This window comes from Myxine glutinosa, chromosome 7 (genome assembly GCF_964187855.1).
Source record: "Myxine glutinosa chromosome 7, kmMyxGlut1.1, whole genome shotgun sequence".
Lineage (NCBI taxonomy): Eukaryota > Metazoa > Chordata > Myxini > Myxiniformes > Myxinidae > Myxine > Myxine glutinosa.
In genome coordinates this window covers 128,677,629-128,821,807 of record NC_136267.1, presented here as the reverse complement: position 1 = coordinate 128,821,807, position 144,179 = coordinate 128,677,629, and the positions used below count along the sequence as shown (strand labels likewise).

General features: G+C 43.7%; 1 protein-coding gene across 1 annotated transcript; it reads left to right on the top strand.

The window, feature by feature from the left end:
• The first annotated feature begins 28,930 nt into the window (after positions 1 to 28,930).
• LOC144893087 (uncharacterized) lies at positions 28,931 to 86,977 on the top strand. The gene is made up of 4 exons (XM_078782736.1): positions 28,931 to 29,123; positions 31,008 to 31,152; positions 33,589 to 34,146; positions 86,718 to 86,977. The coding sequence occupies exons 2-4, from the start codon at positions 31,017 to 31,019 to the stop codon at positions 86,975 to 86,977; spliced, it is 954 nt and encodes a 317-aa protein (XP_078638862.1). The 5' UTR covers positions 28,931 to 29,123; positions 31,008 to 31,016.
• Positions 86,978 to 144,179: the final 57,202 nt, after the last annotated feature.

Here is a 144,179-nt window from a genome sequence, read left to right as displayed (position 1 = left end):
GGCAACGGCGTGAAGTTACCCTTGGGAGGTGGTGGACCCTTGGTAATTTCGAGAGAAAAGATCAAGGGGAGTAAAATAAGGTAAGTTTGATTTTTGGGACCTTTGTAGTTTTAAAGTTATCGTTGTGTAAAGTTTTAATCTTTTTACCTCAGGTCGCGCCATGGCCTTGACTTGATGTCAGGCCGCGCCGGTTTTTGGCGACTAAAGGGGTTTAAATTAATTTTTCGGTTTTTTATTTTTGATATCATCGGACGCCTGGGGTTATGAGCTTTCCATACATATGTGGATTGTCGATGGATGGTTTAGGAATTCCGAATTAGGACCTTGTAAAAAAAATTCCAATGTTAATCCCTCAGATGAAAAGTGCGTTTTTGCTTTGGGCTCTCAGGTGTTTATTTTAACTCGGATTGTTATTCTGTTTTCGGATTTGGTAGTCGCCAAGGTAAGGTGGTTGAACACGAGACCATCGCAATCGCATTTGGTGAAAATCGGATAATATTTGGCCAATTTACCTCAGGCCGCGAGTTGGTAATTATATAATTCAGGCATAGTCATCTTATAATAATATTCCTCCGCCCTATTTTGCACCTCTGAAAACTTCATAATTAATGTTCTCAGCAACCCTTGGTCGGATTGACAGGAAATTTTCATCAAATGATCGCCTCGGCTCGTATAATTTTTAATGCTAATTATGACGTCATAGGTCACGTGGTATGGGCGCCATCTTGTAAAACAAATTCAACTACTCCCCTCTGTTCTCAATGGAAAAATTTGAGGAATGGCTCATTCTAAAGAACTCTTCAATGGGAACAAAAGACATGTGTATCGAGTATATTAAAAATGCTAACGTTAAGAGGTTAGAATTCGTCAAACAAAAAATGTTCGTGCGTGCGTGCCTGCGTGCGTGCGTGCCTGTTACTGCTAGAGTTTTTCTTATTTTTATTATCTATATAATAATACCGTAAGGACTCGACTTTGTTATCCCTTTTACGCCGCACCCAGTGACCCGATGCCCACGGCACTAATGGATTTACGATCTACGAACCGCGCTCTTTGTTTATCACGTACAGACATACTCGAAAAATCTGAATTAGCCGACGTTGGGGCCCAAAAGCTTCCGATTACCTGCCGATACGACGCCATCTTACGACGCCATCGTATTGGCGTCTGCTGGGCGAAGGCAAAGCGAGCCGTCCGCTGATTGGACAGTCGAGTGGTGTGAACATGGGTGGTGTGAACCAAATGGTCTTTTTATTCCCTTGAACATTTTAAATTAGGATATATAAGGAAACGTCTTTATCGTCATTTTAATAAAGTTAAATGGAGTGACGTTGCGATACTCGGGGTGCGTTGCATAAATCCTCGTAACTCAGAGAGGTGTAGCAGGTGGCGAGACGTAAGGAAGCTTAAAGATAACGAGCTGAAACAGACGAACGATATCTCAATCCCTTTCTACACCGAACGGCAATAAAAGTATGAGAGCGGGAAGGCATGGCCTGAGCACTTCGAGCAGAGAGGACTGATTGGACTTAACTTAAAGAGAAAAAAAAAATTGGAGCTTAACGGAAGAAGAAGATCCCATGAGCGCTGCCGTCACTTATCGAGGTGTGTTGAGGTCTGAAGAGATGAGGTGGTTTCTAGGAGCGATTTGCACCTTTTTACTGCTTGAGGTGAGTTCGGTTTCGTGTTTTGTGACTCGTAGATTTATTAATCAAAACACGGTCACAGTGGCGTCAGGCACTGTGACCGTGTATGTGACTCATATTCGCGATTACCACAGAAGCACATCGACGGGGAGTATCTATATAATAATAGCGTAAGGACTCGACTTTGTTATCCCTTTTACGCCGCACCCAGTGACCCAATGCCCACGGCACTAATGGATTTACCATCTATCCCCTATGCCATCCATAATGGTACACTCTATCCATACACCACATCCTCCCTTCCGTGGATGTTCCACGGGTTTCGGCTAGTTATTATTATTCCGCCCTATTTTGCACCTCTGAAAACTTCATAATTAATGTTCCCAGCAACCCTTGGTCGGATTGACAGGAAATTTTCATCAAATGATCGTCTCGGCTCGTATAATTTTTAATGCTAATTATGACGTCATAGGTCACGTGGTAGTCGGTTCCAGATCGATAAAGACGGCACGAAGAACGTGTTTCCCTGCACTCGTCTCAGTGAAGAAAGTGTTGTAAGAATCATCTCCACTGCCGATGGTCTTGTCACTGGGCATTTGCCCATCAGGCTGGATCCCATGCTCCAGACAAAAGAGCTCCCAGCAAGAATTCCCGATCTGTGTGCCTGCTTGGCCTACATGGATGGATATGCACTCGCGCTGTGGTGGGTAGGGAGGGGGGGGGGGGGGTACATGGACGGACACACACACACACACACACACACACACACACACACACACACACACACACCTCGTTTTGTCATTTCTGTTCCTCACAATTCTGTCTCTCTTTTCTAAGCATGCACACACACACACACACACACACACACACACACACACACACACACACACACACACCTCGTTTTGTCATTTCTGTTCCTCACAATTCTGTCTCTCTCTTTTCTAAGCATGCACACACACACACACACACACACACACACACACACACACACACACACACACACACACACACACACACACACACACACACACACACACACACACACAAACAAACACACATCCAACCGCCCCTCCTCCACACGCACACCCCAACCCCCTCCCCCCCACATACACACATATCCACCCCCCCCCCCCCAGACACCCACACACAAACACCCCCCACACCCCTCCCCCCACACGCACACCCCTCCACACATACACACACCCCCCACATACACACATACGCACACCCCAACCCCCCCCCCCATATCCCCCCATATCCCACCCCCACCCACACACACACACACACACACACATACATCCACACACACGCACATCCACACATACATACATACACACACACACACACACACACATTCCCCCTCCCCCCACATGCACACCCCTCCACACATACATACACACACACACACACACACACACAACACATACACACACACACACACACACATCCAACCACCCCTCCTCCACACACACAACCCAACCCCCCCACCCCCCACATACACACATATCCACCCCCCCCCCCCAACTCACACACCCACACACATCCACACACATGCACATCCACACACACACACGAACACATCCCCACATGCATGCATACACACACATACACACAATTCCCAGACCTCCCCCCACACCCCCCCCCCCCCCCCCAGCCACACACGCACACATACCCCCACCCACCACCCCTAACACACACACACACACACACACACACACACACACACACACACCCCATCCCTAACACACACACACACACACACATCCCTCCCCCCCCCCCACACACACACACACACATCCCTCCCTCCCCACACACACACATCCCCCCCACCCCACACCCACACACACATCCACACATGTCAATCCATGCACTGATTGCAGAGAAAGCGATTTTTAAAAGAAAATTAACCTGAAATTGCAGAGACAGAATTATTTATTTTATCTGAGAAGCCAAACGACGTTTCTGCTGCTTTAGCTGCTTACAACTTTGTGTGAAATGCGATCGATTTTAAAAAGTCAGAATTTGAACAATTCTGTTTCATTCGTTTGTTAATATGCCCCACCTATTGACAAATCCTCAATTGGAATTTTATTTGAGGTTCAAATGACCGCGGGAGATCGCGGTATCGTGATCATGTTCTGGAAGGACAAAATGGTGTGTTTCTTCTTCTTTCAACAATAAAGACTTATAGCTTCGAGACCGTACATCCAATCATTTTGAAATTTTGCACACTTCTTCCGATTGATGAGAGCTACATTGCATTAAAAATTCAAGTCGATCCATGCAGTGGTTCAAGAGTTACAAGCTTTTTAAAATTTAACTTCCATTATTTATTGCGGCCAAACCATGTGACTTATCAAAACGTCTCGAGTAACATTGAAACATTCCCCCATGAGGAACATTTGTGTAAACTTCCACTTGATATCTCCACAAATTATAGAGGTGATACAATTTCTAGTTTGAGCTTTAAAACATCATAACTCTGAAACCATGTGTCGGATGACGTCGTGCTCGCTGACTTTTTTTGTTCGTCATGGGTATGCGAATATGCATGCCAAGTTTGGGCCCGATCCGTTCAGCCGTTGCAGAGAAAAAGGGGTTTTTGTGTTTTTTCACGAAAAACAAGATGGCGGCCGAACCATGTGATGTATGACTTCGAAATTTTTTGCATTGTGTTTTTTTTAACAAAGCATTTGGGAAAAAAAATCCCATTTTCGGGGGAGAAAATTTTTTGTTTGACGAATTCTAACCTCTTAACGTTAGCATTTTTAATCTACTCGATACACATGTCTTTTGTTCCCATTGAAGAGTTCTTTAGAATGAGCCATTCCTCAAATTTTTCCATTGAGCTGTTTCGGAGATACAGAGGGGCAAATTTGAATGTGTTTTACAAGATGGCGCCCATACCACGTGACCTATGACGTCATAATTAGCATTACAAAATTATCGGAGCCAAGTCGATCATTTGATGAAAAATTCCTGTCAATCCGACCAGCGGTTGCTGAGAACATTAATTATGAAGTTTTCGGAGGCGCAAAATAGGGCGGAAGAATAATAAGAAAAACTCTAGCAGTAATAATAGGTTACTCCATTTCATGGAGAGTAAACCTAATAAGAAAAACTCTTGCAGTAATAATAGGTTTCCTCCCCATTTCATGGAGAGTAAACAAACCTAATAAGAAAAACTCTTGCAGTAATAATAGGTTTCCTCTTCATTTCATGGAGAGTAAACCTAATAATAAGAAAAACTCGAGCAGTAATAATAGGTTACTCTCCATTTCATGGAGAGTAAACCGAAAAAGGCTTCAACACCCCCAAAACCAGTTTTGTCAGTTTTCTGTTGCTGATAAATTTACGGGTAAGAATCAATCTTTTGCAGACGACGACAGCCACCGAGGACACTCTCATGGCACTATCCAAAGTCACCATCACAAGTCAGCAGTATCCCAAGTAACATCACAAATCAGCAGTATCCTAATCCACCAACACAAATCAGCAGTATGTATGTCAGCATCACAAGTTGCCAGTACAACACTCCAAAATCAGAATTATAAACCTGGCAGTAAGCAGTGTTGGCAGTATCACAAGTTGAGGGGCTGTCCACTGAGTACGTACACGGAGTCACCTCACCCGGTACACCAAATTTGCAAAAGTAGAACTGACAAAATGATAGTATCATTCAAGCCTTAACAGGGGTTTGCCATCCTGAAACATTCCAGTCTGTGTGTGTGTGTGTGTGTGTGTACTTTATGGAGCAGCCTCCCTTCCCCCCCCCCCCCCCCCTCAAATGCACAAACATGAATAACGAACAACATGACGTCACAGATGATGTCAGAGAGCAGATCCTACAACAGCTGAGCATGTAATGGAATATCACAAAAATCCGTTTTCAAGCCTATACTAACACGGAAAGGGTACATCACTGACCGACTGAAAAGGTGTGTTCGCCTCCTGATGATCAGGAGGCGAACACACCATTTCAGTCACAATAACCTTTCAAAAAATTTCCCAATCGGAGTCCAGCTCGGAAACTGATTTCTGCAACATTCCACTAAGGCCGAGAAAAATATATTTCCGGTCTCTGATCAGCGCGCGCATCGATTTTGACCCTGCGCGTCAACAAATCTTTTTCTTCCACTTTGGTATCGACGTTCGCGCACGGTTCTCCCCTACAAAACTGCGTTTTGTTTGTCCAAATCCAACCAGCCGTTCCAAAGATATGAGTAGTTTTGTGTGCCGTGATGTCATGAATCCAATAGGGAAGTTGCATGTGACGTCATCGTCTTAGTCACGTGACCGCTTAGGTGGCAAAACATTGCTTCTGCCACCATACGTCATGGCGGCAATTTGAAACTCGTCTCACATATAAATTGCCCCCTACACGATGGCAAAGAGTTGTTGTGCTGTCGGATGTACAGCCCGATTTCATCCGGACGACACAACGCTAAAACGGTTTCGTAGCTGCCTTGACTGCAGCTCTCAGGTGAGAATATGGCTCATGAGGTTGTTACCTTCGCTCGCGAAGCGAAAAGCAGGATTAGGCATTTGGTTACGTACAAGTGGAGTGTGTGTGGCGTACGTGTGGCGTACTTGTGGAGTGTGTGTGGCATACGTGTGGAGTGTGTGTGGCATACGTGTGGCATACGCTTGGCGTACGTGTGGAGTGTGTGTGGACTGTGGAGTGTGTGTGGACTGTGGAGTGTGTGTGGCGTACTTGTGGAGTGTGTGTGGCGTACGTGTGGAGTGTGTGTGGCGTACGTGTGGAGTGTGTGTGGCGTACGTGTGGAGTGTGTGTGGCGTACGTGTGGAGTGTGTGGCGTACGTGTGGCGTACTTGTGGCGTACGTGTGGCATACGTGTGGAGTGTGTGTGGCGTATGTGTGGAGTGTGTGTGGCATACGTGTGGCATACGTGTGGAGTGTGTGTGGCATACGTGTGGAGTGTGTGGCGTACTTGTGGAGTGTGTGTGGAGCATGTGTGGCGTACTTGTGGGTCCACACGAGTCCATAGGCAGATGACACAGCCTCAGTTTCTCGCAATACCGCAAAAACGCCTCAACGGGCAAGCTACGGGCGTAAACTGACAGGTCCGTCTGACGAAATGACAGCTTTCCCGCCATGTTGTTTATGCCACCCAAGATGGCGGCCGGAACCGGTTGCCATGGACGACGCCCACGCGATGCAAGGCCTCTATCGGCTGGATATTGTCATTTATTGAAACGAAGACGTTCTTTGTCGGGTTCGTGTGAAGCAACCAGAAGGCCTAGAGAGCTGTGGGTGGTCTCGTTAGTTAGGCCTGGATCCTATCTCGTTTGTCATTAAGTAGTCAGTGTCTGTGATAATCTGGTGGACAGGGAGAAGAGATCGTGGGAGACCATCGGCCTGTTAGACCACTTGCGCATGCGCAGTGTTGACGCGATCGACGCATTGGAATGTTTAACGGTACGGCGAGGCGATCGCGAGATCGAAATGGCAGTCTATAATATGCTTGAAGAACTTAATAATTTTCAGAATAAATACATTTTAAAATAACTTAAGCTTGTGTTCATTATTTACAAAAAAAAGGCCTACAAGTCCCATTGGCTGTCTTTAATTTCTCTCTGGACGGCGCCACTGCAGATGACGAGGACCGCAAGGCATGAGGACACAAAAAACACCTCTATACGTGCAATCCATGCTTTTCAAAAAAAAAAAAAAAAACCGCATCGCCGCATCAATTCTGGAACTTTGGTCTGACCAGAGACCAGCAATATTTTTTTTTCGGCCTAATACTGATAAGCGGAAATCGGATAACCCTGCCACACTTGGCACTAGGTTCATGGAATCACACAAACTCTATTCTTCATCACTGCTCTCATCTAAGTCCTGTCTCCCAACATTCTGTCCAACATCAGCCAAGGCATTCTCATAAAATTCTCTGACTCCTTCACCAGCACCAAGTTCATCGATCTGCTTCAGGACATCCGTTTTCTTCGCTTCCTTCACGCAGTTGACCATTGGACTCAGAACAGGCTTGAATGATTCCCATTTTTTCCCCCTTTTCAAAACATTGTGACAGCAAAAGTCAAGACTGTAGACTTGTTTGAAGCCAAGTTTGTCCCCATCTATCTCGAGCACCCTGGCCTGACTGATTTTGAATGAACGGGATGAGGAGCAGTGACCTGTCGCTGCGGACTTGAAATCATAGCAAGCCCAATCAGTGCCATAAACATGAACATTTCCATGCTTTCGTAAAATATCGAGGTACTCAGATGGAAGCAGAATGGTGTCCTTCTTCCGAATGTCCTGTTCAATCCGGCCAAAAGCACGGTCAGCAGGGAGGAAGCTATGGCCACGTCTCGGAAAGTTGTACTCGATTTTCAGATCCCTAAATTTCTGCTTCCTTAATGCAAAGAGCATGGACAAAACATTGATATTTTTGTTTTGCCCATAGCAGGAATCAGAAAATAGCCGCAGTGTTTTAAACTGAGACAGTTCTTCATGGACTACAGTTCTGAAGTAATGCTGAAGGGCAGATGCCACCATGCTGCTGTCCTTTCTGTTCTGATTTTCCAGCCAGACGAACAGATGAATGTCCTCCTTCCCTTGTGGCTGGCCTCGCCCACGGTGACGAACCTCACCAAAAACATACAGATAGAGTTGGCGGGAATAATACGTAATTCTTCAGTGTAATTCTAAAGTGTAATTCTAAAGGGTAATTCTCAAGTGTAATTCTCAAGTGTAATTCTCAAGTGTAATTCTCAAGTGTAATTCTCAAGTGTAATTCTCAAGTGTAATTCTAAAGGGTAATTCTCAAGTGTAATTCTAAAGGGTAATTCTCAAGTGTAATTCTCAAGAGTAATTCTAAAGTGTAATTCTAAAGTGTAATTCTCAAGTGTAATTCTCAAGTGTAATTCTAAAGGGTAATTCTCAAGTGTAATTCTCAAGTGTAATTCTCAAGTGTAATTCTCAAGTGTAATTCTCAAGTGTAATTCTCAAGTGTAATTCTCAAGTGTAATTCTCAAGTGTAATTCTCAAGTGTAATTCTAAAATGTAATTCTAAAGTGTAATTCTAAAGTGTCATTCTAAAGTGTAATTCCAAAGGGTAATTCTAAAGTGTAATTCTCAAGTGTAATTCTAAAGGGTAATTCTAAAGGGTAATTCTCAAGTGTAATTCTAAAGTGTAACTCTCAAGTGTAATTCTAAAGTGTAATTCTCAAGTGTAATTCTCAAGTGTAATTCTCAAGTGTAATTCTAAAGGGTAATTCTAAAGGGTAATTCTCAAGTGTAATTCTCAAGTGTAATTCTAAAGTGTAATTCTAAGGTGTAATTCTAAAATGTAATTCTCAAGTGTAATTCTCAAGTGTAATTCTAGAGGGTAATTCTAAAGGGTAATTCTAATGGGTAATTCTAAAGGGTAATTCTAAAGTGTAATTCTAAAGGGTAATTCTAAAGGGTAATTCTAAATAGTCGAGGCAAGAAATTCAAAAATGTGCTTATTTAAGCTGCATGAGGCATTTTTGAGGAAAAGCAAACAAATAGGTTTTTCTGAAAGGGATTTTCGTGCTGAATATGAATATCTTGTTTGTGTTTCCCAAAATTGCCTAATTAGGTCATTAATTAAGGTCAAATGTCAATAAGTGCAAAATTCAAGTTTTCACAGAAATTATTTTATTTTTAATATCCAATACAGTGGCGAAAAAGTTTATCGAGTATCTATCATATTAAGCCATATATCGTATGTCAAAGATTTGAATCTTTGCATTCACTTTGAAAACCACCCCTTCCCAAGAAAAAAAATTCCATTAATACAGCAAATTGTCCATTTCATCAAGATTAAAATTGACAATCTTGATCAAAGCTCGGGTCAATAGGAAGAAAAGTGACGATTTTTCAAATGAAATATGATGATTTTGGAGGGTTGACCTTGAGTTGACCTTTGACCTTTTGACCTCAAAAATAGTTGGTTTCCCTATTTAGTGACTCAATGTGCAAATGCTGTTCAATTTTCAAGTTAGAATCCATCATTTGAATCCATCATTGCTTTGGATAACAAATCTTTCCTCTTCTCCAATGTGTTGCGGTTTGTGACCTTTTTCTTCTTCCTTCCCCCACACCCCCTGTGAGTTTGACCAAGTGGTTTGGTCCATGTGTATCAAGCCTATGATTGGCTGTGGGGCAGGGGAGTGGCCAGGAAAGTGATTCAGAGGAGTGAGTGGCCATTTTGGAGGAGGGCTTATGGCAGAGATACTTCTTTCCTGGAAGTCCTTGCAGTGTCCTTGCATTTTATACTTCTCCCACACCCATCCCACCCCATTCCCACGCCTCATCCCCCCAAGCCCTCTCCCTCCGACAGATCTCTCGATGTCCCTGCTCTCAAATGTTGTGTTTGTGCTTCCCCTTCTCTCCCCATCTTGTCCACCGCTCCCCTATTAGTCCCCTACCGGTGTACACCGGAGGGGACTATAGGTTTGCATGCTGTCCGTCTGTCCGTCTGTCACGCAAAGAACAGTTTTCCGGACTTTTTTTCTGAACTCTTAATGCTAATGATTAAACGAATCGAGCGTGAGGCGGGAGGGTTGAAGTGATTTTTGCTTGTGCTGAAACTTGGTTTTGTACCAGATGGAGACGATCTTCCTCGGGTCATGGCTCCTGTATGCTGCCTTATTTCAAGTCGTGAGTGCGTCAGAGGCCGATATTGAATGTGAGTTCAAGACACCGCTCCACCTCCTCCTCAATCATTAGTCTGATGATATTCCTGTTACGTGTGAAAGTACAAGTGGACGTTCGCCCAGCAAAACCTTTTTAACATTCGTCACCAATTTGATGCGAGTCTGTCGTGGGTAAGGGGAGAGAAGTCAGGGGAGAGGGAAGAGGGGAGAGGAGGAGGCGAAGGGGGGGGGGCAGGGGAGAGGGGGGGAAGGAGGAGGGAGGGGGAGGGGAGATGGGGGGAGGGGAGATGGGGGGAGTGGAGATGGGCGGAAGGTGAGGGAGTGGAGATGGGGGGAAGGTGAGGGAGTGGAGATGGGGGGAAGGTGAGGGAGGGGAGAATGGGGAGGCAAGGGAGAATGGGGAGGGAGGGGGGAAGGGGAGGGGGGTTCATATATATGCTGGTGGGTGAATGAGGTGAATGTGGCGTTCATCACGTTTCTGAGTTAAGTGTGATGCCGATCAGGAAGAAGAAGAAGAAGTCGTACTACCAACTTCGTCCACTTCTGGAATTTTGATTTATTTGCATTCAAATGTCTGGTGATTCGGTTTTTAGAACCTTCACTAGTAAATTTTAGTAAATGTTTCCCTTATAAATGATCCCCTGTAAATATCCCCATCAATTGGCTTTGTTAAAGATCGCACCTGAGTTAGTCCATGTACAACACGTAGCGAACCATAGGACCTCTCTGTAGTTATTTCTTTATTGTGTGTTTCAGTTAAGGATCTGTCCCCAATAGTTGAATCTGTGTTGCATTAATCAAATAAGATAGGCCCCATTCCGTCCATTTTGCTCTCCCTCTCCAAATTGTGGTACCTCGCTTGCCAGCAGCGTTCGCTGCCGTTGCATTGGGCTGTTTTGCTGGCACCACGCTGCCATAAGCCATGCGGTCAAGCCGAAGAAGAAGGCGGGCGGGGCCACAAGAACAAGGTGTGGCACATCGACTCGTCATCAGAGGTGGAGCCAGCGAGCTCTTGCCGGCCAACCAGCTCCGAGGTGAGCCAACCGGTAGGCGTGTCATCAGAGCCGGCGGCTTGATTTCTACATGGACAATAAAAGCGGCTGCGAGGGTCTGCTTGGACAGATGAGTGAGGGAGACGAGTAAGAAGGTACCAGATGAGTGAGAGGGAGGAGTGCGACAAGAGAGCAAAGAGAGGCGAGCTGAGTGTGAAGGATCGGGATGCAGAAGAGTGGGTCCGCTGACCTTACGCGATCCATTCACGTTGCCAGCCCGCGTAAAACGAATACGCGCTCGCTGCCTGCCAGGGTTTTCCCGCCACGACGCGAGTCGACTCCTGGAGCTGGACCTCGATGCCTACCGTCTGCCTGGGCCTTCTCATTCCTTCCAGCCATTCCTTCCTGCCATTCCCTGTCGTGTAAGTCTGTTGTCTGTCCTTTTTGTTGTCCCCCGTCGCACAGCGGAACGAAAGGGGGATTATGGTTTTCCCCTCCGTCCGTGTGTCTGTCCGTCCGTCTGTGCGTAAGGGCGTGCGTGCATGCGTGCGTAAGCGAAGGACCGCATTCGAATTTGGTGTGTGGGTGCAACCCACGTCAAAATCCAAGATGGCCGCCGCCATGTATGTCTGATGCCATGTATGTCTGAACCTTGTGAGATGAATATCTTAAAATAAGCGAGGTACCAACTTCTAATCTGGTGTGTGGGTGTATCTAGGCATAAGGAAGAACGCTATTGAAAATTGGGTCGCCACGTCAAAATCCAAGATGACCGCCGCCATGTATGTCTGAACCTTGTGAGATGAATATCTTGGAAAAATAAGCGAAGTACCAACTTCTAATTTGGTGTGTGGCTGTATCTCGGCATAAGGAAGAACTCTATTGAAAATTGGGTCGCTACGTCAAAATCCACGATGGCCGCCGCCATGTATGTCTGAACGTTGTGAGCGGAATATCTTGAAAAATAAGCGAAGTACCAACTTCTAATCTGGTGTGTGGGTGTATCTAGGCATAAGGAAGAACGCTATTGAAAATTTGGTCGCCACGTCAAAATCCAAGATGGCCACCTCCATGTATGTCTGAACCTTGTGAGCGAAATATCATATCATAGCATGTTTTCTGCGTCTTCCACTTTGTCAACTCACATAACTTCACCGACGGGGGACCTAGGCGTAACGCTTGTTGTCTTGGGTTTAATATATGACTGTTTAAGGCTGCCCTGTGTATCTTCTTCTTCATCTTCTGTATATTACTTTCGTTTCTTCTTTGGTTTTGGTTTCGTACATAATTAATAAATGTCTTTTATTTCTTACCCTTTTGGTTTCATTCTCCCCCGATCGCTTTCGTCCCTTCTTCCCATTGAGTACCTGTGGCACGATTCGGCCAACGTTCGGAGTCGGGTTAGTCTCTTGTTAACGGCCTGAGTCGCAGCTCGCTTCGCTCGGCGCATCCAATCACGCTGCGGCCCGGGTGGGAGTATCTCCTCGCTTACGGATTGGTGGTGGTAATTAGGTAGTAAGACGGGTTGGGCTTACAACCCTACTCACCACCGACCGGAAGTGACGTCATACCCCCAGGACCGGTCGGACAGCCAGCTTAACAGGACAAGGGGATTAACATCCCCTTGCTAACGGGAGTGCCGTCCCCCAGATCCGTAACAATTGGTGTCGAGGAGTTGGGATTTAGACCTGAACCAAATATTTAAAACATCTAAAAAATTTGGTCAAAATTTGGAGCGGCCGAAATTTTTATTTCATATCCCAAATTAATATCGTGCCATGGATAGTCAAGGTGATCGGGTGCCGGTAGGGGGGGGGTAGAAGAGGGGTTAGAGGCAACCCAGGACCCCAGGGGGGAATTGGAAGGGGGGTTGAGGAAGGCGTAACAGTGGGGGTTGCAGGTGCACAAGATGGCGGCGCCTCGCACGTGGCCGCGGTAGCCGAGCCCGCTCTACCAGCGGGCTTTGACATGCAGGGCCTCATAGCGCAGCTACAAGCGGTCATCCAAATGGAAATGGGAAACCAACTTGGGGGATTGAGGAAGGATATGGGAGAAATGAGGGACGAAGCAAGGGGTACCAGTGAACAATTGGGAAGCCAAATCGGGAAATTGAGAAATGACATGGGAAGCCAAATCGGGGAATTGAGAAACGACATGGGAAGCCAAATAGGAGTGCTCGACGGCAAATTTGGGGGGCTAGGAAGCAAATTGGAGGGATTCGGAAGCAGATTAGGGGGAAAATTGGGGGGGCATAATTGGCCAAGCCAAATAAATTGATGAGAGGTTAGCGAGGGGGCAAGCCAGGTATGAGATAAAGCAGGTGGAGAGGGAGAGAGACCGCGGAGTGGGCTAAGAGGTCGCGGGGGTGCACGACGAGGTAACGCGGTTTGAGAAGCGTGGGGTGAGTGAGGGTGAGCAAAGCGAAGTCACGTGGACGGGCATAGAAATCGCGACCCGGGGTATGGGGAAGCCGGCGACCACTGACGTAGAAGAGGAAATTTTAATAAAGCCAGCGGTCGTCGGGGAGAAAGAAATTAACAAATTAATTATAGTGGAAATTGGAATGGAAGAGACGCCGGACGTAGAACAGCACTCGCGGCAGGGAGAGATGGAATATGTGCAGAGTCTGTGCCCGCATCCTGATGCCGTGCTTGTTAATCCTTATGAAGATTTGCAGGTGCGTGTGGAGCGAAGAAGAAGAAGAACCCCCAAAGGTGAGTTGGGCTGTGTATGGTGCTAAGAGGTTTTGCAGGAGAGTGTTTGCCGCGAAAATAATTTTCGCGCGCTTGGGATCAAGGCGTAACCCGGGCGCTCGTGAAAGGTCCGTGGTGCGCGTTAAGGATGGCAATGGCGCGCGTGTGAGGAAAAGGTGTGTGAAGGTGAACGGCGCGTGGGTACGAATGGCGTCGGAGCGCGAGTGTGATACCCGGTGCGAGGGAGAGTGCACGTCGGAGTGTATGTGTGATGAGAGTGACACAGAGAGTGAGATGGATGAGGAGCGGGTGCGAGAAGGCACACCCGAGTTTGTTGTGGCGCGTGTGCGGGAGGGCACATCGGAGCGCGTGAGTGGGTATGTGCAGGAGTGCACACCCGTGGTGAGTGTTACGGAGGACCTAACGGAGGAGAGGTGTGGAACGAAGTGTGCGAACAGCGAGTGGTGTGGAACAGAGAGTGCGGTGGTGGAATTGATAGAGTGCAGGGAATGTATGGGTCGCATGAGAGGCGCTGAGACACCTGGATGTGTGAGGAGGAAAAGGAACACGTGGTGTGAGCATGTACAGGGAGCATCGACGTTAAACGGAACAGCGTTCAGACCGACGTTTAGCCAACACGAGCTCTCGGTTTGTGCCGGGCTTTGTGTATTGCGGGAACCGGCGGGGATCAGTGTCGCGTCGTTTCCATAATTTCCGGCTGCAATACCTGCCCTTTTGTGGGTAATTAGGTAGTGCACATTTGTGGGTAACACATGCCGCTGACACGCACCCGGCACACACACACACACACACACACACACACACACACACACACATCCCCCTTACCCCCACCCACACACACACCCCCACACCCCTCCCCCCACACGCACACCCCTCCAAACACACACACACACACACACATCAACCCCCCCTCACACACACACACACACACACATCCCTCCCCCCCCCACGCAAACACACACATCCCTCCCCCCCCCCACATACACATCCCCCCCCCCCACACACACACACACACACACACACACACACACCCCACCCCCAACACACACACACACACCCGACCCCCAACACACACACACACACACACCCGACCCCCAACACACACACATAAAAAACACCCCCACACCCCTCCCCCCACACGCACACACATATCCAGACAAACGCACATCCCCCTCCTCCCCACCCCCCAAGACACATCCCCCCCCCACACATCCCCCCCCCCCCCACACACACACATCCCCACACACACACACATTCCCCCTACCCCCCACCCACATACACACACATACACACACACACAAACACATGCACACATCCTCCCACCCCCAACACACACACACACACACACACACACACACACAACACACACACATCCCCCCACCCCTAACACACACACAAACACACGCACAAATCCCTCCACCCCCACCCCCAACACACACACACACACATATATCCAACCCCCCCTCCACATGCACACCCCAAACCCTCCACATACACACACATATCCACCCCCCCCCCCCCCACATCCCCACACATCCACACACACACACATCCCCCCACACACATCCCCCCACACACATTCCCCCACACACATTCCCCCACACACATCCCTATACACACATCCCCCCACACACACATCCCCACACACACACATCCCCACACACACACATCCCCACACACACACCCACACCCACACACACATCCCCCCTTGACACACACACACACACACACACACACACACACATCCCCCCTCCCCCCGCACGCACGCCCCTCTGCACACACACACACACACACACACACACACACAAACACACCCACACATACACACACTCATCCAACCCCACCTCCTCCCTCCCCCCCCCCCCCACATACACACATATCCACCCCCCCCACACACCCACACACAAACACCCCCACGCCCCTCCCCCCACACGCACACCCCTCCACACATACACACACACACCCCCCACTTCCACACATACACACACACACATCTGCCCACCCCTCCATACACACCCCCCAAACCCTCCCCCCTCCCGCACACACACACACATATCCACCCCCCCCCCCCACCCACACACACACATATCCACCCCCCCCCCCCACCCACACACACACACACACAGACATCCACACACACGCACATCCGCACATCCACACACACACACACACACACACATATTCCCCCTCCCCCCACACGCACACCCCTCCACGCATACACACACACACACACACACACATCCAACCCCCCCTCCTCCACACGCACACCCCAACCCCCCGCCCAACATACACACATATCCCCCCCCCCCCCACACACACATCCACACACATGCACATCCCCACATCCACACATCCACACATCCACACACACACACAAACACATCCCCACATGTATACACACACAAACACACACACACACATTCACACATCCCCAGACCCCCCCCACACACACACCCTCCCCCCCACCCCACCACACACACACCCTCCCCCCCACACCCACACCCACACACACACATCCCCCCCTCCCCCCACACGCACACTGCCACTTGTGGGTGCAAACACGCACCAGTTTGATACACACATATCCACACACACACTGCCTAAGCTTTTTAAAATTAATGACAGTTTTATACAAGTACACGTTCGCATAAATAAATACAACACAATCACCAGACATTTGAATACAAATAAATCAAAATTCCGGAAGTGGACGAAGTTGGTAGCACGACGACTTCTTCTTCTTCCTGATCGGCATCACACTCTCAGAAACTCAGAAAATTTAAAAACGATCTTTTTATTTATTTATTATTTTGTTGTTTTTTTGCCTAAAAAGACAGACAGACAGACAGACACACACACAGCCAGACATCTCTCTTATATAGTAGAATGTAGATTATACATCGTCCAGTTTTCTTTAATTTTTCACCTTTTCCTTTATCATATTCAACTGAAACTTGGTACATGGCTTTATGATTATAAGTTACAGAAGTTTGAGTTTCACAGTGTTTCATCATTTTTAAATAATTGTTAGAAGAAAAAAAACATTCATTGGCACCACTTGTGGACATGTACTGCAAAGCAATTCTCGCTCTTGTTATTTTTTCTTTGCAGATGTCAAAATCGGCTATAGTTCGCACCGCAGTACCCCCGGGACATTTTGTCACAACCCGGGTGAATTCAAAGTGAGAGACCTGTGGGCCACAGCACATGTAAGTTTGACTTGAGTATTACTTTCAATAATAATAAATTCGGTTTTATTAACACAAAAAGATTGCTGACAGGATGGCCGAGATGGCCTATAGGGCTGCACACTCGCCTCTAAGCTGTTGTCTAGCCTTGGGTTTGAATCCCGACCCAGCTATAAATTGTCAGTTTGGTGTGTTACAGGCAGGGTGATTCATCAATGTGTGTGCTGTCCCTCAGAAGGACGTTAAACTGGAAGTCCCGTCTGCCAACATGTGTTGGTGGACGTTAAATATCCCATGGTGTCCTTCGCAAAGAGTAGGTGAGTATTGCCGGCACCATGGCCAAATTCCAAATTCCTGCCCTAACTAGGCGAATGTCAGGCCTGGCCAGGCCGGTTCGTGAAAGACTTTTGCGAAGCTTCCCCTGGCCGACCCTAAGTCTACTTACTAATGTGCCATTGTACTTACTTTCACATTCACATTGTACTTACTAATTGTACTTACTTGTTGCACAATTGTAAACTTACTAATTGTACAATTCACATTGTACTTACTAATGTGAAAAAGTAAGTACACCCCATGTAAAGTCTTGACTTTTTCAACATATTTCAACATGCAGCTATTTGATCTTCATTTCAACAATATTGATAGATAAAGGTGATATAATATAACAAATATCATGAAACATTTACATGTTGTAGTCAAGCCTGGCGTTGGCTTAGCGGCTAGGGTGCCAGCTTAGGATTCCTAGGATCCTGGGTTCGAATCCTGGTCGATCGCTGAATTAACGCCAGGGGGGTTGACTCAGCCTGTCATCCTTCCCAGGTCAGCTAATTGAGTACCAGTTCACTGGTAATTCCCTGTTTGTCATAAAAGGCGACAAACAGGGTTGGCGTCAGGAAGGGCATCCGGCCATAAAACATTGCTTCAAAAAGGGGACCGAAAAACAACAACAACCACGGTGCCCGAAAAAGGCCAACCCCCGCTTGTGGGGAAAAATGGCCTCTAAAGGTGGTTTTTATTTTTTTATTTTTTTATTTACATGTTGTAGTCCATTGTATAATTTAAATAAACAGAAATGCAAATTTCGCATGTGGATAAAGTAAGTACCGGTTCAATTGTGAATTAACAATTCAGTTGTGAATTTAACAACAACAACAACAACAACATGCATTTTAAGGCCATTTTCCCTGCTGGAGCGGGAGTTAGCCTTTCGGTCCCCGTGACAATCTTCTCCATTTTGCCCTATTTTCTGCATCTCTCCTTGTTAACCCCCTTGCCCGCATTTCTTCTTCCACCATCTTTAGCCAAGTCTTTCTCGGTCTTCCCCGTCCTCTACTTCCTTCTACATTCATTTCCATCAGTCTTCTCAACCAGTCACTTTCATCCTTCCTCAACACATGACCAAACCATCTCAACCTGTTCCTCTTCACAGCATACTTCCACATGAGACCTCCACCAGATATAAAACCTGGGATTTCTAATCATATTGATGCATAACCTCAGAGCGCGGGGAGCAGGGCAAAGTTCGTATACACGAGATAATTCAGTTCATAGATGATATGACTCAATACGAAGCAATCTCACGCGTGTTCTCAACTCCTTCCATGGGCTGCGCAACTCATCTCGTCCGAGGCAGGGGCTCTGAGCAGGGTTATATGGCCCCTCCCCAGAGTCTCACTCGAATGTTCCAAACCCCGCCTCTTGCCGCAGTGGTAAGCCACTCCCCTCGAGCCCTGATTGGTGGCTCGTGCTTACCGATGGCCCCTCCTCCGCCTTCCTTCGGCCTCGGTCGACTTGTTCAGGCCTGCCGTGTGGTATTTCGGCGCCAATACCAAACCAAAGCGCCATAAGGACACCTAATTTTCACTGGCCTACTCAACACAAAACTAACACAGGAAAGGACGATGCTTACATTTACTTAGAAATAACTGAACCTAAGCGAGGCTACATGTTGTCGTGTAACTAACTATGAGGGGAAATTAACCTTTATTACAAAACCGCAACACTACACCCCTCCCTCGACAGACTCGTCCCCGAGTCGAAACCACCAATGGAACGACCGGTAGAGAATGACATGCAAAATTAACTTTACTTTTAAATGTGACACACAGGTGTGGTTCCCCCTAATATTTACTCTGACCCGTGTGTGCGACAGTTTTAAACACTAGATATGTCCCTCCTATTGCGTTGCGCAGCTTCATAACAGATTCACGCCCACAGCTACCCGAGTATTTCCGGAATTTCAAACTAAACATATAGCCGGTGGGCAGCATTCTTATATTTACAAGCACAGAACTTAACTTTATTTACAATTATATGACCCAGGACCTGTCCTTTTTGGAAGAGAAGATTGGAGGGGAGAGAAAACACAGCAAAAACACACTCAAAACTGGCACTTGCTGCTTGCATCTTGCTTCTTCTCTGTGCATATATCAAACCGGCTAGCTCCCGGACTGGCATACAGGCCATTTTAAACTTCAGGGCTATTTAAACTGTTACGGATCCCGGATTTAGAGGAGTTACTATTCATGTCATTGCTTATTAATGTTTATTCTATTAAAGGTTGTTGTGGTTAAAGGGTTAGAGAGGCTCCGGATAACAGGAGACCGGAAACGGGATAGTGAACCGGAAGAAGAAAAGACACGAGGTCCGGGAGAAGCGGCTATCTTCTTCTTCCTCGCCCAGCTCCGACGCAAGCGGTGTCGATATTGATTAGCGTTGGGAACGCTGAGTTTGAAAAGCCCATCTGGCGAGAGGAGTTACCTGCGCGGGGTGATTGCTTGTTACGTGTCAGGTTGCCGTGGCTTCCTGGAAGGAACCAAGCGTCCGGCACTGTTCGCCTCGACGCCTCCGAGGGCGTGTACGAGTCGCACCTTGGGCCTCGCGCGCTTTGCGAGCCGCGCTTTGCTTTGCCCGCTTTGCTTTGCAAGGAGGTGTGCGCTGCAGCCGCTGTTCCCGGTACGTGACGTGCACGTTTGGAGCACGTCAGCCAGGGGTCCGTTCAACCGCCCGTGTGCGGAGAAGTCGACCTTCACCTTGGTCTGGAGGGGCCCAGAAACATTGTGAGGGACAGTGACTATTGAGGGGTCGTGAGTGGGGAAAGGGGGGAAATATATGAGATGGCCATCTTAGTAAGATTGTTGATGGATTGTTGATTGCTGATGATGGATGGAGAATATATTATTAATTAATCCGGATCCTTGGTGTGGGGTTGCTTATTGACCAGAATTGTTTGTGTCTTTCATATTGATTGCATTATGAAAGCGTATAAAGCATATATCTTTCTGGCGGGGTCCTCCCACGGTCCGGGGGTCACCAAGACCAGGTAGTTACCGGGAGGACCACGTAATAGAATTTACACATCTTCTTATGCCGAGCACCATAATGAAATGCACAAAAATGCTTAGAAAGGGTGTTGGACAGGAGGATAAGGAAGAAGGTGAAGATCGACGAAATGCATTTGGATTTATGCCAGGAAGAGGAACAACAGACGCGCTCTTTATTGTGAGGCAGTTGCAGGAGAAGTACATGGAGAAGAGGAAGAAGTTGTTTCTTAGGTTTGTTGTCCCCCGTCACACTGCGGAGCGAAAGGGGGACCATGGTTTTCCCGTCGGTAGCAGGGGCAGTAATATATACTAGCTTGTAATATCCAAATAATTATACTCGTAATATAATACGAGTAATAATACTAGTAATATCCAAATCGTTCACCTTCAAATCTTCTACACAAATGTGGCCAGGCGCCGCTGCACCGTTCAGGGCTCCTGCACACTCCCCTCCAAAATGGGTCCATGGGTGGGGAGGAAGACAAAGCACAATTAGCGAAGGAAAGGACGCAAAGGTACACATCAATCAAGGCAATGCAACATGAGGGGTGCGGGAGAGCGAGCAGAGAAAGCTCGTCCCTAACCGTTCGTAACCCCCTATGTCAGCCTACACTACCCTTGCCCTTCCCTGTATTTACACTTTACAAATTCGTCTCTACGTCCTGTCTCCCATATCCCCCTCTACTCAAAATTCGTCTTCCAATCCCTCCCAAGAAGGAAGAGATGGAGTTACCACAATGTCACACTCACGTCATGATGCGTCTTTACCATCCAAATCGTTCACGAAACCTGGTGTGGAGTTCCGTCTGCCTTGGTGAGTGGATGCGGATGGTGCGAAGAGATTTCTTATCCTTACTATACTCTAATAACATTAACTCAGTTACTCTACACGGGGTCTTGCCCTGCCAATTCAATTGGCCATCGTTACACGATGCGGTTCAAAAACCAATTCCCATTGACCTACCCTGTGGTGCCTTCCAATTTGGGTCCCACTCCCCAATTTTTCCTACTGTGCCTTTGCACAATTTCGGGGCTGGGTTGTGTGGCTCCACCAGCAGGTCTACCTACCTGCGCACCTCCGCCACTGAAGTCGCCACCCGAGCTTACCTTGCTCCTTGCGACTACCCTAAATCGGGGAAGGCCCCTCCTGGCTCTCTCACCCCTCTGATGCCCTCTCTGGCATTGGGCTACCCGGGTCCTTCTCCTGGATCCTCGGGCCCCACTGAACACTACTCTGACTGGCTCCAGAGCCTACCTGCGGCCTCACCTGGCCGACAGACTACCAGTGGCGGAGTGCCCCAATAACCATATGCACCAACAAAGCCCACACGCCCAGCCATTCACTGACTCATGCACCCATTCAAGCACTTCTTTGCCACTTCCTGCACCACAGGTGTCAATATCGAATAATTTACCTAAACCCTCTACCTAACTTTAAACTACCCGCCCCGGGTACTCGTGAAGGGGTCCATCTTCCCCCATTCACTCCTTCGCACCATGCATTCCATACCATTTACTCCCACCAAGCATTCCACACACCAAGTCCTCTTGCACACTTCTTGGGCTCACATTCCTCTTTCCATACACTCCAACACAACTCCACTTGTCCTCAATACACCACTCATGCACTACCTCGGGGCATCCCCGACCAATGCCTCATTTGCTCAAGCCCAAGCACAAGGTGGTTCCCATTCAATTCCTCATTTGCTCAAGCCCAAGACGCACCCACAATTTCTCCACACTACTACACACACACAGCATCATCTAACTAACTACTTCCCTCAAACACTCGTGCTTTCCCATCTTCCCTTACACTAAGCACTCCCTCGTCATTAACATCCTTCTAATCTCTCTACGTCCCCTCTACCTGTACAAAAGTCACTACTTAAATCTTGGTCTCCTATTGTCATCCTTCTAAATCCCTAACAATATCCTAGCCCGCCCTCGGCTAGTTCACACTGCCATCCCCATAATCTAGCGCTCATGTGCCCCAAGTGAGGAATGGTAGATCTACCATCCCTCTACACCGGACACCATTCCCCAACACTATCACCATTCGTCCACTACTCTCGAGCCTCTCCATGCGGCAATACATTTTCGTCACAGCATGCGGGTGGTTTGTCCCCTGTTGGTTGGGTCCGTCTGGCATTTTCGATTCAGGGGAGGAGGCATGCTTGGGCCACGGTTCCAGGCGCCATCTCTGCGCAGAGCCTTTCGGTCCCCGGCACGATGGCCCAACCTCCCCCGGTCGGAGCACCGCACCCACTAGGGGGCGAAGCTCTGACCTCTCCTACCCCCCCCCCCCCCCCTCGAACCGTGCCATTTGCCTCTTTCGCCAAGGCACGGCACTGACCATACAGGGCGGGGCCCGGCCCGAATCGTGCACGCCACTGCGGCAACGATCCCCGCCAGCCCCTGCAGCACACAAAGCGCACCACGCCCCGAGAGCTCGCGTCGGCTATCCGTCGCACTACACGCTAACCCCCCGGTCTGGGTCGATGCCCGAGTCGCATTCTCACACCCACACGCGACCCGTTCCACACTCGCAAAACGCGGCGCTCCAGCGCCTCCCATACACCCCCTGCATTCGGTTACCGCACGCTCTCGTGCATTCTCTTTTCTTGCACACTCAGGTGCACACCACTCAGGCGCACTCACGCCGTTCGCACACTCCCTTATTACACATCCTCGTGCACACCCTGGCACACTCATACCACTCGCACACTCCGTTGCACACTTGGCCATCGCACACCCTCGCGCACACTTTTGTTACACACTCAGTAACAACCCCGGGTGTGCACTCTCCCAGTACACACCCAATCAGCGCACACTTACTCACGGGTGTGCAATCTCCTGTTGCACACCCAATCACGTGCTCTGGTGTGCACTCCTGCACACTCCATACCACACGCTCCGGTGTGCATTCTCGCACACTCTCTTCAGCCATTGCACACTCTGTATCGCACTCTGTTTCACACTTCCCACATACACTCCATTGTATAATGGAGAGAGACATTGACAGGATGAGATGTATAAATTATTTTGATTGATTCCAAAGGATTATGCTGTGGTCATGTGGCCTAAACATTTTGTATAGTGGTGTTTATCTTTTCCGGAAGCATTTTGGGGTAAACAAATGCTCAGGCTATTGTCCTATTATTTAAACGAATTGTTGCATGTTCTGCAGGTGACAATTTCGAGCCAGGTGCGAGTGATGGTGACGATGGATGTTGGAATGGAAGTCAGTCAACACGACCAGAGTTGGCTTGGTTGGTTGAGCAATCTCGGAAGAAGTGAAGGTGAGCAGAGAGTCTTGATTTTGGCAGTTTAACCATAAGAGGGTTACAGGCAGATCTGGTGCGACCTGTTGGAATATTTGGGGGACAGAGCCCAGAGATATCTGGAGGAGCAAGGCCGGAGAGGAGTCGGTCGAAGACAGAAAGACCACCAACCTGCCTGCGCTGAGAAAGGCTCTCGGAGGTAGCTTCATCATGGGAGATTCCAACGATTCTGAACACTTTGGTTTCAACAAAGTGAAGACCAGCTAGGTGTGAGGCAGGAGCACCAGCTCAGAGGGGAGAGCAGTATTCCATTGAGCTGCGGATGAAAGCCTTGTATGTGGTGAGGAGCTCAGGTGTGCCAAGGAAGGACTTCGCATGACGGAGGATGCCCAATCGGCGACTGGCTTTGGAGGCCAGATTTGAAATGTGGTTTTCCCAGGAAAGATCATGGCAGATAGTGACACTCAAAAGCTTGAGTGACAGAACTTCTTGGAGAGGATTATTCAGAAAGTGGATGGGAGGGTTGTCCAGTCTGTCTTTTCGGAGAGAAGTCGTAAGAGTGTGAGATTTGTCAGGATTGAAAGACATGTTCCACTTGTTTGCCCAGTCAGTGATTTTGTCCAGGTCTGCAGAGAGTGAGGAGGCTGCAGACTGCCGATCTGAGGGATGAGGAATGGAGTGGCAGAGAGTGGAGTCATCAGCAAAGAGATTGAGAGGATTTTCAAGAGAGTCGGAGAGATCATTGATGAAGACCAGAAAAAGCACAAGGCCCAGAACACTGCCTTGGGGAACTCCAGCCTGAACAGGAAGAGGAGATGAGAGAAACCCATTCAGGGCCACACGTTGACTACGACGAGAGAGGAAGTCCACCAGCCATGCGTGGAGATTTCCATGGATACCAAAGGAGGAGAGTTTGGTGAGCAGAGCGGGGTGCCAGACCGTATCGAAGGCACGTGATATGTCGAGGGAGACAGCTCCGATTTCCTCTTTGGCATTGAGGACCTCCATCCATTGTTGAGACAGCAGAAGCAGCATGTCCAGAGTAGAGTGACCTGGTCTGAAACCAAATTGATGATCAGAGGTGAAGCCATTGGAGAAGACGAAAGATTTCATATCCGAAGCAATGATGGATTCCATGACTTTGCTGATAATTGGGAGAAGGCTGATTGGTCTGTAGTTGCTAGGATCTGTTTATGCACCTTTTTTATGTAAAGCGGTGATGTTGGCTGATTTCCCAGCAGATGGCAGATGACCTTGAGCAAAAGAGAGGGTGAAGAGAACAGGGAGAGGGAGTGAAAGAGCGGAAGAACAGGATTTTAGGACCCGTGGGCTGATGCCGTCAGGTCCAGTTGCAGAATCAGAGTCGAGGGTTGACAGAAACTTTTCCTCCTTGTCAGGAGGAAAGGACAGAGTCCAGGAGCAGCTGGGTACGACTGGGTACGGTGGGTACAGAGAGGGATGGGTTGGGGACACAAGATTTAGAGGCAACCACAGAGTTGAGGCATTCAGCTTTTTCATGTGCGGAGTCAGCTGTGTAGCCATTTGAGGTAAGGGAGGGGATGGAGGGGGAACAAACACCAGAAACAGATTTGACCAGACGCCACCAGGATTTGGAAGAGGGAGACAGATAAGAGAGTTCGGTCTTGAGAACGGAGAGATATTGTTTCCTGGCTCTCCTGAGGGTGGACACACACTTGTTTTGGGCTTTGTGAAAGGAAATGAGATTTCCTTGCGTTGGATTTGCTTTCCAGGAGACGAAGGCAAGTTGTTTCTGGGGAACAGCCTCACCACAAGATGCCGTGTACCATGGACGGGAGGAAGGGTATGACAACTGAAGACTAGATGGGTATAAATCTGTGCATGAGAGAGAGCAATTTACTTTGGAAGAATTCCCAGGATGAGTTGATGTCGGAGGTGGTAGAGATGGGAGACCAGTCCAGATGATTGATGGCTGCTTGAAGACCGTGCCAGTTGGCCTGAGTGAAATGCCAGACTCATCGACGCTGAGGAGGCTCCCTGAGAATGGTCAGAGAGATGAGCAAGCACATGATCAGATGAGCCGATTGGAGCAGAAGAAGAGCAGCAGACATTTTCAGGGAAGTTGGTCATAGCGAAGTCCAGAAGAGTCCAGAATTAAATTACTGTGTGCACTAAAGGGCCTATCTTCTTGTCTACAGGTGTGTGTTGCCATAAGGGACAAAGGAATGACCACCATGTCCGACACACAGGGGGGGTTATCTTAGTCCCTACAACTACCTAGCACACGAACATCCTGGTATGTTCACAGGTATACTCCTTAACCGACAAACCGGACTAAACATGGAACTTATTATAAGGTAGATTCCCTATCGCGACAGTCGAAGCATGTTACCTCTTCAGATCTACCTCCATCTATGTATTGCTCTACCCTCCCAACATAAAAGTATTCAGACCCTTTGCTATGACACTTGATATTTAGCTCAGGTGCCTCACATTTCTCTTGATCATCTTTGAGATGTTTCTACACCTTGATTGGAGTCCACCTGTGGTAAATTCAATTGATTGGACATGATTTGGAAAGGCCTGTCGATATAAACCTGTCCATATAAGGTCTCACAGCTGACAATGCATATCAGAGCAAAAACCAAGCCATGAGGTCGAAAGAACTGCCTGCAGAGCTCAGAGACAGGATTGTGTCGAAGCACAGATCTGGGGAAGCCTACAAAAAAATTTCTGCTGCATTGAAGGTTCCCAAGAGCACAGTGGCCTCCATAATTCTTAAATGGAAGAAGTTTGGAACAACCAGGACTCTTCCTAGAGCTGGCCGCCCGGCCAAACTGAACAATCGGGGGCGAAGGGCCTTGGTAAGAGAGGTGACCAAGAACCCGATGGTCACTCTGGCTGAGCTCCAGAGATCCTGTGTGGAGATGGGAGAAACTTCCAGAAGGACAACCATCACTGCAACACTCCACCGATCTGGGCTATATGTTAGAGTGGCCCCAGAGAGGAGAACAGACTCCATGAAGATGCGGGCATTGTTGATGCATAAGAGTTCAGGTGTGCCAAGGAACTAAGGAAGGACCTTGCATGATGGAGGATGCCCAGTCAGTGACTTTTAACAGCAGCTAACTCCTTTGTCCATTATTTTGTACATCTCCAAAGTGAATACGTATTTGAGAGACGGTCAATTTTCATGTGCTGTTTGTATTTTGAGAAATTGCTTGCATGTGTGCAGGGTATGACTTGTGGCTGATTGGCTGCCTCGTGCTGGGACTCCTATTGGTCGTCTATGCAGATTATTTGAGCAAGTGTGTACCCAGCATGATCACAGGACACATATTTGGTTGGATGAGGCATACTTTCGAAAATGCACTTTGATTACCTGTTGTACACCGCTCCTTTCCTATGCCATCTCCAGGCATTGCAAATCGTCATTGCTGGGCACCGAAGGGGGCTCGGCAGTGACGCACGCTGAAAGAGAGTACTCAGTTTTCACTCTGGTTGTTTGTTTTCTTGCTTTCTTGTTTTCTTGCTTTCTTTCTTGTTTGTTTGTTTGTCCGGGCGATATCTCAGCCATCCTTTGAACTAGGAAGCTGAAATTTCAGCACAATAGTGAGCAAGTCCTTTGTCAAAAACGGTATTTTATTGTTTTTTGATTAATCAATTAATTGAGGAGTTATTTAATTATTAGCGATTAATTAAGTACATGTTTAATTAATCAAATTTCCTTTCTCTTCTGACCATTAACTCAGGCACCTTTTGAGTTAGGAAGCTGATATTTGGACATGCCAATGACCAGGTGATTTTGGCTGCAAAGGCTATTTTTGATTTATTAATTAATCAATTAATCGATTAATTATTTAATTATTTGATTAATGACAAAAAAAATTTTTTTTTTAAGTTACAGATTCTGATGAAATGGTGGTGGTTTATGTGTTCTCTGACCGAATTGATTAATAATTTAATTTTTTTATGATTATTATTTTTTTATTTTCATTATTAATCATTTATTTGTCTTCTTTCTCATTTGGCCAATATCTCAGGCACCTTTTGAGCTCAGAAGCTAATATTTGGACATGAGTGACCAAGTGATGTGGCTATCAAGGATATTTTTGATTTATTGATTCATCAATTAATCAATGTATCGATTAATTATTTAATTATTCGATTAATTACTAAAAAAAATAATCTTTTTTCAGTTACAGATTCTGATGACATGGTGGTGGTTTATATGTTCTGTGACCGAATTGATTAATAATTTAATTTTTTAATGATTATTATTTATTTATTTTCATTATTAATTATTTATTTATGTTCTTTCTTATTTGGCCAATATCTCAGGCACCTTTTGAGCTGGGAAGCTAATATTTGGACATGACAGTGACCAAGTGATGTGGCTATCAAGGATATTTTTGATTTTTTGATTAATCATTTAATCGATTAATTATTTATTGATTAATCAATTAATTATTTAATTTTTTATTAATGACTTCTTTAATTAAATTTCTAAAAGATACATCTTCGGATGAAGCACTAGTGATTTAGTTATGCTATTAGCCAATTGATTATGAAAATATTTTGTGATAATCTTTTATTGATTTTAATTATACAATTAATCAATCAATTAGTGTACACCTCTCCCTCCCAATGCAGCCTCAATGAGCTGCACTGTGGTATTGCCGGGCGCCAGAGGCACCCCGGCAATGCCGCGCTGTAGGATATTTAATTATTTGGCATGTGGGCGGTGTACTTTGAATGTATCTTTACTTGTTTGTGTTTTTTTTGGATTTTGCCCATACTTTAAGTTTGCCGCTCTGTGTTGGAATGGGACGATCCTTTTGCCTGAGGTGGGATTTGGACTTGTCTTGTTTTATTTATTTATTTTTAATGTAAAGAAATCCAAATTCTGCTTTCAAAATGAGATGTGCTGAGTCTAATCATTATACTGCATAGTTATTTGCTTCAAATATTTATCAGAAAATCCATCATTAAAGCACCGATGCGATCTCAAAAGTTATCCTGAATTCTTTCCCAGATGTCGACCAATTCAGTTGTGCAATTATTGTAATGGCTTCAATTCGTTCTGTCAGTATTTTGCATTGTTGCTGATTCTGTTTTAAAATTTGTGAAATGATTACAAATTCGCACTATTTTTATCGTCAGGGTTAATCTCGCTTCTATAACTGGCACATACTTTCTTGCATTTCGATTGCATCGCTAACTCCTTTCTTGCCTCATTGACCTGAACAGGAGTGCAATATTTTTTATCGACATCTGGATTCTTCCTGGGAGTCTTGTCTTCCCTTCTTCTCATTGTTGTTGGCCTTTGCCGTCTGCTGCCTGCTCAGGTATGTGTGTGTGCATGTGTGATCGGCTTTTGTGCGTCCACCTACGAAGTTGATGGAGGCATTATGTTTTCGGATTGTCCGCCCGTGATCCTTTTTTTTTTTTTTTTTTTTTTTTTTTGGATACAAGATCGAGGCTCGTGAAAGAGCTGACATTAATCGCACAGAAAGACAAACCGACACATAAAACATATAACATGGGGAGCGGTAGACAAGATGGGGCGAGAGGGGGAGGAACACAAACACAACATCTGAGAGCAGGCATGGGAAGGGGGAGGGGGGTGGGAGAGGTATAAAACATATGGACACTGCCGGGACTTCCAGGAAAGAAGTTGGAATTTCAAACAAGGTGGATCTGGGGTGAATTAGTGGGGGTAGAAAAGATCAAGGTTTTGGATGGGGAAAGATAAGAGATGGTGGTGGTCAGCTGTTTTAAAGACCTGGAGGGAGGAGTGGGATTGAAGGGAGTGTGGGAGTTTGTTCCAGAGGCGGGAGAAAAGAGGAATGAAAGAGTGAAGGTGAGCAGAGAGCCAAGATTTTGGCAATTTAACCATCAGAGGGTTGCTGGCAGATCTTGTGCGACCTGTAGGAATATTTGCTTTCCGTTTTCATTACTGCGATAACTTATGAACTGCTGATGGGAACTAAGTCAAACTTGGTACAAGTATGTATTATGATGTAGAGATAAACAGATTAGATTATTGTGGTCAAAAGGTCAAAGATCAGACATCCCGTTAGGTAAAAATTCTGTCACACTAACTTGTGCACCAGTGATGGGATTTTGACCAAATTTGGTTTAGGTATATATTATTTTGCTAAAATGAACTGATTCGATTTTGGCACCAAGCATCATCTTTTCCGGCAAGTAATAAAAAGAGGGAGCGGTAGACAAGGTGGGGAGAGAAGGGGAAGCACGCAAACACAACATTTGAGAGCAGGGACATCGGGAGATTTGTGGGAGGGAGAGGGCTTGGGGGGAGGAGGCATGGGAAGGGGGAGGGGGGGGCTGGGAGAAGTATAAAACACAAGGACACCAAGGACTTCCAGGAAAGAAGTTGGTATTTCAAAAAAGTGGACTTGGGGTGAAATTAGCAGGGGTAGAAAAGATCAAGGTTTTGGATGGGGGAAGATAAGAGATGGTGGTGAACAGCTGTTTTGAAGACCTGGAGGGAGGAGTGGGATTGAAGAGAGTGAGGGAGTTTGTTCCAGAGGCGGGAGAAAAGAGGTGAGTGAAGGTGAGCAGAGTCTTGATTTTGGCAGTTTAACCATAAGAGGGTTGCAGGCAGATCTTGTGCGACATGTAGGAATATTTGGGGGACAGAGCCCAGATAGAGCTGTTGGAGCAAGGCCGGAGAGGAGTCGGTAGAAGACGGAAAGACCACCAACCTGCCTGTGCTGAGTGAGTGAAAGGCCCTCGGAGTTAGCTTCATCGCGGGAGAGTCCAATGATTCTGAATGCTTTGGTTTCAACAGCGTGAAGACGAGCTAGGTGTGAGGCAGGAGCACCAGCACAGAGGGGAGAGCAGTATTCCATTGAGCTGCGGATGAAAGCCTTGTATGTGGTGAGGAGCTCAGGTGTGCCAAGGAAGGACTTCGCACGATGGAGGATGCCCAGTCGGCGACTGGCTTTGGAGGCCAGATTTGCAATGTGGTTTTCCCAGGAAAGATCATGGCAGATAGTGCGACCCAAAAGCTTGAGTGACAGAACTTCTTGGAGAGGATTATTCAGAAAGTGGATGGGAGGGTTGTCCAGTCGGTCTTTTCGGAGAGACATTGTAAGAGTGTGAGATTTGTCAGGATTGAAAGACATGTTCCACTTGTTTGCCAAGTTTGCCAAGTTTTGTTTGTTTGACATTTAAACATGTATAAATCACTGCCAACACAATAGGTAATTGCGATGAATGGGCAAGTCCAACAGAGGAATGTTTTCTTCGTGATTGTGGCAAGTGGCTGGTCCATGGCTCTGTTCACGATGCGGCACGTGTATAGGGACCTGGGAACTATATTGAGTCAGCACTGGCTGATTTCCATTGGTAAGAGCTCTTTGAAGAGTATCATCCCATCCTTTTGTGTGCATACTCACCCATGTACATGTATATATTCATCTACACATCCAAAAACTGAAAAAATGTTTTGCTGAACCCATGCAAGATCCCTTACAAATTTTGCAAACTTCCCAAAGACATAACTTCCATTTCCTTTGAATTTGTGACCACAAACCTTTCGTACTTACACAACATGATCATGTAAGTCTTCAGATATATTTTTCTCGGTAATTACTGTTATACCAACACCGAAAATATAATTTCATCTCATAGCAATTTTATAATTCCTTCAGTTAATAAAATAAATAGTATGTCATTTCTCTTGAAGCAATCCAGCCATAAATATTATTTGGAAGTCTTTTGCTGTCAGAACACTATTTCTCTGCTGTCAAAGGTTAAAGTTTGGCCCTCGGCGACTCCTCAGCTAATTGTCACTTTTTTTTGAAAAAAACAAACAAATATCTTTTATATTTAACTCATCATAATTCCATTACAAATACCATTAAAATCCCATGTCTTGTCACCCTTTGCATGCTGAAAGATTACTCATTTAAGTAATCGCCGCCGCCGAATGCGGCGAGTAACCGCCGAATGGCCGCCACCATTTACACCTCCCAGGGGCCGAACCAGATCGACTAGCACGCGCTATGACCACAGAGTAGGGGATGAGAGTTGGAGTGGCGCAGTGGGCGTGCACCTGGGTGAGTCGGTAGAGGCTCTGATTGGTTGGCAGCCGCCAGGGCTGACGTCACGGGCCAGCAGATACTATCGGGGCCGGACGTCATTTCAGGCAGTCGAGAAGAGAGGAGAGTTGAGAGTTTGGTGCACAGAGTGACAGTCCCGGGGCGATCCTCTGCAGTCGAGTGACAGTCCCGGTGCGATCCTGAGCAGTCGAGTTGGTGCAGGAGAGCGAGTTGCGCAGCACGAGTTGGTTCGCAGTTCACAGCCTGAGAGAGAGAGAGCCCGAGTTGAGTTGAGCAGCGCGGTCGAGATCCTGAGCGAGAGAGATCCGATTAACGAGCGCCGAACACCTTTTGGGCAGTTGGTTTTGATACGAGGCAGTTGGTTTTGATCCAGAGAGTTGAGTTCACAGACAGGAGGACTGTGGTTCGAATTGACCTCGTGTGGAGCCGCTGGCCTGCGTTGGACACGTGGCGCTTGGAGCGAGGCCTTGTGGCACTTGGAGCGAGGGACCTCGTGGTGTGCCGCGGGCCGAACGGAGCAGTGTTGGACAGTGGCCAAAGCCAATGACGAGACAGATAAGACCGCATGCCGCGTACATTCTACATGACGAACGTGTTCTTTTTATTAATTCATATGCCCTCGTCTTGTCTCTGATATCTGTGTGTGTGGGATCCCAAATTAGGCATTAGGTTTATCGTTAGGCGACTTCCGCTTCCGGTCTTACCGGCGAGTTTTACGTTTTTTTCGCAGCTGTCCACGCTCTCACGCTTTCGAAGTTCAGTAATTGTTCCCATTTGTATTTTCGTCAAAACTGTATTTATTTTATGGTGTGTGTACTTATAGTGTGTCCCTAGGAAGATTCTCGGTGTAAATCTTTCATACCTGTAAAGAAAATCGTGTTAATTCGTGTCCTGTCTTTTGAGGGTTTGTACCGTGTCCGACCTTGAGGCTTTGTTTTTCTCTCAGCGGTCTGTCGTTTGTGCTCCAATAACTTTCATTCTCTGTTTTTCCCAGTCTTTTCACCCCATAGCCTACTTCCTTGTTTAAAATCTCAACTCAAAAAAACAACAAAAAAAACACCTTTCCTTCTCTGTTCTTATTCGTTGTTCTTATTCGTTTATTCATTGTTCTTATTCGTTCGTTCGTTCTTCGACCACGTGTTTCTCCCCCATTTCCCCAGATAGTTTTCACTGTTAAACTTTAAAATGTTTAAACTTTCCCCTGAAGTACTGTATTCTGTCGTATATTATAACACCTTTTTCTTCTTCTTCTTTAAAAGGTTGCTTTCGACTTGCTCACCAAATCTATTCGTCCCCCAAAAAAATTCCATCTCTTACAGTGCCTCTTTCATACATTCCCCAAACTCACCTGCACTCCAACCCCCCTCCAGCGTCCTTAAATGTATTTTTAACTCGAAGGTCACAAGAAACTCATTTTGCAATAAATGTTCGTTTCCCATTAATCGTACACTTTCCAAAATCCAATCTCACCCCTCCCCTCCAAATCTTCCCCATCACCCCTCCCCTCCAAAACCTCCCCATCACCCTTCCCAGCTCGTTCCAGGCTAGATGGCTCTGGGGTGAGTGCGAGTACGTATATGTGTCCGAACGCCCCCATTTTGATAGGCATTGTTGTTGGCCTCTTTGTACATTGGAATGATTAGTTTAGTATATCGTGAATCAGTTTTGTCAGACCCAAATCCAGCTGTATGGTACATTTAATCTTACTGCTTCTTTTCAGGCTACTTTGTGGCTTTTGGCTGCATCAGCTCTGCCGTGTGCTATTGGCATGTTCCTTTGCGAGATGAGTCCAGTATTCTGCTGCTCAGATTGGCTATACAATTAATCTCCCATTGGCTGATCCATCTTGGTATTCAAATTCCATTCGTTTCCTACATCGCACAGAGCATTGTCTTGTCTGTGAAGTTTTTCCATTCGCGGCCAGAAGACTTTTTACGGTTATACAGGTGGGTGGATGGCTTACACTTGCTGCTTTTTCTTTGGATGAAACAAAAAAAATTACAATTGGTTGTTTGGCTTTTCTTGTTTGTTTTTGAACAAATTTTTTTTTTTTTTTGTGTAAATACCTTTATTCGTTTGAATCCCTTGTTCACATCCCACATACTGTTTTCATTAATCTGCTGTCTCAATGTACAGGGTCGTTTATTAGGCTCTCTCCCTGAAATGGAGAGTAACCTATTATTACTGCTAGAGTTTTTCTTATTAGTCCCCTGCCAGTGTACACCGGAGGGGACTATAGGTTTATGCACCGTCCCTCCGTCTGTCTGCCCATCAGTCCGTCAGTCTGTCAGTCCGTCATGCAAAGAACAGTTTTCCGGACTTTTTTTCTAAAGGCTTAATAGTCATTATTTCAAACTTGCCACTTGGTTTCCTTTTGATAAGTTACAGATCAAGTTCGAACTTCACGACGTTTCGATTATTTTTGACAAAGTTATGGCACTTTGAACTTTGGGAATTCTGATAATTCTGATGATCCTTAACTCGGTGCCATTTTAAGTTTTAATTTCCTTTAAAAAAGATTTTCTCTGCAATAGTAGGACCGATTGAGATCAAATTTTCACCATAGGAGGGACTCGGTCTGGAGAATATTTTAATGGTAATTATGATGTCACAGGTCACGTGGTTCGGCCGCCATATTGTTTTTCGTGGAAACACGAAAACCCCCTTTTCTCTGCAACGGCTGAACATATCGAGGCCAAACTTTGCAGGCAGAATCGCAAACCCATGATGAACAAAAACGTCAATGAGCATGACGTCATGCGTCACATGGTTTCAGAGTTATGATGTTTTTAAGCATGAACCTTTAAGACCGAGCTCCTCCCTCATTTTTGATCCAATCGAGGGGAAACTTCACAGATCTGTTCAGCATGTCAGTCCACTAAAATGTCATTTTGGAATTTGCAATAGGTCACGTGGTTTGGTTGATTTCGTTAATTAAACGAAAATATTTTTAAAAATGGATATCTCTTGAATCGCTTTATTGATCGACGTGAAACGTCATACTCTAGTAGAAGTCATAAAGAGCAACAAGTGTGCACAATTTCAAGATGAATGGATGTATGGTCTGGAAGCTAGAAGTTGTTATTGCGTGAAGAAGAAGAGGCTTCACGATTCGGATTGAATTGTTCATCACATGCACACACTGAAGGGATCGTTGGACACGACAAGGGTCATGTTATTTACCCAACCCTTGTGGGGTATGTAGATTACAGTAGATCTTCGCTCAGTTCTAAGTAAAACTTACCTCACGGATGTTCTGTGAGCTAATCATACGTGTTTGTGGTTTATAATATTTTACAAGCCCAGCTATGCATAAATTTATAGCCTATTATTGATGCCTTTCTTTCCTTTTGGGTGTTGCATGTTGCTTGGTCTGGAGCATATCAGCGCCAAAGAGTGAGTGGGTCAGCAGTTTGGTCACTTAACAATGACAAACGTGGTGTGTGGGCAGAGAGTGCAGGCAGCGATGGTGGACACCTCCCTTGACGGAGGTATTCGGCGAAACAGAGTATCAACTCTATACCAACAGAGAGACAAAACAGGCTCTTAGAGATCTGCGCCATCATTGCCAAAGCCCTGAATCGGATGCCTGGGAAATAATGAGCAAACTGAATTCGCAATCCCGGTAAGAGTGAGAAAGTTCATTTAAACAAACCTTTTTTTCACATTAAGTTGAAGCAAAAGTCAGTTTTATTTTTTGGTTTATTAACGCTACGTCGAAATTAAAAACACTGATGGACAGTAATATTGGGATGGGCACAACTGAGGAACTAGTTATTTTATTCAGAAATGGAACGACACTCGGCAGAGCACATGCCTCTGCCAGGCTGAACAGTTTGTTTTGTGTCTCACTGTTAGGCCGGATCTGCTTCCGGATCTGAACCAAAATCTAATTGGCTTGTTTTTGTCACCTGCCCAACTCATCTACCAAGTTTTGTCAGAACTTGTCCATAACTTTTTGAGATATCGTGCTATATATTGTTTTTGGCCTTATTTCCCAATGGTGAAGAATCACTTAAACTTTCTAGGATCCTGATCTTCACCAAAGTCTAATAAATTTGTCCTTGTAAAACACCCAACCTGTCCACCAAGTTTCGTTTGAATCCGTCCATAACTTTTTGAGATATCCTCCTCACCTAGGGATGAACAGTCATGGGTGAAAACATAAGCTCCACCCACCTTCTATGTTGGAGGTAATAAAGGATGTCTGGTGTGCATCAGATGGGTGGGCCTCAAGTTCAAACTGAGAGTTCATATATCAGTTTTATTGTACACCGCACCTTTCCTATGCCATCTCCAGGCATTGCAAATCGTCATTGCCGGGCACCAAAGGGGGCTCGGCAGTGACGCACACTGAAAGAGAGTACTCAGTTTTCACTCTGGTTTCTTGTTTTCTTTCTTGTTTGTTTGTCCGGGCAATATCTCAGCCATCCTTTGATCTAGGAAGCTGAAATTTCGGCACAATAGTGAGCAAGTCCTTTGTCAAAAACGGTATTATTATTTTTTTTGATTAATCAATAAATTGAGGAGTTATTTAATTATTAGCGATTAATTAAGTACTTATTTAATTAATCAAATTTCCTTTCTCTTCTGACCATTAACTCAGGCACCTTTTGAGTTAGGAAGCTGACATTTGGACATGCCAATGACCAGGTGATTTAGCTACAAAGGATATTTTTGATTTATTAATTAATCAATTAATCGATTAATTATTTAATGATCTCTGGTGTTGGGCTAGCGGCTAGGGTGCCGGCTTAGGATCCCAGGATCCTGGGTTCGAATCCCGGTCAATCGCTGAATTAACGCCAGGGGGGTTGACTCAGCCTGTCATCCTTCCGAGGTCGGCAAATTGAGTACCAGTTCACTGGTAAATCCCTGCTTGTCGTTAAAGGCGGCAAAAAGGGTTGGCGTCAGGAAGGGCATCCGGCCGTTAAACATTGCTTCAAAAAGGGGACCGAAAAACAACAACAACCACAGTTCCCGAAAAAGGCCAACCCCCGCTTGCGGGGAAAAATGGCCTCTAAAGGTGGTTTTTATTCGATTAATGACAAAAAAATTTTTTTTTTTTAAAGTTACAGATTCTGATGAAATAGTGGTAGTGGATGTGTGTGGTAGTGGATGGTAGTGGAAATAGTGATAGTGGTAGTGGAAAATAGTGGATGTGTTCTCTGACCAAATTGATTAATAATTTAATTTTTTTATGATTATTATTTATTAATTTTCATTATTAATCATTTATTTGTCTTCTTTCTCATTTGGCCAATATCTCAGGCACCTTTTGAGCTCGGAAGCTAATATTTGGACATGAGTGACCAAGTGATGTGGCTATCAAGGATATTTTTGATTTATTGATTCATCATTTAATCGATTAATTATTTATTGATTAATCGATTAATTATTTATTGATTAATCAATTAATTATTTATTTTTTATTAATGATCTATTTAATTAAATTTCAAAAAGATACATCTTCGAATGAAGCACTAATGGTTTAGTTATGCTATTAGCCAATTGATTAAGAAAATAATTTGTGATAATCTTTTATTGATTTTAATTATACAATTAATCAATCAATTAGTGTACACCTCTCCCTCCCAATGCAGCCTCAATGAGCTGCACTGCGGTATTGCCGGGCGCCTGAGGCGCCCCGTCAATGCCGCGCTGCAGCATATTTAATTATTTGGCATGGGGCGGTGTACTTTGAATGTATGTGTACTTGTTGTACACCGCTCCTTTCCTATGCCACCTCCAGGCATTGCAAATCGTCATTGCCGGGCACCGAAGGGGGCTTGGCAGTGACGCACGCTGAAAGAGAGTACTCAGTTTTCACTCTGGTTTCTTGTTTGTTGTACACCGCTCCTTTCCTATGCCATCTCCAGGCATTGCAAATCGTCATTGCCGGGCACCAAAGGGGGCTCGGCAGTGACGCACGCTGAAAGAGAGTACTCAGTTTTCACTCTGGTTGTACACCGCTCCTTTCCTATGCCATCTCCAGGCATTGCAAATCGTCATTGCCGGGCACCAAAGGGGGCTCGGCAGTGACGCACGCTGAAAGAGAGTACTCAGTTTTCACTCTGGTTTCTTGTTTGTTTGTTTTCTTGGTTGTCCGGACGATATCTCAGCCATCCTTTGAGCTAGGAAGCTGAAATTTCGGCACAGTAGTGAGCAAGTCCTTTGTCAAATACGGTATTTTTTGTTTTTTGAATAATCAATTAATTGAGGAGTTATTTAATTATTAGCGTTTAATTAAGTACTTATTTAATTAATTAAATTTCATTTCTCTTCTGACCATTATTAACTCAGGCACCTTTTGAGTTAGGAAGCTGATATTTGGACATGCCAATGACCAGGTGATTTGGCTGCAAAGGATATTTTTTGATTTATTAATTAATCAATTAATCGATTAATTATTTAATTATTCGATTAATGACAAAAAAAATTTTTTTTTTTAAGTTACAGATTCTGATGAAATAGTGGTAGTTTATGTGTTCTCTGACCAAATTGATTAATAATTTAATTTTTTTATGATTATTATTTATTTATTTTCATTATTAATCATTTATTTATTTTCTTTCTCATTTGGCCAATATCTCAGGCACCTTTTGAGCTGGGAAGCTAATATTTGGACATGAGTGACCAAGTGATGTGGCTATCAAGGATATTTTTGATTTATTGATTAATCATTTCATCTATTAAGTATTTATTGATTAATCGATTAATTATTTATTGAGTAATCAATTAATTATTTAATTTTTTATAAATGACTTATTTAATTAAATTTCTAAAAGATACATCTTCGGATGAAGCACTACTGGTTTAGTTATGCGATTAGCCAATTGATTATGAAAATATTTTGTGATAATCTTTTATTGATTTTAATTATACAATTAATCAATCAATTAGTGTACACCTCTCCCTCCCAATGCAGCCTCAATGAGCTGCACTGCGGTATTGCCGGGCGCCGGAGGCGCCCCGGCAATGCCGCGCTGCAGCATATTTAATTATTTGGCATGGGGCGGTGTACTTTGAATGTATGTGTACTTGTTTGTTTTCTTGTTTCCTTGGTTGTCCGGACGATATCTCAGCCATCCTTTGAGCTAGGAAGCTGAAATTTCGGCACAATAGTGAGCAAGTCCTTTGTCAAAAACGGTATTTTTTGTTTTTTGATTAATCAATAAATTGAGGAGTTATTTAATTATTAGCGATTAATTCAGTACTTATTTAATTAATCAAATTTCCTTTCTCTTCTGACCATTAACTCAGGCACCTTTTGAGTTAGGAAGCTGACATTTGGACATGCCAATGACCAGGTGATTTGGCTGCAAAGGATATTTTTGATTTATTAATTAATAAATTAATCGATTAATTATGTAATTATTTGATTAATGCCAAAAAAAAATTTAAATTTAAAGTTACAGATTCTGATGAAATAGTGGTAGTTTATGTGTTCTCTGACCAAATTGATTAATAATTTAATTTTTTAATGATTATTATTTTTTTATTTTCATTATTAATCATTTATTTATTTTCTTTCTCATTTGGCCAATATCTCAGGCACCTTTTGAGCTGGGAAGCTAATATTTGGACATGAGTGACCAAGCGATGTGGCTATCAAGGAGATTTTTGATTTATTGATTAATCATTGTACACCGCTCCTTTCCTATGCCATCTCCAGGCATTGCAAATCGTCATTGCCGGGCACCAAAGGGGGCTCGGCAGTGACGCACGCTGAAAGAGAGTACTCAGTTTTCACTCTGGTTTCTTGTTTTCTTGTTTGTTGTACACCGCTCCTTTCCTATGCCATCTCCAGGCATTGCAAATCGTCATTGCCGGGCACCAAAGGGGGCTCGGCAGTGACGCACGCTGAAAGAGAGTACTCAGTTTTCACTCTGGTTTCTTGTTTTCTTTCTTGGTTGTCCGGACGATATCTCAGCCATCCTTTGAGCTAGGAAGCTGAAATTTCGGCACAGTAGTGAGCAAGTCCTTTGTCAAATACGGTATTTTTTGTTTTTTGAATTATCAATTAATTGAGGAGTTATTTAATTATTAGCGTTTAATTAAGTACTTATTTAATTAATTAAATTTCATTTATCTTCTGACCATTATTAACTCAGGCACCTTTTGAGTTAGGAAGCTGATATTTGGACATGCCAATGACCAGGTGATTTGGCTGCAAAGGATATTTTTGATTTATTAATTAATCAATTAATCGATTAATTATTTAATTATTCGATTAATGACCAAAAAATTTTTTTTTTTTAAGTTACAGATTCTGATGAAATAGTGGTAGTTTATGTGTTCTCTGACCAAATTGATTAATAATTTAATTTTTTTATGATTATTATTTATTTATTTTCATTATTAATCATTTATTTATTTTCTTTCTCATTTGGCCAATATCTCAGGCACCTTTTGGGCTGGGAAGCTAATATTTGGACATGAGTGACCAAGTGATGTGGCTATCAAGGATATTTTTGATTTATTGATTAATCATTTCATCTATTAAGTATTTATTGATTAATCGATTAATTATTTATTGAGTAATCAATTAATTATTTAATTTTTTATAAATGACTTATTTAATTAAATTTCTAAAAGATACATCTTCGGATGAAGCACTACTGGTTTAGTTATGCGATTAGCCAATTGATTATGAAAATATTTTGTGATAATCTTTTATTGATTTTAATTATACAATTAATCAATCAATTAGTGTACACCTCTCCCTCCCAATGCAGCCTCAATGAGCTGCACTGCGGTATTGCCGGGCGCCGGAGGCGCCCCGGCAATGCCGCGCTGCAGCATATTTAATTATTTGGCATGGGGCGGTGTACTTTGAATGTATGTGTACTTGTTGTATACCGCTCCTTTCCTATGCCATCTCCAGGCATTGCAAATCGTCATTGCCGGGCACCAAAGGGGGCTCGGCAGTGACGCACGCTGAAAGAGAGTACTCAGTTTTCACTCTGGTTTCTTTCTTGTTTGTTGTACACCGCTCCTTTCCTATGCCATCTCCAGGCATTGCAAATCGTCATTGCCGGGCACCAAAGGGGGCTCGGCAGTGACGCACGCTGAAAGAGAGTACTCAGTTTTCACTCTGGTTTCTTGTTTTCTTTCTTGGTTGTCCGGACGATATCTCAGCCATCCTTTGAGCTAGGAAGCTGAAATTTCGGCACAGTAGTGAGCAAGTCCTTTGTCAAATACGGTATTTTTTGTTTTTTGAATAATCAATTAATTGAGGAGTTATTTAATTATTAGCGTTTAATTAAGTACTTATTTAATTAATTAAATTTCATTTATCTTCTGACCATTATTAACTCAGGCACCTTTTGAGTTAGGAAGCTGATATTTGGACATGCCAATGACCAGGTGATTTGGCTGCAAAGGATATTTTTGATTTATTAATTAATCAATTAATCGATTAATTATTTAATTATTCGATTAATGACAAAAAAATTTTTTTTTTTTTAAGTTACAGATTCTGATGAAATAGTGGTAGTTTATGTGTTCTCTGACCAAATTGATTAATAATTTAATTTTTTTATGATTATTATTTATTTATTTTCATTATTAATCATTTATTTATTTTCTTTCTCATTTGGCCAATATCTCAGGCACCTTTTGAGCTGGGAAGCTAATATTTGGACATGAGTGACCAAGTGATGTGGCTATCAAGGATATTTTTGATTTATTGATTAATCATTTCATCTATTAAGTATTTATTGATTAATCGATTAATTATTTATTGAGTAATCAATTAATTATTTAATTTTTTATAAATGACTTATTTAATTAAATTTCTAAAAGATACATCTTCGGATGAAGCACTACTGGTTTAGTTATGCGATTAGCCAATTGATTATGAAAATATTTTGTGATAATCTTTTATTGATTTTAATTATACAATTAATCAATCAATTAGTGTACACCTCTCCCTCCCAATGCAGCCTCAATGAGCTGCACTGCGGTATTGCCGGGCGCCTGAGGCGCCCCGTCAATGCCGCGCTGCAGCATATTTAATTATTTGGCATGGGGCGGTGTACTTTGAATGTATGTGTACTTGTTTGTTTTCTTGTTTGTTTGTTTTCTTTCTTGGTTGTCCGGACGATATCTCAGCCATCCTTTGAGCTAGGAAGCTGAAATTTCGGCACAGTAGTGAGCAAGTCCTTTGTCAAATACGGTATTTTTTGTTTTTTGAATAATCAATTAATTGAGGAGTTATTTAATTATTAGCGTTTAATTAAGTACTTATTTAATTAATTAAATTTCATTTCTCTTCTGACCATTATTAACTCAGGCACCTTTTGAGTTAGGAAGCTGATATTTGGACATGCCAATGACCAGGTGATTTGGCTGCAAAGGATATTTTTGATTTATTAATTAATCAATTAATCGATTAATTATTTAATTATTCGATTAATGACAAAAAAATTTTTTTTTTTAAAGTTACAGATTCTGATGAAATAGTGGTAGTTTATGTGTTCTCTGACCAAATTGATTAATAATTTAATTTTTTTATGATTATTATTTATTTATTTTCATTATTAATCATTTATTTATTTTCTTTCTCATTTGGCCAATATCTCAGGCACCTTTTGAGCTGGGAAGCTAATATTTGGACATGAGTGACCAAGTGATGTGGCTATCAAGGATATTTTTGATTTATTGATTAATCATTTCATCTATTAAGTATTTATTGATTAATCGATTAATTATTTATTGAGTAATCAATTAATTATTTAATTTTTTATAAATGACTTATTTAATTAAATTTCTAAAAGATACATCTTCGGATGAAGCACTAGTGGTTTAGTTATGCGATTAGCCAATTGATTATGAAAATATTTTGTGATAATCTTTTATTGATTTTAATTGTACACCGCTCCTTTCCTATGCCATCTCCAGGCATTGCAAATCGTCATTGCCGGGCACCAAAGGGGGCTCGGCAGTGACGCACGCTGAAAGAGAGTACTCAGTTTTCACTCTGGTTTCTTGTTTGTTTGGTTGTCCGGACGATATCTCAGCCATCCTTTGAGCTAGGAAGCTGAAATTTCGGCACAGTAGTGAGCAAGTCCTTTGTCAAATACGGTATTTTTTGTTTTTTGAATAATCAATTAATTGAGGAGTTATTTAATTATTAGCGTTTAATTAAGTACTTATTTAATTAATTAAATTTCATTTCTCTTCTGACCATTATTAACTCAGGCACCTTTTGAGTTAGGAAGCTGATATTTGGACATGCCAATGACCAGGTGATTTGGCTGCAAAGGATATTTTTGATTTATTAATTAATCAATTAATCGATTAATTATTTAATTATTCGATTAATGACAAAAAAAAAATTTTTTTTAAAGTTACAGATTCTGATGAAATAGTGGTAGTTTATGTGTTCTCTGACCAAATTGATTAATAATTTAATTTTTTTATGATTATTATTTATTTATTTTCATTATTAATCATTTATTTATTTTCTTTCTCATTTGGCCAATATCTCAGGCACCTTTTGAGCTGGGAAGCTAATATTTGGACATGAGTGACCAAGTGATGTGGCTATCAAGGATATTTTTGATTTATTGATTAATCATTTCATCTATTAATTATTTATTGATTAATCGATTAATTATTTATTGAGTAATCAATTAATTATTTCATTTTTTATAAATGACTTATTTAATTAAATTTCTAAAAGATACATCTTCGGATGAAGCACTAGTGGTTTAGTTATGCGATTAGCCAATTGATTATGAAAATATTTTGTGATAATCTTTTATTGATTTTAATTATACAATTAATCAATCAATTAGTGTACACGTCTCCCTCCCAATGCAGCCTCAATGAGCTGCACTGCGGTATTGCCGGGCGCCTGAGGCGCCCCGGCAATGCCGCGCTGCAGCATATTTAATTATTTGGCATGGGGCGGTGTACTTTGAATGTATTTGTACTTGTTATACAATTAATCAATCAATTAGTGTACACCTTTCACTCCCAATGCAGCCTCAATGAGCTGCACTGCGGTATTGCCGGGCGCCGGAGGCGCCCCGGCAATGCCGCGCTGCAGCATATTCAATTATTTGGCATGGGGCGGTGTACTTTGAATGTATTTGTACTTGTTGTACACCGCTCCTTTCCTATGCCACCTCCAGGCATTGCAAATCGTCATTGCCGGGCACCGAAGGGGGCTCGGCAGTGACGCACGCTGAAAGAGAGTACTCAGTTTTCACTCTGGTTTCTTGTTTGTTTTCTTGGTTGTCCGGACGATATCTCAGCCATCCTTTGAGCTAGGAAGCTGAAATTTCGGCACAGTAGTGAGCAAGTCCTTTGTCAAATACGGTATTTTTTGTTTTTTGAATAATCAATTAATTGAGGAGTTATTTAATTATTAGCGTTTAATTAAGTACTTATTTAATTAATTAAATTTCATTTATCTTCTGACCATTATTAACTCAGGCACCTTTTGAGTTAGGAAGCTGATATTTGGACATGCCAATGACCAGGTGATTTGGCTGCAAAGGATATTTTTGATTTATTAATTAATCAATTAATCGATTAATTATTTAATTATTCGATTAATGACCAAAAAAATTTTTTTTTTTAAGTTACAGATTCTGATGAAATAGTGGTAGTTTATGTGTTCTCTGACCAAATTGATTAATAATTTAATTTTTTTATGATTATTATTTATTTATTTTCATTATTAATCATTTATTTATTTTCTTTCTCATTTGGCCAATATCTCAGGCACCTTTTGAGCTGGGAAGCTAATATTTGGACATGAGTGACCAAGTGATGTGGCTATCAAGGATATTTTTGATTTATTGATTAATCATTTCATCTATTAAGTATTTATTGATTAATCGATTAATTATTTATTTGTTTTCTTTCTTGGTTGTCCGGACGATATCTCAGCCATCCTTTGAGCTAGGAAGCTGAAATTTCGGCACAGTAGTGAGCAAGTCCTTTGTCAAATACGGTATTTTTTGTTTTTTGAATAATCAATTAATTGAGGAGTTATTTAATTATTAGCGTTTAATTAAGTACTTATTTAATTAATTAAATTTCATTTCTCTTCTGACCATTATTAACTCAGGCACCTTTTGAGTTAGGAAGCTGATATTTGGACATGCCAATGACCAGGTGATTTGGCTGCAAAGGATATTTTTGATTTATTAATTAATCAATTAATCGATTAATTATTTAATTATTCGATTAATGACAAAAATTTTTTTTTTTTTAAAGTTACAGATTCTGATGAAATAGTGGTAGTTTATGTGTTCTCTGACCAAATTGATTAATAATTTAATTTTTTTATGATTATTATTTATTTATTTTCATTATTAATCATTTATTTATTTTCTTTCTCATTTGACCAATATCTCAGGCACCTTTTGAGCTGGGAAGCTAATATTTGGACATGAGTGACCAAGTGATGTGGCTATCAAGGATATTTTTGATTTATTGATTAATCATTTCATCTATTAATTATTTATTGATTAATCGATTAATTATTTATTGAGTAATCAATTAATTATTTAATTTTTTATAAATGACTTATTTAATTAAATTTCTAAAAGATACATCTTCGGATGAAGCACTAGTGGTTTAGTTATGCGATTAGCCAATTGATTATGAAAATATTTTGTGATAATCTTTTATTGATTTTAATTATACAATTAATCAATCAATTAGTGTACACCTCTCCCTCCCAATGCAGCCTCAATGAGCTGCACTGCGGTATTGCCGGGCGCCGGAGGCGCCCCGGCAATGCCGCGCTGCAGCATATTTAATTATTTGGCATGGGGCGGTGTACTTTGAATGTATGTGTACTTGTTTCATCTATTAATTATTTATTGATTAATCGATTAATTATTTATTGAGTAATCAATTAATTATTTAATTTTTTATAAATGACTTATTTAATTACATTTCTAAAAGATACATCTTCGGATGAAGCACTAGTGGTTTAGTTATGCGATTAGCCAATTGATTATGAAAATATTTTGTGATAATCTTTTATTGATTTTAATTATACAATTAATCAATCAATTAGTGTACACCTATCCCTCCCAATGCAGCCTCAATGAGCTGCACTGCGGTATTGCCGGGCGCCGGAGGCGCCCCGGCAATGCCGCGCTGCAGCATATTTAATTATTTGGCATGGGGCGGTGTACTTTGAATGTATGTGTACTTGTTTGTTTTCTTTCTTGCTTTCTTGTTTGTTTGTCCGGGCGATATCTCAGCCATCCTTTGAGCTAGGAAGCTGAAATTTTGGCACAATAGTGAGCAAGTCCTTTGACAAAAACGGTATTTTTTGTTTTTTGATTAATCAATTAATTGATGAGTTATTTAATTATTAGCGATTAATTAAGTACTTATTTAATTAATTAAATTTCATTTCTCTTCTGACCATTAACTCAAGAACCTTTTGAGTTAGGAAGCAGATATTTGGACATGCCAATGACCAGGTGATTTGGCTGCAAAGGCTATTTTTGATTTATTAATTAATCAATTAATGGATTAATTATTTGATTAATGACCAAAAAATTTTTTTTTTTTAAGTTACAGATTCTGATGAAATGGTGGTGGTTTATGTGTTCTCTGACCGAATTGATTAATAATTTAATTTTTTTATGATTATTATTTATTTATTTTCATTATTAATCATTTATTTGTCTTCTTTCTCATTTGGCCAATATCTCAGGCACCTTTTGAGCTCGGAAGCTAATATTTGGACATGAGTGACCAAGTGATGTGGCTATCAAGGATATTTTTGATTTATTGATTAATCAATGAATCAATGTGTCGATTAATTATTTAATTATTTGATGAATTACTAAAAAAAAAAAAAAAATCGTTTACAGATTCTGATGAAATGGTGGTGGTTTTTGTGTTCTGTGACCGAATTGACAAATAATTTAATTTTTTAATTATTATTATTTATTTATTTTCATTATTAATTAATTATTTATATTCTTTCTTATTTGGACAATATCTCAGGCACCTTTTGAGCTGGGAAGCTAATATTTGGACATGACAGTGACCAAGTGATGTGTCTATCAAGGATATTTTTGATTTATTGATTAATCATTTAATCGATTAATTATTTATTGATTAATCAATTAATTATTTAATTTTTTATTAATGACTTATTTAATTAAATTTCTAAAAGATACATCTTCAGATGAAGCACTAGTGGTTTAGTTATGCGATTAGCCAATTGATTATGAAAATATTTTGTGATAATCTTTTATTGATTTTAATTATACAATTAATCAATCAATTAGTGTACACCTCTCCCTCCCAATGCAGCCTCAATGAGCTGCACTGCGGTATTGCCGGGCGCCGGAGGCGCCCCGGCAATGCCGCGCTGCAGCATATTTAATTATTTGGCATGGGGCGGTGTACTTTGAATGTATGTGTACTTGTTTTCTTTCTTTCTTCCTTGTTTTCTTGTCCGGACTATATCTCAGCCATCCTTTGAGCTCGGAAGCTGAAATTTCGGCACAATAGTGAGCAAGTCCTTTGTCAAAAACGGTATTTTTTGTTTTTTGATTAATCAGTTAATTGAGGAGTTATTTAATTATTAGCGATTAATTAAGTACTCATTTAATTAATCAAATTTCCTTTCTCTTCTGACGATTAACTCAGGCACCTTTTGAGTTAGGAAGCTGATATTTCGGGACATGCCAATGACCAGGTGACTTGGCTGCAAAGGCTATTTTTGATTTATTAATTAATCAATTAATCGATTAGTTATTTAATTATTCGATTAATGACTAAATTTTTTTTTTTTAAGTTACAGATTCTGATGAAATGGTGGTGGTTTATGTGTTCTCTGACCGAATTGATTAATAATTTAATATTTCTATGATTATTATTTATTTATTTTCATTATTAATCATTTATTTATTTTCTTTCTCATTTGGCCAATATCTCAGGCACCTTTTGAGCTCGGAAGCTAATATTTTGACATGAGTGACCAAGTGATGTGGCTATCAAGGATACTTTTGATTTATTGATTAATCAATTAATCAATTAATCGATTAATTATTTAATTATTCGATTAATTACAAAATAAAATATAAAAAAATCAGTTACAGATTCTGATGAAATGGTGGTGGTTTATGTGTTCTGTGACCGAATAGATTAATAATTTAATTTTTTCATGATTATTATTTATTTATTTTCATTATTAATCATTTATTTATTTTCTTTCTCATTTGGCCAATATCTCAGGCACCTTTTGAGCTGGGAAGCTAATATTTGGACATGACAGTGACCAAGTGATGTGGCTATCAAGGATATTTTTGATTTATTGATTAATCATTTATTCGATTAATTATTTATTGATTAATCGATTAATTATTTATTGATTAATCAATTAATTATTTAATTTTTTACGAATGACTTATTTAATTACATTTCTAAAAGATACATCTTCGGATGAAGCACGAGTGGTTTAGTTATGCTATTAGCCAATTGATTAAGAAAATATTTTGTGATAATCTTTTATTGATTTTAATTATACAATTAATCTATCAATTAGTGTACACCTCTCCCTCCCAATGCAGCCTCGATGAGCTGCCAGAGGCGCCCCGGCAATGCCGCCCTGTAGGATATTTTATTATTTGGCATGGGGGCGGTGTACTTTGAATGTATGTGTACTTGTTGTACACCGCACCTTTCCTATGCCATCTCCAGGCATTGCAAATCGTCATTACCGGGCACCAAAGGGGGCTCGGCAGTGACGCACGCTGAAAGGGAGTACTCAGTTTTCACTCTGGTTGTTTGTTTTCTTGCTTTCTTGTTGGTTTGTCCAGACGATATCTCAGCCATCTTTTGAGCTAGGAAGCTGAAATTTCGGCACAGTTGTGAGCAAGTCCTTTGTCAAAAATATTATTTCTTGTTTTTTGAATAATCAATTAATTGAGGAGTTATTTAATTATTAGCGTTTAATTAAGTACTTATTTAATTAATTAAATTTCCTTTCTCTTCTGACCATTAACTCAGGCACCTTTTGAGTTAGGAAGCTGTTATTTGGACATGCCAATGACCAGGTGATTTGGCTGCAAAGGCTATTTTTGATTTATTAATTAATCAATTAATCGACTAATTATTTAATTATTTGATTAATGACAAAAAATAATTTTATTTTTAAGTTACAGATTCTGATGAAATGGTGGTGGTTCATGTGTTCTCTGACCGAATTGATAAATAATTTAATTTTTTATGATTATTATTTATTTATTTTTATTATTAATCATTTATTTATTTTCTTTCTCATTTGCCCAATATCTCAGGCACCTTTTGAGCTCAGAAGCTAATATTTGGACATGAGTGACCAAGTGATGTGGCTATCAAGGATATTTTTGATTTATTGATTAATCAATTAATCAATTAATCGATTAATTATTTAATTATTCGATTAATTACTAAAAAAAAATAAAAAATTCAGTTACAGATTCTGATGAAATGGTGGTGGTTTATGTGTTCTGTGACCGAATTGATTAATAATTTAATTTTTTATGGTTATTATTTATTTATTTTCATTATTAATCATTTATTTATTTTCTTTCTCATTTCACCAACATCTCAGGCACCTTTCGAGCTGGGAAGCTAATATTTGGACATGACAGTGACCAAGTGATGTGGCTATCAAGGATATTTTTGATTTATTGATTAATCATTCAATCGATTAATTATTTATTGGTGAATCAATTAATTATTTAATTTTTTTATTTATGACATTTAATTAAATTTCTAAAAGATACATCTTCGGATGAAGCACGAGTGGTTTAGTTATGCTATTAGCCAATTGATTAAGACAATATTTTGTGATAATCTTTTATTGATTTTAATTATACAATTAATCAATCAATTAGTGTACACCTCTCCCTCCCAATGCAGCCTCAATGAGCTGCACTGCGGTATTGCCGGGCGCCTGAGGCGCCCCGGCAATGCCGCGCTGTAGAATATTTAATTATTTGGCATGGGGGTATTGGGGGCGGTGTACTTTGAATGTATGTGTACTTGTTTGTTTTCTTGTTTGTTTGTCCGGGCGATATCTCAGCCATCCTTTGAGCTAGGAAGCTGAAATTTCGGCACAATAGTGGGCAAGTCCTTTGTCAAAAAGGGTATTTTTTGTTTTTTGATTAATCGATAAATTGAGGAGTTATTTAATTATTAGCGATTAATTAAGTACTTTTTTAATTAATCAAATTTCCTTTCTCTTCTGACCATTAACTCAGGCACCTTTTGAGTTAGGAAGCTGATATTTGGACATGCCAATGACCAGGTGATTTGGCTGCAAAGGCTATTTTTGATTTATTAATTAATCAATTAATCAATTAATTATTTTATTATTCGATTAATGAGTAAAAAAAATTTTTTTTAAGTTACAGATTCTGATGAAATGGTGGTGGTTTATGTGTTCTCTGACAGAATTCATTCATAATTTAATTTTTTTATGATTACTATTTATTTATTTTCATTATTAATCATTTATTTATTTTCTTTCTCATTTGGCCAATATCTCAGGCACCTTTTGAGCTGGGAAGCTAATATTTGGACATGAGTGACCAAGTGATGTGGCTATCAAGGATATTTTTGATTTATTGATTAATCATTTAATCGATTAATTATTTATTGATTAATCAATTAATTATATAATTTTTTATTAATGATCTATTTAATTAAATTTCAAAAAGATACATCTTCGGATGAAGCACTAGTGGTTTAGTTATGCTATTCGCAAATTGATTAAGAAAATAATTTGTGATAATCTTTTATTGATTTTAATTATACAATTAATCAATCAATTAGTGTACACCTCTCCCTCCCAATGCAGCCTCTACGAGCTGCCAGAGGCGCCCCGGCAATGCCGCACTGTAGGATATTTAATTATTTGGCATGGGGGCGGTGTACTTTGAATGTATCTGCACTTGTTGTACACTGCTCCTTTCCTATGCCATCTCCAGGCATTGCAAATCGTCATTGCCGGGCACCGAAGGGGGCTCGGCAGTGACGCACGCTGAAAGAGAGTACTCGGTTTTCACTCTGGTTGTTTGTTTGTTGTACACCGCTCCTTTCCTTTGCCATCTCCAGGCATTGCAAATCGTCATTGCTGGGCACCGAAGGGGGCTCGGCAGTGACGCACGCTGAAAGAGAGTACTCAGTTTTCACCCTGGTTGTTTGTTTTTTTGCTTTCTTGTTTGTTTGTCCGTAGAGTACTTTAGGATATTTAATTATTTGGCGTGGGGGGATTGGAGGGGGTGTACTTTGAATGTATGTGTACTTGTTTGTTTTCTTGTTGTACACCGCTCCTTTCCTATGCCATCTCCAGGCATTGAAAATCCTCATTGCCGGGCACCGAAGGGGGCTCGGCAGTGACGCACGCTGAAAGAGAGTACTCAGTTTTCACTCTGGTTTCTTTCTTGTTTGTTTGTTTGTTTGTTTGTTTTTTTTCTTGTTTGGTTGTCCGGGCGATATCTCAGCCATCCTTTGAGCTAGGAAGCTGAAATTTTGGCACAATAGTGAGAAAGTGCTTTGTCAAAAACGGTATTTTTTGTTTTTTGATTAATCAATAAATTGAGGAGTTATTTAATTATTAGCGATTAATTAAGTACTTATTTAATTAATTAAATTTCCTTTCTCTTCTGACCATTAACTCAGGCACCTTTTGAGTTAGGAAGCTGATATTTGGACATGCCAATGACCAGGTGATTTGGCTGCAAATGATATTTTTGATTTATTAATTAATCAATTAATCGATTAATTATTCCATTAATGACCAAAAAAAATTTTTTTTTAAAGTTACAGATTCTGATGAAATAGTGGTAGTTTATGTGTTCTCTGACCAAATTGATTAATAATTTAATTTTTTATGATTATTATTTATTTATTTTTATTATTAATAATTTATTTATTTTCTTTCACATTTGGCCAATATCTCAGGCACCTTTTGAGCTAGGAAGCTAATATTTGGACATGAGTGACCAAGTGATGTGGCTATCAAGGATATTTTTGATTTATTGATTGATCATTTCATCTATTAATTATTTATTGATTAATCGTTTAATTATTTTTTGAGTAATCAATTAATTATTTAATTTTTTATAAATGACTTATTTAATTAAATTTCTAAAAGATACATCTTCGGATGAAGCACTAGTGGTTTAGTTATGCGATTAGCCAATTGATTATGAAAATATTTTGTGATAATCTTTTATTGATTTTAATTATACAATTAATCAATCAATTAGTGTACACCTCTCCCTCCCAATGCAGCCTCAATGAGCTGCACTGCGGTATTGCCGGGCGCCGGGGGTGCCCCGGCAATGCCGCGCTGCAGCATATTTAATTATTTGGCATGGGGCGGTGTACTTTGAATGCATGTGTACTTGTTTTCTTGTTTGTTTGTCCGGGCGATATCTCAGCCATCCTTTGAGCTAGGAAGCTGAAATTTCGGCACAATAGTGAGCAAGTCCTTTGTCAAAAACGGTATTTTTTGTTTTTTGATTAATCAATAAATTGAGGAGTTATTTAATTATTAGCGATTAATTAAGTACTTATTTAATTAATCAAATTTGCTTTCTCTTCTGACCATTAACTCAGGCACCTTTTGAGTTAGGAAGCTGTTATTTGGACATGCCAATGACCAGGTGATTTGGCTGCAAAAGCTATTTTTGATTTATTAATTAATCAATTAATCGATTAATTATTTAATTATTCGATTAATGGCAAACAAAATTATTTTTTTTAAAGTTACAGATTCTGATGAAATAGTGGTAGTTTTTGTGTTCTCTGACCAAATTGATTAATAATTTTTAAAAATTCTGATTATTATTTATTTATTTTCATTATTAATCATTTATTTATTTTCTTTCTCATTTGGCCAATATCTCAGGCACCTTTTGAGCTCGGAAGCTAATATTTGGACATGAGTGACCAGGTGATGTGGCTATCAAGGATATTTTTGATTTATTGATTAATCATTTAATCGATTAATTATTTATTGATTAATCGATTAATTATTTATTGAGTAATCAATTAATTATTTAATTTTTTATTAATGACTTATTTAATTATATTTCTAAAAGATACATCTTCGGATGAAGCACTAGTGGTTTAGTTATACTATTAGCCAATTGATTATGAAAATATTTTGTGATAATTGTCCACCGCACCTTTCCTATGCCATCTCCAGGCATTGCAAATCGTCATTGCTGGGCACTGAAGGGGGCTCCTCAGTGACGCATGCTGAAAGAGAGTACTCAGTTTTCACTCTGGTTGTTGTACACCGCTCCTTTCCTATGCCATCTCCAGGCATTGCAAATCGTCATTGCCGGGCACCAAAGGGGGCTCGGCAGTGACGCACGCTGAAAGAGAGTACTCAGTTTTCACTCTGGTTTCTTGTTTTCTTGCTTTCTTGTTTTCTTGCTTTCTTGTTTGTTTGTCCGGACGATATCTCAGCCATCCTTTGAGCTAGGAAGCTGAAATTTCGGCACAGTCGTGAGCAAGTCCTTTTTCAAAAACGGTATTTTTTGTTTTTTGAATAATCAATTAATTAAGGAGTTATTAATTATTAGCGATTAATTAAGTACTTATTTAATTAATTAAATTTCATTTCTCTTCTGACCATTAACTCAGGCACCTTTTGAGTTCGGAAGCTGATATTTGGACATGCCAATGACCAGGTGATTTGGCTGCAAAGGCTATTCTGATTTATTAATTAATCAATTAATCGATTAATTATTTAATTATTCGATTAATGACTAAAAAATTTTTTTTTTAAGTTACAGATTCTGATGAAATGGTGGTGGTTTATGTGTTCTCTGACGGAATTCATTAATAATTTAATTTTTTTATGATTATTATTTCTTTATTTTCATTATTAATCATTTATTTATTTTCTTTCTCATTTGGCCAATATCTCAGGCACCTTTTGACCTCGGAAGCTAATATTTGGACATGAGTGACCAAGTGATGTGGCTATCAAGGATATTTTTGATTTATTGATTCATCATTTAATCGATTAATTATTTATTGATTAATCGATTAATTATTTATTGATTAATCAATTAATTATTTAATTTTTTATTAATGATCTATTTAATTAAATTTCAAAAAGATACATCTTCGAATGAAGCACTAATGGTTTAATTATGCTATTAGCCAATTGATTAAGAAAATAATTTGTGATAATCTTTTATTGATTTTAATTATACAATTAATCAATCAATTAGTGTACACCTCTCCCTCCCAATGCAGCCTCAATGACCTGCACTGCGGTATTGCCGGGCGCCAGAGGCGCCCCGGCAATGCCGCGCTGTAGGATATTTTATTATTTGGCATGTGGGTGGTGTACTTTGAATGTTTGTGTACTTGTTGTACACCGCTCCTTTCCTATGCCATCTCCAGGCATTGCAAATCGTCATTGCCGGGCACCAAAGGGGGCTCGGCAGTGACGCACGCTGAAAGAGAGTACTCAGTTTTCACTCTGGTTTCTTGCTTTCTTTCTTGTTGTACATCGCTCCTTTCCTGTGCCATCTCCAGGCATTGCAAATCGTCATTGCCGGGCACCAAAGGGGGCTCGGCAGTGACGCACGCTGAAAGAGAGTACTCAGTTTTCACTCTGGTTTCTTTCTTGTTTGTTTGTTTGTTTGTTTGTTGTACACCGCTCCTTTCCTATGCCATCTCCAGGCATTGCAAATCGTCATTGCCGGGCACCAAAGGGGGCTCGGCAGTGACGCACGCTGAAAGAGAGTACTCAGTTTTCACTCTGGTTGTTTGTTGTACACCGCTCCTTTCCTATGCCATCTCCAGGCATTGCAAATCGTCATTGCCGGGCACCAAAGGGGGCTCGGCAGTGACGCACGCTGAAAGAGAGTACTCAGTTTTCACTCTGGTTTCTTGTTTTCTTGGTTGTCCGGGCGATATCTCAGCCATCCTTTGAGCTAGGAAGCTGAAATTTCGGCACAGTAGTGAGCAAGTCCTTTGTCAAATACGGTATTTTTTGTTTTTTGAATAATCAATTAATTGAGGAGTTATTTAATTATTAGCGTTTAATTAAGTACTTATTTAATTAATTAAATTTCATTTCTCTTCTGACCATTAACTCAGGCACCTTTTGAGTTAGGAAGCTGATATTTGGACATGCCAATGACCAGGTGATTTGGCTGCAAAGGATATTTTTGATTTATTAATTAATCAATTAATCGATTAATTATTTAATTATTCCATTAATGACAAAAACTTTTTTTTTTTTAAGTTACAGATTCTGATGAAATAGTGGTAGTTTATGTGTTCTCTGACCAAATTGATTAATAATTTAATTTTTTTATGATTATTATTATTTATTTATTTTCATTATTAATCATTTATTTATTTTCTTTCTCATTTGGCCAATATCTCAGGCACCTTTTGAGCTGGGAAGCTAATATTTGGACATGAGTGACCAAGTGATGTGGCTATCAAGGATATTTTTGATTTATTGATTAATCATTTCATCTATTAATTATTTATTGATTAATCGATTAATTATTTATTGAGTAATCAATTAATTATTTAATTTTTTATAATGACTTATTTAATTAAATTTCTAAAAGATACATCTTCGGATGAAGCACTAGTGGTTTAGTTATGCGATTAGCCAATTGATTATGAAAATATTTTGTGATAATCTTTTATTGATTTTAATTATACAATTAATCAATCAATTAGTGTACACCTCTCCCTCCCAATGCAGCCTCAATGAGCTGCACTGCGGTATTGCCGGGCGCCTGAGGCGCCCCGGCAATGCCGCGCTGCAGCATATTTAATTATTTGGCATGGGGTGGTGTACTTTGAATGTATGTGTACTTGTTTGTTTTCTTTCTTGGTTGTCCGGACGATATCTCAGCCATCCTTTGAGCTAGGAAGCTGAAATTTCGGCACAGTCGTGAGCAAGTCCTTTGTCAAATACGGTATTTTTTGTTTTTTGAATAATCAATTAATTGAGGAGTTATTTAATTATTAGCGTTTAATTAAGTACTTATTTAATTAATTAAATTTCATTTCTCTTCTGACCATTATTAACTCAGGCACCTTTTGAGTTAGGAAGCTGATATTTGGACATGCCAATGACCAGGTGATTTGGCTGCAAAGGATATTTTTGATTTATTAATTAATCAATTAATCGATTAATTATTTAATTATTCGATTAATGACCCAAAAAATTTTTTTTTTTAAGTTACAGATTCTGATGAAATAGTGGTAGTTTATGTGTTCTCTGACCAAATTGATTACCAATTTAATTTTTTTATGATTATTATTTATTTATTTTCATTATTAATCATTTATTTATTTTCTTTCTCATTTGGCCAATATCTCAGGCACCTTTTGAGCTGGGAAGCTAATATTTGGACATAAGTGACCAAGTGATGTGGCTATCAAGGATATTTTTGATTTATTGATTAATCATTTCATCTATTAATTATTTATTGAATAATCGATTAATTATTTATTGAGTAATCAATTAATTATTTAATTTTTTATGCATGACTTATTTAATTAAATTTCTAAAAGATACATCTTCGGATGAAGCACTAGTGGTTTAGTTATGCGATTAGCCAATTGATTATGAAAATATTTTGTGATAATCTTTTATTGATTTTAATTATACAATTAATCAATCAATTAGTGTACACCTCTCCCTCCCAATGCAGCCTCAATGAGCTGCACTGCGGTATTGCCGGGCGCCGGAGGCGCCCCGGCAATGCCGCGCTGCAGCATATTTAATTATTTGGCATGGGGCGGTGTACTTTGAATGTATGTGTACTTGTTGTACACCGCTCCTTTCCTATGCCATCTCCAGGCATTGCAAATCGTCATTGCCGGGCACCAAAGGGGGCTCGGCAGTGACGCACGCTGAAAGAGAGTACTCAGTTTTCACTCTGGTTTCTTGTTGTACACCGCTCCTTTCCTATGCCATCTCCAGGCATTGCAAATCGTCATTGCCGGGCACCAAAGGGGGCTCGGCAGTGACGCACGCTGAAAGAGAGTACTCAGTTTTCACTCTGGTTTCTTGTTTGTTTGTTTTCTTGGTTGTCCGGGCGATATCTCAGCCATCCTTTGAGCTAGGAAGCTGAAATTTCGGCACAGTCGTGAGCAAGTCCTTTGTCAAATACGGTATTTTTTGTTTTTTGAATAATCAATTAATTGAGGAGTTATTTAATTATTAGCGTTTAATTAAGTACTTATTTAATTAATTAAATTTCATTTCTCTTCTGACCATTATTAACTCAGGCACCTTTTGAGTTAGGAAGCTGATATTTGGACATGCCAATGACCAGGTGATTTGGCTGCAAAGGATATTTTTGATTTATTAATTAATCAATTAATCGATTAATTATTTAATTATTCGATTAATGACCCAAAAAAATTTTTTTTTTAAGTTACAGATTCTGATGAAATAGTGGTAGTTTATGTGTTCTCTGACCAAATTGATTACCAATTTAATTTTTTTATGATTATTATTTATTTATTTTCATTATTAATCATTTATTTATTTTCTTTCTCATTTGGCCAATATCTCAGGCACCTTTTGAGCTGGGAAGCTAATATTTGGACATGAGTGACCAAGTGATGTGGCTATCAAGGATATTTTTGATTTATTGATTAATCATTTCATCTATTAATTATTTATTGATTAATCGATTAATTATTTATTGAGTAATCAATTAATTATTTAATTTTTTATAAATGACTTATTTAATTAAATTTCTAAAAGATACATCTTCGGATGAAGCACTAGTGCTTTAGGTATGCTATTAGCCAATTGATTATGAAAATATTTTATGATCATTTATATATTTAAATTTCACAATTAATCAATCAATTATTGTACTCCTCTCCCTCCCAATGCAGCCTTAATGAGCTGCACTGCGGTATTGCCGGGCGCCGGAGGCGCCCCGGCAATGCCGCGCTGCAGCATATTTAATTATTTGGCATGGGGCGGTGTACTTTGAATGTATTTGTACTTGTTTGTTTTCTTGTTTGTTTGTTTTCTTGGTTGTCCGGACGATATCTCAGCCATCCTTTGAGCTAGGAAGCTGAAATTTCGGCACAGTAGTGAGCAAGTCCTTTGTCAAATACGGTATTTTTTGTTTTTTGAATAATCAATTAATTGAGGAGTTATTTAATTATTAGCGTTTAATTAAGTACTTATTTAATTAATTAAATTTCATTTCTCTTCTGACCATTATTAACTCAGGCACCTTTTGAGTTTGGAAGCTGATATTTGGACATGCCAATGACCAGGTGATTTGGCTGCAAAGGATATTTTTGATTTATTAATTAATCAATTAATCGATTAATTATTTAATTATTCGATTAATGACAAAAAAAAATTTTTTTTTAAAGTTACAGATTCTGATGAAATAGTGGTAGTTTATGTGTTCTCTGACCAAATTGATTAATAATTTAATTTTTTTATGATTATTATTTATTTATTTTCATTATTAATCATTTATTTATTTTCTTTCTCATTTGGCCAATATCTCAGGCACGTTTTGAGCTGGGAAGCTAATATTTGGACATGAGTGACCAAGTGATGTGGCTATCAAGGATATTTTTGATTTATTGATTAATCATTTCATCTATTAATTATTTATTGATTAATCGATTAATTATTTATTGAGTAATCAATTAATTATTTAATTTTTTATAAATGACTTATTTAATTAAATTTCTAAAAGATACATCTTCGGATGAAGCACTAGTGGTTTAGTTATGCGATTGGCCAATTGATTATGAAAATATTTTGTGATAATCTTTTATTGATTTTAATTATACAATTAATCAATCAATTAGTGTACACCCCTCCCTCCCAATGCAGCCTTAATGAGCTGCACTGCGGTATTGCCGGGCGCCGGAGGCGCCCCGGCAATGCCGCGCTGCAGCATATTTAATTATTTGGCATGGGGCGGTGTACTTTGAATGTATGTGTACTTGTTTGTTTTCTTGTTTGGTTGTCCGGGCGATATCTCAGCCATCCTTTGAGCTAGGAAGCTGAAATTTTGGCACAATAGTGAGAACGTGCTTTGTCAAAAACGGTATTTTTTTTTTTGATTAATCAATAAATTGAGGAGTTATTTAATTATTAGCGATTAATTAAGTACTTATTTAATTAATCAAATTTCCTTTCTCTTCTGACCATTAACTCAGGCACCTTTTGAGTTAGGAAGCTGATATTTGGACATGCCAATGACCAGGTGATTTGGCTGCAAATGATATTTTTGATTTATTAATTAATCAATTAATCGATTAATTATTTAATTATTCGATTAATGAGAAAAAAATTTTTTTTTTTAAGTTACAGATTCTGATGAAATAGTGGTAGTTTATGTGTTCTCTGACCAAATTGATTAATAATTTAATTTTTTTATGATTATTATTTCTTTATTTTCATTATTAATCATTTATTTATTTTCTTTCTCATTTGGCCAATATCTCAGGCACCTTTTGAGCTGGGAAGCTAATATTTGGACATGAGTGACCAAGTGATGTGGCTGCAAAGGATATTTTTGATTTATTAATTAATCAATTAATCGATTAATTATTTAATTATTCGATTGATGACAAAAAATTTTTTTTTTTTAAAGTTACAGATTCTGATGAAATAGTGGTAGTTTATGTGTTCTCTGACCAAATTGATTAATAATTTAATTTTTTATGATTATTATTTATTTATTTTCATTATTAATCATTTATTTATTTTCTTTCTCATTTGGCCAATATCTCAGGCACCTTTTGAGCTGGGAAGCTAATATTTGGACATGAGTGACCAAGTGATGTGGCTATCAAGGATATTTTTGATTTATTGATTAATCATTTCATCTATTAATTATTTATTGATTAATCGATTAATTATTTATTGAGTAATCAATTAATTATTAAATTTTTTATAAATGACTTATTTAATTAAATTTCTAAAAGATACATCTTCGGATGAAGCACTAGTGGTTTAGTTATGCGATTAGCCAATTGATTATGAAAATATTTTGTGATAATCTTTTATTGATTTTAATTATACAATTAATCAATCAATTAGTGCACACCTCTCCCTCCCAATGCAGCCTCAATGAGCTGCACTGCGGTATTGCCGGGCGCCGGAGGCGCCCCGGCAATGCCGCGCTGCAGCATATTTAATTATTTGGCATGGGGGCGGTGTACTTTGAATGTATGTGTACTTGTTTCTTTATTTTTTTTCTTTCATAACAGCTTTGCCAACTTTGTTAGAGGCTCTGAGCACGTGAGACATGAAGAGATCTACGCACATCGGCGAGAGTTTCACTCCGAAACGGCGAGACTCCCAAAGTATTTTAATTTTATTGTCTGTGTCTTTTGTTTTGTTTGTTTTTCTCTGTTTTGTTTTAATTATTGGGTGTAACAAGAAGAACCACCTTATAGGCCATTTTCCCCCTTTTCCCTGCAGAGCAGGGGTTGGCCTTTTTCAGGCACCATGGTCCCCTTTTTACATGTTTACTTAATGTTTTACGGCCGGATGCTGAGGATGTTTTGTTGAGTCCTGATCTGTTGGGTGTTGTAATAGAAGGATGGAGGTTTTACAATTCGGTATTTTCGGATGTTCGTGTTGCGGCGAGTTGTTCGGCAACTGTGAGCGCCACCAATTGGTCTAACAAATTACCCCAAGGACTTCCATCTGACGGCGTCTGTGATGGGCGTAGATGAGGTTATGATAGAGGTGAAAGGTGGGCAGTTCTTGTGTGGTTTGAGGAAAAGTTGTGGTGAGTGGGTCGGGAAGCATTGAATGCCGTGTATAACTTTTTTCTTGTCATGGACTAACGTGTGCATACAATGCTTATTGTCAATAAAATTTTGAATTAATTATTGGTAAAGGTTGTGTTTATATTGGTCATGTAAAACCTCATTTCACTGACGACTCGACTCATTCCGAGCATTAAATCCTCATCTACTTTCAAATCCTGTTCAACAACTTACATTTCACACCAGCCCAGTGTTAGATCTCAAACAATTGTATGCTGCTGTCGTTAAATTCCTTCTTACATAGTTTTGGAATCACTGTATTTAGTAAGACTAGTTCTGATTAGTTATACTTCAATCAACATTCAACATTCAACATTCAAAAAGGTGGTCTTTCTGTCTTCTACCGACTCCTCTCCGGCCTTGCACCCCCAGCTCTCTCTGTGCTCTGTCCCCCAAATATTCCTACAGGTCGCACAAGATCTGCCAGCAACCCTCTGATGGTTAAACTGCCGAAATCTCGGCTCTCTGCTCACCTTCACTCTTTCATTCCTCTTTTCTCCCGCCTCTGGAACAAACTCCCTCACTCCATTCAATCCCACTCCTCCCTCCAGGTCTTTAAAACAGCTGTTCACCACCATCTCTTATCTTCCCCCATCCAAAACCTTGATCTTTTCTACCCCCGCTAATTCACCCCAGATCCACCTTGTTTGAAATTCCAACTTCTTTCCTGGAAGTCCTGGCAGTGTCCATATGTTTTATACCTCTCCCACCGCCCCCTTCCCATGCCCCCCCCCCCCCCCAAAGCCCTCGCCCTCTCTCAGATCTCTCGATGTCTCCATGTCTCTCGGTCCCTGCTCTCAAATGTTGTGTTTGTGTCCTTCCCCCTCTCTCCCCATCTTGTCTACCGCTCCCGATGTTATATGTTTTATGTGTCGGTTTGTCTTTCTGTGTGATTAATGTTCGCTCTTTCACGAGCCTCGATCTTGTATACAAAAAAACAAACAAAAAAATATATATATATATTGGGCTGTAACATATATTGGCTTGTTGTACTTCATTGTTAAGCTTTGTCCAAGTCATTATAGCGCCATCCTAATTTTTTTTCATGGCCAGACACTGGAAAAGATTGAGTCTCTTGAAGTCTCTCCAGACCTTTGCATCAGATATTGCCTATTCTGGCCTACCACAAAGAAAAGCTGGCCTCCAAAGCCAATGGCAAACTGAGCGAGCATTTTTCGTCATTTCAAGCGTTTTCTTGGAAAAACAAAGCTACTCTGTCCTCGAGGCCAGTTTACTGTCAATGGTAAACACCCATGAAAATGAGCGATGTAAACCCAAATCAAGCTGTCGGAGACGTTCTTCAAAAGTAGCTATAGGACTGTTGTTAGCGACATGTAATGTATATTTAGTCCCTTGAGACCCTTTAAGACCCCCTAATGACCTGTAAGACCCCTAACACTGACTCTGAAGACCCAAAGGACACTGAAGACTCAGAGAACCCGAAATATCACGATGACCCAAACATCCCAAAGGCCAAAACTACACACATCCTGGTGAGGGTCTGCAATCTGATTGCTCTTTCTTTTTACCTCAGCCACCATAGGTTTTCCGTTTCCGGTCTTGCTGGCGAGGGTTCGTTTATTCTCAGCTCTCCATGCTATCCATCGAAATCGAAGTTAAGTAATTGTTCCCATTTGTATTTTCGTTATAACTATTTATTTTATGGTGTATATATTGTCTCCCGACGAAGATTTTCGGTGCAAATCTTTCATACCTGTATTGAAAATCGTGTTAATTCGGGTCGTGTTTTGAGGCCTTGTAGTTGTACAGTGAACACTACAACCTTGAGGCTTTGTTTTTCTCTCAGCGGTCCGTGTTTTTGTGATCCAATAACTTTCGTTCTCTGTTTTCCCAATCTTTTCACCCCATAGCCCTCTTCCTTGTGTAAATCACAACTCAAAAAAATCCAAAAAAAAAAGCATTTCCTTCTCTGTTCTCATTCGTTTATTCATTCTTATTCGTTCGTTCGTTCGTTCTTCGACCACGTGTTTCTCCCCCATTTCCCCAGATAGATTGTCAAATTTCAACTCGTTATTTTATCGTCCATGCGTTATTGTTTTGATTATAGTTACTTTTGGTTTGAATTTCCTGTAACTTGTAATTATTTAATCGTGTTCTGCTCCTCGTGTGCGGCCTTGTAGTTGTACCCCCGTCGGTGTTTGTTATCTTAATCGTGTTTTGCTTGGCTCTTAGTTTTTTTCCCTTCTACCCCGAACATAATACTCTGTCTAACGTTCTAAATCCCCTTCCCCCCCCCCCCCCCACCCACAAAAACCAAACAAACAAACAAAAAACCAAAAACATTTATTTTCCTTTCTCCACGTGTACTGTTGACTCATCCTGTATTTTCTGTCCAGGTGTGCTGTTCGCCCCGCCCCCATTAACTCCTTGCCATCCACCGTTTGCCCTTCACGTGACTCGTGGTGGTCCCTCTCGGCTCTCCCCCCGTTGGTATTTTTGTGCACATAAGATTGTTCACGGTTCTGTTTAAATATTATTTAAATATGTATAACCTTTCCCCTTCAGTGTTTTACTCAGTGGTATTTTACAACACGCTGTTTTTCTTCCTATTTAAAAGGCTTTTCTCAATTTCCTCTCCAACTCATTCCACCTCAAAAAAAAGAAATTCAATATCTTATACGTCTCCCTCACTACATGGTCTAAATTCACATTCATTCCATCCCTCCTCCATCATTCTGAACCGGATTGCTAACTTGAAAATCACAACAAACCCAATTTGTTTTCAATGTTTCGTCTTTCATTAATCATCCACTTTCTAAACTCCCCTCTTGCCCCTCCCATCCAAATCCCTCCCCTTGCACCTACACTCCTAAACTCCCCCCTTGCCCCGCCACTCTTAAACTCCCCCCCTACCCCTCCACTCCTGAACTCCCCCCTTGCCCTTCCACTCCTGAACTCCCCCCTTGCCCTTCCCCTCCTAAACTCCCCCCTCACTCCTCCCCTTCAAAACTCCCCCCCAACCCCTCCCATTCAAATCTCCCCCCATACCATTCCTCTCCAATTCTCCTTCCTCCCCCCTCCTCCTCAAAGCTGCCTCCTCCCCACTTCGTCTCCCTTCTATCTCATACCTCCACCCCCCCCAACCTTCTTCTTTCCTCTGCCCCCCCTCAAACAACCCCTCTCTGTGCCTCATCCCTTCACCTTCAAACCTTTCATCCTCCTCATCCTTCCCTTTCTTGGAACTCTTCTGCAATCGCTGACACACTAACAACTGCTCTCCCTACCTCCCCCTCTCATCCTTCATCTTACCCTACTCCTCCCCTCCCCTGTCCTGTACCCGATGCTCCCCCTCTCTCTTCATTAACGGTATGGACCTCAAACATCCGGGGCCTTCGCTCAAACTTGACTGATCTCTCCATACAGGTTGCTTCTGACAATCCAGACTTGATCTGCTTAACAGAGACTTTCCTCCTTCAAGATGTCTCTGATTCCTTAATATCTCTTCCTGGTTACTCCCTCCTCCGGTATGATAGACCTGAGCCTCGGCCTGGTGGTGGGGTGGCTATCTTTTTCAAAAACTCTCTTCCTCACTCTCCTTGCACTGCCCTCTCTCCTCCTCACCCCCAGGAGTACCTCTGGCTACGTCTTCCTCTCCGCTCCCACCTTTTGTTCATATGTGTTCTGTACCGTCCCCCAAACAGTGATGACTCCATCTACATTTCACTGTCTGACAACATGGACCAACTTCTATCCACTCATCCCAACTCTCTCTTCCTCATATGTGGTGACTTCAATTGTCATCATGCCACCTGGTTGGGTGTGGGTTCCTCTCTCACCAGTCATGGCACCTCAGCAAAGGACTTCTGTGACTCACTGGGATTGACACAATCTGTCAATTTCCCGACCCGGATCTCAGCCAATGGAGTATCTTCTCTTCTAGACTTGGTTATGACTAACTTCCCTGCTAATGTCTGCTGCTCTTCTTCTGCTCCAATCGGTTCTTCTGATCATGCGCTTGTCAAAGTGGACATCTCTCTGGCCATTCTCAGAGAGCCTCCTCAGCGTCGACGAGTCTGGCATTTCACTCAGGCCGACTGGGACGGTCTTCAAGCAGCCATCAATCGTCTGGATTGGTCTCCCATCTCCACTGCCTCTGACATCAATTCTTCCTGGGAATTCTTCCAAAGCAAACTGATCTCTCTCATGCACAGATTTATCCCATCTCGCCTTCAGTTGTCTTACCCTTCCTCCCGTCCATGGTACACTGAATCTTGTGGTGAGGCAGTTGCCCTGAAACAACTTGCCTTTGCCTCTTGGAAGGCTAATCCAACTGAAGGAAATCTCAGTTCCTTCCACCAAGCTCGGAACAAGTGTGTGTCTACCCTCAGGAGTGCCAGGAAGCACTATCTCTCCTCACTCAAGAATGAACTCTCAAACCTGTCTCCTTCTTCCAAATCCTGGTGGCGTCTGGTCAAATCCGTTTCTGGTGTTTGTTCCCCCTCCATCCCCTCCCTTACCTCAAATGGCCACACAGTTGACATCGCACGTGACAAAGCCGAATGCCTCAACTCTGTGTTTGCCTCAAAATCTTTAGTACCAAACCCATCTCTCTCTGTTCCCACCTTTCCCAGTCGAACCAAACTGCTCCTGGACTCTGTGACCTTCTCTCCTGACAAGGTGGAGGAGTTTTTGTCAAACCTCGACTCTGATTCTGCAACTGGACCAGATGGCATCAGCCCACGGGTCCTAAAATCCTGCTCTGCCGCTCTATCTCACCCTCTCTCTGTTCTTTTCACCCTATCCTTTGCTCAAGGTCATCTGCCAGCATCCTGGAAATCAGCAAACATTACCGCTTTACACAAAAAAGGTGCAAAAACAGATCCTTGCAACTACAGACCAATCAGCCTGCTCCCAATTATCAGCAAAGTCATGGAATCCATCATTGCTTCGGATATGAAATCTTTCCTCTTCTCCAATGGCTTGATCTCTGATCATCAATTTGGTTTCAGACCAGGTCACTCTACTCTGGACATGCTGCTTCTGCTGTCTCAACAATGGATGGAGGTCCTCAATGCCAAACAGGAAATCAGAGCTGTCTCCCTTGACATATCACGTGCCTTCGATACGGTCTGGCACCCAGCTCTGCTCACCAAACTCTCCTCCTATGGTATCCATGGAAATCTCCATGCATGGCTTGCGGACTTCCTCTCTGGTCGTAGTCAACGTGTGGCCCTGAATGGATTTCTCTCATCTCCCCTTCCCGTTCAGGCTGGAGTTCCCCAAGGCAGTGTGCTGGGCCCTGTGCTTTTTCTGGTCTTTATCAATGATCTCTCCGACTCTCTGGAAAATCCTCTGTATCTCTTTGCTGATGACTCCACTCTCTGCCGCTCCATTCCTCTTCCCTCAGATCGGCAGTCTGCAGCCTCCTCACTCTCTGAAGACCTGGACAAAATCACAGACTGGTCAAACATGTGGAACATGTCTTTCAATCCTGACAAATCTCACACTCTTACTATGTCTCTCCGAAAAGATCGACTGGACAACCCTCCCATCTACTTTCTCAACAATCCTCTCCAAGAAGTTCTGTCGCTCAAGCTTTTGGGTCTCACCTGCCATGATCTTTCTTGGGAAAACCACATTTCCAAGCTGGCCTCCAAAGCCAGTCGCCGACTGGGCATCCTCCGTCGTGCGAAGTCCTTCCTAGGCACACCTGAGCTCCTCACCACATACAAGGCTTTCATCCGCAGCTCAATGGAATACTGTTCTCCCCTATGGGCTGGTGCTCCTGCCTCACACCTGGCTCGGCTTCACGCTGTTGAATCCAAAGCTTTCAGAATCATTGGAATCTCCCGCGATGAAGCTATCTCTGAGGGCCTTTCACTCACTCACCGCAGGCAGGTAGGTGGTCTTTCTGTCTTCTACCGACTCCTCTCCGGCCTTGCTCCCCCAGCTCTCTCTGTGCTCTGTCCCCCAAATATTCCTACAGGTCGCACAAGATCTGCCAGCCACCCTCTGATGGTTAAACTGCCGAAATCTCGGCTCTCTGCTCACCTTCACTCTTTCATTCCTCTTTTCTCCCGCCTCTGGAACAAACTCCCACACTCACTTCAATCACACTCCTCCCTCCAGGTCTTCAAAACAGCTGTTCACCACCATCTCTTATCTTCCCCCATCCAAAACCTTGATCTTTTCTACCCCCACTAATTCACCCCAGATCCACCTTGTTTGAAATTCCAACTTCTTTCCTGGAAGTCTTGGCAGTGTCCATATGTTTTATACCTCTCCCACCCCCCCCCCCCCCCACCCCCTTCCCATGCCTCCTCCCCAAAGCCCTCTCCCTCCCACAGTTCTCTCGATGTCTCCATGTCTCTCGGTCCCTGCTCTCAAATGTTGTGTTTGTGTCCTTCCCCCTCTCTCCCCATCTTGTCTACCGCTCCCGATGTTATTTGTTTTGTGTGTCTGTTTGTCTTTCTGTGTGATTAATGTTCGCTCTTTTACGAGCCTCGATCTTGTATACAAAAAAAAAAAAAAAAAAAAAATAGGTGGATGGAGGTTATGTTTTCACCCCTGTCTGTCTGTTTATCCGTTTGTGAACAAAATATCTCAAAAACTTGTGGGTGGATTCAGACGAAATTTGGCAGAGATGTATTGTATATGACAAGAACAAAATGATTCGATTTTGGTGAAGATCCGGATTCGGATCCGGCTACTATAATTTTTTAAGTGATTCTTCACCATTGGGAGATAGGGCCAAAAACTATACATAGCGGGATATCTCAAAAAGATGTGGATGGATTTGGACGAAACTTGTTGGACAGGTTGTGTGTGTGACAAGAAAGAATCGATTCAATTTTGGTGAAGATCCAGATGTGGATCAAGCTAGTAGAATTTTTAAAGTGACCATTGAGTGATAATGCCAACCAGGTGGAGGTATGCTCACTAATGAGTGCCGTTCTAGTTACCTCCGCCACCAAAGCTGGATGGAGGTTATGTTTTCACCCCTCTCTGTCTGTCCGTTTGTGAACGTAATACACGACATGACCAAAAGTATGTGGACACCCGAACATCGAACATCTCATTCCAAAATCATGGGTATTAATATGGAGTTGGTCCCCCCCCACCTCCCACCCTCGTGGCCAACCACCAGTCCTTCCCTTCCTTCCGATCACGGGGCACTTCTCTGTTCCTCCTATGGACCAATCAACAGTCCTGGGCATGGTTCCCAGCCTGCCACGAGGCTGTTTGCTCGGCCAGCTGGTGGTGTGGCTGGCTGCGGCCCCATCGGCGGTGCCCCGGCCTGGCTTCCTGCCCGTTTTCTTCCAAGGTCATTGTAAGGGAAGGGAACTAATTAATGTGTGCACTAAGGACCTATCTCAGTGTTTATATGTGTGCGTTGCCATAAGGGGCGCAGGTTTGACGACAGAGGGGACGACGAACAAAGGAATCTTATCCATAATCCCTGCACTATTTAGCACGCCCTGCTCCCTCGTAGCGGAGATATCAATACAGCTTATACCGACAAACCGGACTCAACATAGAACTTATTACAGGTAGATTCCCTATCACGACGGATACCTACCTATACAGATCTATCTGGCTCAAGATATTACTCTACCCAAATTCATAACAGTATGTATGTGTGTCTGCATTTTAAAAATTCATTTTCTCAGCAAGTGTTGGTCCGAATGACACAAAATGCTGCACCATAGGAGCGCCTCGTGAAGAAGTTTTAGTGATAATTATGACATCAGAGATCACATGGTACAGACGCCATCTTGGAAAAACGTTGCACCTCTATCTCCGAAACCGCTCAATGGAAAAAATTGAACCATGGCTCACTATCAAGTACTCCCCATGGGAAATAACATATTGCTGTGGTTTTGAGATTTGTACAGTAAACTCAATAAAGGTTAAAGGTTTTCCCCCCCATAGTTAGTCACACGAGCAACATGTAGCCTCATTTGTAGTATAGTTATGTCTTAGTATATGTGAGAGTAGGCCCCGTCCAATGTTAATCCTGCGTTGTTGTAAAGACAGGAGGATAGGCCCTACTTCTACAAACCATTCCACCTCCACAGGCTCGATCCAGTTTGTTAAGCATTGGTTGCTCACGAGTCGAGTTAACACGAGGTAGGCCTCGGCAGGTGGAGGAGGGTTGAGCTCGGCGCGGCAGCAGTGGGGACGGTAAGCATGAGTCACCAATCAGGGCTCACAGCGTGTGGCTGCAGCACTGCGTCACAGGGCATGGTTGGAACATCGATCGGGCTAAGGGTGTGGCAATAAAACCGATCGCGCAAAGCCCCCACCTCAGTTATGAGAAGGGAGAGGCAGGCGCTCGTCAAGTTGAGTCGAGGAGTTCGGAGAAAGGAGACGCGCTTGAAGAGAATCATTCGCGCTGTATGAACTTGGTGACGAGAAATACGTGGGCGCAGCCAGGGCGGTTATAACTTGCGCGGTTCAGCGAAAGCGAGTGAACGCGGCTGAATAACCGCCAGCCTCGCAAAGTCCGCCCTCTACCATTCGCCCCGAGATTATTACCTGTTTGTTCGAGCGACACGATACGAATTCCTGCCTTCGCCTACCTCCATCTTCGCGGGACGTGCCGGGGACCGTGGAGAGTGAGACGGGGCCGATCCTGGACGACCACCGCGGCGCTGGTGAACATCATCCTGCCCATCTGCAATCCCCGTGTGAGTGTGAGTGAGACGGGCCCGTTTGTCCCTGGGGTATTAAGCATAAGACTGTCTAAGTTGCCCTGTGTCTCTTCGTCCTGATCTGTAAACACGTGCATAATAATTAAACCTATTTGGTCTTCCTTTTCTTCTTATTCGATCGTCTTTGTGATTTCTCCATTGACTAAGCGTGGCACGGGTAAAACCGCTTGAATCGGGTTCCACTATCTGTAACGGCGCGGATCACGTGTACGCAAACCGCTCGGTGTATCACCATCACACGTGGTTCGTGCGAGGCGTATTTCCTCGCTTCCAGGGCAGCGCTAGTACTTAGGTACGAGCGAATTTGGTCCCGAAACCCTATTTGGCGCTGTCCGGTAGGGACGTAATAGGTCTCGAGTCACGCCAGGTCAGTAAAGACAAGGGGATTAATCCCCCCTTGATAAGGGGAGAAGGCCGGCGACAGATCCACAACATTTGGTGTCAGGAGTTTGGGATAGGACCCGAAGTCCGCTTAACGCACTCCAAATTATGAGCAACCAAAATTTAGTATAAGACCAAAATTTTAATTCGTGCCATGGCTAGCCAAAGCGATCGAATGCCGGTGGGGGTAGAAGAGGAGGTATCTGATGAGTTAGAATCGATAACCTAGGACCCCCGGGAAGAATGGGAAGAAGAGGAGAACATTGATGAGGGGCCGGCAGTAGGGGAAGAAAATGGTGGCGCCTCGCACGTGGCGGCGAGAGCCGAGCCCGCTGTGGCAGCCGGGGCCGCTGTGCAAATCGGGTTTGACCTTAGACTATTCCTGACCCAACTGGATGCAAAAATGGACAAATCAAGAGCAGAAATAAAGGACGGGTTAATTGGGTTGCAAAACAAAGTGGGCGGCCAATTGAAAGAATTGGGGGACAAAACCACCCGGGAAATGAAAGACGGGTTACATGAATTGGAAAACAAAATGGGTGACCAATTGAAAGAAATGGGGGGGGGGGGCAATTGAAAGAAATGGGGGACAAATCCACCCGGACATAAAAAATATGGGTGATCAATTGGAAGAGGTGAAAAAGGGGCTGGAAAGCAAAATGGACACCCAAAAGAACGAATTGGAAAAAATGAGGGTGGCGTCTAAGAGGGAAATAGAAGAGATGGGGGAGGACATAAGGCGTGGGTTGAGCGAAGAGGTCGCATTGGTATGCGACGAGGTAAAGCAGTGCGAGGAGCGCGTGGAGAAGGAGTTGAGGAAGAGTACGGCTAGGTTAAATGGGGGTATAGAGGAATTGACGTGGGAAGTAGAGAAGCTGACAGTTGGACAGCAGGAGTTAAGGGAGCAAGTGGGTAAGAACACGGACGTGATAGGGGGGCTGAAAGCAGCACAAAAGGAAATAAGACGGGAGGTAATAGCGACGAAGAAGGAGTGTCAAGTGGTACACGAAGGGCTGACGAAGACGATCGATGACGTGGTAGAGACGTTGGGGACAAGGGATCGAGAAGTCAGGACCCATATAGAGACGACCAGGGTGGTCTTAGAAGAAGAAATTGCGGGGGCGCACCGAGAAATAGAAGGGGTGAAACAAAAGTTAGAGGAGGTAGAAGAAGGGGTGAGTGAAATTAAGAAGAGACGGAAGGAGACTAAGAAAGCAATAAAGGAGGAGGTGATGGAATATGTGCAAGGTCTGTGTTCAAATCGTGATGACGTGCTTGCTAACCAAATAAAGAGTTTGCAGGTGGCGGAGCAGAAGCGAGGAAGAAGAAGCGCCGAGGTGAGTGGCGATATGGGCGGAAATGTGTTTGATGCGAGGGGAGGTTCGACGAGCTTGGGGTTTGGAATAGACCCAGGCGTTCGTGAAAGGCCGAATGTAAGGTGAGCGACCGCCACAGAGTGCGTGGAGAGAGAGTGTGCACTTGGGTGTCCGACCATGGGGTGTGCGAGAGGTGTTTGTGAGCCGGGGTGTGCGGGTATGGAATGGGTAGCGGGTCGCGACGAGGTGGCTCAGGCATCAACACCGACCGGGGTAGTCTTTAGAGGGACGGGGGATGCACGCAAGCCCCCAGGAGGTAGTGTAATATGGGGGCCCGAACGGTTCGTCCCCGCGTTAACCCCGCCGGGAGCGGCATACGGGATCCGGTTGTCGGGCGGCCATAAGGTTCCGCTCGCGCCGTCTGACGGCAAGAGCGATTTGAGGGCATACCTGGCGCAATTCGACCATGTGTGTAGGGGTTACGGTTGGAACCTGGACGAAGGTGCGGTACACCTTGTGGCAGCACTGCGCGGTGCGGCGGCGGAGGTCCTGACTGCTTTACCACCGCGTGCTATCACCCTGTCGGATCTCCGCTCGGCCCAAATTAATGGTTTTGGTGTTGAACAGCAGAGCGAGCCTGTTAAAGCTCAGCTCGCGGTGCGGACCGCGGACCTTCTGGAAACCCCAGAAGACCAATTAACCTGAACACTGAAGAACCCAAATCACATTTGTTGCACTTTCAAAATCAACCCTTCCATTTTGCAACACATGCAATCCAAATATGGCAATTTACGTCTTCTCGACCAATCAAATTTGCCACTCGCAGACCCGCCCATGTCCTCGTTTCTCAAGACTGCTTGGGGTAAGGTGTTCTACGACCTCTATACTCTCCAGTTTAAGTCTTACTAGGGCGTGCCCGCACGTACGTGCTTGCCCGTACGTGCTTGCCCGTACGTGCGTGCAAAAAAACATGCGTGCAAACAACAACAACAAAAAAAAACTTTGAAACCACGTGGCAGTAACGACCACAGAACCCCCCCCCTCTATTTACATGAAATGGTTTGGTCCATTCGCAAAGCCAAAGCGAACGGCTTGCGAGTACGGTGACCATACCTTGGGAACCACTTGTCCGATTAATTTCAAACCTTGAAAAGGCACATCCTCGGGTCCCCAGCAATATACCTGGCAAGTTTCAAGTATATCGGACCGGTAGTTGTCGAGAAACAGCGGTCGCATACAGACAGACACACAGAGATTACTGGAATTATAGAGAGATGTCATGCCTATTGTCCTGATGCGGAAGGTACGATGATTGCAGTCATGTGATGTGCCAGGCTTCAGAAAAACCTCAACAACAGGTGGGTTTAAGTACATTTAATGCAGCAACCCCTGCAGTTACATCGACTTGAAGCTAATTATATAGCCCAGCTTAGCAAAGGCAGTTAGTTTGAGTTCATAAACATCGAAACACTTTACGACAGAGCTGGGGGGCGGGCGCCATGGCGGCATCCAGTTTGCATTCACTTGTAAGTGCACAGCAGTATATCTCACATAAAACGTGCATTTGCACTTAAAAGCCTGAACACAGAGTGAAGTTTAGTTGATATAGTGAATCAAACGATGAAACTTTGGACGGAAATAATTTCCTTCCAAGATTCTGGGAGTTTGGCTTTATCTAGCAGAAAGTCCAAAGAAGAGAGCAGGAAGCTTTCGATGACTTAATTAACTTGTTTATGGAGGCTGATTTTAACAAAAGCATTTTGTAATCAAACAATCCCAAGTGCAATCCAGTTCAACAAGGTCCAGTTAATATAATCGTACTATGTCGTCTGTACAGCTCTGCGGTGCCCCCCATTTCCCGATCCCTCCACGGTTGAAACAATCATCACAATGCGTCAGGTAATAATAATGACAGTTAGTAATGTCCCAACATACATGGAAGCTGCCATGGCTTGAGCAAGCTATGCTGCACAGTCCATCATCCTTTGCAAATAAAGAGACAATCTACTGAGATTAAAGTTCCTTGAAAATGCCAAGTAGAAAATAAATGATTTGGTTAAACCATGTGGCGGCGTTTAAAAACTCAACTGAATTTATTTTTACTTTACACGTTCTTCCTTTTTAAAAGAATCCTCATGAAGTTGATGTACCCACCCCACCTTGTTCAACTTCCCATATGCTCAATCGAGATAGGAAAGCGATGGAGTTTAAGGAAGTGAGAGGAAGGGGGAATGCGAGTTGGGGAGAATTTAGAGCTGTTGAAAGAGGGCACAGTAACGGGAGGGGGGGGGGGGGGGGGGAGGGTGAACATTAAAATGCTGGTTTTCAAGAAAATCAGTCCAAAACAACTTCCTGGCCCACGTGGTCCTGCCACGAGAGCAGCGTTTAGACTCAGTTTCCAGCAAACATTGAGAAGTTGGGCATCTGTGAGAAGCACTGTGGTGGTCCTGTGTATATCGGCTGTTGTGACGTTTGTCCCTGGAACATATGCATTGCCAGGCAAAGAGGGACAGGCTGTAAAGGAGGCTCAGGTGTATTACCTAATGTCAGTGCTCACAGACAACATGCTCACCTCAAAGCTGTCTAACCTGGCTTTGAATCTCACAGGCAGATTGATTCATCAATGTGCGTGTCGTCCATAGGATGGATGGACGTTAAACTGGAAGTCACATCTGCTGGCTTTGGTTTGTGGATGTTAAAGATCCCACGGTGTCCTTCGCAAAGAGTCAGAGAGCTATCACCGACACCTTTCCAAATTCCTACCCTAACCGAAGTCGAATGTCAGTCCTGGCCAGGTGGTTCGTTTAAGACTTGGGCCAAGCTTCCCCTGGCCAATCCCACAAGAACGTGGGAATAATTGCGGCCGTTAAATAAGGAGTGCTCACAGACAAATGACAATCAAAATGGTCAGACTCATTCTGTTTAACTGCACACAAGGCCCACCAAAGGTCAGCACGTTCAACTGAATTATAAACTCACGGAATAACCTCTACTATTACCATGCTACAATACGACAATATGAAGGCTGTTGTTTGGTAATCAGCCAGGGAATGGGACAGAAGATCAAAATAAGCAAACGTGCCACTACTTCACGTACCTGTGGGTGCATGGGAAGGTCTTTATGAGCAGGAGAGACAAAAAGAAGGTGGGAGAGAAAATAGATCACAAGAAGTCCTTCAATATATTGCAATTGAACATACAACAACAACATGCATTTTAAGGCCATTTTCCCTGCTAGAGCGGGGGTTAGCCTTGCGGTCCCCATGACAATCTTCTCCATTTTGCCCTATTTTCTGCATCTCTTCTTGTTATAACTCCCTTGCCCGCATTTCTTCTTCCACCATCTTTAGCCAAGTCTTTCTCGGTCTTCCCCATCCTCTACTTCCTTCTACATTCATTTCCATCAGTCTTCTCAACCAGTCACTTTCATCCTTCCTCAACACATGACCAAACCATCTCAACCTGTTCCTCTTCACAGCATCAATCACAGGCTCTATTCCCATCAACTTTCGCAATTCATCATTTGTCTTCCTCTCTCTCAACGATACTCCGCATATCCACCGAACCATTCGCATTTCCATCCTTTCCAGCCTTCGTTGCTGCTCTACGTTCATTACCCATGTCTCGCTCCCATAAACCATAACACTTCTCACACATGCAGCATACACCTTTCCCTTCAGCTTCAACAACACTCCCCTCCTCATCAGCACGCCACTCAGTTCCCGAAACTTCTTCCATGCACATCTCACTCTAGCAACCGTTGCCGAGTCTGATCCACCTTCTCCATTCAGCATGTCTCCGATATAGCAAAATGTTTTCACACCTTCCAGCTTCACGCCGTCTCCAAGATCCAACTCAATATTTCCTCCATCTACAGCTCCTCCTCGGCGTCGACGAGTCTGGCATTTCACTCAGGCCGACTGGCACGGTCTTCAAGCAGCCATCAATCATCGGGACTGGTCTCCCATCTCTGCTGCCTCTGACATCAACTCATCCTGGGAATTCTTCCAAAGCAAACTGCTCTCTCTCATGCACAGATTTATCCCAGCTCGTCTTCAGTTGTCATACCCTTTCTCCCGTCCATGGTACATTGAAACTTGTGGTGGGGCAGTTGCCCTGAAACAACTTTCCTTTGCCTCTTGGAAGGCTAATCCAACTGAAGGTAATCTCAGTTTCTTTCACAAAGCTTGGAATAAGTGTGTGTCTACCCTCAGGAGTGCCAGGAAGCACTATCTCTCCACACTCAAGATTGAACTCTCAAACCTGTCTCCTTCCTCCAAATCCTGGTGGCGTCTGGTCAAATCCGTTTCTGGTGTTTGTTCCCCCTCCATCTCCTCCCTTACCTCAAATGGCTACAAAGGTGACACCGCACGTGACAAAGCCGAATGCCTCAACTCTGTGTTTGCCTCAAAATCTTGTGTCCCAAACCCATCTCTCTCTGTTCCCACCTTTCCCAGTCGAACCCAACTGCTCCTGGACTCTGTGTCCTTCTCTCCTGACAAGGTGGAGAAGTTTTTTTTAATCAAACCTCGACTCTGATTCTGCAACTGGACCAGATGGCATCAGCCCACGGGTCCTAAAATCCTGCTCTGCCGCTCGATCTCACCCTCTCTCTGTTCTTTTCACCCTCTCTTTTGCTCAAGGTCATCTGCCAGCATCTTGGAAATCAGCAAACATTACCGCTTTACACAAAAAAGGTGCAAAAACAGATCCTTGCAACTTCAGACCAATCAGCCTGCTTCCAATTATCAGCAAAGTCATGGAATCCATCATTTCTTCGGATATCAGATATTCGGATGTTGAATATTGCTGAGATATTGTATATTGCTTCGGATGTCGATGACAGGCCCCTGACGTTAATTCAGCGATCAACCGGGATTCAAACCCAGGATCCAAAGCCGGCACGCAAACCGCTAAGTCAACACCAGGCTTATATTAGAGAGGTTGGGAGGGAAGAAAAATATTTCTGGCTCGACTTTGCTGATAATTTTAATTTCTCTGTTGATTTGGGTACTTGAGGGTATGTAAAATATGGAATTGGACGCTGTCCAATTCACAAATGCGTTTTGTTATTTTACGAGACATTTAATTGAATATATGAATGAATATTGAATGATCGTTTTCAGGCCTTAATTTAATTTAATTTAATTTAACTTAACTGAATTTAATTAAAGTACCTTAATTAGTCTAATGTAATTTAACTGATTACCCGATATAGGGAATGCCTGATAAACTTCTAAGCTAATGGACACAGAAGGATGAATATGGTGTCTAAATGCAGGTTTTTGGATGCGGGAATCGATTGGAACAAAAATCTTGCCAATTGGAGCATTCCTTATTTGCATAAATCCAACATGGCCACCCACAAAGCCCCTGATACAGGAGATGTTTTTATAACTACCCACCTTGTAGAAATGGAATGATGATTTGTGTGTCCTAATATTGGTTTTCAGGTATGGGGAATTCAATTGTGCAATACTTTTTGCCATTGGAGCATCCCTCATGAGTGTAAATCCAATATGGCTGCCATACGATACACCCGAAGAATATCTCTTGAAACTATTGGAGTAAAGGACATAGAAATATGGTTTCAGTATCGAAATAGGTTTCTAGGTGTGAGGAATTGATTAAAGATAAGATTGTGTTGATTGCAGTTGTCACAAATCTCGTATGTTGTCTCGTAAGATACTCGTATGTTGTCACAAATCCAATTATAGCGAACATAAGAATATGATAAATTTGAACGAGACCATCAGACACTGACTGAAAACATGTTCATCACCATATCATATACCGTGGGACCCCGCTATTCGCGGGGGATACGTTCCTGGAAAATCCCGCAAATTGAAAAACGATAAATAGCAGGGCATTGTTTCAATGGAAAAAGGGGGGATAGGTTCCCGAGTCGCGAAAATCCGCGAATGGAGAGGACCAAACCGCGAATGGCGAGGCAATATCCACGAATGGTGATGCAAATCCCCTGAATGTTGACGATAATCCGCGAAGGTCGATGAAAATACCGTGAATGTATTCAACGGGGGAAAAGGGGGGTACGTTATAGGTTGCCGGTGATTCCTGATTCATAGAGGATTTTATTTTGGGGGGCGGGGGGGGGGGTTGGAATTTGTCTTTTGGTCGCATTTTGTGCATGTCCATTTGATTTTTTGTTGATCTGTTTTGGAAACATTTTGTGTACCAGACAGTGCGCTCGTACTCTATATGTAGGGATGGCACAAAAACTGTTGGTCTTATCCGCTACATGCAAAACTAAAGATGGAGAATCTTCTCCGAAAAGTTGCTTCGGCTACATATGAGTGCCTACCTGGTTCGATCAGCTGATTGTCGAGGCAGGGATTACTTTTCAGTACTCCAGACCATCGCAAAAGCAAAACAAAAATCAAAAAACAGAAATCGTTCAAAACCGGGAATTTCTTCACTTCTGGACTTTTTTTTTTTTTTTTTTGGATACAAGATCGAGGCTCGTGAAAGAGCTAACATTAATCACACAAAAAGTCAAACCGACACACAAAACACAAAAAACAAGGGGAGCGGCAGACAAGATGGGGAGAGTGGGGGAAGGACACAAACAACATTTGAGAGCAGGGACATCGGGAGGACTTGGGGGGGAGGTGGGAGAGGTATAAAACATGAACACTTCAAGGACTCTGGGGTGAATTACCGGGGGTAGAAAAGATCAAGGTTTTGGATGGGGGAAGATAAGAGATGGTGGTGAAAAGCTGTTTTAAAGATCTGGAGGGAGGAGTGGGATTGAAGGGAGTGGGGGAGTTTGTTCCAGAGGTGGGAGAAATGTGGAATGAAAGAGTGAAGGTGAGCAGAGAGCCTAGATTTTGGCAGTTTAACCATTAGAGGGTTGCAGGCAGATCTTGTGTGACCTGAAGAAATATTGGGGGGACAGAGCACAGAGAGAGCTGGGGGAGCAAGGCCGGAGAGGAGTCGGTAGAAGACAGAAAGACCACCAACCTGCCTGCGGTGAGTGAGTGAAAGCCCCTCGGAGTTGACTTCATCGCAGGAGATTCCAATGATTCTGAAAGCTTTGGCCTCAACAGCGTGAAGCCGAGCTAGGTGTGAGGCAGGAGCACCAGCCCAGAGGGGGGAACAGTATTCCATTGAGCTGCGGATGAAAGCCTTGTATGTGGTGAGTAGCTCAAGTGTGCCAAGGAAGGACTTCGCACGACGGAGGATGCCCAGTCGGCGACTGGCTTTGGAGGCCAGCTTGGAAATGTGGTTTTCCCAAGAAAGATCATGGCAGATAGTGAGACCCAAAAGCTTGAGCGACAGAACTTCTTGGAGAGGATTGTTGAGAAAGTAGATGGGAGGGTTGTCCAGTCGGTCTTTTCGGAGAGACATAGTAAGAGTGTGAGATTTGTCAGGATTGAAAGACATGTTCCACTTGTTTGCCCAGTCTGTGATTTTGTCCAGGTCTGCAGAGAGTGAGGAGGCTGCAGACTGCCGATCTGAGGGATGAGGAATGGAGCGGCAGAGAGTGGAGTCATCAGCAAAGAGATAGAGAGGATTTTCAAGAGAGTCAGAGAGATCATTGATGAAGACCAGAAAAAGCACAGGGCCCAGAACACTGCCTTGGGGAACTCCAGCCTGAACAGGAAGAGGAGATGAGAGTGTGAGATTTCAGGCCCATTCAGGGCCACACGTTGACTACGACTAGAGAGGAAGTCCGCCAGCCATGCGTGGAGATTTCCATGGATACCAAAGGAGAAGAGTTTGGTGAGCAGAGCGGGGTGCCAGACCGTATCGAAGGCACGTGATATGTCGAGGGAGACAGCTCTAATTTCCTGTTTGGCATTGAGGACCTCCATCCATTGTTGAGACAGCAGAAGCAGCATGTCCAGAGCAGAGTGACCTGGTCTGAAACCAAATTGATGATCAGAGATCAAGCCATTGGAGAAGAGGAAAGATTTCATATCCGAAGCAATGATGGATTCCATGACTTTGCTGATAATTGGGAGAAGGCTGATTGGTCTGTAGTTGCTAGGATCTGTTTTTGCACCTTTTTTGTGCAAAGCGGTGATGTTGGCTGATTTCCAAGCAGATGGCAGTTGACCTTGAGCAAAAGAGAGGGTGAAGAGAACAGAGAGAGGGAGTGAAAGAGCGTAAGAACAGGATTTTAGGACCCGTGGGCTAATGCCGTCAGGTCCAATTGCAGAATCAGAGTTGAGGGTTGACAGAAACTTTCCCACCTCGTCAGGAGGAAAGGACACGGAGTCCATGAGCAGCTGGGTATGACTGGGTATGGTGGGTACAGAGAGGGATGGGTTTGGGACACAAGATTTAGAGGCAAACACAGAGTTGAGGCATTCAGCTTTTTCACGTGCGAAGACAGCTGTGTAGCTGTTTGAGGTAAGGGAGGGGATGGAGGGGGAACAAACACCAGAAACAGGGGAGGAGGCTGTTTCACAGCACCACTTGGTTGTCTGCGACATAAGGGTGAAAGGTGCGAGGAGAGCTCGGCGGGTGAAGTACCAACCGAGAATGAAGGTGTGGAGGTTGAAAGAGGTGACAGTGAGGGAGGCATTAAAAGAGAGGCTGAGTATGGTAGAGGATGATGTGGTTGAGTTTGAAAGTGGTTGGATGTCAATGAAAGATAGTCTGTTGGGTGCCGTTGGTGAGGTATGTGGATGGACAAAAGGACCACTGAGGCACTCGGAAACATGGTGGTGGGATGATGAAGTTGGAAAGAAGATTGACGAGAAGAGGAAGAAGTTCAAGGAGTGGCAGAAGGCGAAGGGTATGGGGGCAGAAAAGGCAGAGCATGAAAGTTATAAGGCAGCCAAGAAGGCTGCTAAGAAAGAGGTAGCAAAGGCACAGGAGGCATGTAGGAAAATGTTCGGAGAACGCTTGGATTTGGAAGAGGGTCAGAGAGCGGTATTCAGGATTGCAAAGCAGATAGCGAAAGAGACGTGTGATGTGATGGGGGTGAGTTGCTTGAAGGATGAAGTGGGACAAATCGTTGTCGACCCAGATGGAATTAAAGGAAGATGGAAGAGATATATGGAAATACTGTTGAATGCAGAGAATGAATGGGATGGCAACATAGAGAGTAACCCAGTTTTAGGACTGGCAGAGAAGATAACCGAGAAGGAAGTTGAAGAAGCAATAAAAGCAATGAAGAGTAGAAAAGCGGGAGGGCCGATGGGAGTTGTGGGAGATATGTTGAAGGCAGCGGGAAATTGGGGTGTGAAGAGAATGACAGAGATCTGCAATCTGGTGGTGAAAGAAGGCCGCATTCCAGTGCATTGGGAACTGAGTACCCTCATCCCTCTATACAAGGGGAAAGGTGACCCTCTGGAATGTGGCTCGTATCGAGCGATAAAGTTATTGGAGCATGGAATGAAGGTATTGGAAAGGGTGTTGGAGAGGAGGATAAGGAAGAAAGTGAAGATTGACGAAATGCAGTTTGGATTTATGCCAGGAAGAGGAACGACAGACGTGCTTTTTATTTTGAGGCAGTTGCAGGAGAAGTATATGGAGAAGAGGAAGAAGTTGTTTCTTGGGTTTGTTGATCTGGAGAAAGCATTCGAAAGGGTTCCATGTGAAGTAGTGACATGGGCATTGAGGAAGTTAGGAGTGGAGGAATGGTTGATCAGAGTAGTGATGGCAATGTACAAAAGAGCACGCACAGCTGTAAGGACGAAGGACGGGAACAGTGGTGAGTTTGAGGTGAAGGTGGGAGTGCATCAGTGGTCGGTACTAAGTCCACTACTATTTGTAGCTGTGATGGAGGTGCTGGCTCGGAACGTAAAGGAGGGTTTACCGTGGGAGTTGTTGTATGCAGATGATCTGGTGTTGATTGCAGAAAGTATGGATGGACTGAAGGAGAAGATGAACAAGTGGAAGGAATGTATGGAGACAAAAGGTCTGAAGGTGAATATCGGAAAAACGAAGGTGATGGCAAGTGGTAAAGCATGTGGTGAGGTGGAAAGAACTGGGAAGTGGCCGTGTGCTGTGTGCAGGAAGGGTGTCGGAGTGAATTCCATTCAATATACAATGTGCACTGAGTGGGTTCTTCAAAAATGTAGTGGTTTGAGAGGGTCATTAACCAGTGTGGCAGCTACATTCAAGTGTAAGGTATGCACAGAGGGAGCTGCAGATGGAGGAAATGTTAAGTTAGATCTTTGAGATGGCGTGAAGCTCGAAGGTGTGAAAACATTTTGTTACCTCGGAGACATGCTGAATGGAGAAGGTGGATCAGACTCGGCAACGGTTGCTCGAGTGAGATGTGCATGGAAGAAGTTTCGGGAACTGAGTGGCGTGCTGATGAGGAGGGGAGTGTCGTTGAAGCTGAAGGGAAAGGTGTATGCTGCATGTGTGCGAAGTGTTATGATTTATGGGAGTGAGACATGGGTAATGAACGTAGAGCAGCAACGAAGGCTGGAAAGGGTGGAAAGGCGAATGGTTCGGTGGATGTGTGGAGTATCGTTGAAAGAGAGGAAGACAAATGATGAATTGCGAAAGATGATGGGAATAGAGCCTGTGATGGATGCTGTGAAGAGAAACAGGTTGAGATGGTTTGGTCATGTGTTGAGGAAGGATGAAAGTGACTGGTTGAGAAGAGTGATGGAAATGAATGTAGAAGGAGGTGGAGGACGGGGAAGACCGAGAAAGACTTGGCTAAAGATGGTCGAAGAAGAAATGCGGGCAAGAGGGTTAACAAGGGGAGATGCAGAAAATAGGGCAAAATGGAGAACATTGGGAAAATGGCCTTAAAATGCCTGTTGTTTGTTGTTGTTTAGAAATTCAAAAAGAATTTTGAAAGAATGTGACATCCCGCTCGACAATTTACAAGTTCTGTCCAGTGATCGACCGAAATGGCGTAGCTTGATCCATACACGATGCGACGCCGTGGAAAAGGGTCGTATCGATGCCGCCAAAGAAGCCCACAGAAAGCGTAAGGAACGCGAGTGGCAACCGGTGCCTGCTGACTCTAAATGGATTTGTACAACTTGTGGACGCCGATGCAAATCGGCACTCGGACTGTATAGCCACAAGTGGGTTCACAAGAATTGAACACCAACGCCGTAACGGCGGGGCGACATGAAGTCCTGGCAGTGTCCATATGTTTTATACATCTCCCACCCCCCCCCCCCCCTTCCCATGCCTCCGCCCCCAAAGCCCTCTCCCTCCCACAGATCTCTCTCGATGTCTCTCGGTCCCTGCTCTCAAATGTTGTGTTTGTGTGATTCCCCTTCTCTCCCCATCTTGTCTTCCGCTCCCTCTTTTTGTATGTTTTGTTTGTCTGGTTGATTTGTTTGTGAAATAAATGTTAGCTCTTTCACGAGCCTCGATTCAGTATACAAAAAAATAATAATAATAATAATAATAATTACTTTATTTTGTAATTTAATAAATAATTTTAGAAATTCAGCGATTTAGTAAATTTAGAAAATTTAGTAAACAACTTTAGAAATTTAGTAATTCAAGTCCGTCAGCACGCGTGGTACGCACTTCACAGCATCAGCACACATGGTACGCACACCTTCCTCATCTATGTTGTAAACTTCATCTAAAACACAACTAAGCGATTGTAGAAGCAAGTGTACCACGTCTTTTTTTATTTTAAACGATTCATATGAACATCCGTTGAATCATATCACACGCAAATCATCAAAATCTAAACAGTACATGGCGCCAATTTTGAAAAAAGATTGAATTCTGCAAAACGGAAGCGGCCACCACACGTCTTTCTCAGTCGCACGTTTATGTGTGAAGAGTGCGCGCCGAATCTGTAACACGGAAGCAGCCGCTACACCTGTTTCTCAGTTGCTTGGCACACGCTGCCATGCTACTTCGGAGCCACACGTTTAGAAAGGAAGAGTTCGTCAGGAGTCGATCTACTCTCTCCTGGTACGTAGAATAAACAGTATTTGCAGAATTTCAACAAAAGCCACATCACTGTTCATATCGGTAAATGTTATTCCATCGTGTTTGGAAAAACTGGAAAATTGAAAAAACCAATACAGCCTATTTTACTCCCAGGCATCCTAGGAAAACCCACCCAAAATATCATTGCGATCGGTTGAGCCGTTTTTGTGGTACCTTTGAACGGACGGAAGGACATTTGGTGAATTATAGTAAGACTCGGGCTGTCTCGACAACTCACCTCACGTTCGTGGCGCCGTCAAGCGCGGCACCGCCGCCATCTTGTGCCGGGTTCCATCGAGCTTTGAGCCTCGTCCCCAGCTGCCAACCTCGTTGGGACGAGCTAATTGCACCAAAAAGGACATTTTATTTTTTATTAGCTTTTCCCCTGTGTGTTTTTGTGACTGAGTGGAGGGTCCCTCAATGTAGGAATTTCAATGAGTTTACCTCAACATTTATTTCGTCAGTGCTTTATTTTCATTAAATCATTATTATTCACCTGGTGTTGGCCTTATGGTTAGGGTGGCGGGCTTGGGATCCCAAGGTCCTGAGTTTGAATCCTGTTGACTTAGGTTGACCCAGCCTGTCATCCTTCCGAGGTCGGCAAAAAGAGTAACAGATAACTGGTTATAGAGAGGCATTGCATCAGCGGCAGATGCGCCCACAGAAAAATGATGCAACCAGCAGCTGGGTGGCTGCACATGAACCACCACCATTATTGTTCAATTTATTGTGGTGTTTGCGTGTTTTGTGGTTTCGGAATAAACCCCTGTGCTCTGTTCAGATGGACGCTTCGCATTCCTTCATTCCCGCGCGTGACAAAAATAACGTCATCTTCAGCTGGTCGCCTCAGGAGTAAAAACTGTGTGGCTATTTGTCATCCATCGGTCTTACTCGCTGGTGACAGGACGATATAAAAACTGGAACACCACTCAGTAGAGAACGCACCTCCACCAGGCTGTATCCCACTGATATGCTGGATTTGGATTCAGACTTAAACCAAAATCGAATCGGTTTGTTCTTGTCGCCAACCAACTCATCCACCAAGTTTTGTCATAAGTCGCCACAACTTTTTCAAATACCGTGCTATTTTTTGTGTTTTGGCAAATGGCAAGTGGCAAATAATGAACCAATAAATTCCGCATTCTTGTACCACCTTCACTCAAACGTCAAGCATTGACAGCAGGTTAGTGAAGGACTTGGGTAAAAAAATGGCAAATGACAAACAATGAACCAATAGATTCCACATTCCTGTACCACCTTCACTCAAACGTCAAGCATTGACAGCAGGTTAGTGAAGGACTTGGGTAAAAAAATGGCAAATGACAAAATGAACCAATAGATTCCACATTCTTGTACCACCTTCACTCAAACGTCAAGCATTGACAGCAGGTTCGTGAAGGACTTGGGTAAAAAAAATGGCAAATGGCAAACAATGACCCAATAAATTCCACATTCCTGTGCCACCTTCACTCAAACGTCAAGCATTGACAGCAGGTTAGTGAAGGACTTGGGTAAAAAAATGGCAAATGACAAAATGAACCAATAGATTCCACATTCCTGTACCACCTTCACTCAAACGTCAAGCATTGACAGCAGGTTCGTGAAGGACTTGGGTTAAAAAAAATGGCAAATGACAAACAATGACCCAATAAATTCCACATTCCTGTGCCACCTTCAGTCAAACGTCAAGCATTGACAGCAGGTTCGTGAAGGACTTGGGTTAAAAAAAATGGCAAATGGCAAACAATGACCCAATAAATTCCACATTCCTGTGCCACCTTCAGTCAAACGTCAAGCATTGACAGCAGGTTCGTGAAGGACTTGTACAAAAACGTACCCAGTCTGAATGTTGCTAAATCCAGTCCATGGTGAAACTTCAAATGGGGAATCCATGAATGTCACGGATGGAAACCCTGACGTCATTTCCTCATTCTGCTTTAAACTCAATATCTCTATATGTTCATTCCAAAGAGAATTATTCTTCATTCCAATCACAAATTAATACAACGGTATTAATATTTCAAAATATAATGTGAAATCAAGATTGCATTGAGATATGAAATCAGCGACCCGTCATCATCAGTTCACTTCCGGATTCGGAAGCAAGGTCCGTGTCGATCACATTTCAAAATCATAATTGTATTGAGGAATTTCTGAAACCTCCAACCGACAGGGCATTCAGAAAGTATTCAGACCCCTTCACTTTTTTCACATTTTGATATGTTGCAGCCTTATGCTGAAATCGTTTAAATTCTTTTTTTCCCTCATCAATCTACACTCAATACCCCATAATGGGAAAGAGAGAACAGGATTTTAGAAAGTTTTGCAAATTTATTAGAAAGAAAAAACTGAAATATCACATTGACATCAGTATTCAGACCCTTTGCTATGACACTTGAAATTTAGCTCAGGTGCCTCCCATTTCTCTTGACCATCTTTGAGATGTTTCTCCACCTTGATTGGAGTCCACCTGTGGTAAATCCAATTGATTGGACATGATTTAGAAAGGCACACACCTGTCTATATAAGGTCTCACAGCTGACAATGCATATCAGAGCAAAAATCAAGCCATGAGGTCGAAGGAACTGCCTGCAGAGCTCAGAGACAGGATTGTGTTGAGGCACAGATATGGGGAAGCCTACCAAAAAAATTTGCTGCATTGAAGGTCCCCAAGAGCACAGTGGCCTCCATAATTCTTAAATGGAAGAAGTTTGGAACAACCAGGACTCTTCCTGGAGCTGGCCACTCGGCCAAACTGAGCAATCGGGGAAGAAGGGCCTTGGTAAGAGAAGTGACCAAGTACCCGATGGTCACTCTGGCTGAGCTCCAGAGATCCTGTGTGGAGATTGGAGAAACTTCCAGAAGGACAACCATCACTGCAACACTCCACCGATCTGGGATCATAAATTTGCAAAACTTTCTAAAATCCTGTTTTCTCTTTGTCATTATGGGGTATTGAGTGTAGATTGATGGGGGAAAAAAAAAATTGCAACAATTTCAGCATCAGGCTGGAACATAACAAAATGTGAAAAAGTGAAGGGGTCTGAATACTTTCTTAATGCACTGTACATATTGTTATGTCGATGGGTAGAATATATATATGGATTTAGGTAGATCTGTATAGGTATCATGCTTCATCTGTCGTGGGTAGCTAAAACCACCTCGATGTAAATAAGTAGAGGACCTGTCTAGCCCGTATGTCGGATTAAGTGTGTCTTCGTCCCCATTACGAGGAGTGGGGCATGATAAATAGTTCTAGGGAATAAGGAAAAGACTCCATTGTATGTGAAACCTATGTGATCATACCTGTGTCCCATATGGCAATGCACTCTTATACATTAGTAAAACCCATTAGTGCACCACATTAATTAATTCCCCTCCGCCACAATAAGACTGACCGAAAAGACCGACAGGAAGGGAGTGGCCGCATACAACGGCGCCATGGCAGGCAAACATCGTACAAGGCAGGCTGAGGCCACGCCCATCGCGCGATAGATGGACACCGGGGGTTTGGTGGGCGGGTCGCATGACTGGTGGGAGGGAACTCGTGAATTGGGAAGAAGCCCGGATGACGTCAGAGTATGCCGAACAAGAGACCTGGAGCGTTGGACATTTTGTCACTTTGGTCCGGACTTTGGTGGTGAACATTGGTGTGCCAACATTGTCTCTTCTCGTTCTTGGACTGATCCTGCCCGGATCTCTCTCTTCGCGTTGGCTTCTGCCCTTCCCAGACCTCCCTTCTGCCCTTGCCTTAGGCTCCGTTTGGATCTCCCCATTACCTGCTGGACGACGGACGTTGGAGCAACGTTGGAGCGCCATCGAGTCTCCTCCCTGGCGTTCACGTGCGAGGGAGCCTTGCGACTGGAGCGGGTTCACCCTCTATGCGAGCGAGTGGCTTGGCCTAGCAGTGTGCGGACGGGGGCGCATCAAGGCCTGTCTTCCCACTGACCGGAGCTGCGTCGGACGATGCGCTCGAGCCGGAGAATTCCTGATGACCCGACATTCAGACAGATAAGACGCATCCACAAACACGACAAGTTATTTTCGATTATACTTCCATTTGTGCTGTATGTGAAGTCTGTGCGTGTGGACGTCCCAACCTAGGTCTTCGTTTTTCCGTCGCGTTCTTTGTTATCGGGTCTGTAATAAATATATATTTTTGTATCATAAATGTGGTGTTCGTTCATGAGTTAATTTCCACAGGGTGAAGACATCGTCGGGGCCATGAAGGTAAGCCGCAGCATTTTCCCCCAAACCCACACTCTCGCGTATGATCCGCCATTGATTTGATTGTCGCCTCGTTAAGCTCGATTCCATCCGTGAACATTCTGTCTTCACAGAGCGTCTGCACAACAAGTGGTGTCAGGAGTGGGATACGGGCCCGACGGACAAATTTTTTTGTCTGCGGCTGTGATCGACACAGTTGGGCGTACATTGCGCTCGGCATTCGGATGAAAATTGCGCTATAGTCGGAGGCGCTATAAATAAATAAATAAATATATATATATATATATATATATATATATATATATATATATATATATATATATATATATATTACATCTATTTTTTTTAGTCGATTGGAGTGATTGGAGCGAAATCGCGGTTCGAAAATTCAAATTCTTGTTTTATTCTTGAGGTAAAATACGCGAGCGGGAAGCACGTTAGTCACCAGCGGGGTAATGGCGGCCGCGGAGTTGGTCCTGTGTGAGGGAAATGCCGACGGGATTGGAAGTGGGCCGAATACTGGGGTGGAGCACAGTGATGGAACTTCCCCCCCATAGGGACAGCCGCGATGCCCGACCAGGTTTGGGATAAAATTATTGAGGACGATAGGGGGATTGAACGATAAAATGGAGGAGCGATTGAGTAGTAAAATGAATGCTCAGAGTGAGCAGATAGGGGGATTGAATGAAAAAATGGATTCCCAAAAGAATGAATTGAAGGATGAAATGAGGGGAATAAAAAGGGAATTGAAGGGAGATATGGAGGAAATGAGTGAACGAATGAATAACAAAATGGATGAACAAAATATTGAAATGGAGGAAATGAATGAGCAAATTAATGCTCAAACCGAAAAAATTGATGGATTGAAAAAAGAATTGGAGGGGTAAATTTATGGATTAAAGGAGGGATTGAAAGGACAAATTGAAGGAATGGAAAGTAAAATTTATGGATTGGAGGGGAATATATCGAGAATGATTGAGCAAATGAATGAACAAGGGAATGGAATAAGGGGGATGAAGGAACAATTGGAAGGAAAAATTTGGGAAATGGTACAGCAGCTGGGGGAACGAATTGATGGCATAGAAGGGAGAACTAAATTACGGACAGACTGGGGGAATTTGAGGTTAAAGTAGAAACTAAATTTGGGGAAATGGAAAAATCCATGGGGGTCGAAATTGAACTTAAACGAGAATTAATGTCAAAAATAGAGGAGGGCATGACCCAGGCTGTCCAAATGGGGGAAAAGTTGGAGGATAGGATTAGTGCAACGAATACCCGAATTGATAAAGCAAATGGAGACCTGGAAGGCTATCGGGGCCGGGGGATGCCAGAATGCGGCAACAGAGTGAGGGATGGGGACTCCTTAAACAACAGTGCCTTAGATACGGTCTGGCACCCCGCTCTGCTCACCAAACACTCCTCCTTTGGTATCCATGGAAATCTCCACGCATGGCTGGCGGACTTCCTCTCTAGTCGTAGTCAACGTGTGGCCCTGAATGGGTTTCTCTCATCTCCTTTTCCTGTTCAGGCTGGAGTTCCCCAAGGCAGTGGGGAAACTCCCTGCCTTGTTAGCAGCTTCGGAAGAGATGAATCCGCCCCTACGATGAATCCGGATGAAGATGATGAAGAAGATGATGATGAAGATGAATCTCATAACATTTATTGGCGGTGTAAAGCGCGGCGTTACGCGCGCTGCTTGTGAGCAAGGAGGAAGCGGACAAGCGGTAACATATAAACGTCTTTATTGTAAGACTACACTGTAACACTGAACTCATCCGGGCTGGTCGCCCGGTGTATATCATGAGGCCACGCCTACCCCTCGGGCGTGGCCACCGCCCACTTGGTGCGTGGAATGATGTCACCACGCCAGTGGGCTTTTGTGTCCGCCACACGCGCCCCCCCAGAATTCCCGCGCACCTGGAGGGCCAGTTTGTGGGGCAGTCGAATGACCCGGCCGAAGCGCCCCCTGGCGATCGGCGGCGTCCGGGGTGCAGGGATACCAGGTTGGATGCCCCTGGCTGCCCCTGGGATGGGTGCAGGACCGGGGGGCGCCGTGGCGGCGGGGCTGGGCGGTGCCGGGGGTCTGCCCGCAGGAGGGCGGCCCCGACGTGGGGGTCGGGCCACTGGCGGTGGATGGTCCACATCGAGGTGGGCCGGCTTGAGGCGGTCTACCGAAACGCGGTCAGGAGTACCGCCGATGTCCAGGGTGAACTGCTTCGCCCCGGTCTCCAGCACGCGGAAAGGCCCGTCGTACGGGGGCCGCAGTGGTGTCCGATGGGCATCGTGGCGGACGAAGACGTACTCCGCCGTGCAAAGCTCCGGGGCGACGTGCGTCGGTGGGTGCCCGTGGCATGCCGTTGGCACCGGGGCGAACCTCTGGGCGGTCTCTTGCAGAGCGGAGCGCTGCTGTGCCGCGGACCATGGTGCCGTGGAGTCGGGGAGGAACTCGCCCGGCACCCGCAGCGGTTGCCCGAAGACCAACTCCGCCGCGGATGCGCGCAGGTCCTCCTTGGGCGCCGTCCGGAGGCCCAGCAGGACCCAGGGGAGCCTGCCGACCCAGCCGCCGTCGCGGAGGGTGGCCCGGAGCGCGGCCTTCAATGAGCGGTGAAATCGCTCACACAGGCCGTTAGCCGGGGGGTGGTAGGCCGTGGTTCGGTGCAGCCGGAACCCGAGCCCCTGCGCAACCGCCCCCCAGAGCTCCGAGGTGAACTGGGGGCCGCGGTCGGATGAGATGTCTGAGGGGGCGCCGAACCGGGCGACCCAGGTGGCGATGAAAGCCTGCGCGACATCGGCCGCCGTTGTCGACGCCAAGGGCACGGCCTCCGGCCACCGGGTGGTGCGGTCCACCATGGTGAGGACGTGGGTGAAACCCCGCGAGGGGGGCAGAGGTCCCACCAGGTCCACGTGGACGTGGTCAAACCGGCGTTCCGGCACCGTGAACGGGGCCAACGGGGCCTGGGTGTGCCGGTGCACCTTGGCGCGCTGGCACGCGAGGCATGTCCTGGCCCAGCCGCGGACGGCCTTCCGGAGGCCATGCCAGACGAACTTGTCGGCGATCAGCCTTTGGGAGGCCCTCGCGCCCGGGTGGGACAGGCCGTGGATGGCGTCAAACACCTGGCGCTACCAGCCCGCGGGCACAATGGGGCGAGGACGCCCGAGGGAGACGTCGCACAAGAGGGCCGCGCCCGCGCCGTCGAACGGCACCTCGGTGACACGGAGGCCCGTGACGGCGGTCCGCAAGGCCTGGACGTCGGGGTCAGCGGCCTGGTCCGCTGCCATCCGGGCATAGTCGATGCCGAGGTGGACTGCGTGGGCGACGGCCCGGGAAAGGCAATCCGCAACCGGGTTGTCCTTCCCCGCGACGTGCTGGATGTCCGTCGTGTACTCGGACACGGCCGAGAGGTGACGCTGCTGCCGGGCCGACCACGGCTCGGTGACCTTGCCCATCGCGAAGATCAGCGGCTTGTGGTCGACGAAGGCAGTGAACGCCGGGCCCTCGAGCAGATGGCGGAAGTGCCTGACCGCCAAGTGAAGTCCGAGCAACTCGCGGTCGAAGGTACTGTAACGGCGTTCGGGCGGGCGAAGCTGCCGGCTAAAGAACGCCAGCGGTTGCCAAGCTCCACGCACCCATTGCTCGTGCACCGCGCCCACCGCGTAGTCCGAGGCATCGGTGGTGAGGGCGATCGGTGCATCGGGCGCCGGGTGCGCGAGCATGGTGGCGTTAGCCAAGGCGAGCTTCGCGCCCGTGAACGCCGTGTCCATCTGCTCGGTCCAGGTAACGTCGCCTTTGCCCGGCTTACCTCGGAGAGCTTCGTGCAGGGGGCGCAGGAGCTGGGCGATACGGGGCAGGAACCGATGGTAAAAGTTCACCATGCCCAGGAACTCCTGCACCCCTCTGATCGTGCGGGGGCGCGGAAACCCCTTCACCGCCTCCACCTTGGCCGGCAGGGGGACGGCTCCGTGCCTGGTGACACGGTGCCCCAGAAAATCGATTGTGGCGGCGCCGAACCGGCACTTTGCGGGGTTCACAATCAGGCCATGCTGGCCCAGGCGTTCGAAGAGCGTGCGGAGGTGGCGTAGGTGCTCTTCGCGGGACGCGCTGGCGACGAGGATATCGTCCAGGTAGACGTAGACAAAATCCAAGTCGCGCAGGACGCTGTCCATCAGTCGCTGGAACGCCTGAGCCGCATTCTTCAGACCGAAGGGCATGCGCAGGAACTCGAAGAGTCCGAATGGCGTGATGACCGCCGTCTTCGGGACGTCCTCCGGCCTGACGGGGACCTGATGGTAGCCGCGTATGAGGTCCACCTTCGAGAAGAAGGACCTGCCCGCCAAACGGGCGGAAAAGTCCTGAATGTGGGGGACGGGGTAGCGGTCGGGAGTCGTGGCGTCATTGAGACGGCGATAGTCCCCGCACGGTCGCCATCCCCCGCCGGGCTTCGGCACGATGTGCAGCGGCGACGCCCAAGCGCTCTCTGAGCGCCGAACGATGCCGAGTCGCTCCAGGGTAGCGAACGCCGCTTTTGCCACCGCCAGCTTCGTCGGCTCGAGGTGGCGTGCCCGGGCGTAGACCGGTGGCCCGACGGTGGGGATGTGATGGGCCACCCCGTGCTTGACGGCCCCCGCCGAGAAGGTGGGCCGCATGAGGGCCGGGAAGCCGGCGAGGAGGCGGGTGAATGCGACCGCTGCCGGAAGCGTACAGACCAACGTGGCCGGAACCGAATCGTTCGGCAAGCCGCTTGGCAAGCCGCTCGTTGAGCTGGGCAACGCACATGCGAGCGAGCTGAACGTCTCGGCCTGGACAAGCCGTCTGCGCTTGACGTCGACCAGGAGCCCATTAGCGCACAGGAAGTCCGCGCCAAGCAGTGCCATGGGCACGTCGGCGGTGACGAACGTCCATCGGAAAACCTGCCCTCCAAACCGCAGAGAGAGGCAGCGTTTTCCGTACGTACGGATGGGCGTCCCGTTCGCGGCAAGCAGCGCGGGGCCCCCACCCGCGGCGTGCTTGTCTGACGTGCCGGCGGGAATGACACTCACCTGTGCTCCCGTGTCGCACAGGTAACGGCGCCCGGAGAAGGTGTCCGTTATGAACAGCAGGCTGCTCGAACGGCCGGCGCTCATCGCCACAATTGAGCGCCGGCCCGGGCGTTTCCCGACCCATTGAAGGAGCACGGCGGATGACACCGCCGAGCTTCGTGGCCGAACTTGGCGTGGAACCAGCACCAGGTGGTGGAGCTGGAGGAGCGCGGCTGGCTCCGCCAGGCCGGTGGAGTCGACGGGTTTCCCCGCGGTGGCGGTTTTCGCCGCGGCGGTGGGCGGGGCGTGGCGGCGTTCACGAGGTGCGTATCAGCATGCTGCTGAACCTCAGCGTGCTGTAGAAGATGATGCTGTGGAACATCAGCGTGCTGTAGAAGATGATGCTGTGGAACATCAGCGTGCTGTAGAAGATGATGCTGTGGAACATCAGCGTGCTGTAGAAGATGATGCTGTGGAACATCAGCGTCGAAGGCCGTGACGGCCACGCCAACGCTCGCCCGCGTGTCCGAAGCGGCGAAGTACTTGTCCGCCTCGGCCGCCAATGCTCGGGGTTCCGTTAGCCCGGTCCCGGCCAACGCGAGGCGAACCTGCGCTGGAAGTTGGCGACGGAAAAGCGCCCGGAATAGCGAACCGGGGGCTTCGTCGCCTAACAGTGACAGCATATGGTCCATTCGGACCGACGGGCGCGTCTCACCGAGCTCGGGGAGATCCAGGAGGCGGTCGGCCCGTGCGTCGTCCGTGAGGCTGAACGTGGCTAGGAGTAGCCGCTTGAGTGCCTCGTACTTGTGGCCGTCCGGTGGGTGGCGAAGGACGGACACAACTCGAGCGGCCGTGCCGGGCCCGAGGGAGGCGACGACGTGGCAGTAGCGCGTGTCATCGCCGGTGAGGTGCCGAAGCTGAAATTGGGCTTCGGCCTGGACCAACCAGACTTCGGCCTGAGCCTCCCAAAATTCCGGAAGTTTGACGAAGGCGGCCATGGCGATGGCGTCGCGTGTGGAAGGATCGCTCCGGCAGATCCAACGTCGAGGGTCACCAGTAAAGCGCGGCGTTACGCGCGCTGCTTGTGAGCAAGGAGGAAGCGGACAAGCGGTAACATATAAACGTCTTTATTGTAAGACTACACTGTAACACTGTGCTCCTCCGGGCTGGTCGCCCGGGGTATATCATGAGGCCACGCCTACCCCTCGGGCGTGGCCACCGCCCACTTGGTGCGTGGAATGATGTCACCACGCCAGTGGGCTTTTGTGTCCGCCACAACATGAACATTTCTTTCACTTTATGATTAATCTTGATTTTGTTCCAAGGCAGCGGTTCATAACCTGGGGGTCGTTTGGGGTTTTCTGGGGGTCATGAATGGGGTCATAAATAACATATCAATGTGTTGAGCCCATTTTTAGGAACCTAACAAAGGTACATACCACACACAGTATTTTGTTCGCGTATGCGCATACGTCACGACCCCCAGGTTAAGAATCGCTGTTCCAAGGCATTATAAAAATTCAATATGTACGATGTGATTGCCGTACGTACTTTTAAAAAAGAGGCAAAGTTTAAGAATGGCTGTATTGCAACAAACAATAAAACTTACGAAGTTGTGATGTACCAACGTATACATGGCACGTGTCATAGTAAGCAAGAACCCGACATCAATATTCTAAAGATAAAATTAAAAACTAAATTAACTGTACTTACAGCGCTATGCATTACTTTATGAACCTACAAACCGCCAATGCAGTGAAATACTTTTCCGAAAAAACCCAAAAACTTACTCGCAATAGTGTACGGTTTCTTTTCTTTGGCTATCTTCTCCGCCACCAGGTAGCTGGCTGGCTTTGGTCAGTCCCTTCGACGGAAAAACAGCCGAACTCATTACTGACTTGATGTTGTTCATCTCGCGTTCTTTCCGGAGAAAAAACTCCCGCGACTTGTTGACATGATCTCCATGTTTCTTCTCGATGTGCCGTTTCAGCTTTTGGGGCCTGAGGGACTCGTTGGCCAACACGTCAAGGCATATCACACACTGTGGTCGATGAACATTGTGCTTATCGATATTCATGGTGAACCCATGGTTCAGGAACACAGGCTGATACTTTCTAGCCATGGCGAGTACCTTACGCTCACAGCTCAATCTTTCGAATGAAAAGCAATGGACATTCGTGTGTCGGGAACTAAACGTATGATCTGACTGACCGGATGCACGCGCGGTACATCGCGGTACATCGGTACAGTGCGGTAGAAGAGTCCATACTATAAAGTTTGTGTCGGCGTTCGTTTGATCTCTGTTCTGTTCAGTCGGGAGAAGTAAATCGTCGATAAAGTTTTTTTCCCGCGATTTCTGAAACGATCGTGCGACCCATTGAAAATCCTTCGCGACCCAATGCCCCATTGGTTGCGGAACGTCAGTGCAGATGGTACAGTCTCCAGCATTCACGTCGGACACAGTGCTATTAAATTCCACCACAAGAAGAGAGAAGGCCTACCCTCCCAACCTCCTCTTTCACCCCTAGTCCAATCAAAATATGAAAAAATAGGGGTCAACCCAAAACAAATTGCAACAGAATCCATTTTATCTACATTTAATTTGGAATAGCTCACAAAACAACATATTAAAAGTAAAGGAAAATCGAAGTTATGGAACAGTGCCTAATTTGCAGAAATTCAAAATGGCCACCACTCAAACTACTTTTGCCTACATCTCGGGATCTGAGACTCGTGGAGACTTAATTCTGGTGTCTATACCCATGTTTTCAGGGTCAAGGAACATGTTTATAACAGTATTTATAGCATTGGGTCATTTATTCGCACCTAATTTGCATAAATCCAAAATGGCCACTGTGACAAATTAGCTCAACCCATATCCTGTAAATAATAATGGTTTAATTTTGGGTTTGCACTTGCTTTTGGCTCAAGGAACACAATGAGAACAATGTCAATAATCAAAACTTGTTGTCATTAAGCATCAGCACAGTCCCAATTAGCATAATATCAAAATAGCCTCCATTCATAACAATCAATCAACTATATTTCAGGTCAATGAAAAAGGAATTAAATTCTGACAATTTCTGACAATGATTGACATGAATCCGAGTGACATGACCTGTCTGTACTCGACGCTACTGTTTGTTACTTCACACGCCAGGCATTACAATGTCACACTTTTTCGAACATTTGATCAGCCACTCTGGTGGAAAGCTATGATAATACAAGAGAATGTGTCCAAACATAGTGATATCAAGGACATCGTACTCAGAATGGGAGGATTTCACACAGAAATGAGTTTTCTAGGTGCGATAGGACACCTTATGGCAGATTCAGGCCTGAAGGAATTGATGGAGTGAATCTATGCAAGCAACACAGTGGTGCACATACTAAGTGGTAAAGCAATTTCCAGAGCCATACGTGCACACCTACTTGTAGTTGGAGCCCTTCATGCTATGCTGATATCACATGCATTCGGCATTCCACCACTATATATGACAACGGACCAGAAAGATGATGAAAATGAAGACATCTGCAGAAGAATCATCAGGTAAAAGTGATCAATCAATTGCTTTGGAATCTGTGCAAGCTACCAGTGAAGTGACAAATGTCTCAATGCCAGATGTTGTTGTTCATCAGGACAGTGGTCAAGAAGAGGACACAGCTACTGAAGAATCCGTCCAAGGTACTAGGGAAGTGCAGAGTGTGCTGCAAATGTCAGATGATGTTGTTCCTCCAGAGCCTGATGGACAAGAAGGAAGAACTACCCCAGAGTCTTCACATGAAACTGGACAAACCACAGGTGAAAATGCAACTAATGCACCAACACCAGATATCTTCATAGCTGCTGGTAAAATCTATGATGATTTGATGGCTGGGTCTATCACAATCGAGAGTTTACAGGACTCACAGGTCCTGCAAGTCATAAATCAAAAACTGAAAGCAGCAAAAGATACAATGCAGAACAAACGCACTGCTAAGTTGTGGCTACAGCATAAGGAAATGGTAGCAATTTTGCAAGTGTTTATCAAAACTGAACGTACTGGTAATTGGGACCTACATCTGAAGTCGATGCAATATATGTTACCGTATCTGGCAGCAGCAGGCCACACCAACGACACAAAATCTCTTCACCGCTACTTGAACAAGATGGAAACCCTGGAGAAACAACATCAAGAAGTTTATCAACACTTCCAAAACGGCTTCCATGTAGGTCGAACATCAGATCGATACTGGGCTGGGTTCTCTGAAGACTTGCTCATCGAACAAGTCTTGATGAGAAGTCTAAAAACTACTGGTGGACTAATACGAGGCGCGGTATGACAGAAACACAACGACTAGTTTGGCTGTTGTCTTCTAAGGCCTGCTCAGAGGTCAACTTGGCTATGCAGGACTTAACATCGGTGAACTACATGACCAGTGAACAGCATAACGAGATGTCAGAGAAAAACAGAAGAAGAAGGCCCAGCACAAGAATATGTCAGAGGCAAGGCAGAAGAAGGACATGGCAGACACAAGAGAGCTCCTCAACTTCCTGACCCCAAGAGACGCCTTTCATGAGAATCCAGCACTGCACAGTGCACAATATTGTGACTGGTGTAATAAAGCTCAACTGGCTGACGCACTTTGGAGTCTGATGCCTCCAGGAATGTCCGTACCGCCAGGGGACGTCCAGTATGTCATAGATGGGGGAGCATTACTTCACAGGATCATATGGAACCGAGGTGCAACATATGACGAGATATGTCAGCAGTATGTCACATATGTGAAAAGACACTGTGGTGAACCAGTCGTGGTATTTGATGGCTATCTCAATGTCCCAAGCACAAAAGATACAACACAGCAACGAAGAGCAGGATTGCGTGTTGGAGCACCTGTGCAAGTCTCCGGGTCTATGGTTTTCAATGGAAAGAAGCAAGACTTTCTTTCCAACAATCAGAATAAGCAGAAGTTCATCACCTTGCTCGATGAACACCTACGACATCATGGATGTTGCACAGAACCTGCTCGGGCAGATGCTGATCTACTAATTGTGCAGACTGCCATTGTCACTGCTGAGAGAACAAGTAAGCCGACTGTCGTGGTTGCAGATGACACAGACATTCTGGTTCTGCTCTGTTTCCACTCAAAGCTCACTACAACAAATCTGTACCTTCGACCTGAACCTCGCTATGGCATGAAGAAGCAGCCAAGATGCTGGGATATTGCAGTTCTAAAATCCACATTGGGCCCACAAGTATGCAATAGTATGCTTTTTGTGCATGCTATCCTTGGTTGTGATACTACATCCCACATACATGGTTTTGGAAAGGGAGTTGCGCTCAAGCTGATTCGCACCAATAAAGACCTCCAGGAACAGCCCAAGATCTTTGGAAATCAGAATAGCACAAAGGCAGACATCATATCCGCAGGAGAAAAAGCAATCGTCTCCTTATACAAAGGCAAATCAGATGACAAGTTGGATTTTCTCCACCTGCAATGCTTCCAACAGAAGGTCCGCATGAGTACAACATGTGTGAAACCAGAGGTTCTCCCGCCAACCTCAGCAGCAGCTACGTACCACAGTATGCGGGTCTACTTGCAAGTACAGCAGTGGATGGGGAAAGGAAATCAGATGCAACCAGCGGAGTGGGGGTGGTGTGAGAAAGGTGGACAGTACATTCCAGTTCTTACACACAAAGCAGCAGCCCACAAACACCTCCTGAAGATAGGAGGTGTAACTGCAAAACAGGTTGTAGCAACAGGCAGTGCACCTGCAAGGCAAACGGTCTTGAGTGCACTAATGGATGTGGAGTGTGTAGAGGTGTATGCAAGAATGTCATTGCAGTCCTTGAAGAAACTGAAGAAGACACTGGTGGCTAGAACATGTGGAATGATATAGTAGTTAAATGACTGCAGTTACAGCAGATTGATACATGGTTCACTGGTGCCTTATGCTACGCCAACAGAAATAGTCCAACTTCACTCAGATGAGAAATATGTGCCTGAAGCGCGGTGCTACGCGCGCTACTTATATAGCAAGGAGGAAGCGGACAACGCGGTAAGTTCAAAGAGTCTTTATTACCAGAGCTCCACTGTAGCACTGGAGCGCTCCGGGCTGCGCAACCGGTGTATATCCCGCGGCCACGCCTACCCCTCGGGCATGGCCACCGCCCACTTGGTGCACGGAATGATGCCATCACGCCAGTGAGCTTTCGTGTCCGCCACATGCCAATATTAATTTTAAATGGCGGCCATTTTGAATGTATGCAAATTAGGTGTCAACAAATGACCCAATGTTATAAATACTGTTATTATTGTATTCCTTGACCCTGAAAACATGGGTATAGACACCAGAATTAAGTGTTTACGAGTCTCAGATCCCGAGATATAGGCAAAAGTAGTTTGAATGGCGGCCATTTTGAATTTCTGCAAATTAGGCACTGTTCCACAACTGCAATTTTCTTATACTTTTAATATGTTGTTTTGTGAGCTATTCCAAATTAAATGCAGGTAAAATGGATTCTGTTGCAATTTGTTTTGGGTCATTTCATATTTTGACTGGACTACCCTCTTCCCCACCTCCTCCTCCGCCACACCTCCTCCCTCCCCCATTCTCATTGTTTGTGAGTACAAGAGGAGTACAAGAGACGTTCAGACACTTGGCGCGTGCGTCTGGCTGAACAATAGAGAAGCAAGGGCGGGTAGAGCACCCCCTTTTTTAATGGTACGATCCACAGCAATACAACTCCCCCCATTTTTGTAATGGTACAACCCTAAATCGGGTAAATCGGGTAAATCGGGTGAAGGTTAAACGGTGCTAACTTCACGGGCATAGTGCTGGCAACGGCGTGAAGTTACCCTTGGGAGGTGGTGGACCCTTGGTAATTTCGAGAGAAAAGATCAAGGGGAGTAAAATAAGGTAAGTTTGATTTTTGGGACCTTTGTAGTTTTTAAGTTATCGTTGTGTAAAGTTTTAACCTTTTACCTCAGGTCGCGCCATGGTCTTGACTTGATGTCAGGCCGCGCCGGTTTTTGGCGACGAAAGGGGTTTAAATTAATTTTTCGGTTTTTTATTTTTGATATCATCGGACGCCTGGGGTCATGAGCTTTCCATACATATGTGGATTGTCGATGGATGGTTTAGGAATTCCGAATTCGGACCTTGTAAAAAATCTTCCAATGTTAATCCCTCAGATGAAAAGTGCGTTTTTGCTTTGGGCTCTCAGGTGTTTATTTTAACTCGGATTGTTATTCTGTTTTCGGATTTGGTAGTCGCCAATGTAAGGTGGTTGAACACGAGACCATCGCAATCGCATTTGGTGAAAATCGGATAATATTTGGCCAATTTACCTCAGGCCGTGAGTTGGTAATTATATAATTCAGGCATAGTCATCTTATAATATTCCTCCTCCCTATTTTGCACCTCTGAAAACTTCATAATTAATGTTCTCAGCAACCCTTGGTCGGATTGACAGGAAATTTTCATCAAATGATCGTCTCGGCTCGTGGAATTTTTAATGCTAATTATGACGTCATAGGTCACGTGGTTGTCGGTTCCAGATTGATTAAGACGGCACGAAGAACGTGTTTCCCTGCACTCGTCTCGGTGAAGAAAGTGTTGGAAGAATCATCTCCACTCCCGATGGTCTTGTCACTGGGCATTTGCCCATCAAGCTGGATCCCATGCTCCAGACAAAAGAGCTCCCAGCAAGAATTCCCGATCTGTGTGCCTGCCTGGCCTACATGGATGGATATGCACTCGCGCTGTGGGGGTAGGGAGGGGGGGGGGGTGGAAGGGGGACGGACACACACACACACACACACACACACACACCTCGTTTTGTCATTTCTGTTCCTCACAATTCTGTCTCTCTCTTTTCTAAGCATGCACACACACACACACACACACACACACACACACACAAACAAACACACATCCAACCGCCCCTCCTCCACACGCACACCCCAACCCGCTCCCCCCCACATACACACATATCCACCCTCCCCCCCCCCAGACACCCACACACAAACACCCCCACACCCCTCCCCCCACACACACACACATACATCCACACACACGCACATCCACACATACATACATACACACACACACACACACATTCCCCCTCCCCCCACATGCACACCCCTCCACACATACACACACACACATACACACACACACACATACACACACATACACACACACACACACACACATCCAACCACCCCTCCTCCACACACACAACCCAACCCCCCCACCCCCCACATACACACATATCCACCCCCCCCCCCACTCACACACCCACACACATCCACACACACGCACATCCACACACACACACGAACACATCCCCACATGCATGCATACACACATACACACATTCCCAGACCTCCCCCCACAACCCCCCCCCCCCCCCCACCACACACGCACACATACCCCCACCCACCACCCCTAACACACACACACACATACACACACCCCATCCCTAACACACACACACCCCATCCCTAACACACACACACACGCACACACCAACCCCCCCCCTCCCACATACACACACACACACATCCCTCCCCCCCCCCCACCACACACACACACACATCCCTCCCTCCCCACACACACACATCCCCCACACCCACACACACATCCACACGTCAATCCATGCACTGATTGCAGAGAAAGCGATTTTTAAAAGAAAATTAACCTGAAATTGCAGAGACAGAATTATTTATTTTATCTGAGAAGCCAAACGACGTTTCTGCTGCTTTAGCTGCTTACAACTTTGTGTGAAATGCGATCGAGTTTAAAAAAAGTCAGAATTTGACCAAATCTGTTTCATTCGTTTGTTAGTATGCCTCACCTATTGACAAATCTGCAATTGGAATTTCATTTGAGTTTGAAATGACCGTGGGAGATCGTGTGATAGTGATCACGTCCTGGAAGGACATCCTCTTCTTCAGTAGCTCACAACTTTGTGTCGAATGCGATCAAGTTTTTAAAAAGTCAGAATTTGACCAAATCTGTTTCATTCGTTTGTTAATATGCCTCACCTATTGACAAATCTGCAATTGGAATTTCATTTGAGGTTGAAATGACCGCGGGAGATCGCGTTATCGTGATCACGTTCTGGAAGGACAAAACGGTGTGTTTCTTCTTCTTTCAACAATAAAGACATAGCTTCGAGACCGTACATCCAATCATTTTGAAATTTTGCACACTTCTTCCGATTGATGAGGGTGTGAAAAAATTCAATTGCATTAAAAATTCAAGTCGATCCATGCAGTGGTTCAAGAGTTACAAGCTTTTAAAAATTTAACTTCCATTATTTATTGTGGCCAAACCATGTGACTTATCAAAACGTCTCAAGTAACATTGAAACATCCCCCCATGGGGAACATTTGTGTAAAGCTTCCACTTGATATCTCCAGAAATTATAGAGGTGATACAATTTCTAGTTTGAGCTTTAAAACGTCATAACTCTGAAACCATGTGTCGGATGACGTCGTGCTCGCTGACTTTTGTGTCAGCAAGATATTCAACTTTGTGTGATAAAAAGATATTTTGTGATATAAAAAGAAAAAGATATCTTTCACACAAGATATTCATATTCAGCACAAAATTCCCTTTAAGAAAAACCTATTTGTTTACTTTTCCTCAAAAATGCCTCATGCAATCACATTTGCTGGAAATTGAACCAGTCTAGTGTAATAAACAAGAAGACGTCATGCGGAGCACGATACGTGCAAAATCCCCCCCCCCCCCCCTCCCCAAGAAAAAAATTCCATTGATACAGCAAATTGTCCATTTCATCAAGATTAAAATTGACAATCTTGATCAAAGCTTGGGTCAATAGGAAGAAAAGTGACGATTTTTCAAATGAAATATGATGATTTTGGAGGGTTGACCTTGAGTTGACCTTTGACCTTTTGACCTCAAAAAGAGTTGGTTTCCCTATTTAGTGACTCAATGTGCAAATGCTGTTCAATTTTCAAGTCAATCGGATGAAAATTGAGGATATTAAAAAATGGGGAGGGAAGGGAGAATGGGGAGGGAGGGGGGTTAATATATATGCTGGTGGGTGAATGATGTGAATGTGGCGTTCATCATGTTTCTGAGTTAAGTGTGATGCCGATCAGGAAGAAGAAGAAGAAGAAGTCGTACTACCAACTTCGTCCACTTCCGGAATTTTGATTTATTTGCATTCAAATGTCTGGTGATTCGGTTTTTAGAACCTTCACTAGTAAATTTTAGGAAAATGTTTCCCTTATAAATGATCCCCTGTAAATATCCCCATCAATTGGCTTTGTTAAAGATCGCACCCTAGTTAGTCCATGTACAACACGTAGCGAACCATGGACCTCTCTGTAGTTATTTCATTATTGTGTGTTTCAGTTAAGGATCTGTTCCCAATAGTTGAATCTGTGTTGCATTAATCAAATAAGATAGGCCCCATTCCGTCCATTTTGCTCTCCCTCTCCAAATTGTGGTACCTCGCTTGCCAGCAGCGTTCGCTGCCATTGCATTGGGCTGTTTTGCTGGTACCACGCCGCCATAAGCCATGCGGTCAAGCCGAGGAAGAAGGGGGCGGGGCCACAAGACCAAGGTGTGGCACGTCGACTCGTCATCGGAGGTGGAGCCAGCGAGCTCTTGCCGGCCAACCAGCGCCGAGGTGAGCCAACCGGTAGGCATGTCATCAGAGCCGGCAGCTTGATTTCTACACGGACAATAAAAGCGGCTGCGAGGGACTGCTTGGACAGATGAGTGAGAGAGACGAGTGAGAAGGTACTAGATGAGTGAGAGGGAGGAGTGTGACAAGAGAGCAAAGAGAGGCGAGCTGAGTGCGAAGGATCGGGAGGCAGAAGAGTGGGTCCGCTGACCTTATGCGATCCATTCACATTGCCAGCCCGCGTGAAACGAATACGCGCTCGCTGCCTGCCAGGGTTTTCCCACCACGGCGCGAGGCGACTCCTGGAGCCGGACCTCAATGCCTACCGTCTGCCTGGGCCTTCTCATTCCTTCCAGCCATTCCTTCCTGCCATTCCCTGTCGTGTGAGTCTGTTTTGTCCTGGGGAATAATACACGTTGTTGGACGAATGCATAAGACTGTTTAAGGCTGTCCTGTGTATCTTCTTCTTCTGTATATTACTTTCGTTGCTTCTTTAGTTTTGGTTTCGTACATAATTAATAAATGTCTGTTATTTCTTACCCTTTTGGTTTCATTCTCCCCCGATTGCTTTAGTCCCTTCTTCCCATTGAGTACCTGTGGCACGATTCGGCCGACGTTCGGAGTCGGGTTAGTCTCTTGTTAACGGCCCGAGTCGTAGCTCGCTTCGCTCGGCGCATCCAATCATGCTGCGGCCCGGGTGGGAGTATCTCCTCGCTTACGGGCGGTGGTGGTAATTAGGTAGTAAGACGGGTTGGGCTTACAACCCTACTCACCACCGACCGGAAGTGACGTCATACCCCCAGGACCGGTCGGACGGCCAGCTTAACAGGACAAGGGGATTAACACCCCCTTGCTAATGGGAGTGCCGTCCCCCGGATCCGTAACAATTGGTGTCGAGGAGTTGGGATTTGGATCCGAACCAAAATTTTAAAACATCTAAAAAATTTGGTCAAAATTTGGAGCAGCCGAAATATTTTTTTTTTTTTTTTTTATTTTTTTTTGTATACAAGATCGAGGCTCGTGAAAGAGCTAACATTAATCACACAAAAAGACAAACCGACACACAAAACACAAAAAACAAGGGGAGCGGCAGACAAGATGGGGAGAGAGGGGGAAGGACACAAACACAACATTTGAGAGCAGGGACATCGGGAGGACTTGTGGGGAGGTGGGAGAGGATTAAAACATATGAACACTGCAAGGACTCTGGGGTGAATTACCGGGGGTAGAAAAGATCAAGGTTTTCGATGGGGGACGATAAGAGATGGTGGTGAACAGCTGTTTTAAAGACCTCTCCAGACACACTCCCACCCGCAACCTCCGCTCTGCTGGTACCAACCTCCTGACCCCCTCCATCCGGACCAAATTCAGATCCTGGGGGGACAGGGCCTTCTCCATCGCTGCTCCCACCCTCTGGAACTCACTACCTCACACCATCAGAGACTCCTCCTCACTCACCACATTCAAAACATCACTAAAGACCCACCTGTTCAACGCTGCATTCAACATTCAACCCACAGCATTTAACCCCTGACTATCTCTTCTCCTTCTCCCTCCTTTTGCTTTAAATATTTCCCTATTGATTCTTGTCTTGTCTTTTTGATTCTTGTCTTATATATATGCCGTATATCGCTGCTGTTTGTTTTCTTGATTCTTGTCTTTTTGCAATTGTTGTTTTCATGTATTGTTATGCATTATGTTTTCCACTCTGTCAAAGCGCCTTTGGGCTTCTGGAAAAGCGCTATACAAAATAAATGAATTATTATAATTATTATGGAGGGAGGAGTGGGATTGAAGGGAGTGGGGGAGTTTGTTCCAGAGGTGGGAGAAAAGGGGAATGAAAGAGTGAAGGTGAGCAGAGAGCCTAGACTTTGGCAGTTTAACCATAAGAGGGTTGCAGGCAGATCTTGTGCGACCTGAAGGAATATTGGGGGGACAGAGCACAGAGAGAGCTGGGGGAGCAAGGCCGGAGAGGAGTCGGTAGAAGACAGAAAGACCACCAACCTGCCTGCGGTGAGTGAGTGAAAGGCCCTCGGCGTTGACTACATCGCAGGAGATTCCAATGATTCTGAAAGCTTTGGCCTCAACAGCGTGAAGCCGAGCAAGGTGTGAGGCAGGAGCACCAGCCCAGAGGGGGGAACAGTATTCCATTGAGCTGCGGATGAAAGCCTTGTATGTGGTGAGGAGCTCAGGTGTGCCAAGGAAGGACTTCGCACGACGGAGGATGCTCAGTCGGCGACTGGCTTTGGAGGCCAGCTTGGAAATGTGGTTTTCCCAAGAAAGATCATGGCAGATAGTGAGACCCAAAAGCTTGAGCGACAGAACTTCTTGGAGAGGATTGTTGAGAAAGTAGATGGGAGGGTTGTCCAGTCGGTCCTTTCGGAGAGACATTGTAAGAGTGTGAGATTTGTCAGGATTGAAAGACATGTTCCACTTGTTTGACCAGTCTGTGATTTTGTCCAGGTCTGCAGAGAGTGAGGAGGCTGCAGACTGCCGATCTGAGGGATGAGGAATGGAGCGACAGAGAGTAGAGTCGTCAGCAAAGAGATAGAGAGGATTTTCAAGAGAGTCAGAGAGATCATTGATGAAGACCAGAAAAAGCACAGGGCCCAGAACACTACCTTGGGGAACTCCAGCCTGAACAGGAAGAGGAGATGAGAGAAACCCATTCAGGGCCACACGTTGACTACGACCAGAGAGGAAGTCCGCCAGCCATGCGTGGAGATTTCCATGGATACCAAAGGAGGAGAGTTTGGAGAGCAGAGCAGGGTGCCAGACCGTATCGAAGGCACGTGAAATGTCAAGGGAGACAGCTCTAATTTCCTGTTTGGCGTTGAGGACCTCCATCCATTGTTGAGAAAGCAGAAGCAGCATGTCCAGAGTAGAGTGACCAGGTCTGAAACCAAATTGATGATCAGAGATCAAGCCATTGGAGAAGAGGAAAGATTTAATATCTGAAGCAATGATGGATTCCATGACTTTGCATGGTACACGGAATCTTTATTTCTTTAATATCCCAAATTAAAATCGTGCAGTGGGTAGTCAAGGCAATCGGGTGCCGGTAGGGGAGGTAGAAGAGGGGTTAGAGGCAACCCAGGACCCCAGGGGGGAATTGGAAGAGGGGTTGAGGAAGGCGTAACAGTGGGGGTTGCAGGTGCACAAGATGGCGGCGCCTCACACGTGGCCGCGGTAGCCGAGCCCGCTCTTCCAGCGGGCTTTGACATGCAGGGCCTCATGGCGCAGCTACAAGCGGTCATCCAAATGGAAATGGGAAACCAACTTGGGGGATTGAGGAAGGATATGGGAGAAATGAGGGACGAAGCAAGGGGTACCAGTGAACAATTGGGAAGCCAATTCGGGGAATTGAGAAATGACATGGGAAGCCAAATCGGGAAATTGAGAAACGACATGGGAAGCCAAATAGGGGTGCATAATTGGCCAAGCCAAATAAATTGATGAGGGGTTAGCGAGGGGGGCAAGCCCCAGGTATGAGATAAAGCAAGTGGAGAGGGAGAGAGACCGCGGAGTGGGCGAAGAGGTCGCGGGGGTGCACGACGAGGTAACGCGGTTTGAGAAGCGCGGGGTGAGCGAGGGTGAGCAAAGCGAAGTCACGTGGACGGGCATAGAAATCGCGACCCGGGGTATGGGGAAGCCGGCGACCGCTGAGGTAGAAGAGGAAATTTTAATAAAGCCAGCGGTCGTCGAGGAGAAAGAAATTAACAAATTAATTATAGTGGAAATTGGAATGGAAGAGACGCCGGACGTAGAAAAGCACTCGCGGCAGGGAGAGATGGAATATGTGCAGAGTCCGTGCCCGCATCCTGATGCCGTGCTTGTTAATCCTTATAAAGATTTGTAGGTGCGTGTGGGGCGAAGAAGAAGAAGAACCCCGAAGGTGAGTCGGGCTATGTATGGTGCTAAAAGGTTTTGCAGGAGAGTGTTTGCCGCGAAAAGAATTTTTGCGTGCTTGGGATCAAGGCGTAACCCGGGCGCTCGTGAAAGGTCCGTGGTGCGCGTTATGGATGGCAATGGCGAGCGTGTGAGGAAAAGGTGTGTGAAGGTGAACGGCACGTGGGTACGAATGGCGTCGGAGCGTGAGTTTGATACCAGGTGCGAGGGAGAGTGCATGTCGGAGTGTATGTGTGATGAGAGTGACACAGAGAGTGAGATGGATGAGGAGCGGGTGCGAGAAGGCACACCCGAGTTGGTTGTGGCGCGTGTGCGGGAGGGCACATCGGAGCGCGTGAGTGCGTATGTGCAGGAGTGCACACCCGTGGGGAGTGTTACCGAGGACGTAACGGAGGAGAGGTGTGGAAAGAAGTGTGCGAACAGCGAGTGGTGTGTAACAGTGCGGTGGTGGAATTGATAGAGTGCAGGGAATGTATGGGTCGCATGAGAGGCGCTGAGACACCTGGATGTGTGAGGAGGAAAAGGAACGCGTGGTGTGAGCATGTACAGGGAGCATCGACATTAAACGGGACAGCGTTCAGACCGACGTTTAGCCGACACGAGCTCTCGGTCCGAGCTCTCGGTTTGTGCCGGGCTTTGTGTATTGCGGGAACCGGCGGGGATCGGTGTCGCGTCGTTTCCATAATTTCCGGCTGCAATACCTGCCCTTTTGTGGGTAATTAGGGAGTGCACATTTATGCCCCCCCCCCCACGCACACACACATCCCTCCCCCCCCCCCCCCCACATACACATCCCCCCTACACACACACACACACACACACACACACACACACACACCCAATGCCCAACACACACACACACCCACACACACACACACACACACACACACATATCCACACACACACACAAACACCCCCACACCCCTCCCCCCACAGCCCACACGCACACACATATCCAGACAAACGCACATCCCCCTCCCCCCACCCCCCAAGACACATCCCCCCACACACATCCCCCCAAACACACTCCCACACCCCCCCCCCCCCCACCCACATACACACACACAAACACATGCACACATACCCCCACCCCTACCCCCAACACACACACGCACACACACACACACACATATCCCCCCACCCCTAACACACACACAAACACACGCACACATCCCCCCACCCCGAACACACACACACACACACACACACACACACATCCAACCCCCCCTCCTCCACATGCACACCCCAAACCCTCCCCATACACACACATATCACACCCCCACACACATCCACACACACACACACAACCCCCCACACACATCCCTACACACACATCCCCCCCCACACACATCCCCACACACACACATCCCCCCCCCCCCCCCCCCACACACAGAGACATCCACACACACGCACATCCGCACATCCACACACACACACACACACACACACACATATTCCCCCTCCCCCCACACGCACACCCTCCACACATACACACACACACACACACCCCTCCACACACACACACATCCAACCCTCCCTCCTCCACATGCACACCCCAACCCCGGGGCCGGATGTCATTTCAGGCAGTCGAGAAGAGAGGAGAGTTGAGAGTTTGGTGCGCAGAGTGACAGTCCCGGTGCGATCCTGAGCAGTCGAGTGACAGTCCCGGTGCGATCCTGAGCAGTCGAGTTGGTGCAGGAGAGTGAGTTGCGCAGCACGAGTTGGTTCGCAGTTCACAGCCTGAGAGAGAGAGAGCCCGAGTTGAGTTGAGCAGTGCGGTCGAGATCCTGAGCGAGAGAGATCCGATTAACGAGCACCGAACACCTTTTGGGCAGTTGGTTTTGATACGAGGCAGTTGGTTTTGATCCAGAGAGTTGAGTTCGCAGACAGGAGGACTGTGGTTCGAATCGACCTCGTGTGGAGCCGCTGGCCTGCGTTGGACACGTGGCGCTTGGAGCGAGGCCTTATGGCACTTGGAGCGAGGGACCTCGTGGCGGGCCGAACGGATCAGTGTTGGACAGCGGCCAAAGCCAATGACGAGACAGATAAGACCGCACGCCGCGTACATTTTACATGACGAACGTGTTCTTGTTATTAATTCATATGCCCTCGTCTTGTCTCTGATATCTGTGTGTGTGGGATCCCAAATTAGGCATTAGGTTTATCGTTAGGCAACTTCCGCTTCCGGTCTTACCGGCGAGGTTTATGTTTTTTCGCAGCTGTCCACGCTCTCACGCTTTCGAAGTTAAGTAATTGTTCCCATTTGTATTTTCGTCAAAACTGTATTTATTTTATGGTGTGTGTACTTATAGTGTGTCCCTAGGAAGATTCTCGGTGTAAATCTTTCATACCTGTATAGAAAATCGTGTTAATTCGTGTCGTGTCTTTTGAGGGTTTGTACCGTGTCCGACCTTGAGGCTTTGTTTTTCTCTCAGCGGTCCGTCGTTTGTGCTCCAATAACTTTCGTTCTCTGTTTCCCCCAGTCTTTTCACCCCATAGCCTACTTCCTTGTTTAAAATCTCAACTCAAAAAAACAACAAAAAAACACCTTTCCTTCTCTGTTCTTATTCGTTTATTCATTGTTCTTATTCGTTCGTTCGTTCTTCGACCACGTGTTTCTCCCCCTATTTCCCCAGATAGTTTTCACTGTTAAACTTTAAAATGTTTAAACTTTCCCCTGAAGTACTGTATTCTGTCGTATATTATAACACCTTTTTCTTCTTCTTCTTTAAAAGGTTGCTTTCGACTTGCTCACCAAATCTATTCGACCCCCAAAAAAATTCCATCTCTTCCAGTGCCTCTTTCATACATTCCCCAAACTCACCTGCACTCCAACCCCCCTCCAGCGTCCTTAAACGTATTTTTAACTCGAAGGTCACAAGAAACTCATTTTGCAATAAATGTTCGTTTCCCATTAATCGTACACTTTCCAAAATCCAATCTCACCCCTCCCCTCCAAATCTTCCCCATCACCCCTCCCCTCCAAATCTTCCCCATCACCCCTCCCCTCCAAAACCTCCCCATCACCCTTCCCGGCTCGTTCCAGGCTAGATGGCTCTGGGGTGAGTGCGAGTACGTATATGTGTCCAAACGCCCCCATTTTGATAGGCATTGTTGTTGGCCTCTTTGTAGATTGGAATGATTAGTTTAGTATATCGTGAATCAGTTTTGTCAGACCCAAATCCAGCTGTAAGGTACATTTAATCTTACAGTGAAGGAACTGCGCTCCAACGCGAGTCGAAAGAATTGACGCGACCAAAGACGGAATTCGTCCGAGTTGCTTTATTGAAACAAAACAGCTCAGGTATTCTCAAAAGCCCGTTTATCGGGCAGCAATATATATACACATTTATGTCGGGAAGTTTGCCCGGCAAAAGCTATACCGGGCATGCCCGGGTATTAAGGGCGAGCCTTGGAAAGGTGGGTCTGGACCTGCCCGGGCGTGTTTGGCTGCGGCCTGGCAAGTCGAGGCTGGGCGTGCCCGGGCGCTCTGGACGAGCACTGGAAAGGCGATAGCGGGCATGCCCGGACGCTCTGGGCGAGCCCTGGAAAGGCGATAGCGGGCATGCCCGGACGCTCTGGGCGAGCCCTGGAAAGGCGATAGCGGGCATGCCCGGACGCTCTGGGCGAGCCCTGGAAAGGCGAGAGCGGGCATGCCCGGGAAAGACGAGACCGGGCGTGCCCGGGAGATTCGGGCGTGCCCGGGAACAGTGAGTCCGGGCATGCCCGGGAGAGGCGCGTCTGGCCGTGTTCTGGCCGGTGCAAGGCGATTGTGTGCATCCAGCGGTAACCGCTACAACAGCTTCTTTTCAGGCTACTTTGTGGCTTTTGGCTGCATCAGCTCTGCCGTGTGCTATCGGTATGTTCCTTTGCGAGATGAGTCCAGTATTCTGCTGCTCAGATTGGCTATACAATTGATTTCCCATTGGCTTATCCATCTTGGCATTCAGATTCCATTCGTTTCCTACATCGCACAGATCATTGTCTTGTCTGTGAAGTTTTTCCTTTCGCGGCCAGAAGACTTTTTACGGTTCTACAGGTGGGTGGATGGCTTACACTTGCTGCTTTTTCTTTGGATGAAACAAAAAAAATTACAATTGGTTGTTTGGCTTTTCTTGTTTGTTTTTGAACAATTTACTTCTTTCTTTTTTTTTTGTAAGTACCTTTATTCGTTTGAATCCCTGGTTCAAATCCCACATACTGTTTTCATTAATCTGCTGTCTCAATGTACAGGGTCGTTTATTAGGCTTACTCTCCATGAAATGGAAAGTAACCTATTATTACTGCTAGAGTTTTCTTATTAGTCCCCTGCCAGCGTACACCGAAGGGGACTATAGGTTTGTGCACCGTCCCTCCGTCTGTCTGTCCATCAGTCCGTCAGTCTGTCAGTCCGTCATGCAAAGAACAGTTTTCCGGACTTTTTTTCTAAAGGCTTAATAGTAATTATTTCAAACTTGCCACTTGGTTTCCTTTTGATAAGTTACAGATCAAGTTCGAACTTCACGACGTTTCGATTATTTTTGACAAAGTTATGGCACTTTGAACTTTGGGAATTCTGATAATTCTGATGATCCTTAACTCGGTGCCATTTTAAGTTTTAATTTCCTTTAAAAAAGATTTTCTCTGCAATAATAGGACCGATTGAGATCAAATTTTCACCATAGGAGGGACTCGGTCTGGAGAATATTTTAATGGTAATTATGATGTCACAGGTCACGTGGTTCGGCCGCCATATTGTTTTTCGTGGAAACACGACAACCCCTTTTTCTCTGCAATGGCTGAACATATCGAGGCCAAACTTTGCAGGCAGAATCGCAAACCCATGATGAACAAAAACGTCAATGAGCATGATGTCATGCATCACATGGTTTCAGAGTTATGACGTTTTTAAGCATGAACCTTTAAAACCGAGCTCCTCATTTTTGATCCAATCGAGGGGAAACTTCACAGATCTGTTCCGCATGTCAGTCCACTAAAATGTCATTTTGGAATTTGCAATAGGTCACGTGGTTTGGTTGATATCGTTAATTAAACGAAAATATAAAAAAAATGGATATCTCTTCAATCGCTTTATTGATCGACGTGAAACGTCATACTCTAGTAGAAGTCATGAAGAGTAACAAGTGTGCACAATTTCAAGATGATTGGATGTACGGTCTGGAAGCTAGAAGTTGTTATTGCGTGAAGAAGAAGAGGCTTCGCGATTCGGATTTAATTGTTCAACACATGCACAGACTGAAGGGATCGTTGGACACGACAAGGGTCATGTTATTTACCCAACCCTTGTGGGGTATGTAGATTACAGTAGATCTTCGCTCAGTTCTGTAAGTAAAACTTACCTCACGGATGTTCTGTGAGCTAATCATACGTGTTTGTGGTTTATATTTTACAAGCCCAGCTATGCATAAATTTATAGCCTATTCTTGATGCCTTTCTTTCCTTTTGTGTGTTGCATGCTGCTTGGTCTGGAGCATATCAGTGCCAAAGAGTGAGTAGGTCAGCAGTTTGGTCACTTAACAATGACAAACGTGGTGTGTGGGCAGAGAGTGCAGGCAGCGATGGTGGGCAACTCCCTTGACGGAGGTACTCGGCGAAACAGAGTATTGACTCCAAACCAACAGAGAGACACAACAGGCTCTTCAAATCTGCGCCATCATTGCCAAAGCCCTGAATCGGATGCCTGGGAAATAATGAGCAAACTGAATTCGCAATCCCGGTAAGAGTGAGAAAGTTCATTTAAACAAACCTTTTTTTCACATTAAGTTGAAGCAAAAGTCAGTTTTATTTTTTGGTTTATTAACGCGATGTCGAAATTAAAAACACTGATGGACAGTAATATTGGGATGGGCACAACTGAGGAACTAGTTATTTTATTCAGAAATGGAACGACACTCCTCTGCCAGGCTGAACAGTTTGTTTTGTGTCTCACTGTTAGGCCGGATCTGCATCCGGATCTGAACCAAAATCTAATTGGCTTGTTTTTGTCACCTGCCCAACTCATCTACCAGGTTTTGTCAGAACTTGTCCATAACTTTTTGAGATATCGTGCTATATATTGTTTTCGGCCTTATTTCCCAATAGTGAAGAATCACTTAAACTTTCTAGGATCCGGATCTTCACCAAAGTCTAATAAATTTGTCCTTGTAAAACACCCAACCTGTCCACCAAGTTTCGTTTGAATCCGTCCATAACTTTTTGAGAAATCCTCCTCACCTACGGATGAACAGTCATGGGTGAAAACATAAGCTCCACCCACCTTCTATGTTGGAGGTAATAAAGGATGTCTGGTGTGCATCAGATGGGTGGGCCTCAAGTTGAAACTGAAAGTTCATATATAAGTTTTATTGTACACCGCACCTTTCCTATGCCATCTCCAGGCATTGCAAATCGTCATTGCTGGGCACCGAAGGGGGCTCGGCAGTGATGCACGCTGAAAGGGAGTACTCAGTTTTCACTCTCGTTGTTGTACACCGCACCTTTCCTATGCCATCTCCAGGCATTGCAAATCGTCATTGCTGGGCACCGAAGGGGGCTCGGCAGTGACACACGCTGAAAGGGAGTACTCAGTTTTCACTCTCGTTTGTTGTACACCGCACCTTTCCTATGCCATCTCCAGGCATTGCAAATCGTCATTGCTGGGCCCCGAAGGGGGCTCGGCAGTGACGCACGCTGAAAGGGAGTACTCAGTTTTCACTCCGTTTGTTGTACACCGCTCCTTTCCTATGCCATCTCCAGGCATTGCAAATCGTCATTGCCGGGCACCGAAGGGGGCTCGGCAGTGACGCACGCTGAAAGAGAGTACTCAGTTTTCACTCTGGTTGTTTGTTTGTTTGTTTGTTTGTTTTCTTGTTGTACACCGCTGCTTTCATATGCCATCTCCAGGCGCTGCATAACGTCATTGCCAGGCACCGAAGGGGGCTCGGCAATGACGCACGCTGAAAGGGAGTACTCAGTTTTCACTCTGGATGTTTGTTTGTTTTTGTACACCGCTCCTTTCCTATGCCATCTCCAGGCATTGCAAATCGTCATTGCTGGGCACCGAAGGGGGCTCGGCAGTGACGCACGCTGAAAGAGAGTACTCAGTTTTCACTCTGGTTTCTTGTTTGTTTGTTTTCTTGGTTGTTGTACACCGCTCCTTTCCTATGCCATCTCCAGGCATTGCAAATCGTCATTGCCGGGCACCAAAGGGGGCTCGGCAGTGACGCACGCTGAAAGAGAGTACTCAGTTTTCACTCTGGTTTCTTGTTTGTTTGTTTTCTTGGTTGTTTTCTTGTTTGTTTTCTTTCTTGGTTGTCCGGACGATATCTCAGCCATCCTTTGAGCTAGGAAGCTGAAATTTCGGCACAGTAGTGAGCAAGTCCTTTGTCAAATACGGTATTTTTTGTTTTTTGAATAATCAATTAATTGAGGAGTTATTTAATTATTAGCGTTTAATTAAGTACTTATTTAATTAATTAAATTTCATTTCTCTTCTGACCATTATTAACTCAGGCACCTTTTGAGTTAGGAAGCTGATATTTGGACATGCCAATGACCAGGTGATTTGGCTGCAAAGGATATTTTTGATTTATTAATTAATCAATTAATCGATTAATTATTTAATTATTCGATTAATGACAAAAAAATTTTTTTTTTTAAAGTTACAGATTCTGATGAAATAGTGGTAGTTTATGTGTTCTCTGACCAAATTGATTAATAATTTAATTTTTTTATGATTATTGTACACCGCTCCTTTCCTATGCCATCTCCAGGCATTGCAAATCGTCATTGCCGGGCACCAAAGGGGGCTCGGCAGTGACGCACGCTGAAAGAGAGTACTCAGTTTTCACTCTGGTTTCTTGTTTGTTGTACACCGCTCCTTTCCTATGCCATCTCCAGGCATTGCAAATCGTCATTGCTGGGCACCGAAGGGGGCTCGGCAGTGACGCACGCTGAAAGAGAGTACTCAGTTTTCACTCTGGTTTCTTGTTTGTTTGTTTTCTTGGTTGTTTGTTTGTTTGTTTTCTTTCTTGGTTGTCCGGGCGATATCTCAGCCATCCTTTGAGCTAGGAAGCTGAAATTTTGGCACAATAGTGAGAAAGTCCTTTGTCAAAAACGGTATTTTTTTTTTTTGATTAATCAATAAATTGAGGAGTTATTTAATTATTAGCGATTAATTAAGTACTTATTTAATTAATTAAATTTCCTTTCTCTTCTGACCATTAACTCAGGCACCTTTTGAGTTAGGAAGCTGATATTTGGACATGCCAATGACCAGGTGATTTGGCTGAAAATGATATTTTTGATTTATTAATTAATCAATTAATCGATTAATTATTTAATTATTCGATTAATGACAAAAAAAAATTTTTTTTTTAAAGTTACAGATTCTGATGAAATAGTGGTAGTTTATGTGTTCTCTGACCAAATTGATTAATAATTTAATTTTTTTATGATTATTATTTATTTATATTCATTATTAATCATTTATTTATTTTCTTTCTCATTTGGCCAATATCTCAGGCACCTTTTGAGCTGGGAAGCTAATATTTGGACATGAGTGACCAAGTGATGTGGCTATCAAGGATATTTTTGATTTATTGATTAATCATTTCATCTATTAATTATTTATTGATTAATCGATTAATTATTTATTGAGTAATCAATGAATTTTTTATAAATGACTTATTTAATTAAATTTCTAAAAGATACATCTTCGGATGAAGCACCAGTGGTTTAGTTATGCGATTAGCCAATTGATTATGAAAATATTTTGTGATAATCTTTTATTGATTTTAATTATACAATTAATCAATCAATTAGTGTACACCTCTCCCTCCCAATGCAGCCTCAATGAGCTGCACTGCGGTATTGCCGGGCGCCAGAGGCGCCCCGGCAAAGCCGCGCTGCAGCATATTTAATTATTTGGCATGGGGCGGTGTACTTTGAATGTATGTGTACTTGTTTGTTTTCTTTCTTGGTTGTCCGGACGATATCTCAGCCATCCTTTGAGCTAGGAAGCTGAAATTTCGGCACAGTCGTGAGCAAGTCCTTTGTCAAATACGGTATTTTTTGTTTTTTGAATAATCAATTAATTGAGGAGTTATTTAATTATTAGCGTTTAATTAAGTACTTATTTAATTAATTAAATTTCATTTCTCTTCTGACCATTATTAACTCAGGCACCTTTTGAGTTAGGAAGCTGATATTTGGACATGCCAATGACCAGGTGATTTGGCTGCAAAGGATATTTTTGATTTATTAATTAATCAATTAATCGATTAATTATTTAATTATTCGATTAATGACCCAAAAAAATTTTTTTTTTAAGTTACAGATTCTGATGAAATAGTGGTAGTTTATGTGTTCTCTGACCAAATTGATTACCAATTTAATTTTTTTATGATTATTATTTATTTATTTTCATTATTAATCATTTATTTATTTTCTTTCTCATTTGGCCAATATCTCAGGCACCTTTTGAGCTGGGAAGCTAATATTTGGACATAAGTGACCAAGTGATGTGGCTATCAAGGATATTTTTGATTTATTGATTAATCATTTCATCTATTAATTATTTATTGATTAATCGATTAATTATTTATTGAGTAATCAATTAATTATTTAATTTTTTATAAATGACTTATTTAATTAAATTTCTAAAAGATACATCTTCGGATGAAGCACTAGTGGTTTAGTTATGCGATTAGCCAATTGATTATGAAAATATTTTGTGATAATCTTTTATTGATTTTAATTATACAATTAATCAATCAATTAGTGTACACCTCTCCCTCCCAATGCAGCCTTAATGAGCTGCACTGCGGTATTGCCGGGCGCCGGAGGCGCCCCGGCAATGCCGCGCTGCAGCATATTTAATTATTTGGCATGGGGCGGTGTACTTTGAATGTATGTGTACTTGTCTTGCTTTCTTGTTTGTTTGTTTGTTTGTCCGGGCGATATCTCAGCCATCCTTTGAGCGAGGAAGCTGAAATTTCGGCACAATAGTGAGCAAGTCCTTTCTCAAAAACTTTATTTTTGTTTTTTTGATTAATCAATTAATTGATAAGTTATTTAATTATTAGCGATTAATTAAGTACTGATACATTTTCTTTCTCTTCTGCTCATTATCTCAGGCACCTTTTGAGTTAGGAAGCTGATATTTGGACATGCCAATGACCAGGTGATTTGGCTGCAAAGGATATTTTTGATTTATTAATTAATCAATTAATCAATTAATTATTTAATTCGATTAATGACAAAAAATGTTTTTTTTTTTAAGTTACAGATTCTGATGAAATAGTGGTAGTTTATGTGTTCTCTGACCAAATTGATTAATAATTTAATTTTTTTATGATTATTATTTATTTATTTTCATTATTAATCATTTATTTATTTTCTTTCTCATTTGGCCAATATCTCAGGCACCTTTTGAGCTGGGAAGCTAATATTTGGACATGAGTGACCAAGTGTTGTGGCTATCAAGGATATTTTTGATTTATTGATTAATCATTTCATCTATTAATTATTTATTGATTAATCGATTAATTATTTATTGAGTAATCAATTAATTATTTAATTTTTTATAAATGACTTATTTAATTAAATTTCTAAAAGATACATCTTCGGATGAAGCACTAGTGGTTTAGTTATGCGATTAGCCAATTGATTATGAAAATATTTTGTGATAATCTTTTATTGATTTTAATTATACAATTAATCAATCAATTAGTGTACACCTCTCCCTCCCAATGCAGCCTCAATGAGCTGCACTGTGGTATTGCCGGGCGCCGGAGGCGCCCCGGCAATGCCGCGCTGCAGCATATTTAATTATTTGGCATGGGGCGGTGTACTTTGAATGTATTTGTACTTGTTTGTTTTCTTGTTTTCATTCTTGTTTGTCCGGACGATATCTCAGCCATCCTTTGAGCTAGGAAGCTGAAATTTTGGCACAGTAGTAAGCAAGTCCTTTGTCAAAAACGGTATTTTTTGTTTTTTGAATAATAGTCAATTAATTGAGGAGTTATTTAATTATTAGCGATTAATTAAGTACTTATTTAATTAATTAAATTTCCTTTCTCTTCTGACCATTAATTCAGGCACCTTTTGAGTTAGGAAGCTGATATTTGGACATGCCAATGACCAGGTGATTTGGCTGCAAAGGCTATTTTTGATTTTTAATTAATCGATTCATCAATTAATCAATTAATTATTTAATTATTCGATTAATGACCAAAAATTTTTTTTTTTTTAGGATGCAGATTCTGATGAAATCGTAGTGGTTTATGTGTTCTCTGACCGAATAATTTAATTTTTTTATGATTATTATTTATTTATTTTCATTATTAATCATTTATTTCTTTTCTTTCTCATTTGGCCAATATCTCAGGCACCTTTTGAGCTCGGAAGCTAATATTTGGACATGAGTGACCAGGTGATGTGGCTATCAAGGATATTTTTGATTTATTGATTAATCATTTAATCGATTAATTATTTATTGATTAATCGATTAATTATTTATTGAGTAATCAATTAATTATTTAATTTTTTATTAATGACTTATTTAATTATATTTCTAAAAGATACATCTTCGGATGAAGCACTAGTGGTTTAGTTATGCTATTAGCCAATTGATTATGAAAATATTTTGTGATAATTGTCCACCGCACCTTTCCTATGCCATCTCCAGGCATTGCAAATCGTCATTGCTGGGCACTGAAGGGGGCTCCTCAGTGACGCACGCTGAAAGAGAGTACTCAGTTTTCACTCTGGTTGTTGTACACCGCTCCTTTCCTATGCCATCTCCAGGCATTGCAAATCGTCATTGCCGGGCACCAAAGGGGGCTCGGCAGTGACGCACGCTGAAAGAGAGTACTCAGTTTTCACTCTGGTTTCTTGTTTTCTTGCTTTCTTGTTTTCTTGCTTTCTTGTTTGTTTGTCCGGACGATATCTCAGCCATCCTTTGAGCTAGGAAGCTGAAATTTCGGCACAGTCGTGAGTAAGTCCTTTTTCAAAAACGGTATTTTTTGTTTTTTGAATAATCAATTAATTAAGGAGTTATTTAATTATAAGCGATTAATTAAGTACTTATTTAATTAATTAAATTTCATTTCTCTTCTGACCATTAACTCAGGCACCTTTTGAGTTCGGAAGCTGATATTTGGACATGCCAATGACCAGGTGATTTGGCTGCAAAGGCTATTTTTGATTTAGTAATTAATCAATTAATCGATTAATTATTTAATTATTCGATTAATGACGAAAAAAATTTTTTTTTAAAGTTACAGATTCTGATGAAATGGTGGTGGTTTATGTGTTCTCTGACGGAATTCATTAATAATTTAATTTTTTTATGATTATTATTTCTTTATTTTCATTATTAATCATTTATTTATTTTCTTTCTCATTTGGCCAATATCTCAGGCACCTTTTGACCTCGGAAGCTAATATTTGGACATGAGTGACCAAGTGATGTGGCTATCAAGGATATTTTTGATTTATTGATTCATCATTTAATCGATTAATTATTTATTGATTAATCGATTAATTATTTATTGATTAATCAATTAATTATTTAATTTTTTATTAATGATCTATTTAATTAAATTTCAAAAAGATACATCTTCGAATGAAGCACTAATGGTTTAGTTATGCTATTAGCCAATTGATTAAGAAAATAATTTGTGATAATCTTTTATTGATTTTAATTATACAATTAATCAATCAATTAGTGTATACCTCTCCCTCCCAATGCAGCCTCAATGAGCTGCACTGCGGTATTGCCGGGCGCCAGAGGCGCCCCGGCAATGCCGCGCTGTAGGATATTTAATTATTTGGCATGTGGGTGGTGTACTTTGAATGTTTGTGTACTTGTTGTACACCGCTCCTTTCCTATGCCATCTCCAGGCATTGCAAATCGTCATTGCCGGGCACCAATGGGGGCTCGGCAGTGACGCACGCTGAAAGAGAGTACTCAGTTTTCACTCTGGTTTCTTGCTTTCTTTCTTGTTGTACACCGCACCTTTCCTATGCCATCTCCAGGCATTGCAAATCGTCATTGCTGGGCACCAAAGGGGGCTCGGCAGTGACGCACGCTGAAAGGGAGTACTCAGTTTTCACTCTGGTTTCTTGCTTTCTTGCTTTCTTGGTTGTCCGGGCGATATCTCAGCCATCCTTTGAGCTAGGAAGCTGAAATTTCGGCACAATAGTGAGCAAGTGCTTTGTCAAAAACCGTATTTTTTGTTTTTTGATTAATCAATTAATTGAGGAGTTATTTAATTATTAGCGATTAATGAAGTACTTATTTAATTAATCAAATTTCCCTTCTCTTCTGACCATTAACTCAGGCACCTTTTGAGTTAGGAAGCTGATATTTGGACATGCCAATGACCACGTGAATTGGCTGCAAAGGATATTTTTGATTTATTAATTAATCAATTAATCGATTAATTATTTAATTATTTGATTAATGACAAAAAAAAATTTTTTTTTTAAGTTACAGATTCTGATGAAATAGTGGTAGTTTATGTGTTCTCTGACCAAATTGATTAATAATTTAATTTTTTTATGATTATTATTTATTTATTTTCATTATTAATCATTTATTTATTTTCTTTCTCATTTGGCCAATATCTCAGGCACCTTTTGAGCTGGGAAGCTAATATTTGGACATGAGTGACCAAGTGATGTGGCTATCAAGGATATTTTTGATTTATTGATTAATCATTTCATCTATTAATTATTTATTGATTAATCGCTTAATTATTTATTGAGTAATCAATTAATTATTTAATTTTTTATAAATGACTTATTTAATTAAATTTGTAAAAGATACATCTTCGGATGAAGCACTAGTGGTTTAGTTATGCGATTAGCCAATTGATAATGAAAATATTTTGTGATAATCTTTTATTGATTTTAATTATACAATTAATCAATCAATTAGTGTACACCTCTCCCTCCCAATGCAGCCTCAATGAGCTGCACTGTGGTATTGCCGGGCCCCGGAGGCGCCCCGGCAATGCCGCGCTGTAGGATATTTAATTATTTGGCATGGGGGCGGTGTACTTTGAATGTATGTGTACTTGTTGTACACCGCTCCTTTCCTGTGCCATCTCCAGGCATTGCAAATCGTCATTGCCGGGCACCAAAGGGGGCTCGGCAGTGACGCACGCTGAAAGAGAGTACTCAGTTTTCACTCTGGTTTCTTTCTTGTTTGTTGTACACCGCTCCTTTCCTATGCCACCTCCAGGCATTGCAAATCGTCATTGCCGGGCACCGAAGGGGGCTCGGCAGTGACGCACGCTGAAAGAGAGTACTCAGTTTTCACTCTGGTTTCTTGTTTGTTTTCTTGGTTGTCCGGACGATATCTCAGCCATCCTTTGAGCTAGGAAGCTGAAATTTCGGCACAGTAGTGAGCAAGTCCTTTGTCAAATACGGTATTTTTTGTTTTTTGAATAATCAATTAATTGAGGAGTTATTTAATTATTAGCGTTTAATTAAGTACTTATTTAATTAATTAAATTTCATTTATCTTCTGACCATTATTAACTCAGGCACCTTTTGAGTTAGGAAGCTGATATTTGGACATGCCAATGACCAGGTGATTTGGCTGCAAAGGATATTTTTGATTTATTAATTAATCAATTAATCGATTAATTATTTAATTATTCGATTAATGACAAAAAAAATTTTTTTTTTTAAGTTACAGATTCTGATGAAATAGTGGTAGTTTATGTGTTCTCTGACCAAATTGATTAATAATTTAATTTTTTTATGATTATTATTTATTTATTTTCATTATTAATCATTTATTTATTTTCTTTCTCATTTGGCCAATATCTCAGGCACCTTTTGAGCTGGGAAGCTAATATTTGGACATGAGTGACCAAGTGATGTGGCTATCAAGGATATTTTTGATTTATTGATTAATCATTTCATCTATTAAGTATTTATTGATTAATCGATTAATTATTTATTGAGTAATCAATTAATTATTTAATTTTTTATAAATGACTTATTTAATTAAATTTCTAAAAGATACATCTTCGGATGAAGCACTACTGGTTTAGTTATGCGATTAGCCAATTGATTATGAAAATATTTTGTGATAATCTTTTATTGATTTTAATTATACAATTAATCAATCAATTAGTGTACACCTCTCCCTCCCAATGCAGCCTCAATGAGCTGCACTGCGGTATTGCCGGGCGCCGTAGGCGCCCCGGCAATGCCGCGCTGCAGCATATTTAATTATTTGGCATGGGGCGGTGTACTTTGAATGTATGTGTACTTGTTTTCTTTCTTATTTGTTTTTCCGGGCGATATCTCAGCCATCCTTTGAGCTAGGAAGCTGAAATTTTGGCACAATAGTGAGAACGTGCTTTGTCAAAAACGGTATTTTTTTTTTTTGATTAATCAATAAATTGAGGAGTTATTTAATTATTGGCGATTAATTAAGTACTTATTTAATTAATCAAATTTCCTTTCTCTTCTGACCATTAACTCAGGCACCTTTTGAGTTAGGAAGCTGATATTTGGACATGCCAATGACCAGGTGATTTGGCTGCAAAGGATATTTTTGATTTATGAATGAATCAATGAGTCGATTAATTATTTAATTATTCGATTAATGACAAAAAAATTTTTTTTTTTAAAGTTACAGATTCTGATGAAATAGTGGTAGTTTATGTGTTCTCTGACCAAATTGATTAATAATTTAATTTTTTTATGATTATTATTTATTTATTTTCATTATTAATCATTTATTTATTTTCTTTCTCATTTGGCCAATATCTCAGGCACCTTTTGAGCTGGGAAGCTAATATTTGGACATGAGTGACCAAGTGTTGTGGCTATCAAGGATATTTTTGATTTATTGATTAATCATTTCATCTATTAATTATTTATTGATTAATCGATTAATTATTTATTGAGTAATCAATTAATTATTTAATTTTTTATAAATGACTTATTTAATTAAATTTCTAAAAGATACATCTTCGGATGAAGCACTAGTGGTTTAGTTATGCGATTAGCCAATTGATTATGAAAATATTTTGTGATAATCTTTTATTGATTTTAATTATACAATTAATCAATCAATTAGTGTACACCTCTCCCTCCCAATGCAGCCTCAATGAGCTGCACTGTGGTATTGCCGGGCGCCGGAGGCGCCCCGGCAATGCCGCGCTGCAGCATATTTAATTATTTGGCATGGGGCGGTGTACTTTGAATGTATTTGTACTTGTTTGTTTTCTTGTTTTCATTCTTGTTTGTCCGGACGATATCTCAGCCATCCTTTGAGCTAGGAAGCTGAAATTTCGGCACAGTAGTAAGCAAGTCCTTTGTCAAAAACGGTATTTTTTGTTTTTTGAATAATAGTCAATTAATTGAGGAGTTATTTAATTATTAGCGATTAATTAAGTACTTATTTAATTAATTAAATTTCCTTTCTCTTCTGACCATTAATTCAGGCACCTTTTGAGTTAGGAAGCTGATATTTGGACATGCCAATGACCAGGTGATTTGGCTGCAAAGGCTATTTTTGATTTTTAATTAATCGATTCATCAATTAATCAATTAATTATTTAATTATTCGATTAATGACCAAAAATTTTTTTTTTTTTAGGATGCAGATTCTGATGAAATCGTGGTGGTTTATGTGTTCTCTGACCGAATAATTTAATTTTTTTATGATTATTATTTATTTATTTTCATTATTAATCATTTATTTCTTTTCTTTCTCATTTGGCCAATATCTCAGGCACCTTTTGAGCTCGGAAGCTAATATTTGGACATGAGTGACCAGCTGATGTGGCTATCAAGGATATTTTTGATTTATTGATTAATCATTTAATCGATTAATTATTTATTGATTAATCGATTAATTATTTATTGAGTAATCAATTAATTATTTAATTTTTTATTAATGACTTATTTAATTATATTTCTAAAAGATACATCTTCGGATGAAGCACTAGTGGTTTAGTTATGCTATTAGCCAATTGATTATGAAAATATTTTGTGATAATTGTCCACCGCACCTTTCCTATGCCATCTCCAGGCATTGCAAATCGTCATTGCTGGGCACTGAAGGGGGCTCCTCAGTGACGCACGCTGAAAGAGAGTACTCAGTTTTCACTCTGGTTGTTGTACACCGCTCCTTTCCTATGCCATCTCCAGGCATTGCAAATCGTCATTGCCGGGCACCAAAGGGGGCTCGGCAGTGACGCACGCTGAAAGAGAGTACTCAGTTTTCACTCTGGTTTCTTGTTTTCTTGCTTTCTTGTTTTCTTGCTTTCTTGTTTGTTTGTCCGGACGATATCTCAGCCATCCTTTGAGCTAGGAAGCTGAAATTTCGGCACAGTCGTGAGTAAGTCCTTTTTCAAAAACAGTATTTTTTGTTTTTTGAATAATCAATTAATTAAGGAGTTATTTAATTATAAGCGATTAATTAAGTACTTATTTAATTAATTAAATTTCATTTCTCTTCTGACCATTAACTCAGGCACCTTTTGAGTTCGGAAGCTGATATTTGGACATGCCAATGAACAGGTGATTTGGCTGCAAAGGCTATTTTTGATTTATTAATTAATCAATTAATCGATTAATTATTTAATTATTCGATTAATGACGAAAAAAAAAAAAATTTTAAGTTACAGATTCTGATGAAATGGTGGTGGTTTATGTGTTCTCTGACGGAATTCATTAATAATTTAATTTTTTTATGATTATTATTTCTTTATTTTCATTATTAATCATTTATTTATTTTCTTTCTCATTTGGCCAATATCTCAGGCACCTTTTGACCTCGGAAGCTAATATTTGGACATGAGTGACCAAGTGATGTGGCTATCAAGGATATTTTTAGATTTATTGATTCATCATTTAATCGATTAATTATTTATTGATTAATCGATTAATTATTTATTGATTAATCAATTAATTATTTAATTTTTTATTAATGATCTATTTAATTAAATTTCAAAAAGATACATCTTCGAATGAAGCACTAATGGTTTAGTTATGCTATTAGCCAATTCATTAAGAAAATAATTTGTGATAATCTTTTATTGATTTTAATTATACAATTAATCAATCAATTAGTGTATACCTCTCCCTCCCAATGCAGCCTCAATGAGCTGCACTGCGGTATTGCCGGGCGCCAGAGGCGCCCCGGCAATGCCGCGCTGTAGGATATTTAATTATTTGGCATGTGGGTGGTGTACTTTGAATGTTTGTGTACTTGTTGTACACCGCTCCTTTCCTATGCCATCTCCAGGCATTGCAAATCGTCATTGCCGGGCACCAATGGGGGCTCGGCAGTGACGCACGCTGAAAGAGAGTACTCAGTTTTCACTCTGGTTTCTTGCTTTCTTTCTTGTTGTACACCTCACCTTTCCTATGCCATCTCCAGGCATTGCAAATCGTCATTGCTGGGCACCAAAGGGGGCTCGGCAGTGACGCACGCTGAAAGGGAGTACTCAGTTTTCACTCTGGTTTCTTGCTTTCTTGCTTTCTTGGTTGTCCGGGCGATATCTCAGCCATCCTTTGAGCTAGGAAGCTGAAATTTCGGCACAATAGTGAGCAAGTGCTTTGTCAAAAACCGTATTTTTTGTTTTTTGATTAATCAATTAATTGAGGAGTTATTTAATTATTAGCGATTAATGAAGTACTTATTTAATTAATCAAATTTCCCTTCTCTTCTGACCATTAACTCAGGCACCTTTTGAGTTAGGAAGCTGATATTTGGACATGCCAATGACCACGTGAATTGGCTGCAAAGGATATTTTTGATTTATTAATTAATCAATTAATCGATTAATTATTTAATTATTTGATTAATGACAAAAAAAATTTTTTTTTTTTAAGTTACAGATTCTGATGAAATAGTGGTAGTTTATGTGTTCTCTGACCAAATTGATTAATAATTTAATTTTTTTATGATTATTATTTATTTATTTTCATTATTAATCATTTATTTATTTTCTTTCTCATTTGGCCAATATCTCAGGCACCTTTTGAGCTGGGAAGCTAATATTTGGACATGAGTGACCAAGTGATGTGGCTATCAAGGATATTTTTGATTTATTGATTAATCATTTCATCTATTAATTATTTATTGATTAATCGCTTAATTATTTATTGAGTAATCAATTAATTATTTAATTTTTTATAAATGACTTATTTAATTAAATTTGTAAAAGATACATCTTCGGATGAAGCACTAGTGGTTTAGTTATGCGATTAGCCAATTGATAATGAAAATATTTTGTGATAATCTTTTATTGATTTTAATTATACAATTAATCAATCAATTAGTGTACACCTCTCCCTCCCAATGCAGCCTCAATGAGCTGCACTGTGGTATTGCCGGGCGCCGGAGGCGCCCCGGCAATGCCGCGCTGTAGGATATTTAATTATTTGGCATGGGGGCGGTGTACTTTGAATGTATGTGTACTTGTTGTACACCGCTCCTTTCCTGTGCCATCTCCAGGCATTGCAAATCGTCATTGCCGGGCACCAAAGGGGGCTCGGCAGTGACGCACGCTGAAAGAGAGTACTCAGTTTTCACTCTGGTTTCTTTCTTGTTTGTTTTCTTTCTTATTTGTTTTTCCGGGCGATATCTCAGCCATCCTTTGAGCTAGGAAGCTGAAATTTTGGCACAATAGTGAGAACGTGCTTTGTCAAAAACGGTATTTTTTTTTTTTGATTAATCAATAAATTGAGGAGTTATTTAATTATTGGCGATTAATTAAGTACTTATTTAATTAATCAAATTTCCTTTCTCTTCTGACCATTAACTCAGGCACCTTTTGAGTTAGGAAGCTGATATTTGGACATGCCAATGACCAGGTGATTTGGCTGCAAAGGATATTTTTGATTTATGAATGAATCAATGAGTCGATTAATTATTTAATTATTCGATTAATGACAAAAAAAAATTTTTTTTTAAAGTTACAGATTCTGATGAAATAGTGGTAGTTTATGTGTTCTCTGACCAAATTGATTAATAATTTAATTTTTTTATGATTATTATTTATTTATTTTCATTATTAATCATTTATTTATTTTCTTTCTCATTTCGCCAATATCTCAGGCACCTTTTGAGCTGGGAAGCTAATACAGTATTTGGACATGAGTGACCAAGTGATGTGGCTATCAAGGATATTTTTGATTTATTGATTAATCGTTTCATCTATTAATTATTTATTGATTAATCGATTAATTATTTTTTGAGTAATCAATTAATTATTAAATTTTTTATAAATGACTTATTTAATAAAATTTCTAAAAGATACATCTTCGGATGAAGCACTAGTGGTTTAGTTATGCGATTAGCCAATTGATTATGAAAATATTTTGTGATAATCTTTTATTGATTTTAATTATACAATTAATCAATCAATTAGTGTACACCTCTCCCGGTGTGTACCCCGGTTTAGAATAGGTACACCGTATCCCTGCGCATCGTAAGAGGCGACTAAGGGTTGGCGTCAGGAAGGGCATCCGGCCATAAAAACATTGCCTCAAACAGGGAACCATGATTGTCATGGGGCCCGCAAGGCTAACCCCCGCTCTAGTGGGGAAAATGGCCTTAAAAACGATCATTCATTCATTCATTCTCCCTCCCAATGCAGCCTCAATGAGCTGCACTGCGGTATTGCCGGGCGCCGGAGGCCGGAGGCGCCCCGGCAATGCCGCGCTGCAGCATATTTAATTATTTGGCATGGGGCGGTGTACTTTGAATGTATGTGTACTTGTTGTACACCGCTCCTTTCCTATGCCATCTCCAGGCATTGCAAATCGTCATTGCCGGGCACCAAAGGGGGCTCGGCAGTGACGCACGCTGAAAGAGAGTACTCAGTTTTCACTCTGGTTTCTTGTTGTACACCGCTCCTTTCCTATGCCATCTCCAGGCATTGCAAATCGTCATTGCTGGGCACCAAAGGGGGCTCGGCAGTGACGCACGCTGAAAGAGAGTACTCAGTTTTCACTCTGGTTCTTGTACACCGCTCCTTTCCTATGCCATCTCCAGGCATTGCAAATCGCCATTGCCGGGCACCAAAGGGGGCTCGGCAGTGACGCACGCTGAAAGAGAGTACTCAGTTTTCACTCTGGTTTCTTTCTTTCTTGTTTGTTGTACACCGCTCCTTTCCTATGCCATCTCCAGGCATTGCAAATCGTCATTGCCGGGCACCAAAGGGGGTTCGGCAGTGACGCACGCTGAAAGAGAGTACTCAGTTTTCACTCTGGTTTCTTGTTTTCTTGTTTGTTTTCTTTCTTTCTTGTTGTACACCGCTCCTTTCCTATGCCATCTCCAGGCATTGCAAATCGTCATTGCCGGGCACCAAAGGGGGCTCGGCATTGACGCACGCTGAAAGAGAGTACTCAGTTTTCACTCTGGTTTCTTGTTGTACACCACTCCTTTCCTATGCCATCTCCAGGCATTGCAAATCGTCATTGCTGGGCACCAAAGGGGGCTCGGCAGTGACGCACGCTGAAAGAGAGTACTCAGTTTTCACTCTGGTTCTTGTACACCGCTCCTTTCCTATGCCATCTCCAGGCATTGCAAATCGCCATTGCCGGGCACCAAAGGGGGCTCGGCAGTGACGCACGCTGAAAGAGAGTACTCAGTTTTCACTCTGGTTTCTTTCTTTCTTGTTTGTTGTACACCGCTCCTTTCCTATGCCATCTCCAGGCATTGCAAATCGTCATTGCCGGGCACCAAAGGGGGTTCGGCAGTGACGCACGCTGAAAGAGAGTACTCAGTTTTCACTCTGGTTTCTTGTTTTCTTGTTTGTTTTCTTTCTTTCTTGTTGTACACCGCTCCTTTCCTATGCCATCTCCAGGCATTGCAAATCGCCATTGCCGGGCACCAAAGGGGGCTCGGCAGTGACGCACGCTGAAAGAGAGTACTCAGTTTTCACTCTGGTTTCTTTCTTTCTTGTTTGTTGTACACCGCTCCTTTCCTATGCCATCTCCAGGCATTGCAAATCGTCATTGCCGGGCACCAAAGGGGGCTCGGCAGTGACGCACGCTGAAAGAGAGTACTCAGTTTTCACTCTGGTTTCTTGTTGTACACCGCTCCTTTCCTATGCCATCTCCAGGCATTGCAAATCGTCATTGCTGGGCACCGAAGGGGGCTCGGCAGTGACGCACGCTGAAAGAGAGTACTCAGTTTTCACTCTGGTTTCTTGTTTGTTTGTTTTCTTGGTTGTTTTCTTGTTTGTTTTCTTTCTTGGTTGTCCGGACGATATCTCAGCCATCCTTTGAGCTAGGAAGCTGAAATTTCGGCACAGTAGTGAGCAAGTCCTTTGTCAAATACGGTATTTTTTGTTTTTTGAATAATCAATTAATTGAGGAGTTATTTAATTATTAGCGTTTAATTAAGTACTTATTTAATTAATCAGATTTCCTTTCTCTTCTGACCATTAACTCAGGCACCTTTTGAGTTAGGAAGCTGATATTTGGACATGCCAATGACCAGGTGATTTGGCTGCAAAGGCTATTTTTGATTTATTAATTAATCAATTAATCGATTAATTATTTAATTATTCGATTAATGACAAAAAAAAATTTTTTTTTAAGTTACAGATTCTGATGAAATAGTGGTAGTTTATGTGTTCTCTGACCAAATTGATTAATAATTTAATTTTTTTATGATTATTAATTATTTATTTTCATTATTAATCATTTATTTATTTTCTTTCTCATTTGGCCAATATCTCAGGCACCTTTTGAGCTGGGAAGCTAATATTTGGACATGAGTGACCAAGTGATGTGGCTATCAAGGATATTTTTGATTTATTGATTAATCATTTCATCTTTTAATTATTTATTGATTAATCGATTAATTATTTATTGAGTAATCAATTAATTATTTAATTTTTTATAAATGACTTATTTAATTACATTTCTAAAAGATACATCTTCGGATGAAGCACGAGTGGTTTAGTTATGCGATTAGCCAATTGATTATGAAAATATTTTGTGATAATCTTTTATTGATTTTAATTATACAATTAATCAATCAATTAGTGTACACCTATCCCTCCCAATGCAGCCTCAATGAGCTGCACTGCGGTATTGCCGGGCGCCGGAGGCGCCCCGGCAATGCCGCGCTGCAGCATATTTAATTATTTGGCATGGGGCGGTGTACTTTGAATGTATGTGTACTTGTTTCTTTATTTTTTTTCTTTCATAACAGCTTTGCCAACTTTGTTAGAGGCTCTGAGCACGTGAGACATGAAGAGATCTACCCACATCGGCGAGAGTTTCACTCCGAAACGGCGAGACTCCCAAAGTATTTTAATTTTATTGTCTGTGTCTTTTGTTTTGTTTGTTTTTCTCTGTTTTGTTTTAATTATTGGGTGTAACAAGAAGAACCACCTTATAGGCCATTTTCCCCTTTTTCCCTGCAGAGCAGGGGTTGGCCTTTTTCAGGCACCATGGTCCCCTTTTTACATGTTTACTTAATGTTTTACGGCCGGATGCTGAGGATGTTTTGTTGAGTCCTGATCTGTTGGGTGTTGTAATAGAAGGATGGAGGTTTTACAATTCGGTATTTTCGGATATTCGTGTTGCGGCGGGTTGTTCGGCAACTGTGAGCGCCACCAATTGGTCTACCAAATTACCCCAAGGACTTCCATCTGACGGCGTCTGTGATGGGCGTAGATGAGGTTATGATAGAGGTGAAAGGTGGGAAGTTCTTGTGTGGTTTGAGGAAAAGTTGTGGTGAGTGGGTCGGGAAGCATTGAATGCCGTGTCTAACTTTTTTCTTGTCATGGACTAACGTGTGCATACAATGCTTATTGTCAATAAAATTTTGAATTAATTATTGGTAAAGGTTGTGTTTATATTGGTCATGTAAAACCTCATTTCACTGACGACTCGACTCATTCCGAGCATTAAATCCTCATCTACTTTCAAATCCTGTTCAACAACTTACATTTCACACCAGCCCAGTGTTAGATCTCAAACAATTGTATGCTGCTGTCGTTAAATTCCTTCTTACATAGTTTTGGAATCACTGTATTTAGTAAGACTAGTTCCGATTAGTTATACTTCAATCAACATTCAAAATATTGGGCTGTAACATATATTGGCTTGTTGTACTTCATTGTTAAGCTTTGTCCAAATCATTATAGCGCCATCCTAATTTTTTTTTCATGGCCAGACACTGGAAAAGATTGAGTCTCTTGAAGTCTCTCCAGAACTTTGCATCAGATATTGCCTATTCTGGCCTACCACAAAGAAAAGCTGGCCTCCAAAGCCAATGGCAAACTGAGCGAGCATTTTTCGTCATTTCAAGCGTTTTCTTGGAAAAACAAAGCTACTCTGTCCTCGAGGCCAGTTTACTGTCAATGGTAAACACCCATGAAAATGAGCGATGTAAACCCAAATCACGCTGTCGGAGACGTTCTTCAAAAGTAGCTATAGGACTGTTGTTAGCGACATGTAATGTATATTTAGTCCCTTGAGACCCTTTAAGACCCCCTAATGACCTGTAAGACCCCTAACACTGACTCTGAAGACCCAAAGGACACTGAAGACCCAGAGAACCCGAAATATCACGATGACCCAAATATCCCAAAGGCCAAAACTACACACATCCTGGTGAGGGTCTGCAATCTGATTGCTCTTTCTTTTTACCTCAGCCACCATAGGTGGATGGAGCTTATGTTTTCACCCCTGTCTGTCTGTTTATCCGTTTGTGAACAAAATATCTCAAAAACTTGTGGGTGGATTCAGACGAAATTTGGCAGAGATGTATTGTATATGACAAGAACAAAATGATTCGATTTTGGTGAAGATCCGGATTCGGATCCCGGCTACTATAATTTTTTAAGTGATTCTTCACCATTGGGAGATAGGGCCAAAAACTATACATAGCGGGATATCTCAAAAAGATGTGGATGGATTTGGACGAAACTTGTTGGACAGGTTGTGTGTGTGACAAGAAAAAATCGATTCAATTTTGGTGAAGATCCGGATGTGGATCAAGCTAGTAGAATTTTTAAAGTGACCATTGAGTGATAATGCCAACCAGGTGGAGGTATGCTCACTAATGAGTGCCGTTCTAGTTACCTCCGCCACCAAAGCTGGATGGAGGTTATGTTTTCACCCCTCTCTGTCTGTCCGTTTGTGAACGTAATACACGACATGACCAAAAGTATGTGGACACCCGAACATCGAACATCTCATTCCAAAATCATGGGTATTAATATGGAGTTGGTCCCCCCCCCACCCCCCACCTTCGTGGCCAACCACCAGTCCTTCCCTTCCTTCCGATCACGGGGCACTTCTCTGTTCCTCCTATGGACCAATCAACAGTCCTGGGCATGGTTCCCAGCCTGCCACGAGGCTGTTTGCTCGGCCAGCTGGTGGTGTGGCTGGCTGCGGCCCCATCGGCGGTGCCCCGGCCTGGCTTCCTGCCCGTTTTCTTCCAAGGTCATTGTAAGGGAAGGGAACGAATTAATGTGTGCACTAAGGACCTATCTCAGTGTTTATATGTGTGCGTTGCCATAAGGGGCGCAGGTTTGACGACAGAGGGGACGACGAACAAAGGAATCTTATCCATAATCCCTGCACTATTTAGCACGCCCTGCTCCCTCGTAGCGGAGATATCAATACAGCTTATACCGACAAACCGGACTCAATATAGAACTTATTACAGGTAGATTCCCTATCACGACGGATACCTACCTATACAGATCTATCTGGCTCAAGATATTACTCTACCCAAATTCATAACAGTATGTATGTGTGTGTCTGCATTTTAAAAATTCATTTTCTCAGCAAGTGTTGGTCCGAATGACACAAAATGCTGCACCATAGGAGCGCCTCGTGAAGAAGTTTTAGTGATAATTATGACATCAGAGATCACATGGTACAGACGCCATCTTGGAAAAACGTTGCACCTCCATCTCCGAAACCGCTCAATGGAAAAAATTGAACCATGGCTCACTATCAAGTACTCCCCATGGGAAATAACATATTGCTGTGGTTTTGAGATTTGTACAGTAAACTCAATAAAGGTTAAAGGTTTTCCCCCCCCATAGTTAGTCACACGAGCAACATGTAGCCTCATTTGTAGTATAGTTATGTCTTAGTATATGTGAGAGTAGGCCCCGTCCAATGTTAATCCTGCGTTGTTGTAAAGACAGGAGGATAGGCCCTACTTCTACAAACCATTCCACCTCCACAGGCTCGATCCAGTTTGTTAAGCATTGGTTGCTCACGAGTCGAGTTAACACGAGGTAGGCCTCGGCAGGTGGAGGAGGGTTGAGCTCGGCGCGGCAGCAGTGGGGACGGTAAGCATGAGTCACCAATCAGGGCTCACAGCGTGTGGCTGCAGCACTGCGTCACAGGGCATGGTTGGAACATCGATCGGGCTAAGGGTGTGCCAATAAAACCGATCGCGCAAAGCCCCCACCTCAGTTATGAGAAGGGAGAGACAGGCGCTCGTCAAGTTGAGTCGAGGAGTTCGGAGAAAGGAGACGCGCTTGAAGAGAATCATTCGCGCTGTATGAACTTGGTGACGAGAAATACGTGGGCGCAGCCAGGGCGGTTATAACTTGCGCGGTTCAGCGAAAGCGAGTGAACGCGGCTGAATAACCGCCAGCCTCGCAAAGTCCGCCCTCTACCATTCGCCCCGAGATTATTACCCGTTTGTTCGAGCGACACGATACGAATTCCTGCCTTCGCCTACCTCCATCTTCGCGGGACGTGCCGGGGACCGTGGAGAGTGAGACGGGGCCGATCCTGGACGACCACCGCGGCGCTGGTGAACATCATCCTGCCCATCTGCAATCCCCGTGTGAGTGTGAGTGAGACGGGCCCGTTTGTCCCTGGGGTATTAAGCATAAGACTGTCTAAGTTGCCCTGTGTCTCTTCGTCCTGATCTGTAAACACGTGCATAATAATTAAACCTATTTGGTCTTCCTTTTCTTCTTATTCGATCGTCTTTGTGATTTCTCCATTGACTAAGCGTGGCACGGGTAAAACCGCTTGAATCGGGTTCCACTATCTGTAACGGCGCGGATCACGTGTACGCAAACCGCTCGGTGTATCACCATCACACGTGGTTCGTGCGAGGCTTATTTCCTCGCTTCCAGGGCAGCGCTAGTACTTAGGTACGAGCGAATTTGGTCCCGAAACCCTATTTGGCGCTGTCCGGTAGGGACGTAATAGGTCTCGAGTCACGCCAGGTCAGTAAAGACAAGGGGATTAATCCCCCCTTGATAAGGGGAGAAGGCCGGCGACAGATCCACAACATTTGGTGTCAGGAGTTTGGGATAGGACCCGAAGGGCGCTTAACGCACTCCAAATTATGAGCAACCAAAATTTAGTAAAAGACCAAAATTTTAATTCGTGCCATGGCTAGCCAAAGCGATCGAATGCCGGTGGGGGTAGAAGAGGAGGTATCTGATGAGTTAGAATCGATAACATAGGACCCCCGGGAAGAATGGGAAGAAGAGGAGAACATTGATGAGGGGCCGGCAGTAGGGGAAGAAAATGGTGGCGGCGAGAGCCGAGCCCGCTGTGGCAGCCGGGGCCGCTGTGCAAATCGGGTTTGACCTTTGACTATTCCTGACCCAACTGGATGCAAAAATGGACAAATCAAGAGCAGAAATAAAGGATGGGTTAATTGGGTTGCAAAACAAAGTGGGCGGCCAATTGAAAGAATTGGGGGACAAAACCACCCGGGAAATGAAAGACGGGTTACATGAATTGGAAAACAAAATGGGTGGCCAATTGAAAGAAATGGGGGGGGGGGGGGCAATTGAAAGAAATGGGGGACAAATCCACCCGGACATAAAAAATATGGGTGATCAATTGGAAGAGGTGAAAAAGGGGCTGGAAAGCAAAATGGACACCCAAAAGAACGAATTGGAAAAAATGAGGGTGGCGTCTAAGAGGGAAATAGAAGAGATGGGGGAGGACATAAGGCGCGGGTTGAGCGAAGAGGTCGCATTTGTATGCGACGAGGTAAAGCAGTGCGAGGAGCGCGTGGAGAAGGAGTTGAGGAAGAGTACGGCTAGGTTAAATGGGGGTATAGAGGAATTGACGTGGGAAGTAGAGAAGCTGACAGTTGGACAGCAGGAGTTAAGGGAGCAAGTGGGTAAGAACACGGACGTGATAGGGGGGCTGAAAGCAGCACAAAAGGAAATAAGACGGGAGGTAATAGCGACGAAGAAGGAGTGTCAAGTGGTACACGAAGGGCTGACGAAGACGATCGATGACGTGGTAGAGACGTTGGGGACAAGGGATCGAGAAGTCAGGACCCATATAGAGACGACCAGGGTGGTCTTAGAAGAAGAAATTGCGGGGGCGCACTGAGAAATAGAAGGGGTGAAACAAAAGTTAGAGGAGGTAGAAGAAGGGGTGAGTGAAATTAAGAAGAGACGGAAGGAGACTAAGAAAGAAATAAAGGAGGAGGTGATGGAATATGTGCAAGGTCTGTGTTCAAATCGTGATGACGTGCTTGCTAACCAAATAAAGAGTTTGCAGGTGGCGGAGCAGAAGCGAGGAAGAAGAAGCGCCGAGGTGAGTGGCGATATGGGCGGAAATGTGTTTGATGCGAGGGGAGGTTCGACGAGCTTGGGGTTTGGAATAGACCCAGGCGTTCGTGAAAGGCCGAATGTAAGGTGAGCGACCGCCACAGAGTGCGTGGAGAGAGAGTGTGCGCTTGGGTGTCCGACCATGGGGTGTACGAGAGGTGTTTGTGAGCCGGGGTGTGCGGGTATGGAATGGGTAGCGGGTCGCGACGAGGTGGCTCAGGCATCAACACCGACCGGGGTAGTCTTTAGAGGGACGGGGGATGCACGCAAGCCCCCAGGAGGTAGTGTAATATGGGGGCCCGAACGGTTCGGCCCCGCGTTAACCCCGCCGGGAGCGGCACACGGGATCCGGCTGTCGGGCGGCCATAAGGTTCCGCTCGCGCCGTCTGACGGCAAGAGCGATTTGAGGGCATACCTGGCGCAATTCGACCATGTGTGTAGGGGTTACGGTTGGAACCTGGACGAAGGAGCGGTACACCTTGTGGCAGCACTGCGCGGTGCGGCGGCGGAGGTCCTGACTGCTTTACCACCGGGTGCTATCACCCTGTCGGATCTCCGCTCGGCCCAAATTAATGGTTTTGGTGTTGAACAGCAGAGCGAGCCTGTTAAAGCTCAGCTCGCGGTGCGGACCGCGGACCTTCTGGAAACCCCAGAAGACCAATTAACCTGAACACTGAAGAACCCAAATCACATTTGTTGCACTTTCAAAATCAACCCTTCCATTTTGCAACACATGCAATCCAAATATGGCAATTTACGTCTTCTCGACCAATCAAATTTGCCACTCGCAGACCCGCCCATGTCCTCGTTTCTCAAGACTGCTTGGGGTAAGGTGTTCTACGACCTCTATACTCTCCAGTTTAAGTCTTATGTCATGCCTATTGTCCTGATGCGGAGCGGCAGACAAGATGGGGAGAGAGGGAGAAGGACACAAACACAACATTTGAGAGCAGGGACATCGGGAGGACTTGGGGGGGGAGGTGGGAGAGGTATAAAACATGAACACTTCAAGGACTCTGGGGTGAATTACCGGGGGTAGAAAAGATCAAGGTTTTGGATGGGGGAAGTTAAGAGATGGTGGTGAAAAGCTGTTTTAAAGATCTGGAGGGAGGAGTGGGATTGAAGGGAGTGGGGGAGTTTGTTCCAGAGGTGGGAGAAATGGGGAATGAAAGAGCGAAGGTGAGCAGAGAGCCTAGATTTTGGCACTTTAACCATTAGAGGGTTGCAGGCAGATCTTGTGTGACGTGAAGAAATATTGGGGGGACAGAGCACAGAGAGAGCTGGGGGAGCAAGGCCGGAGAGGAGTCGGTAGAAGACAGAAAGACCACCAACCTGCCTGCGGTGAGTGAGTGAAAGCTCCTCGGAGTTTACTTCATCGCAGGAGATTCCAATGATTCTGAAAGCTTTGGCCTCAACAGCGTGAAGCCGAGCTAGGTGTGAGGCAGGAGCACCAGCCCAGAGGGGGGAACAGTATTCCATTGAGCTGCGGATGAAAGCCTTGTATGTGGTGAGGAGCTCAAGTGTGCCAAGGAAGGACTTCGCACGACGGAGGATGCCCAGTCGGCGACTGGCTTTGGAGGCCAGCTTGGAAATGTGGTTTTCCCAAGAAAGATCATGGCAGATAGTGAGACCCAAAAGCTTGAGCGACAGAACTTCTTGGAGAGGATTGTTGAGAAAGTATATGGGAGGGTTGTCCAGTCGGGCTTTTCGGAGAGACATAGTAAGAGTGTGAGATTTGTCAGGATTGAAAGAGATGTTCCACTTGTTTGCCCAGTCTGTGATTTTGTCCAGGTCTGCAGAGAGTGAGGAGGCTGCAGACTGCCGATTTGAGGGATGAGGAATGGAGCAGCAGAGAGTGGAGTCATCAGCAAAGAGATAGAGAGGATTTTCAAGAGAGTCAGAGAGATCATTGATGAAGACCAGAAAAAGCACAAGGCCCAGAACACTGCCTTGGGGAACTCCAGCCTGAACAGGAAGAGGAGATGAGAGTGTGAGATTTCAAGCCCATTCAGGGCCACACGTTGACTACGACTAGAGAGGAAGTCTGCCAGCCATGCGTGGAGATTTCCATGGATACCAAAGGAGAAGAGTTTGGTGAGCAGAGCGGGGTGCCAGACCGTATCGAAGGCACGTGATATGTCGAGGGAGACAGCTCTAATTTCCTGTTTGGCATTGAGGACCTCCATCCATTGTTGAGACAGCAGAAGCAGCATGTCCAGAGCAGAGTGACCTGGTCTGAAACCAAATTGATGATCAGAGATCAAGCCATTGGAGAAGAGGAAAGATTTCATATCCGAAGCAATGATGGATTCCATGACTTTGCTGATAATTGGGAGAAGGCTGATTGGTCTGTAGTTGCTAGGATCTGTTTTTGCACCTTTTTTGTGCAAAGCGGTGATGTTGGCTGATTTCCAAGCAGATGGCAGTTGACCTTGAGCAAAAGAGAGGGTGAAGAGAACAGAGAGAGGGAGTGAAAGAGCGTAAGAACAGGATTTTAGGACCCGTGGGCTAATGCCGTCAGGTCCAATTGCAGAATCAGAGTTGAGGGTTGACAGAAACTTTCCCACCTCGTCAGGAGGAAAGGACACGGAGTCCATGAGCAGCTGGGTATGACTGGGTATGGTGGGTACAGAGAGGGATGGGTTTGGGACACAAGATTTAGAGGCAAACACAGAGTTGAGGCATTCAGCTTTTTCACGTGCGAAGACAGCTGTGTAGCTGTTTGAGGTGAGGGAGGGGATGGAGGGGAACAAACACCAGAAACAGGGGAGGAGGCTGTTTCACAGTACCACTTGGTTGTCTGCGACATAAGGGTGAAAGGTGCGAGGAGAGCTCGGCGGGTGAAGTACCAACCGAGAATGAAGGTGTGGAGGTTGAAAGAGGTGACAGTGAGGGAGGCATTAAAAGAGAGGCTGAGTATGGTAGAGGATGATGTGGTTGAGTTTGAAAGTGGTTGGATGTCAATGAAAGATAGTCTGTTGGGTGCCATTGGTGAGGTATGTGGATGGACAAAAGGACCACTGAGGCACTCGGAAACATGGTGGTGGGATGATGAAGTTGGAAAGAAGATTGACGAGAAGAGGAAGAAGTTCAAGGAGTGGCAGAAGGCGAAGGGTATGTGGGCAGAAAAGGCAGAGCATGAAAGTTGTAAGGCAGCCAAGAAGGCTGCAAAGAAAGAGGTAGCAAAGGCACAGGAGGCATGTAGGAAAATGTTCGGAGAACGCTTGGATTTGGAAGAGGGTCAGAGAGCGGTATTCAGGATTGCAAAGCAGATAGCGAAAGAGACGTGTGATGTGATGGGAGTGAGTTGCTTGAAGGATGAAGTGGGACAAATCGTTGTCGACCCAGATGGAATTAAAGGAAGATGGAAGAGATATATGGAAATACTGTTGAATGCAGAGAATGAATGGGATGGCAACATAGAGAGTAACCCAGTTTTAGGACTGGCAGAGAAGATAACCGAGAAGGAAGTTGAAGAAGCGATAAAAGCAATGAAGAGTAGAAAAGCGGGAGGGCCGATGGGAGTTGTGGGAGATATGTTGAAGGCAGCGGGAAATTGGGGTGTGAAGAGAATGACAGAGATCTGCAATCTGGTGGTGAAAGAAGGCCGCATTCCAGTGGTTTGGGAACTGAGTACCCTCGTCCCTCTATACAATGGGAAAGGTGACCCTCTGGACTGTGGCTCGTATCGAGCGATAAAGTTATTGGAGCATGGAATGAAGGTATTGGAAAGGGTGTTGGAGAGGAGGATAAGGAAGAAAGTGAAGATTGACGAAATGCAGTTTGGATTTATGCCAGGAAGAGGAACGACAGACGTGCTTTTTATTTTGAGGCAGTTGCAGGAGAAGTATATGGAGAAGAGGAAGAAGTTGTTTCTTGGGTTTGTTGATCTGGAGAAAGCATTCGAAAGGGTTCCATGTGAAGTAGTGACATGGGCATTGAGGAAGTTAGGAGTGGAGGAATGGTTGATCAGAGTAGTGATGGCAATGTACAAAAGAGCACGCACAGCTGTAAGGACGAAGGACGGGAACAGTGGTGAGTTTGAGGTGAAGGTGGGAGTGCATCAGTGGTCGGTACTAAGTCCACTACTATTTGTAGCTGTGATGGAGGTGCTGGCTCGGAACGTAAAGGAGGGTTTACCGTGGGAGTTGTTGTATGCAGATGATCTGGTGTTGATTGCAGAAAGTATGGATGGACTGAAGGAGAAGATGAACAAGTGGAAGGAATGTATGGAGACAAAAGGTCTGAAGGTGAATATCGGAAAAACGAAGGTGATGGCAAGTGGTAAAGCATGTGGTGAGGTGGAAAGAACTGGGAAGTGGCCGTGTGCTGTGTGCAGGAAGGGTGTCGGAGTGAATTCCATTCAATGTACAATGTGCACTGAGTGGGTTCTTCAAAAATGTAGTGGTTTGAGAGGGTCATTAACCAGTGTGGCAGCTACATTCAAGTGTAAGGTGTGCACAGAGGGAGCTGCAGATGGAGGAAATGTTAAGTTAGATCTTTGAGATGGCGTGAAGCTCGAAGGTGTGAAAACATTTTGTTACCTCGGAGACATGCTGAATGGAGAAGGTGGATCAGACTCGGCAACGGTTGCTCGAGTGAGATGTGCATGGAAGAAGTTTCGGGAACTGAGTGGCGTGCTGATGAGGAGGGGAGTGTCGTTGAAGCTGAAGGGAAAGGTGTATGCTGCATGTGTGCGAAGTGTTATGATTTATGGGAGTGAGACATGGGTAATGAACGTAGAGCAGCAACGAAGGCTGGAAAGGGTGGAAAGGCGAATGGTTCGGTGGATGTGTGGAGTATCGTTGAAAGAGAGGAAGACAAATGATGAATTGCGAAAGATTATGGGAATAGAGCCTGTGATGGATGCTGTGAAGAGAAACAGGTTGAGATGGTTTGGTCATGTGTTGAGGAAGGATGAAAGTGACTGGTTGAGAAGAGTGATGGAAATGAATGTAGAAGGAGGTGGAGGACGGGGAAGACCGAGAAAGACTTGGCTAAAGATGGTCGAAGAAGAAATGCGGGCAAGAGGGTTAACAAGGGGAGATGCAGAAAATAGGGCAAAATGGAGAACATTGGGAAAATGGCTTTAAAATGCCTGTTGTTTGTTGTTGTTTAGAAATTCAAAAAGAATTTTGAAAGAATGTGACATCCCGCTCGACAATTTACAAGTTCTGTCCAGTGATCGACCGAAATGGCGTAGCTTGATCCATACACGATGCGACGCCGTGGAAAAGGGTCGTATAGATGCCGCCAAAGAAGCCCACAGAAAGCGTAAGGAACGCGAGCGGCAACCGGTGCCTGCTGACTCTAAATGGATTTGTACAACTTGTGGACGCCGATGCAAATCGGCACTCGGACTGTATAGCCACAAGTGGGTTCACAAGAATTGAACACCAACGCCGTAACGGCGGGGCAACATGAAGTCCTGGCAGTGTCCATATGTTTTATACATCTCCCCCCCCCCCCCCCCCCCCCCCTAACAAGATCTGCCTGCAACCCTCTTATGGTTAAACTGCCAAAGTCTAGGCTCTCTGCTTACCTTCACTCTTTCATTCCACTTTTCTGCCGCCTCTGGAACAAAGTCCCCCACTCCTTTCAATCACACTCCTCCCTCCAGGTCTTCAAAACAGCTGTTCACCACCATCTCTTATCTTCCCCCATCCAAAACCTTGATCTCTTCTACCCCCACTAATTCACCCCAGATCCACCTTGTTTGAAATTCCAACTTCTTTCCTGGAAATCCTGGCAGTGTCCATATGTTTATACCTCTCCCACCCCCCCCCCCCCTTCACATGCCCCCCCCCCTTCCCATGCCTCCGCCCCCAAAGCCCTCTCCCTCCCACAGATCTCTCGATGTCTCTCGGTCCCTGCTCTCAAATGTTGTGTTTGTGTGATTCCCCTTCTCTCCCCATCTTGTCTTCCGCTCCCTCTTTTTGTATGTTTTGTTTGTCTGGTTGATTTGTTTGTGAAATAAATGTTAGCTCTTTCACGAGCCTCGATTTAGTATACAAAATAAATAAATAATAATAATAATAATTACTGAATTACTGAAAACTAATTACTGAATAATTTTCAGAACAGTGCCTAATATTTCTGCTGTGCGATGTCCAACTGGATGACAAACTTGTTGGCCTCTAGGTTTGCGTACAGCTGGTGCTCGATGACTTCTCCCATGTCTATTATCCGTCGGCGAATCGTGTCGGCAGAAAGCGGAGTGGTACTTATCTTGGAAGCCGCCATCTCTCCAAGCACTTCTCAGCACATCGCCTTGGCGCATGGCCGGATGAGTTGCTCTGCAATACAAGATAAATAAAATAACACATGAACATTTCTTTCACTTTATGATTAATCTTGATTTTGGTCCAAGGCAGCGGTTAGTAACCTGGGGGTCGTTTGGGGTTTTCTGGGGGTCATGAATGGGGTCATAAATAACATATCAATGTGTTCAGCCCATTTTTAGGAACCTAACAAAGGTATATACCACACACAGTATTTTGTTCGCGTATGCGCATACGTCACGATACTTTAGCCCTGGTGTTGGGCTAGCGGCTAGGGTGCCGGCTTAGGATCCTAGGATCCTGGGTTCGAATCCCGGTCAATCGCTGAATTAACGCCAGGGGGGTTGACTCAGCCTGTCATCCTTCCGAGGTCGGCAAATTGAGCACCAGTTCACTGGTAATTCCCTGCTTGTCGTTAAAGGCGGCAAAAAGGGTTGGCGTCAGGAAGGGCATCCGGCCGTAAAACATTGCTTCAAAAAGGGGACCAAAAAAACAACAACAACCACAGTTCCCGAAAAAGGCCAACCCCCGCTTGCGGGGAAAAATGGCCTCGAAACGGTGGTTTTATGCGCATACGTCACGACCCCCAGGTTAAGAATCGCTGTTCCAAGGCATTATAAAAATTCAATATGTACGATGTGATTGCCGTACGTACTTTTTAAAAAGAGGCAAAGTTTAAGAATGGCTGTATTGCAACAAACAATAAAACTTACGAAGTTGTGATGTACCAACGTATACATGGCACGTGTCATAGTAAGCAAGACCCCGACACATCAATATTCTAAAGATAAAATTAAAAACTAAATTAACTGTACTTACAGCGCCATTCATTACTTTATGAACCTACAAACCGCCAATGCAGTGAAATACTTTTCCGAAAAAACCCAAAAACTTACTCGCAATAGTGTACGGTTTCTTTTCTTTGGCTATCTTCTCCGCCACCAGGTAGCTGGCTGGCTTTGGTCAGTCCCTTCGACGGAAAAACAGCCGAACTCATTACTGACTTGATGTTGTTCATCTCGCGTTCTTTCCGGAGAAAAAACTCCCGCGACTTGTTGACATGATCTCCATGTTTCTTCTCGAGGTGCCGTTTCAGCTTTTGGGGCCTGAGGGACTCGTTGGCCAACACGTCAAGGCATATCACACACTGTGGTCGATGAACATTGTGCTTATCGATATTCATGGTGAACCCATGGTTCAGGAACACAGGCTGATACTTTCTAGCCATGGCGAGTACCTTACGCTCACAGCTCAATCTTTCGAATGAAAAGCAATGGACATTCGTGTGTCGGGAACTAAACGTATGATCTGACTGACCGGATGCACGCGCGGTACATCGCAGTACATCGGTACAGTGCGGTAGAAGAGTCCATACTATAAAGTTTGTGTCGGCGTTCGTTTGATCTCTGTTCTGTTCAGTCGGGAGAAGTAAATCGTCGATAAAGTTTTTTTCCCGCGATTTCTGAAACGATCGTGCGACCCATTGAAAATCCTTCGCGACCCAATGCCCCATTGGTTGCGGAACGTCAGTGCAGATGGTACAGTCTCCAGCATTCACGTCGGACACAGTGCTATTAAATTCCACCACAAGAAGAGAGAAGGCCTACCCTCCCAACCTCCTCTTTCACCCCTAGTCCAATCAAAATATGAAAAAAGGGGTCAACCCAAAACAAATTGCAATAGAATCCATTTTATCTACATTTAATTTGGAATACCTCACAAAACAACATATTAAAAGTAAAGGAAAATCGAAGTTATGGAACAGTGCCTAATTTGCAGAAATTCAAAATGGCCACCACTCAAACTACTTTTGCCTATATCTCGGGATCTGAGACTCGTGGAGACTTAATTCTGGTGTCTATACCCATGTTTTCAGGGTCAAGGAACATGTTTATAACAGTATTTATAGCATTGGGTCATTTGTTCGCACCTAATTTACATAAATCCAAAATGGCCACTGTGACAAATTAGCTTAACCCATATCCTGTAACTAATAATGGTTTAATTCTGGGTTTGCACTTGCTTTTGGCTCAAGGAACACAATGAGAACAATGTCAATAATCAAAACTTGTTGTCATTAAGCATCAGCACAGTTCCAATTAGCATAATATCAAAATAGCCTCCATTCATAACAATCAATCAACTATATTTCAGGTCAATGAAAAAGGAATTAAATTCTGACAATTTCTGACAATGATTGACATTAATCTGAGTGACATGACCTGTCTGTGCTCGACGCTACTGTTTGTTACTTCACACGCCAGGCATTACAATGTCACACTTTTTCGAACATTTGATCAGCCACTCTGGTGGAAAGCTATGATAATACAAGAGAGTGTGTCCAAACATAGTGATATCAAGGACATCGTACTCAGAATGGGAGGATTTCACACAGAAATGAGTTTTCTAGGTGCGATAGGACACCTTATGGCAGATTCAGGCCTGAAGGAATTGATGGAGTGAATCTATGCAAGCAACACAGTAGTGCACATATTAAGTGGTAAAGCAATTTCCAGAGCCATACGTGCACACCTACTTGTAGTTGGAGCCCTTCATGCTATGCTGATATCACATGCATTCGGCATTCC

Bases quoted from the DNA above. Each gene is read 5' to 3' on its own strand.
- LOC144893087 (XM_078782736.1), top strand. From the start codon at position 31,017: ATGAATGGGCAAGTCCAACAGAGGAATGTTTTCTTCGTGATTGTGGCA. The intron at 31,153-33,588 runs GTAAGAGCTCTT...GCTTCTTTTCAG, and splicing joins GCACTGGCTGATTTCCATTG to GCTACTTTGTGGCTTTTGGC. The intron at 34,147-86,717 runs GTCAGTCTGTCA...CCCTTGCCTTAG, and splicing joins GTCTGTCTGCCCATCAGTCC to GCTCCGTTTGGATCTCCCCA.